Source organism: Eucyclogobius newberryi, unplaced genomic scaffold, assembly GCF_026437365.1.
Source record: "Eucyclogobius newberryi isolate DKJ021-1_F unplaced genomic scaffold, fEucNew1.0.hap1 SCAF_7, whole genome shotgun sequence".
In the NCBI taxonomy this organism is placed as follows: domain Eukaryota; kingdom Metazoa; phylum Chordata; class Actinopteri; order Gobiiformes; family Gobiidae; genus Eucyclogobius; species Eucyclogobius newberryi.
In genome coordinates, this window is record NW_027316389.1 from 34,542,105 (window position 1) to 34,667,858 (window position 125,754).

General features: G+C 43.3%; 1 protein-coding gene across 1 annotated transcript; it reads left to right on the forward strand.

Moving 5' to 3' along the window:
* The first annotated feature begins 32,359 nt into the window (after positions 1-32,359).
* Positions 32,360-121,417, forward strand: hgfb (hepatocyte growth factor b). Its single transcript, XM_072435695.1, has 18 exons — positions 32,360-32,459; positions 44,469-44,628; positions 57,742-57,854; positions 64,275-64,389; positions 77,839-77,987; positions 81,668-81,788; positions 91,596-91,714; positions 95,683-95,848; positions 102,192-102,325; positions 103,879-103,972; positions 107,877-108,007; positions 109,463-109,492; positions 112,958-113,063; positions 115,508-115,582; positions 115,649-115,798; positions 117,129-117,235; positions 118,660-118,802; positions 121,005-121,417. Exons 1-18 carry the CDS (start codon positions 32,411-32,413, stop codon positions 121,182-121,184), a joined length of 2,142 nt encoding a protein of 713 aa, XP_072291796.1. The 5' UTR covers positions 32,360-32,410; the 3' UTR covers positions 121,185-121,417.
* The last annotated feature ends 4,337 nt before the right edge of the window (positions 121,418-125,754 follow it).

Genomic DNA, 125,754 nt, shown 5'->3' on the forward strand with positions numbered 1-125,754 from the left:
ATAAATCATTTGTCCTGCGGTTCGTCCCCACGTTTCCGCGTGCCTAAGCGCATTGATCTATCATAATATAGTTCCCTCAGTGTACGGGGCGGCAAAATGAAGACGGAGAAAGACAGTTCGAGCTGACGCAGAGGTGGACAGAAATCTACGGGAGACGAGAGATGCGATGCGCTCCGTTGCGCTAATAAACAAACGCACGTGTGTGTTGTATCAGTCCACACGGGGGAGTGTCATGTGCACTTCCGCCTGAGTTCTCAAATCGCCGAAAAATCGTCCATACCGCCTTTAACCAACCGGCTTTATATGCATGTTTGTCAAATGTCTTTCTAAATGCGACATCTTTTAAAACACACAAAGGAAAAGGCATTAAAGTGCGCCCGTGTTTTTTAAAGCTTGAGTCGTGTTTGGGTTCATTTCCCTATAGTGCCATACGGCCCTGTCTCTGGTCTAGCTCCGCATGACTCAGTGCTAAATTGCCTTTAGTACAGCTGTATTTTGGTTTTCTTCCGCTAATGATCAGAAGTGACGCAGGAGTATGGGGCTGTGTCAACAACGTGAACCACCATTAGGCCCATTGGGTCTTTAACAAAGTTCATTAACATTGCTTTGATAGTAATAAAACATCCTCTTCTACCAGTAAATGCTATTTTTACACTTTCAAGTTTAGCCGTAAAACAAAACAACCTCTGGGTCATGGTACTGCTGGCTTAATCAATCAAAGCCAATAAGCAAACTCTGTGCTCTGATGTGGTTTACATTAGCTGTGGCTGATAATTAGCCCGTTAGCGAAACGTCCCTAAATGTTTCGGCTTCCTGTTGGAGAAGGGGTGAGAGGCCACAGTTTTTTCCATCACACGAGATAAAAACTAAAACGGTTCACTGAAAAATAACATAGTAATCTCAGAAAGAGATTTGGGTGATGCAAAGAGAATGATCCTGTACACACACTTCGCATGTTTTGCAATAGCGCTGCCAGTATTAAGGTCGGACATGCTGTTTTAACCTCTTTGCAGTGGCATAGATCAAGAGTCACTACTATGTTTACATGCACGGTCCATTTTAAAACCAATCTTTAATCCAATTAGTCCATTTTGATGCTAATGCTAAATAACCAGACGATCCTTAACACCTCCCAACGACTCTGTGTAAAAGTAGATTGGACCTAAAACAGGTCCTTGAGGGATTACACAGTGTTGTGGAATTTCTGCAAACAATGACCAAGGAAAGGTGACCAAGAAAAGATGAAGCAGAAACAGAGTTTGTCTCTCTCAAAAGGTGGAGATTTATTCACGTGCACAGTGGATAAATTCTCTTTCCCTGACAGAGCCTTCTGTCCCAACCTGACATAACACTTGCAGAGTCCATCCTTTTTAAGGCAGTGACAAACATTTGACACGTACGCACATAATCACAATCAAATCAGCTCCAAAAGAGATAGAACAGCCATCACGCATGTGACGATTCAAGCTATCTCATTCAGAGGTCAATCTGAGGTGTTTTGACACATAATCAAGTCCTGACGCATTAAATGGCCTGATCCTGGCTGATACACACAATGCCAATCAGGAAACAATATTCTTCAATCATCTGCACACAGGAAAACAACACAGATATTAATTTGCATGACATGTCATGGCCTAAAACAACATCGGGATGACATGACGTGACCTATTTTACCATTACAAAGCCAAAGCTTTTTTTTAATCAAAAGTTGAGGGGCAGAGCCTACGTCAATATCAAATCAAATCAAATCAATTTATTTTTTGTAAGGCCCAAAATCACAACAACAGTTGCCTCTGAGGGCCACAGGGAGAAATGAATCAACAATGTCTGTGGTGGCGATGGAGTCAGACAATGTCTGTGGTGGCGAGGGAGTCAGACAATGTCTGTGGTGGCGATGGAGTCAGACAATGTCTGTGGTGGCGAGGGACGATGTCCCAGGGTCCTCTGTCCTTAGACTCTCCTTCTCGGCCAGGAAAAACTACAAAAAAAACCTCTTTGGGAAAAAAAGCTTAGAAACCTGGAGGAGTTCCAGTGAAGGAGAGATCCGACTCTCACAGACGGACAGACGGACACGAGGGAGACTGGAGCTGGACCCACTCTTCAGGCAGATGAGAATAAAGAGAGAATATGTTCTGCTGGAAATGTCAGTGTTATGATATCCAAGGAATCATATAATGCGGACGCACACATAAATGTTCTTCAAATATAGAATTTTTGGAACTTGTATTGTAACTAGTTTAAATAACAGGGTTAGGGCTACATTTTTGCAACTTCCACCTACTCCTTTTTAGTTAAAATTACCTTTTTGGATCTTTTTCATTATTATTCATAATGTGCTCAGGTAAAAATAAAATAAAACTGGTGGTTGATGGTGCACCATACTAAAAGGAGCCATGGGTGTATGCTGCCTTGTACTGCACCACAGGGTTATTGGCAAAGTACTCTGAGAAGGTTCTATCTGTTATGCATTACCTGTAGCACATGTCAAAGCATAAGCAGGAGGTGAGGTTTGAACCACACAATCTAATATTTTCTTTTAGCATTGCCTAACCATGCACATATGTTGTTTTCCAGTTACTAAAGCATCTGTAACCGTACACTCTATTTAACACTGTTCTTTTATAGAAGCGGATGCAAACCTGGCTCAAAGCTGCGTACGTTCTGGCATCTCTCCTGACACACACTTTGGGACTGACATCTGCACTGAGACAAGCCAACCTTGAATCCGGTGCTAAATCGCGAAGAGGGAGACAAGTAACAAGTAACGGTTGGAGAGAACAGTCTTGGCATTTTGCGTAGGGAAATGCCAGCTTTATTTCCCTTTTTTTCTTTCCCCAAAGCCGTAAACATGACCACACACTTGACTAATCCCTTGTCTTGGCTTGGTTCTCCTTCTCCTGACATTTGCTCTAAGTTCCGTGCCTGCATCAGGGAGGGGAGAGTACACAGCGTGATTAGCAGCCGTAACCCTGCAAAACTCCATCCAGGTGAGTGCGGTCTCCACGGGACGCATTCCGCCAAGAGGCAGATTGGGCCTGATTTGTGGATTTGCCGTGGAGTGAATGGGGCCTGGAGGACGAGCGGCGGTAACATGAGGCGTTGGATTGTGGAGGTGCGCAGACACGCAAGCCGAAGTCACTGTCCTTACTACGCTTCTGAATTAAAGGCGGTGGAAAAGGCCTGATTTGGACTGTCATAAAAACAGTTTGCAGCAGAGAACAGCCCTAAATGGACTTTTTCAAACGCATCAAAAACAGATCAAAAGTTGCGTTCTGTTTCATGTACTGTATGTTAGTAATTCTGCTTATTTTGTACACGTAAAACACGCTATGCCACCAACTGATGTCATGAAGTGGTGCCCGATACACAGTTATTTTCACAGTTTTGATTCAAATCCACACTTTCGCTCCATTTTCAGGACTCAAATTGCCTTCTCTTACATGTATGTCTCAGCAAAACTACAGGTTACAGTTATTGTTACTTTCTTTTACATGCACAAAGAATAAAGCAGCTTTCTGTTTACTTGATAAAGACTAATAAGTTCACTAGGTGTTAAAAGGTACCAGATTTTGGAATTAGTCCTGCAATCATGGCAGTGCATCAAACATATAGAACACATTTCACCACGGGTACAACATAAGTGGTTGTAAACTTGGCTTATTATTATGCAGGAGGTGGGGGACAGAAGGGTCCTGGCTAGATTCACATCTATGCTGGACCATGAGTGTCGCCCCCTGCAGGACACTCTGTCCGCTCTGGAGAGCAGCTTCAGTGAGAGACTGATCCACCCTCGCTGTGTGAAGGAAAGGTTTCGCAGGTCTTTCCTTCTGCTGCTGTCAGACTTTATAACAAACACTGTTAGTACTGAACTTATTAGTCCTTATAGGAGATCTTCTACTGAAATTGTTTTTCAGACTTCCTATAAGTCATCTGTTCTTTTCTTCCGTATCTACCTCTGTATCTACCTGCGTTGCACCAATGAAATTCCCCCATGTGGGACAATAAAGGAATATCTTATCTTATATCTTATTCATGCAATTGTTGGTTTCGATAGGCATTTTTGGGGCTGGTTTGTCATTTCGATTGGTTGGTCTGGATATCGATTCAACGACAACCCTAATGTATGTGTGCACGTATATTAGTCTGTGTGTTTGAGCGATTACTTCTTTTAATGTGTATCTTTATGTGGTTTAAAAAATACAATAATAATGATAAATCCAAAACAAGATATATTGACTTCCCTCCTTCGACCATTACAAAGTGGTCGATCGGTCCTAACCCCCCCACTTCTCCTCAAAGCCTGCGCAGTCCAACTCGACTGACCCCCAGCCCACGCAAACGTGCGCCAGTGCCTTTCCCGCAGCTGTTTGTTCATGTGCTTTGGCTCAGTCTAATCATCTGAGGTGGGCCTTGAATCTGCTGCGGTCGTGTTCGCCGTCAACACCTTCATTACACGTACGAGCAGTGACAGAGGCGCATGCCAGATCAAACATGTCTGTCCCCCAGGGAAGCCCACTCTCCCCTGTCAACTTCTTTAATTACACAGAGTATGGTCTGCCCCTGCTCTCCTCTCCTTACCCTCTTTTTCTTTCCCCTCTCCTTTCCTTTCTCACTCTATACTCTAGTTCACTCGCTCTCTCGCTCTAATTGTCTTCCCCTTCCTCATCCCTCTTTCTCTCGACTATCTTTCTCGTAATCACTTTCTCCTTCTCTCTCATCTCCCCCTCTCACCTATATCTTCCTTCCTCTCTCTCTTTCCACTCTATCTATCCCACTCCCTTCTCTCTCTCTCTTCATCCTTCTCACTTTCCTCCTCTCTCACCTGCTTATCTCCTCTCCCACCCCTCTTTCCTTCTTCTCTCTTAATCACTGTAATCCTTTCATTCATCTCTCTCTCTCCCCCTACTAACTTTCACTCACTATCATAATCTCTCACTTCTTCCCCCCTCTCACTCTCTCTTGCTTACTCCTGTTGTTCTCTCGATCCTCTATCACCCTCTATCGCTCTCCTAATCTCTCTCTCCCCCTCCTCTCACTCATCTCCCTCTCTCCCCCTTCATCTCTCACTTATCTCTCTGTCACTCTCCCTCCCTCCCCCCTCTCTTACTCATCTTTCTTTCTCTCTCCCTCCTCTCTCGCTTAGCTCTCTCTCGCTCACATACACTCATATCTCTCTCTCCCCCTCCTCTCTCACTCATCTCCCACTTATCTCTCTCTCACACTCATCTGTCTCCCTCCCTCCCTACCACTCCTCTCTTGCTCATCTCTATTTATCTCTCCCCCCTCCTCTCCTGCCTCTCCCTCCTCTCTCCCCCTCCTCCCCCTCCTCTCCCTCCTCTCTCCCCCTCCTCTCCCTCCTCTCTCCCTCTCCTCTCCTCTCTCCCCCTCCTCTCCCTCCTCTCCCCCTCCTCTCCCGCCTCTCCCTCTCCTCTCTCCCCCTCCTCTCCCTCCTTTCCCTCCTCTCTCCCCCTCCTCCCCCTCCTCTCCCTCCTCTCTCCCTCTCCTCTCCTCTCTCCCCCTCCTCTCCCTCCTCTCTCCCCCTCCTCCCCCTCCTCTCCCTCCTCTCCCTCCTCTCTCCCCCTCCTCTCCTGCCTCTCCCTCCTCTCTCCCCCTCCTCCCCCTCCTCTCCCTCCTCTCTCCCTCTCCTCTCCTCTCTCCCCCTCCTCTCCCTCCTCTCCCTCCTCTCTCCCCCTCCTCTCCCTCCTCTCTCCCCCTCCTCCCCCTCCTCTCCCTCCTCTCTCCCTCTCCTCTCCTCTCTCCCCCTCCTCTCCCTCTCCTCTCCTCTCTCCCCCTCCTCTCCCTCCTCTCCCTCCTCTCTCCCTCTCCTCTCCTCTCTCCCCCTCCTCTCCCTGCTCTCCCTCCTCTCTCCCTCTCCTCTCCTCTCTCCCCCTCCTCTCCCTCCTCTCTCCCCCTCCTCCCCCTCCTCTCCCTCTCCTCTCTCCCCCTCCTCCCCCTCCTCTCCCTCCTCTCTCCCCCTCCTCCCCCTCCTCTCCCTCCTCTCTCCCTCTCCTCTCCTCTCTCCCCCTCCTCTCCCTGCTCTCCCTCCTCTCTCCCTCTCCTCTCCTCTCTCCCCCTCCTCTCCCTGCTCTCCCTCCTCTCTCCCTCTCCTCTCCTCTCTCCCCCTCCTCTCCCTCCTCTCCCTCCTCTCTCCCTCTCCTCTCCTCTCTCCCCCTCCTCTCCCTCCTCACTCTCTCCAGAGGTGTGTGAGTCCTGGAGAGGTAAATTGGCAGTGAGCGGTGAACAAGTGGAGCAGACTGTCAGTAGATGTATGAAGCAGGAGGAGACCACAGCGAGCTCCTCAGACAAAACGTTAGTTTGATGTAGACTTAAGCATTTGGATAGCATTAGTGAGCTGGGTTTAATCAGAGAGAAGCTTGGAAATGTACACATGATTTACATGTTCAAAATAAGTAAAACATTTTTATTTCTTATTAAATCATATCAAAATCTGACTATATTATGTTGTTACAGGTTTAATGGCACAATGTTTCACGGCACGGCAGGTTTATGGCAAGTTTATTTGTAGAGCACATTTCATACACAAGACAATTCAAACAGGAAAAATGACATTTTGCTAAAAGTCCAGAAAGAAATAAGTGATGTATGTTCTCTTGCTAAGAATTAAAATATGGTGCTTGCCAGTGGTACATTGGTTAAGGGCCTTGCACATGTGTGGTGGTCAGCGTGGTTCAATTCTGACCATTTGCTGAATGTCTCTACACTGTTTCTCTCCCTTTCCCACTATGTCAGTCCGGTCAAATAACCCTTGTTATATATATATATATATATATATATATATAGTGACCACGCTTTGGATGACTGACGTGCCAAATCTTGCTTAAAGTTCAGCTTCTCCAACTCTCATGCCAGATTCATGAACAAGTTGTTAAAAGATCACCATCTCAGGCACAAAGTTAAATAATCCAGTCTGTTTGATGTTCATGTGAGATTCATGTTAAATAAAAGTAGATAATTATTAGCCCATAAATATGTGAATGTCAGACGGATTTTATTTTATTATTTTTATTACAGTTAAGCTGACGTTTGTCTCCCCGATTCACATGGAGGAAAACGTCGTGAGAGCAGAGTCTGTAAATGAGGCACTTTACAGTCTGCATTTTTCAAATAAAATCACAATTAAATACAGGTGGGCGGGGATAGGGGGTAGGAGAAAACAAGGCATTTTCTGAGCACTGAAGCCTTGAATCCAGCTCAATACACAATCACTCAACAATCAAAGCACAACAAAAGAGCAAACAATGAAGAGGAAAAAAAGAGCTTTGAAAAGTCTAAATGAAACATAATTTATGACCTGTAGACACCCAGCGCCAATGAGAGATAGACACACATTGCCCACACTTATATGCTGAATATGCTGAAGGAAACAGTATCTCGTTCACTTAATGTTGCAAAACACCATCCAACATCACGCACACACATACTTACCTTACAAATTGCTTTGTCTATCAGAAAGTGGCTGGTAAAGTGACAAGTAAAAATGAAGAAGGTCTGGTTTTTGACATAGAATCAAAGAATTATCCCCAGGAGCTTTGTTTTTTCCCATTGCATTTTTGAGTTCAGTAACTTACCGTATTTTCCGCACTATGAGGCGCACTTAAATTATTGAAATTATTCAAATTTGAAACTCAGTATTTTAATAGATCTGAAATGGATCTTAGTGATGTTTCAAAAAAAATCTCCATAAATCAGACCAAAAATGGATACAACCAAATTGTTCTGTCAATAAAATATGTACATTTTGTTAGTTAAAATTAAGTAAAGAAAAGGCAAGAGTATGTGCTGTGTGGTGCAACAGTCTTTCCATAAATGATCCAAATGAATAAGACAAATATTCAAGTGTAAATTTGGTATTTCCTTTGTTTTCAGGTGAAATGTGAAAAAGTCAAAAGAGAAAATCTACCTAAAAGTGTCTAACATATACGTATGTCAATGCATTCAGGAAAAGACACGCACAAATAAATATTATTATCAGATTTGGAGACAATAGCTGAAAACAGGCCGTCCTTGAATATAGAATATAAACAGACTATATTGCGTGTATAACTGGGCTTGGGCTTTGGGAGCTGTGTGACTCTATGAGCACGTACAGTAGAGGATGTTTTATCCAAACAGTTATGATTGGTGCGGATACACAAACGCACCCAGCCATTTTGTCCATCAATTGTTCCCAAAGTTCACATCAACACCCATAAACACAAGAGGAGGTGACAGGCTAATAGGAAAAGGCACATTTTAAAATGTTCTGGAGGAATGTAAGCTTCATGTGTGATGACATCAGCTGCCATGGGTTTTAGAGTGATGAAAAATTAGGACAGATGATATAGCAAGTAACAATTCAAACAAATATTCCAGCAATAAAACCATAGATGTTAATGCTATTGATGATAGTGCTATCAATCCCTCGCTCTTGAGCTCATCCGTGATGATCAAACTCATGCTGTTGCTGTCTAATCACATGGAGCCTGGCATAATGTGCAGACCACTCAGCCAGTGCGGCACAAGGCCAACTCAATTTAAGTTCTAGTAACAGTATGCGACTTTCTGGAGATGGAAAGTCACTGGTGCTAGTCGTGGAAATAGAAAGTTCAAACCGAATTTAGAACATTCTAATCATTGCCATATTAAAGTCAAAAAACAAAAAAATCCATGGAAACCAGCAGGAGAGTCAGGTTTGTGGAGATGCAAGCCTGCTCCACGATGATGTAACTTGTCTTTGCTTAGAAAGTTCCATAGTATGAAATTACATTTATATATCACATTATATATCACAAGAAGTGAGCATTGATTTAAATACTCACTTCTTGAGGTTTGATCGGTCACCCGCCCCTCCCCCTGCACAGCTGCATGCTCCCTCTTCCACAGCTGGACAATGCCCTGCATCTGTTCCTCTTCACTTATCTGCCCCGGACCATCAGCTCCCCACTTCGCCTGGACTCACCCATCCCCCCAGCACACAGTCCCCCTGCCAACCACTGACTGTCACAGCAGCACAGGTGAGGAGAGAGCTGAAGAGGATTAAAGTGAGGAAGGCAGCAGGACCTGATGGCATCAGCCCCAGGCTCCTTAAGTCCTGCGCAGATGAACTGTGTGGAGTTGTGGAGCATGTCTTCAACATGAGCCTGAAGCTGAGGGTGGTACCACAGGTCTGGAAGACCTCCTGTCTGGTACCTGTGCCTAAGACACCGCGCCCCAAAGACCTCAACAGCTTCAGGCCGGTGGCTCTCACGTCCCACCTGATGAAGACACTGGAGCGGCTAGTCCTGGACCACCTCCGCTCCACCGTGAGCTCAGCCATGGACCCGCTGCAGTTTGCATATCGGTCTGGCATCGGAGTGGAGGACGCCGTCATCTCCCTGCTGCACCGCTCTCTCTCTCACCTGGAAAAGCCTGGCAGCTCTGTGAGGATCCTGTTCTTCGATCTTTCCAGCGCCTTCAACACCATCCAGCCGCTGCTCCTGAGGGACAAGCTGGAGACGGCTGGTGTGGAGTATGACCTGGCAGAGTGGATCCTGGACTACCTCACAGACCGACCCCAGTTTGTGAGAGCCCGGAACTGTGTGTCTGACACTCGGACCTGCAGTGTGGGGGCGCCCCAGGGCACTGTCCTCGCGCCCTTTCTCTTCACCCTTTACACTGCAGACTTCAGACATGACATGGACAGCTGTGTCCTGCAGAAGTTCTCTGACGACTCTGCCATCATCGGACTCATCACTGACGACGATGATGCGGAGTACAGAGGACTGGCGCAGGACTTTGTGGACTGGTGTCAGCGGAACCACCTCCTCATCAACGCGGGGAAGACCAAGGAGATGGAGGTGGATTTCCGCAGACGCCACCCCACTGCCCCCTCACCAGTGAACATCCAGGGACGGGACATTGAGAGAGTGGACTCATACAAGTACCTGGGTGTTCATCTGAACCACAAACTGGACTGGACTCATAACACAGACGCACTGTACAGGAAGAGCCAGAGTCGGCTCTACCTCCTGAAGGTGACTCTGTGGTGGCATCAGCTCCTGTACGGTGTGGCCTGCTGGAGCAGCAGCATCACAGAGAGGGAGAGGAGGAAGGTGGACAAAGTCATCAAGAAGTCCAGCTCCGTCCTGGGCTGTGCTCTGGACTCGGTGCAGGAGGTGGGGAACAGAAGGGTAAGATAAGATAAGATAAGATAATCCTTTATTGTCCCACATGGGGAAATTTCATTGGTGCAACGCAGGCAGATACAGAGGTAGATACAGAGGAAAAGAACAGATCACTTATAGGAAGTCTGAAAAACACTTTCAGTAGAAGATCTCCTATAAACAAAAACTCCCATAGACAAATAAATAAATAGATAGCTTGACCATGAGTCTCACCCCCTGCAGGACACTCTGTCCGCTCTGGAGAGCAGCTTCAGTGAGAGACTGATCCGACTGATCAGACTTTATGACAAACACTGTTAGTCCTGAACACTCGCAATACTGACCTAACCATGTGCAATTCCGCAAATACTGTTGTGATTCATGTGCAATTACTGTGAAATTCATGTGCAATCCATGTGCCGTCGTGACACATATTCATGTGCAATTACTGTCGTGATCACATGCAATGGTATTTATGTATTTATATATTTATTTATTTATTTTTATCTTTATTATTTTTTCCCCTCCATCCTTGTTGGGTAATGGGAGGTTTTGTCTATGGGAGTTTTTGTTCATAGGAGATCTTCTACTAAGTGTTTTTTTCAAACTTCCTATAAGTGATCTGTTCTTTTCTTCTGTATCTACCTCTGTATCTTCCTGCGTTGCATCAATGGAATTTCCCCATGTGGGACAATAAATTAATATCTTAATCAAATACAGGTCTTTTTATGGCTCAAAAAGTACCTTGAAAAACATGAATTCAAAATAAGAAACAATAAAAAATATCTTCACTTGACTTTCTTTATTTATTTCTTACCATTTCCCTTTATTCTATTACAGAAAGGCAGAAGTAAAAAGTTTGAAATCCGTTGTTGAAATTTTCATCCGATCTATATTTAGCCAATTAGTGTCAACGCAACCTTTCCGGTCACATCGTATCACCACAGACCGTCCAGATGTTGACACTGTTACGCATGTTGGTTATTAAGAGCCTATTCTGAGCTTGGGGGTGACTTCCGTGTTAAACCCCGTCTTCTCTCTTCCCCCCCTGGTTCCTCTGAGCTTTATCGGAGTCCCAAAACTGTTTGTACGGACTGCGGTTTGTTTGTGTTTGCCGGAGCTGTCGGCACATCTCAATTACCCTTCCCCGAGTTCAGACGCCGCTCTCACAACAGGAACACGCTGTTTACTCAAGGACCATCTCTGACACGGTATCTGCATGTTTACAACTCCCAGGATCCTCTGCTGTCATCACCAACAGCGACGTCCCATAATAGTCCTTTTCTGAGGGGGGGATACGTTACCTGCAGAGATGAGCTGACGGAGGCGGCGGAGAGGTGGGTTTAGAGACTTTGACCAGAGAGTACGTGCTACTTAAAAAAGAGCCTCTGCATTATAAAAGCTGGTACCGTTCCATACATTACCTCTGATGTATTTTCAATGGGAGAGTTAGCTTTAGCCTCCAAAAATCGCAAAATTTGAAAAGCCAGGCCTGTTTTAGCGACTGACGACCATCGACCACACACGAGTAACACTAGAACCTTGTTAGAAAGCATTACCATTATTCAAATGTCATTAAATGTTCCTACACACATAAGCCAATTAGAAACTGGAGCTGCAAGTTGGATACAGACTCCTATTAGGCTACAAATGTAACAACATGACTAACTAGATAATTTGCAACGGCTGAAGCCATTGCTAGAGTGTCTGCGTCTCTCCCTCTCCCCCTCCCCGCTCTCTCTCTCCGTCACAAAAGCCTAAAGAATAAAGCCTAAAGAATTACGCAGACACTCATAATGCCCCATTTATTTCACTGGGGAAAAAGTACTAATACTTTTGAAAATTCTGCAAAAAGTGTAAGTTGTTCAAATGTCAAAAGTAATAGCACACGTACTACTGTGAAAGCGATCGTAGTGAGGTATAACTTTTTGAAATCGGTTAAAGCGTTAAGGAGTTGAAACTGGTTAAATGGAGTACTAATACTTTTGAAATTTTTTGAAAATTCAGCAAAAAGTACACGTTGTTCAAATGTCAAAAGTGATAGCACACGTACTACTGTGAAAGCGATCATAATGAGGTATAACTTGTTGAAATCGGTTGAAGCGTTAAGGAGTCGAAACTGGCTAAATGGAAAATCATGGAAAATATAATAATAATAATAAAAAATGCCATTGCATACAAGAATATATAGTGCCTGCGTGACATCACGCAGACACTCAACTTAGCAGTACTATTTGTGCTGTCTACACATCTTATTCTCTGCCTCATTAAAATGTGTGGGATATAACGTTTGTATCAGTACCATGTCACTAATGGAGGGTTCTCTAGAGTGAAGTAGAAACTGTGCTCATTGAGCGTCTGCGTGATGTCATGCAGGCACTATATGTTCTTGCATTTCGCGTATTTTTTATCATTATATTTTCCATGATTTTCCATTTAGCCAGTTTCAACTCCTTAATGCTTCAACCGATTTCAACATGTTATACCTCATTACGATCGCTTTCGCAGCAGTACGTGTGCTATTACTTTTGACATTTGAAAAACTTGCACTTTTTGCAGAATCTTCAAAAGTATTAGTACTTTTTCCCCATTTAAAATGAATTTGGGCATTATGAGTGTCTGCAGAATTCTTTAGCCTTTATTCTTCAGGCTTTATTCTTTAGAATTTTGTGACGGAGCCAGTCGAGCGAGAGAGAGAGAGGGGGGGGGGTGAGGGAGGGAGAGGGAGGGAGGGAGAGAGAGAGAGGGAGGGACAGAGGGACGGAGGGAGTGGGAGGTGGGGGAGAGAGAGGGAGGGAGTAAGAGAGAGGGAGGGAGAGGGAGGGACAGAGGGACGGAGGGAGTGGGAGGTGGGGGAGAGAGAGGGAGGGACAGAGGGACGGAGGGAGTGGGAGGTGGGGGAGAGAGAGGGAGGGAGTAAGAGAGAGGGAGGGAGAGGGAGGGACAGAGGGACGGAGGGAGTGGGAGGTGGGGGAGAGAGAGGGAGGGAATGAGAGAGAGGGAGGGAGAGAGAGGGAGCGAGAGGGAGGGAGGGGGAGGTGGGGGGAGAGGAAGAGACGCAGACACTCTCTAGTAATGTATCTGTTACTGTAAATGTGTCTGTCTCTTTTCGCCACTTGCATGTCATTCATCGTAGAACGCTCAGTAGCAGAAGACGTTCCCTCTCGTATCATTCAGAACTAAAAGCTAGAACTTCTCTCTTTAGAGCACAATGCAATACAACGATTGCCTCTGCTAAATGTTTCTCACAGAATTTGTCTTTATCTCCAAATCAGCAGCCACATTGTCATTTCCCGCTAAACGTTATGGACAGTTGAAGCATAACGAGTAACATATGGAGGCCACGGAGGTTCATGTTTCAGAATAGTGCCCCTAGATTGTTTGGGAAAGTAAAGGAAGTCATTGCATCTTATTACCATAGCATATGAATGTTTTTTTTTTTCAGTTTGCCTAATGTTAAACTAACAGCAATTTAAGATGCAAAATTCTACGACTTTTTAAAAAGCTCCTGCAGATGTCATCACACAATCCCAGCATGCACCATTTTACATTTGATTATGGTGGAACTGTTTTTAGTTGTATTAAGCTTTTGTAGTGACAATTAGTCTATTAATTTGGAAGGAGAGAGAAAGTTTGAAGAGAAATGTTACCAATTTGGTTTTTTTGTGTTTTTTTTCCACAAACACATTTATATAATTGCTTAAGAATTCCTTGGAAATATTGATTGTAGAAAAATTAAATCACAAACCGAAGTTAAACCAATGTGTTCTGTGTTCAGTGCATTATGATCAAGTACATTTCTCACACACACTTTTGATGGTATTACAAGGTGCAAAAGAACCATACCACGTCTACCAAGTCTGCATTTGCTCTTTTAGTTGATGTGGGAGATAGAACAGCTCTTCTACATTCAATTATTTAATAGTTTCCCCCACAAGGGTCCATAAAAAGCCCAGTTTCCGATTGACACGTCTGCGAGGGTCCACAACGCAAAATGTATTAATTTTTGCCGACGCACAAGCCGAGCAAGGATTTCCTAGCAGCTCCCTCCGATTTATATTGTCTGTAGCCGTACGAACCGTGCAGACTGTAAATACAGGCAACGTTTTCACTGCTGCACAATTTAAATGCAAGTAAAAGTTAAATGGGTGTTCCCTCAGACGCCGAATGCATCTAGAGCATTTCCAACTGTGGCCATATCGCATTTTGGGCCGCCCTTAGATCTGAGCCCGCGTTCTCATTGGCCATTCATGCCGGTCGCCATTCATAAAAATGCCCCCCCCCCTCCTGATTGTTACGCTCCCTCTGGCCTCTCGCATTGTGCCCGCCCACCGGCGTCACACTTCCGCGTTCCTCCAGCGCCTCACGGCAGGTAAGCGGAGCTCTGTCTCCCTCCTAAATTTTGTGGACTGTCTTCTAATCTTGGACTCCTTTTTGTTAGCACGGACAGTCACCTGTAACCACAGATGCGGGTCACTCACTACCGCAAGCTTAGGTAAGCGCCCCTCATTTTAAGATCCGCGATCGTCTGACGCGCTTAGGCTCTCCTGTTTTATAGGCTTTGACGCAGCTGTTCGCTCTCGCCTCCCCCTCATCGGAGCTCTAAGTCGCGCTCCGAAGTGTAAGTGTGCCTGGGTCAGTGGCAAACTTGTGTTTATAACCAAATTTAGTGTTTGATTCCTCCTGTGTGTGTAGGCGCTGCCGTTCCGCATTGCCGCTGCCGTTCCGCTCTGCTGCCGCTCCGCTTGGCCGCGCTGCCGCTTGGCCGCTGCCGCTGTGCTCGGAGTAACCCGCTTTGCGCAGACTAACATCCTCCTGGTCGGACTGACGGCGCAGGCCGGCGCTTGATTGTGCCCCCACGCTGCCCGATTGTGCTCTCCGTGGTCTGTCCCAGCTCTGCGCTGGGTGTGTCGCGCTAACGCGCATAGGCGCGATATAGACATTTTTTTTCTGCTGCTCTACCTGCAAATCCCTTTGCCGTGCCTACACTGGACTCAAATTATGTACCGCTTTTAATACATGTTTCTGTGTTATAGGGGCTGATGGTCTGACACCGTGGTGGATTCCCCTGGTGGTGGTTCCCGCGTTTTGGTTTGTGGTGCACTGTTTTGGCGTTTTCTTATTAGGTTACTGCCCCATTTGGTTTACCTCCACGGCTAAGCCTTAGCCCCCCCTCCAACGGTCTTGAGTTTATTCATGTGTGTGTGTGTGTGTGCGTGGTGTTGAGTGGTAGCATTTTAGCTTTTAGATTAAATTGTTTAAAAATATTATTGTCTTGCTTAAAATGTGTTTTTAGATCGTTAGCATCTATTTAAATAATAAACATGTTGTAATTTATGGAACTGGCTCTGTCTCATCAGTAATCCTTATCTGCGTGCCTTACTAATTTTCCCCAGTTTAAATTGGGGTGGCGTTGTTGGACAACTTACCTTTCAAACAATATCAAAACACTCGTACTGCCACACAACCATCAAAAAGTTACATGGTGCGCCCTCAAACTACTAAGAGATAGGCCCAGGTACTTTCAGTGATGGACTGAAGGGATGGAACTATGAAAGAGTGCGTGTATAGGATTTGAGACCAGATTGATGGTGCTTCTTGCCGTGGGCCGTCAACATTCTCTTAGCATTCCTTTGCTCCATCACCCAACTGAATCATTTCCTAGCGTAAAAGCTGTTTGAGGCAATACAAACTGTCACTAGGAGCAGTGATGAGCTAACCGTTCACCGCAACATTTAAACAATGTGCTAAGCTGATGTTCAGAGAGTTTATTCAACAAGTCTGCAGTTCAGTCACACAGCCCTTAGGCAGCACCGTGAACCGCCCTTGTGTTCAGTGGATTGCAAACACTAGAATTATTTCGATAATGGAATGTCTTCTGTAGTCTAGACTTCTACAAATATGTTCTGAAGTTAATAGGATTTCAGTCTTCTGTCGAATATAAATGCTCTTGGAGTTGTTTACGCTGTGCGCTTTGAACACCGCACTTCATTGACAGAAGTAGAAACACGGAGAAGTTGTTGTAATCTTTTGACTTGATGAAAGAATGAAAAGCCTGCAGCAAATCGTCAACCTTGACGTGTAATGTAGCTGAGCAGAGGAGATATTTTGAGCTCCTGTGAGAACTCAGGACGCGCAGGGACTTGTGAGGGACTCTGTGGTACTATAAACAGTTAAGAGCTCCACTTGGTTAAGGAGATGGTGAGTGGCTTGCCTGGTTTGTCACTCAGTGGAGTGCCCCAGGACATTCAGGTATTACTCTTGGTACAGCAGGTTGGAGCAATAACAATCTGCCATTTAAAAAAATAATAGTGAGCAAAGCAATAAACAACTTGACACAAACAATGGTTATATCCTGTCAACTAGACAAAGCTTCTAGTTATGTTTGTGACAGAAAACTTGCTCTGGTCTTGGAAAGTTTTGTAAAGTGCTTAGAAACTCATCGCAGTGAATGAGTAATTACAACCAAACTAAATTCGTCTTTGCCCTAAAACCTGTCAGACTCTTGTCCCAGTCAAGGTCAAAGAAGTGATTGGGTGCAAGCGTCTGAGGGTCACTTAGGGTCATGTCTAGTAACTATGCATTAGCACCAAAACTTTGCATCCATGGTTGCTAAAAGGCCGTGCAACTAGACTTTGGGCAAACATAGATAGATGACAACTCATTTACGTTGAGTATTTGATTCTCAGACATGAGGAACTGCATTGCATTTTTAGCACTCCACATCACAAATATCGTTTTAACGCAACGGCTCAAAACCCGCACGTACTAGTCCACGGTGGAGGGGCTGTAGTTTGTCGTCTCTGCTGATAGAAAACAAGTCAGAACACACCAAAACACATGTCTAATATTTCCCTGTCTGTTTCTTCCCTGGTGCAGTTGAAAGCCTCTCCAGGTCTGCTTCTCGTGTGATGGGACATGCACTCTTACATGCAGCAGGAACCATCACACACACACGCTTCTCCACATGTGTCATTGAGATCATGCCATTTGACACCTCATTCATAGTTTCCTGGTTTAAGTGCCTGGTTTAAGTGCCGGTTTTGGACTCCTGTGTAAATGTACTGTGCATTTCACCTCTTGCTTTGGCTTCACGTTTTTCTTACATTTTTACTAACGGGTTTTGAATTGCCGACCTTCGACTCAGAAGATGAAGACTCTACCACTGAGCTACTTCCCCTTTTTACGCTCTTTCAGGTTCTCCAGAGTTTATAGGAGTTTGTGGATCTGGAGAAGGCTTTGACCATGTTCCTTGTAGTGTCCTTTGGCGGCTGCTTCGGGAGTATGTCGTCTGGTAATAAGTCAGACCTGTCAGACTTTGGGGACCTGATGATGTTGTCCTGATGGATTCATCAATCCAGGACTTGCAACATGCACTGGGGCAGTGTGCAGAGTGTGAAGCAGCTGGGAAAAGATCAAGCACCTCCAAATCTGAGGCCATGGTTCTCAAAAGGTGTCTTGCCCTCTTCAAGTGGAGGAGTTCGAGTATCTCAGGGTCTTGTTCACGAGAGAGGGAAAGATGGAACAGGAGATTGACAGGCAGATCGGTGCAGCGGCTGCAGTGATGCAGTCGCTGCATCAGACTGTTGTGGTAAAGAGGGAGCTGAGTCGAAAGGCAAAGCTCTCGATTTACCGGTCAATCTACGTTCCTGCCTTCGGTCATGAGCTTTGGGTAATGACCGAAAGGACAAGATCGCAGATACAAGTGGTCGAAATTAGTTTCCTCCGCAGGGTGGCTGGGCGCTCCCTTAGAGATATGGTGAGGAGCTCGTAGTAGAGCTGCTGCTCTCCATGTCGAGAGGAGCCAGCTGAGTTGGCTCAGGCATCAGTTCTGGATGCCTCCTGGAGATCTCACAATCATAAAAAACTGTTCTTTAAAGTAAATTTTAGCTAAAGCTCTAAAGAAAAACAATATAATTTTAACTATTTATTGTTTATTGCAAAGACAAAGACAGTATTTTTATGGTAAAAAAATGTGAAATGTGCAATGCAACTAGAGGTAACATTTCAACGATTTCAAGTAAGTCGAGTATTCCCTGCACACAGAAGACCACAATGCAATCACGTTCTAAAAATGGCCTGAGAGAAATCCCTTGTATTGATCTTCTTTCATGAATATTGTTTCATGGATATTACTCAGAGTTGCGGCCCACTGCTTTGGCCATGATTGCATCTTAAACCTGCGCTTGTGTGCACTGCCCCAGCGAAAGTGTCTGACTCAGCTCTGGCTCTTATTGCAGAGAATGACTGTGTGGTGTTTTCAGGAAACCACACTGGGATTACTCACTCCACTCCTCCGACATCTCCATCTAGACGTGTAATCCTTCTGGCAGAAAATATCACGGAAACCTCTCTATTTGATGTTTCAAGTTGTATAATTTTATTGAAATGTGTGTGGGGAAAACACGTGTCACAAAGATTCCATTTCTTACACCCCCTGCTGGCAACGGTGGGAAATGAACCATGTTAAAAAAGTAAAGGGCAGTATGGTTAACTAAAACAACACAACGCAAACAGCAGTGCAGTCCTACTCTCATATTACTTAACATTTAAGGTAAATGCAAAATATCTTGGTAAAAACAACTGTGATTTCTGCTGCTAATGTATTTCGCCACATTTAAAGGTGCACTTTATAACTTTTATGGGTAGGGGGCTTCCTAACGGGAAAAGCCCTGCAAAATGATGAAATTATTGACTGATATGGCTTCTCATTTCTGAAACAACCACATCAGCTCTGTTTTTTCTCATCAACCCAAAACATGCACAATAGATGAAGATCCTGACCAAGACTATCTGAAGGTCTGGATTTGGGTCCCCAGGAGCTGCACTGTTGGGCCCACCCAATGGGCCAGAGGAATTGAGGGATGGGTCAAAGGTAGAGGACACATTATCTGTAGACAACATAGTGTACAGAACATGAAACTTAACTCAATTCAAGAGCAAATGGGTTGAAATATAGTTATGTTTCACTGAGCTTGAGGCAATTTTACATGCTGCAGTACACCACAGTTAGTACACCACAGTTAGTACAGGCAAGAAGTCTGCAAGGATAAAGCCAGCAATTTTTTCCCCCCTCAAAACAACATATCAATATTGGACCATCATAACCAGTAGCTGTGGACTGCTCTGTTTTGTTCAGCTTCTTGTAAACACATAGATTTGTCTGGTCAGGTCATCATCTTCCCAGCAGATTCACTTCAGAAAAATGTTGGCCATATTAGGCTTTACATGCCCTATGGGTCTCCTTCATCGACAGCACTGCTGAGAGGACTTGGACCAGGGCACACGAGGAGTGGACTGAGTGGTTGGAGAAGAGATGCATTTAATGGTGCACTATGTTCCTCTGGTCTTCATGGAGATAGGTTCAGTAGATAATACCACGCGGAACATTACAGGCAGACCAGCTGGTGGCACACACTCCTCCAGAAAAGTGACATAGTGCACACTTATGTGGCCTCTATGAGTCGTCTTTACCTTATTTTATGAGCTTTTGTGCTTTTCTAAATCTGAGTTAAAAATATTTGAGACTTTTGGGACTATGTGTCGACCTAAGGAGCCTGTCAGGCTTATCAGGCTGACCAAGCTGCCGGATGTTAGAGTATGACACATATGAAATGAATAACAAAAACCCGACATATGAGAATAAAAAAGTGCTGAAAGCATTATTACCGTATTTTGCGCACGAAAAGGCGCACCGGATTATTAAGCGCACCATCAGCTATTTGTGTACCATGTGTACTGGTCCATAGATAAAGCGCACCAGACGATAAGTCCTAGTCAGTTGAGCTTTATTAAACGCGTTCAACTCATTCAGATCAACATTGTTCAACATCAAAACACACTCTGCTATCGCTAACAGACACGTTAGCATATCCACAACAACTCCCAGCCTCGTTCAGTTTCAACACGTAAAATACAACACAATACATTCACTTTTTCAGTTCATTCCTCGTCATCAAATCCTTAAAATGCAGCTGAAGTACATCCCGCACAGCTATGACCAGACGTCCTGATTTACCTGGGACAGCCCCGATTGTTTATGTCCCGTGTTCCGGTGCATTTGTCATGGTTTCGCACGGACTTTGTCCCGTGTGTCCCGGTTTAATGTCTGCTGGGGCACATAATGGTAAAAGCAGCCAAAACGCCGATAGTGCTCCGTGCTAAAATCTCTTTGGTCAGTGTGATCCCGCATCTCGGGTCCACGCGGCAGTTCAGTGATGATTCCGGCCTTCCTGCCTTCCGGCCTCTGACCACAGTTGACTGATAATTTAGCCCGTAAGCGCATTTTTTGCAAAAATATAACAGATCCAACGGTAGTAGCCATCTTGGGACAAGATTCTTGGGGTCCTTCATTTACCGGTAGGTGTCTGCATTGTGCCTGACTAAAAATGTTGTTTTTGACAAAGTTTCGCGTGCGCCGCGTGTAGCAGAAGACTACTGTTCCCAGAATGCTTTGCACACATCTTGTTTGGTCTTCCGGTTCCGGAGTACTGTAACTCTAGTAACGGTTCGGACAGCGATTCAGTTCGCTCTCTTCTAGCACTCTGATTACTTCGAGCGCTGGCGTCTGGTCTGGACGACCATGGCCCATTGTCCGCTACTACGTTTACTTCTGATTTGATCTGGGTTGATCTGATCCAGCGGTCAGGTTTGTGTGTTGACCCCAACTTACTGGAATTGTTTGAGCTGCGGATGGCAAGCTGGTGAGAAATGCTCTAATCGATCCTTGGATACGGCTTTATATCGTGTCCAACACAGGGTTATAACATGAACTCTTGAAACCGAAACATTCCTAAACCAAGGAGAACATGAACTGAACTTTAAAAGCAATTTAAGTCTGTATTTGTTATTTTTGTTTTGTTTCACACACACACACACACACACACACGTTTAGTTTACTCTGCGACACATGTTCATTGTATTTTACTCATGGTGTCAAACTAATTTTGGGCTCAGGGCCAAATGTTGACACTAAGAGTCCAACATAACACATGTGAGTGTGTTTACAGTCACATTAGTGTGGTCACAGTCACATTAGTGTGCTCACAGTCACTTTAGTGTGGTCACAGTCACATTAGTGTGCTCACAGTCACATTAGTGTGCTCACAGTCACATTAATGTGCTCACAGTCACATTAGTGTGGTCACAGTCACATTAGTGTGCTCACAGTCACTTTAGTGTGCTCACAGTCACATTAGTGTGGTCACAGTCACATTAGTGTGCTCACAGTCACTTTAGTGTGGTCACAGTCACATTAGTGTGCTCACAGTCACATTAGTGTGTTCACAGTCACATTAGTGTGGTCACAGTCACATTAGTGTGCTCACAGTCACTTTAGTGTGGTCACAGTCACATTAGTGTGCTCACAGTCACTTTAGTGTGGTCACAGTCACATTAGTGTGCTCACAGTCACTTTAGTGTGGTCACAGTCACATTAGTGTGTTCACAGTCACATTAGTGTGCTCACAGTCACTTTAGTGTGGTCACAGTCACTTTAGTGTGGTCACAGTCACATTAGTGTGCTCACAGTCACTTTAGTGTGGTCACAGTCACATTAGTGTGCTCACAGTAACTTTAGTGTGGTCACAGTCACATTAGTGTGGTCACATTCACATTAGTGTGGTCACAGTCACATTAGTGTGTCACAGTCACATTAGTGTGTCACAGTCACATTAGTGTGGTCACAGTCACATTAATGTGCTCACAGTCACATTAGTGTGGTCACAGTCACATTAGTGTGTCACAGTCACATTAGTGTGCTCACAGTCACATTAGTGTGCTCACAGTCACATTAGTGTGTTCACAGTCACATTAGTGTGTTCACAGTCACATTAGTGTGTTCACAGTCACATTAGTGTGTCACAGTCACATTAGTGTGGTCACAGTCACATTAGTGTGCTCACAGTCACATTAGTGTGTTCACAGTCACATTAGTGTGCTCACAGTCACATTAGTGTGGACACAGTCACATTAGTGTGTCACAGTCACATTAGTGTGTCACAGTCACATTAGTGTGTCACAGTCACATTAGTGTGTCACAGTCACATTAATGTGGTCACAGTCACATTAGTGTGGTCACAGTCACATTAGTGTGTCACAGTCACATTAATGTGCTCACAGTCACATTAGTGTGGTCACAGTCACATTAGTGTGCTCACAGTCACATTAGTGTGTCACAGTCACATTAATGTGCTCACAGTCACATTAGTGTGTCACAGTCACATTAATGTGTTCACAGTCACATTAGTGTGTCACAGTCACATTAGTGTGTCACAGTCACATTAATGTGTTCACAGTCACATTAGTGTGTCACAGTCACATTAGTGTGCTCAGTCACATTAGTGTGTCACAGTCACATTAATGTGCTCAGTCACATTAGTGTGTCACAGTCACATTAGTGTGTTCTCAGTCACATTAGTGTGGACACAGTCACATTAATGTGGTCACAGTCACATTAGTGTGTCACAGTCACATTAATGTGCTCATGTGATAGGTTAGATAAGTATAGTTTTCTTTTATACAGCTGTGTATTTCATTAAGTGATTTCATGCGTTAAAAGACAATGGTTGAAAACTGGTTTACAATAAATGTGAATTCACAGAAGCCTTAACTTAAATAAATGTTATGTGTCATGTTAGAAAAGTATTGTTTTGTTTTCAGGTCATTTCGGTCATATGATCGGTTATCAGCCAGAATGCCTGAATCCTGTGTTCTTGATCCATTGCTTATGTCTTTTACCCGCCACTAGGGGATTTCCGTGCCGTTTCTCCTCATTGCATTAAACCCCTGCAAGAGGGAAACAAGTACAAATCACTCTCGTGATTATTTCTCCTGTTTTCAGGTAAATGTTACAGATTGTCATTTTCTTGTCACCTGCAAATAAGACGTTTTGATTGAAATAAGTTATTTTGACAAGATTGCTGAAATAATAAAAGTTGGAAAAGAAGACCAAGATACAAATGAAAGAGGTGATTCAGAGCACACAGACGAACCAACTGCTACTTCACTGGTAACAGAGACAGTTAAGGTAGTCAACAACACAGTGGCTCAACCCCAGTTTCAACCAAGTAGCCACCCTGTGAGTAGTGTACCTGATCACAAGCAACAAAGTCCCTACTGGCAAAAGGACTTCAAAATATCAGGCCAGATAGGCGAGCCGGGCCAAAAGGATAAACTGACATTTTCCAGTCTTGCTCACCAGATTGAAAACGGACTGAGCAGAGGCTACTCAGAGCTGGACATTGTAGATTCTGTCATTAGAGCAATTCTTCCAGGCCTACAACTACGCAGCTACCTGGAGGGAAAGACCCAGCTTACCTTGCCCACTCTACGTCGCATTCTACGCTCGCATTTCCAAGAGAAGAGTGCCACTGAACTCTATAAACAACTTGCTTCAGAGGTACAGAACCCTAAAGAGACCGCACAAACTTTCCTTATGAGACTCCTAGATTTGAAACAGAAAGTATTGTTTGCTTCACAAGAGTCAGAATCAGGGCTTAAATATGACCCAGCTCTTGTCCAGCGTATGTGTTTACACACAATACTTACAGGCTTTCAGAGTGACAGTGTCAGAATAGACATGCAACCACTATTGTTAGACCCTGAGACCCCAGATGAGCTCTTGTTAGAGAGGTTAAATATGGCTTGTGCTAATGAAACCGAGAGAAAAAACAAGAAAAGGTGTTTAGCCTCACAGTCGGCAACAAGTGTGAGTGCAGTTGAGTTACATGACACAGTGCCCGCCAAGAATCCAGTGAAAGAGGTCAAGCCTAAATTTCCTTCTGAACTGTTTACTGAACTAGCAGAGCTTAAGACGGGTGTAGCCTCCCTTAAAGGTCTCAGTGCAGAGATAGCGCAAATTAAAGAGACATTACAGCAGCCAGTGACTAGTCTTCAGTCATATGCCCCTCCACCAGCTATGCAGTATGATAGAGACCCACAGATGCAGTTTTATAGCTATCAGGGCCCCCGCCAAAGACCACCACCCCCTAAGTATCCAGCGCAGCACTACCAAAGTCGTCCAGCTCGTCGTGAGAGGAGGTGCCACGCCTGCCAGCAAACCGGGGCCAGCGAGCGCTGCACACACTGCTACTTCTGTGGGAGTGGAGAACACTTTCAAGTTGGATGCAGAAACAGAGGTACAAGACAACAACAAGAGAGGCATTTAAACAGGCAATGGTTACCACCGAGGGACGAGTGTTAACCATCGCCCACCACAAGTCCCAACAGTGTACCAACTGTAAACAAGAACATCCAAATAATACCCTGCGGCAGTGTTCAACATGTAAAAAGACACTTTATTGTTCAAGAACATGCCAGAAGCAACATTGGAACGAACACAAGAGACAATGCATTGAGTTAAAGACAAACAATGGAAATAAAACTGTCCATATTCCACTGCCACCAGCCCAGGTAAACACCACGCACAAAGTCACATCTCTTGTGGGCAGACAATGCCTGGTCGAGTGTCTCCTGGATGGCCACAGACTCCAGGCTCTGTGGGATTCAGGCTCGCAAGTGTCAATCATCGACGAGAAATGGAAAGAGGACTATTTGCCACACATAAAGTTGAGAGATGTTGCAGAGCTCATGGACTCAACTCAACTGAGTTTGAATGCAGCCAATGGAACCAACATGCCGTACCTCGGGTAGATCGAGACGACTTTTCAACTCATTTCCGGAGCTGAACCACCTGAGAGAATAATTATCCCCATGCTGGTGATGAAAGGTTTTTACTTGTCACACCCCATTATAGGTTACAATGTCATTGAATACCTCCTGATTAAGACTGAAAAGGCAAAAGTATACAGTACAGTGAAAAAAGCATTCCCCGGCCTCAGAAGGAACAAGGTGAAAGCTTTCATTCAGGCTGTCAGCGCAGATACCGTAGATGAGTTTACAGTTAAAACTAAGAGAGACAGTATTACTGTACCAAAACGAAGTCACATTCCTGTTGAGTGCCGCATAGCTGCGCAGCCATTTAAAGAAGACATGACTATGCTGTTTGAGCCAGATTTAAATCCGCAGTGGCCAGACGATTTAGAGTTCTTTGACACTTTGGTTAAAGTTAAAAAGGGTAACCTACCTGTCATAAGTGTTGATGTCTCTAATCCCACTGATCATGATATTGTCCTGTTAGGCCGTACAGTAGTGGGCACGGTGCAGACTATTACTTCCATCTTACCTGCTCAGGTGTTTGAAAAAACTACTGTAGCTTCAGTTATTCCCACAGGTACAAAGTCACCCTGTAGCACTAGTGAAAGTTGGCACCCACCTGTAGATCTCAGCCATCTCAGTGAAGAACAGAGAGTAATCGTGCAGCAAATGCTTAGAGATGAGTGTGAGTCTTTCTCTAAAACGGACAATGACATAGGCTGTATCGAAAACTTGAAAATGACTATTTCACTCAAAGACAATGAGCCTGTTAAACGCACATATATGTCAGTGCCACGCCCACTCTATCAAGAGATGAAAAGTTACTTACATGATCTAATAGCACATGGCTGGGTCAAAAAGTCAAACTCATCATACTCCTCACCAGTTGTGTGTGTTAGAAAAAAGGATGGAACTTTAAGACTGTGCATAGATTACAGGGACTTGAATAGGAAAACTCATCCTGACCGCCAGCCAATCCCTCGTGTTCAGGACATTATGGACAGTTTAGGTGGAAACTCTTGGTTTTCACTTTTGGATCAAGGAAAAGCGTACCACCAGGGGTTCATGTCAGAGGAAAGCCGGCCACTCACTGCCTTTGTGACCCCCTGGGGACTCTATGAGTGGATACGCATCCCTTTTGGACTGATGAATGCTCCTGCAGCATTTCAACGCTGTATGGAAGAGTGCTTGGAGGGACTTCGTGACAACATATGCATTCCATACCTGGATGACACATTAGTCTACAGCAAAACCTTCAACGATCATGTGGAGGATGTGAGAAAGGTGCTCCAGCGGCTTAGAAACGTTGGTATCAAACTTAAGCCAAGTAAGTGTGACATCTTTAAAGCTGAAGTACGCTATTTAGGCAGAATAGTGTCAGCAGAGGGCAGTAGAGTTGATCCCGCAGATTTTGAAGCAGTAAGAGCACTCAAAGACACTAACCCACAAAACGTTGGTCAGCTCAGAAAAATGTTAGGCCTTCTGTCATACTATAGACAGTACATAAAAGACTTTTCCAGAAAAGCAAGCTGTCTGTATGAACTGTTGAAAGCCGAAAAAGATACAGACAACTTAAAAGTGACAAAGAGAAAACAAAAGAAATCCAGTCCAGTTGTGCCCTCAACAAAACAAATATTGTGGACTGATCAACACCAAAGTGCACTTGAGGAACTAATAGACTGTTTGCTCAACCCACCAGTGCTCGGCTTCCCGGAGTTCACTCAGCCGTTCATCGTACACACTGACGCCTCACACAAGGGACTAGGTGCAGTGTTGTACCAAAGACAAAATGGTAAGCTGCGAGTTATTGCTTATGGCTCCCGCACATTAACAGCAGCTGAAAAGAACTACCATTTTCATGCAGGCAAGCTAGAGTTTTTGGCTTTGAAGTGGGCTATCACTGACAAATTTAGAGACTATTTATACTATGCCCCAACATTCACTGTGTTTAGTGACAACAACCCGCTAACATACATTTTGTCCACTGCTAAACTTAACGCAACAACTTCTAGATGGGTTGCTGAGCTTGCTGACTTTCACTTCACTATTAAGTACAAACCTGGAAAGGAAAATGGTGATGCTGATGCTTTATCCAGAATGCCTCTAGATGTAGAGACATTAATGAGAGACTGTTCTGTAGAACTTGCACCTAACTCTATTTCAGCTGCTATTCAAGCCATTGAGGTGCAAAACGACACTCCTGCCACATGGACATTATCAGTAACAGCCATGTCGGTCACAGCACAAGGTGAGCCAGCTGAAGCGTCATTCACGCCCATACCGAAAGAACAGTTAAGCCAAGCACAAAAGACTGATCCTGTTATAGGCCCTGTATTACAGTGTAAACAGTCAGATTCAAAGCCACTGACCAAAGAGCTAAAAACATTCAGTCCGAAAACCAAATGTCTGTTCAGAGAATGGGACAAGCTAGCACTAGACCGTGATGGTATCTTATACAGAACCACATTTGCCCGCAAACAATTAGTCCTGCCAGAACAGTTCATAAAGACAGTGTTTGAAGAACTGCACAACAACCTGGGTCATCAAGGAGTTGACCGCACAGTTTCCCTAGTACGTGATCGCTTCTTTTGGCCATACATGCAGTCAGACATTGAGCATTATGTGACCAAAGTTTGTTCCTGTGTCAAACAGAAAAAGCCCAATCGTGACACAAGAGCACCTTTATGCAATATTGTAACCACACAGCCGTTTGAACTTGTGTGTATAGACTTTTTACATCTTGACAAATGCAAAGGCGGTTATGAATATATTTTAGTGATAGTTGACCACTTCACACGCTTTGCACAAGCCTATGCCACAACGTCAAAGTCAGGGAAAACTGCAGCAAACCTTGTATTCAATGACTATGCCCTGAAATTTGGTTTTCCTTCTCGCATTCACCATGACCAAGGCGGTGAATTTGAAAATCAGCTATTCACGCAGCTCAAGAATCTAAGTGGCATGGCAGGCTCTAGAACAACGCCCTATCACCCAATGGGGAATGGCCAAGTTGAGCGAATGAACAGGACATTGTTACAAATGCTTAAGACGCTAACTGAAACACAAAAATCAAACTGGAAGGAATCTATCAACAAGTTGATGTACTCGTATAACTGTACACGCTGTGAAGTAACTGGTTATTCCCCCTTTTATCTACTGTTTGGACGGTCACCCAGATTACCAGTAGATATGCTCTTTGGACTATATTCAGATTCAAGTTTTCATGACCACAGAGACTATGTTGAAAAATGGAGAAAAGGCATGGAAGAAGCCTATGCCATAGCAAATGAGAATGCAAAGAAAGCTGCTGATAAAAGCAAAAGACATTATGACACCAAAGTGAAGAGTTCTGTGTTACAGCCTGGCGAGAGAGTTTTGGTCAAAAACCTGACACCAAGGGGAGGCCCAGGGAAACTAAGAGACTATTGGGAAGACACTATTCACACAGTAGTCAGACAAATGGGTCCAGATCTCCCAATCTATGAAGTAAGACCAGAGAGAGGCAAAGGACGCTCTAGAGTGCTACACAGAAATTAACTCATGTCATGTGACCACTTACCTTTTGAATGTGACCCTGATAAAGACAATGCAGCAAAACACAAAAACAGAAGCAAACCTGCTCGAGACAACCCTGTGTCAGACGATGAGGAGAGTGGTGATGAGTACAGCTTTTACTATGCACCACCTCAGCATCCTGTGTTCCAGCCATCAGACTCTCCTGTTGAACCGTTAAGAGAACCTCCGGCAGTGAGACATCAGCTTCCAGAACCAGTACCTGCTGCATCACCAGAGCCCCCTGGTGGAGACCAACCCGACGTTCCTGACCCTGTTGCTGTGGAGACAACCCATGAGGAGACGGATTCTGCGGATGGTGACCCACCGGCCCCTCCATCGCCTGCTGCACCTGAGGGACCAGAGGAGCCATCGCCCCAGCGACCTCAACGAGAGAGACACCCGCCGAGACGGATGACCTACAACCACCTGGGCACTCCATCCTGCTTCAGTGTCCAGCCTGCCCCATCACTGCATCCTGTGTATCCAGGTTTGGTGCCATGGTTTCCAGCTCTACAGCCATACTACGCCCAGCCCTTTGGTATGTATGGATTACAACAAACTTGAGTTGACATTTTTGCCATGGATGACCTGGTACGAAAGACTGTCGTCAAATCTATGTTTGCTACTTTTGGATTATGAATGTAGAAAATGGACTGTTTATGGACTATAGTCTTCAGTTCTAACCTGCGGATGGTTTACTCTTCTGTTGACGGACTAATGAGTAAACATGGACTCTGAAGAAATATTTTTTTTGGTATAATGTCGAGACGACATTTTTCAAGTGGGAGAGAGTGTGATAGGTTAGATAAGTATAGTTTTCTTTTATACAGCTGTGTATTTCATTAAGTGATTTCATGCGTTAAAAGACAATGGTTGAAAACTGGTTTACAATAAATGTGAATTCACAGAAGCCTTAACTTAAATAAATGTTATGTGTCATGTTAGAAAAGTATTGTTTTGTTTTCAGGTCATTTCGGTCATATGATCGGTTATCAGCCAGAATGCCTGAATCCTGTGTTCTTGATCCATTGCTTATGTCTTTTACCCGCCACTAGGGGATTTCCGTGCCGTTTCTCCTCATTGCATTAAACCCCTGCAAGAGGGAAACAAGTACAAATCACTCTCGTGATTATTTCTCCTGTTTTCAGGTAAATGTTACAGATTGTCATTTTCTTGTCACCTGTAAATAAGACGTTTTGATTGAAATAAGTTATTTTGAGTAAGTTAAGTTAAGTTTTTATATGTGTACTTTGAAAGTTGAGACACCACGTTTTCTGTGCCCATGAACCTGCGCTCCGCCATTTTGGGCCAGTACAGATAATGTGGTGGAAGATTATTTTGCTATTTTCTGTATATTATGTGAAATTATTTGGTAAATGTTGTTGTTCCAAGGTCGGACATTTGAAATGTTGTACACGTGTGTTAACTTTGATTGCATTAAACCCCTGCAAGAGGGAAACAAGTACAAATCACTCTCGTGATTATTTCTCCTGTTTTCAGGGGTGCAACACTCACAGTCACATTAATGTGGTCACAGTCACATTAGTGTGCTCACCACCACCAGGAATGTTACACAGTGCACCTTTAAGCACAGTAGACACTCATGAGCTTTCAGATTCTCTTTTCCCCTCCGTTCAACAAACACAGGAGCAAATGTGGACTTTAGGATCAACCAAAACCAAAACATAGAAGTGGACAAAGTGCTCAAATAAATGTGTTTAAATATCATTGAATTAAACATTCAGCAGCTAAGACGTTGCAGACATAACTGCGTTCTTCGAGGGCCCATGATGCGACGGGGGATCGGTGTGCCACTCTCGCCTCGTTTCAGTCTCGGTGCAGTCTGTTAAATTGTGACTTAGATTGTGTTTGACTTGCCGGAAATCCAGGTAATGACCCTGCCACAAAAGTAAATTGCTGTTGTTTTGTGAAAGTCGCTCTAAATGTTAACCCTGCGAATACTGTCAGTGGCTGTGGGAAGCTCTGAAGAGGGAGAGAACCTAAATATGTGAATTCTTCTGACATGTGTGAGGGAACGGAAAGGCCTTGGTATGTTCTGAACAAGGAAACAACACAAAGATAAGGCAGTGTTGAGGTACATTCCAGCAGACATACACCTTCAGCTTGTATCTGGACTCAAATCTGATTTATCGTTAGCTAATCTTTTGTTTGAACGACTTGGAGCGGGCGATCCATGCTTTTATCTCTGCACGTCTTGACTAATGCTTTAAACTGGCCGCGGCTAAGCTAACATGTAAAGTTTGTCCGAACTTCCGCAGCACGTTTATCCTCTTTTTGGGTACTTTGAACACAATCTGCCATGAACAGCACCATCAAAGCAGGGAAAAGCAGGCCTGATATCACTGGCACCGCTAGCTTCAAACGCCAAACTTAGACCTTCACTTTTAGCTGAGTTCGACTAGTCTACTTGGCACTTGACTTCAGCCTGAAAAAGCATCTGCAGGTGTTTCTGCTGCGCTCGTGATCTTACAATAGTGTAAGGAAATGTAAGGTGGTCTATGTTTCTGTCTTGTTGGTGATAAGTGAAGTTTAAATGAGACGGAGACGGCTCTATGTCATTTAACGTATTGACAGCCTGATGGCAACTCAACACAGCCACAAGAGGGCGCTCCAGGATAAAGTACGGGAGTGTCTACAGAGCCGCAGCGCGCGGCCGAAACTGCATGGGTTTTTTGTGCCACGGCTCCTGAAACTGCTGGACTATTTGACCGCGTCGGGTTAAGGTTAGGTTAGGGTTAAGGTTAGGGTTAGGGTTAGAGTTAGGGTTAAGGTTAGGGTCAGGGTTAGGGTTAAGGTCAGGGTTAAGGTTAGGGTCAGGGTTAAGGTTAGGTTTGGGTTAAGGTTAGGGTCAGGGTTAAGGTTAGGGTCAGGGTTAAGGTTAGGGTCAGGATTAAGGTTAGGGTCAGGGTTAAGGTTAGGGTCAGGATTAAGGTTAGGGTCAGGGTTAGGATCAGGGTTAGGATCAGGGTTAGGGTTAAGGTTAGGTTAGGGTTAAGGTTAAGGTTAGGGTTAAGGTTAGGGTTAGGGTTAAGGTTAGGTTAGGGTTAAGGTTAGGGTTAAGGTTAGGGTTAGGGTTAAGGTTAGGGTTAGGGTTAGCCATGAAGCTATATTGTGCCATATTATGGCAGTGCCGCGGCTCTATCAGCGACATTTTTAAGTAAATATTCATACATTTATAAACATAAATAAAAATAAAGCAAAGCAGAAGTTATGAAGTAGGAGCTACATACAGGAGCTCGACTGCTTCAGTCTAGATTAAACCGGAAGTTAAACCGAAATGTTTTACAATGAAACGCAAAATCCAGAAATGAATCTGGATTTTGCGTGAATCCAAAGCTGTCCATGTCTCATAAACATCCACATTCACAGAGGTGAAGAATGTATACATTTGGTGATCCACAAATTCAGTTTCAAACTCTCAGACTCAAAATTATGGTTCACTTCGAAATGTATATCAGCAAAAAGTCACATTTTGAATCTGGCAGGAGAGATGGCCGGATAAGAGCGAGGCAAAGAGGGGGAGAGAGATGGGGAGAGAGAGAGTGAGTGAGAAAGAGCGAGAGGGAGATGGGGAGGGAGAGGGGGAGAGAGAGGGGGAGAGAGAGGGGGAGAGAGAGAGGGGAGAGAGAGAGAGAGAGAGGGGAGAGAAAGAAAGAGCGAGGCAAAGAGGGGGAGGGAGAGAGTGGAAGACAGAGTGAGAAGTGAGAGAGAGAGAGAGAGAGAGAGAGAGAGAGAGAGAGAGAGAGAGAGAGAGAGAGAGAGAGAGAGAGAGAGAGAGAGAGAGAGAAAGAGAGAGGGAGAGAGAGGGAGAGAGAGGGAGAGAGAGAAAGAGAGAAGGAGAGAGAAGGAGAGAGGGAGAGAGAGGAGGAGGGAGCGTACTTAGGAGACGAGACGCATCCTCCGCGCAGTGTGGGGAGACCAGTCCCACGGAACGCACCCGCTGCAGGCTCTAACTCACGCACTCACTCACTCGTGATTATTCTATTTATTTGTTTGTTTGTTGTTGTTTGCGCGCGTGCTCCTGTGCCGACGCCATGTGGATTTACACGCTTGTTTTGGGATTCCACGTCATGTCTACTTTGGGTAAGTTTGTTTGACCGCGAAAGCGCTGACAAGTTTTGACGCGTTTGTGCGCAGCGTGCGTTTGGCTTCTACTGTCACCAAATATACATCAACTGTGCGTTAAATGCGTAGATTATATGAGTTACACGGAGGGCAAACATTCTACACCATGAATAAGGCATTCTACCAAATACATTGTGAGAAAAAGGTGTATTTTAAGTTGTTATTCTGCTGTTCTATATTAGAATACAGTCCAGAAGGTGATAATAATCTCAAAGTAGTTTAAACTAACCCATCCAACTTGTTATGCTTTATTTTACTAGTGGGTGCATATTTCACGAGTATTTGGACAAAAACAGGAAACTGATGATCCAATAGCACATTTTAAAGGAGACATGGTGTAAACCCGACTTTAATGGGTGTTTAATGTTATAACATGTTCTTATCCTTCATTCATTTGTCAGTGTTGTGTTTCCATTGAGCTGGATTGAGTAATCCAGTACTGCCTTGCATTTGAGGCTTGGGTACTTAGAAAATGTCTGTTTTCACCTACCTTCTATCCCCGCCCACTTCCATGTACTTATGTACTTAATCATTCTGCAGAAATATGTCTCTCCTGCAGTTTTGAACAACAGTCAGTGGACTCTTCTAGAACTTAAGAGGTTTTAGATGGACATTAGTTTTTAAAGGGTGAGCTGTTTATCTTGCAGTTTGATTTAAGTTACAGAAAAAAGACACAATATGTTTCAGGTTCCTTTAAACCACCTCCGCTGTCGATTCCAATGTATTGAAGTGTCTCCGTGTTTCAAGCAGTTTTTACTTTTGTTAGCTATTTGAAGAATTTGTTGCATTTCTGAAATTGTTTTGATGGTATTTGATAACCACTAGAATTTGTAGTATTCAAGGATATTTCTTTTCATGTTTTGTACAATGGTATTAGTTTTCTAAAAATGTCTTGTGCTATCAAGAGGCTATATTGGTTTAATTTTTGGCTTTAAAGCAGAGGTTTATGTGTGTGTGTGTGTGTGTGTGTGTAGATATAGAACCTTACGCTGCACTCCCCAGTAGGAATGATTAAGCTACTCCCTAATATATGATTATGAATGATAAAACAGGATTTGTATCCAAAATGTATTTAAAATGTGACAATCAAACTGCCTTTTTATGCTTTATCCGCGGCGTACTGTTTCCAGCAGAGGGCGACAGACAAATAATCGGTGTGTTTTTGAAGTACCAATTAGTAACCAGTTTCTAAAATACATGATACAATTGGCTATACAATATTTTAATCTCGATTAGTTTGGTAAATGAGGTTAAGAACAGTCGCTGCAGTCAGTGACACAATGATCCGTCCAGCGATGTAGTGTGGACTTTAAAAACACAGAGGAACAGAGTTTTCTGCAAATATACTATTATGTTCATGAATGAAACAAAACACAACTCTAGCTCGCTTTTGATGAGGAAACAACATTGAAACGTGCCAAAAAGAGAAATAATGTCTTCATGTTGAATTGGCCCAAACAACAATGAGTTGACGACTGCATCGAAAGGACCTCCAGATGACGGGGTTAGAACACTCGGAAAATACTAAAAAAGACAAGGGCTGAATCCGTTAATTGTTCAGTCTATTAATCAGTTAATGGCGTCTTATTCAACCAATGTTCGTATTTGTTTTTTATTTGGTTTTAAAGGATTTGTTTGGGACAAGAACAAAAAGGAGAAGATGTAGAGTGAGTTAATTATGAGTTTAATCTTTCTTTAGTGGACTACAGACCCATTAAAAACACAATTCACTCCCAAATCCAAAACTAACTCACTCCAGGTTCTCGCTCTTCTGTTGTGAAACATATAAATCTTTATGATCCCAATACAAAAATTAGTAGTGTTTGTTGAATGAGATTCCAGGGACTGAAATGACTAAAGGCCCTACTTATATGGGACCTTTAAATTAGGGATTGACAGTATAATGGGTGCTAGTACCACTACAGTACAATATCAGAGGATTTCCATACGGGTATTGGTCCCATATGGAAGTTAATGTTATTGGAATTGACCAGGACTAAACCAGGTCTAGAACAGGTCTACATTTGGACTAAACTGGGCTCAAACCAGGGCCCAACAAGGACAAGTGTGAACGCAGCCCTAATGTTCCACTTGGTGAGAGTGTATTTTGTGAAATACAGAAGTACTCCATTCTGTTACCAAGGTATAAGTACAGATACAGGGGTAAAAAAAATGAGTACATTACTTAAAGTTCCCCCAACAGGTTGGACGACTCATTGAACTAAAACGCAGTTAAGATAAATATATTTTTAATTTTGCTTAACATTTTACAAATTGTATGACAGAATGGCAGAATTTTTCAGTTTATAATTTCACTTCCTGTTTGTGTTTGATGACATCACACTAGCAAATTACTTAGCAAACACTGGGCAAAAACTCATCTAATGTGATTTTTTTTTAATTTCTCATTTTTTTTAAATTAAATTATGCACACACTTTGACTGGAATGAGTGTCCCTAGTGTGATGTCACTTCCTGTCATTTTCTACAGATTTGATGACTTTTCTCCTCAAATAACTACTCGATTGGTGTAAAACTATAATGTATATGTACAACAGGTATAAATACATCAAATAAAGTCAAAATTAGAAATCGTAAAAACCTGTTAAGTAAAAGAAATAAAGTACACCTTTAAAAATGTGCTTTAAGAGTAAGAAGTAATTTACACAGATTTTGAGAACTATTAATGGAAACAAAATTTAATGTATCTTGATGATGATTATAAATGATGATTATTGGTCGTCAGAAGTCTTTTACTCTGAAAATAGTTTGAACTTTGTTTGCTCAAAACTTGGAACTCTAAAAATGTAGGCAACATGTCTCCACAAACGTGCTAATAATAAACTTTCAGCAGGGCAAAAAGCATAATAACAATATTTTTACTTTTTAGTTCAGTTCAAAACTGTAGTGCAGATAGTGCAGATAAGTTCTCGAACAGTAAAAAGAATCCACTGTAAAATCTACTTAAATAAAGTAAAGATACCTACAAAATACTCACGTACAGTACTTTCAATTGTACTTAACTTACTTACTTTCCACTGACATCTGCTTCGTGTACATTGTAACAAAAAATAAATATTCTAGTGAAGTGATAATTGCAACATAGTAAAAAATATTTATTCTACAGCATTACAGTTTTAATTAATAACGTCGCATGAATAGTAGCAGTGGTGGAAAAGTAAAGTACATTTTGCAGTTGAATATCTAGAAACATTGATCTTTTTTTTTAACTATAAGAAAAACAGGACATATCAATATCACCACATTTCACTCAAGCATGTACTTCAGTACTTTTAGTATACTATACTAGACTATACTATACTAGACTAGACTAGACTAGACTAGACTATAACAGATTCATTCCTGTTCCTGTATCTGTACTTTTACTTAAAATACACACCCTGTTCTAACATTGTTCCCTCATCAAAAACATACCTGGATTTGTATTTAGCTTAATTTATGCTGGTTAGAAATCTGTTTCTTCGATGACAAAGTAGAAATATAAGCTGTGTGCTGCCAGTTTGCAGAACCAATAGAATGCAGTGCACTGTTGTTTATCAGGCCATGGTTGCATGGAATGCATTGCCTGTTTTTTTGTTGCTTGAAAATAACAAAAAGTTATTTCAAAAGAAGTTAAAGCTTTTCCTTTTTACACAATAATGCGCTTCAGGGATGGAGTAATGAATTGATTACTAATTATGGGAATGATAGTGGTAGTATAACTAATAATAATATTATGTAATTGTTATTTTTCTTGTTTTTGTTTTAGTGAATGAGCTATTTACTGCTGTTTTCTTTTTCACTCTATGTATATGTATGTATGTATATATACTGTATGTATGTTGGTAGATATATATAATACCTTGGGCTTTCGTGTGTGTGTGTGTATGTGTGTGTGAGGTATGTGTGCGTTTGTTTAGGGGTGTGAGTGTGTGTGTGTGGGTGGGGTATATAAAGAAATGTATGTAATTAATTTGAGGAGACCCCAGGAAGAATAGCAACTGGTTTGCAGGAGCTAATGGGGATCTTAATAAACTAAACTAAACTAAACTAAACTGACGTAGCTCTGAACATTGTTTTTCTGCTTTTCTGTCATTGTCTTAAGTTCACTACAACTGTGTGCTGAAACCTGGATTTACCATGATGTTGCGTGTGTTGAGACTTTTGAGTGCTGGCGCCATCTACTGGCTGCAAGGGGAAATCATACAGGTTGGAGTGTTGGAAATAGGCAGATGTCAGTGTAATTTTTTAGAAATATATTTTCTTTTTTAGTTCTAGAAAGTTTATAGGCCCTAAACAATAGAATTAAAGCATCGTGTCCCTCTTTAAGTTACAACGTTGAATACTTCATCCAATACTCTTTATTACTGTATCTCTTACATTATATTTTTTTAGCTTCCCTATTTTCTGTGTCTTTGACACCACATTAACAAACTGTTTTTTTACTCGTTGATTAAATGTTAGCTAGATATATCAAATGCCAAGTCCATTCACCAGAAAAGTTACACCTTTAAACAGAGTGGTGAGTTCAAATGGAAATTCATATGAGATATATCTTTTGTAATTTTGTAGTTATTTCATTCATATTGTATTGTTAATGGCCTCAACAGCAAGACACAAATTGTACATCGGTAAGGACTGAAAAAAAAAAAAATTCAATCCAAAAGGAACTATCCAAACAATCCCTGTCTGTCCTGAGTCCCTTTGGTTGACCGGACTGGACATGCTCCGTGTACTGGCCACATATTTCTGTCAACACTTTTAACTACACATCTGTGTGCTTTCCCTCTCCGTGAACGCTCACAGTGCTCACGGCCCAGAGTCTGTGAAGCGAGAGCCAGTGTGACATACTTGGCTCCCTTTCCTAAAGAGTGGGAAAGACATTCAGTAGTTTACCATGTTGGAAGGTCAAGCGTAGAATACAGTGTACAATGTGAAGACGCCATTGTACTTTTCTGACAAATAGTGAGATTAGATTTTACAGTGTTGTCTTTTGAGTCACTCTTCAGCTCACAGTCTTTTTAAACATATCCACCAGCATTAAGATGGAGGTCAATGCTGAAATATGAAGTGCTAAACCAATACGAGAATCCAATGCATTTCAAAACAGTAGTGAAATCCTCCAGCGAAGGTAGTTCTGACCAAGCCTTGCACAAAGATCTGGAGATGGGTCCCCGAGCACTGCACTGCAGGAACCACTGGTACTGAGGAGATGCCCCCTGAAAGGATGGGTCACACGCAGAGGACAAATGTATCTACCGGGACAATAAAGTGTACCTTAACCTTAACATGTTTATAGAAGTATATAGTACATATTTTAAGTAGCTGCAGCGTTTGATGCTGACGCTATCAAACTCGGTAAGGTCCGGTAAGATTTTAGGGTCTCTGGCAGGGTTGCCAGGCTTCAGGAGGCTCAGCCCTTTGTTCCCCAGTACTTATGTTCCCCGGGACCTGCACCGTGCATTTATGCACAACTATTGGGGACGAGGAACTGTAAATGTGGTTGAACCAGGAGCCTATTCAATAATTTGAGGAGATTCAAGACAGCAGGCCTAAACTCAACAACATGCATGGAATGGATGTGCCGGGGAATTCCGGGACCATTTTTTTGAGGTACCATAGTTCCCCTGTTCATAATAAAGAGGGAATATTGGTACTGGGGAACACAGAACCAGGGAATATAGGTGTGCACCAGCTTCAGGAGCCAAACCTGCACAAAAGCGTAAAGATGCCACTGTATTGATGAAAGTAGATCCTCTTGTTGCGCAGACCCTCCTCTCACTCACACACAGGAGCTCCACTGACGCTTTGGGTATGAGGATTTGTCACTGAATTTCAGAGCTTTCATTAGGTTTGTTCTATAATTAATACATTTTACATGGAAAACTGCTCTGGCCCAGTCTGTGGACAATGTTTTACACCTGCAGAAGTTTGTAAAAAGCTGCTCAATTCTGCGGGAAGCCAGTTGTCTATACTTATTAGCCCTGGGCTTCTAGAACTTTTTCTGGTGCGTCTTTCTAGTGACATTAAAAAATGTATCCACTTTAGCCTGAAAAAGCATCTGCAGGTGTTTCTGCTGCGCTCGTGATCTTACAATAGTGTAAGGAAATGTAAGGTGGTCTATGTTTCTGTCTTGTTGGTGATAAGTGAAGTTTAAATGAGACGGAGACGGCTCTATGTCATTTAACGTATTGACAGCCTGATGGCAACTCAACACAGCCACAAGAGGGCGCTCCAGGATAACATACACTATAACTCTTTCTATTGGCCAAACATTAATATATGTATATTAATATAGATACAAATATAAACCATACTCCAAACATTACTTTGAAAGTCTTGTTTTCCTCATATTAAAAGCAAAGCAGAAGTTATGAAGTAGCAGGACTCTGATCATGGGAAACAGGAGCTCGACTGCTTCAGTCTGGATTTAACAGGAAGTTAAACCAAAACTTTCAGACACTGAACATTTTTACCCAAATAAAAAAAACAGCAAATATACACTGAAATGTAAGACATTTTCACATTTAAAAAAACATGATAAAAAAATCAGTTCACATAATTAAAAAGCAAACATTACAATTACATAAATTCAGTGTAAAAGCTTTGTTAAAAGCACAAAATAACTTTCATAGTGAGTTATTTTAATAAAGCCATAGTCTAAACTACTTATTGTCATCCTTGGAGGTCGGGCCTCAAATCATCAAAAATACGGATCACTTTTAGTGAATTTACTAACCTGGACACTGTTATTACATTGACTGTGAGAAAAATAAGTATTTACCCTGCGAATTTGAAAGTTCTCCCACTTAAATATTATGGAGGGGAATGAAATTTCCACTGTGAGAGATTTTAAAGAGTTAAAAAAAAAATAATAATACAGAAATCACATGCTTTTTTAAATACGTTTCATTGTTATTGCTGCAAATAAGTATTTGAACACCTGAGAAATGTTTGTTTACCATGACCAGGTTTGCACACACTGCAGCAGGGATTTTGGTCAACTCTCCCACACAGAACTTCTCTAGATCTGTCAGGTTTCGGGGCTGTCGCTGAGCAACACAGAGTTTCAGCTCCCTCCAAAGATGTTCTATTGGGTTTAGGTCTGGAGACTGGCTAGGCCTCTCCAGAACCTTGATATGCTTCTTACAGAGCCACTCCTTGGTTCTCCTGGCTGTGTGCTTCGGGTCATTGTCATGTTGGAAGACCCTGCCACAACCCATCTTCAAGTTCTGACTGAGGGAAGGAGGTTGTTGACCAAAATCTCACAACACATGGCCCTGTTCATTCTCTCCTTCATACAGTGCTGCCGTCCTGTCCCCTGTGCAGAAAAGCACCCCCAAAGCATGATGTTTCCACCCCCATGTTTCAAATTAGGGATGGTGTTATTGGGATGGTACTCATCCTTCTTCGTCTTCCAAACACGCCATGTGGAATTTATACCAAACAGTTCTGGTTTGGTCTCATCTGACCAGATGGTCTTCTCCCATGTCTCCTCTGGATCATCCAGATGGTCAATGGCAAACTTTAGGCAGGCCTGGACATGTGCTGATGTGCGTAGTGTATTACCTTTGAAACTGTGGTCCCAGCTCTCATCAGGTCATTGAACAGCTTCTCTCGTTGTTCTGGGCTGATCCCTCATCTTTCTTATCATGACATTTAGCCTCTTCCATTTTCTAACATTTGCTCCAACAGTTGATCTTTTCTCACCAAGCTGCTTGACAATTGCTTGTAGCCCTTTCCAGCCTCGTGGAGGTCTACATTTTAGTCTCTGGTGTCTTCTGACAGCTCTTTAGTCTTGCCCATGGCAGTAGTTGGAGTCTGACTGATTGTGGGGTGGACAGGGCTCTTTATGCAGCTAACGAGCTCAAACAAGTGCAGAATTCTTGCTGATTGGCAGGTGATCAAATACATATTTGCAGCAAAAACATATAGCAATAAATTTATATATATATATATAATAATATATTTATATATATATGTGTGTATATATATATGTGTGTGTGTATATATATATATATATATATATATATATATATGTGTGTAGTGTATGTGTTGAGGACATTGGGAAGGACTTGGCCGAGTGAGGGATTAAGCACTCCTGGTTGCAACGACAGGATAAATAACTAGTGTACGTGGCCCACGCGGTCACTTTTTATAATTTTTGACTTCCATAAACACTGCACTGTGTGTGACGTTGTGTTCTTTTGTGCGCTCACGGGACACATCGAGCTGCGGTCCATTCACACCGGACACAAACAATGTGAACAACCACATACAATGATCTAAAGAAAACAAATCGAAATTAGGCCTCAAACCCTCAGTTTGAACATAGCCTTAGGTCCACAAACAACTCAGAGAGACACAACATAAACATCATAAGAATATTACTAATATTAGTAAAAACAGGTAAAAAGCTCTAAAACCTCGACCAGTGCAAAGCAGACATAAGACAAGACCAGGGTTAAACCAAGACTAAACCAACCATATCTACCAGAAAAACATGGATGAACTATAAAGCAGGTCTAAAGCAGGACTAAAACAGGCCTAAAGCAGGTCTAAAGCAGGACTAAAGCAGGTCTAAAGCAGGACTAAAACAGGTCTAAAGCAGGACTAAAGCAGGTCTAAAGTAGGACTAAAGTAGGACTAAAGCAGGTCTAAAGCAGGACTAAAGCAAGTCTAAAGCAGGTCTAAAGCAGGACTAAAGCTGGACTAAAGCAGGACTAAAGCAAGTCTAAAGCAGGGCTAAAGCAGGTCTAAAGCAGGACTAAAGCAGGTCTAAAGCAGGACTAAAGCAGGTCTAAAGCAGGACTAAAGCAGGTCTAAAGCGGGTCTAAAGCAGGTCTAAAGCAGGACTAAAGCAAGACTAAAGCAGGACTAAAACAGGACTAAAACAGGACTAAAGCAGAACTAAAGCAGGTCTAAAGCAAGACTAAAGCAGGTCTAAAGCAGGTCTAAAACAGGACTAAAGCAGGACTAAAGCAGGACTAAAGCAGGACTAAAGCAGGACTAAAGCAGGTCTAAAGCAGGACTAAAGCAGGTCTAAAGCAGGACTAAAGCGGGTCTAAAGCAGGTCTAAAGCAGGACTAAAGCAAGACTAAAGCAGGACTAAAACAGGACTAAAACAGGACTAAAGCAGAACTAAAGCAGGTCTAAAGCAAGACTAAAGCAGGTCTAAAGCAGGTCTAAAACAGGACTAAAGCAGGACTAAAGCAGGACTAAAGCAGGACTAAAGCAGAACTAAAGCAGGTCTAAAGCAGGACTAAAGCAGGACTAAAGCAGGACCAAAGCAGGACTAAAGCAGGACTAAAGCAGGACTAAAGCAGGTCTAAAGTAGGACTAAAGCAAGACTAAAGCAGGACTAAAGCAGGACTAAAGCAGGACTAAAGCAGAACTAAAGCAGGTCTAAAGCAGGACTAAAGCAGGACTAAAGCAGGACCAAAGCAGGACTAAAGCAGGACTAAAGCAGGACTAAAGCAGGTCTAAAGTAGGACTAAAGCAAGACTAAAGCAGGTCTAAAGCAGGACTAAAGCAGGACTAAAGCAGGTCAAAAGCAGGACTAAAGCGGGACTAAAGCGGGACTAAAGCGGGACTAAAGCGGGACTAAAGCGGGACTAAAGCGGGACTAAAGCAGGACTATCCAAAAAGTAAATGTCATTAGAACATTTGGCTCAAATTATATTAAAAACATAGTAGCCTACAGTAGCTACCAAAAAAAAAGCTAACTTTACTATTTAGTGCTTAAGAACAAACTCAGCTGTCACTAGGTCACATGCACAGTATCATGCATGTTTTTGGAGTTCTCTCACCTGCAGCAGCCCCAGACCACGGCCACACATTCCTCAACTCACTTCACGTCTATTGAAAATAGCATTGAAAAGAGCATTGAAATAATATTTCAATGTAATGAAATGGAAATCAAGACAGTGCTCCGCACATCAGGTTCTGTGCCAGGTGTGTAGGATAAGGGCGTACGTGGCGCTGAACTGTAAAGGGAAAGGAATCCTGCACACTGTCAAACTTGCAAAATAAAAGTTTAATAGTAAAGAGGCAACGTTTCGGCGTCCAGGCCTTTGTCAGGCAAATGGGTAACTGAGGATGAGACACAGGTTTTTATAGGAGTGGCCTCAAAAAATAGGAGTGGTCTCTAAAAACATCTGTTATTGGCCACTCCTATTTTTTGGACAATGGGAAAAAGTTCCTGAAAGTGCTGAACTGCGGACTGAGGATCTGCACTGGAGAAATAATGTATTTTCATCTTTCCTTTTCCTCCAGAGTCACGTTCTCTGTATGTTACCCTGTAAAATGATGTTTTATTACAATCAAACACATTTTAAATGTGCTTATGAATTTAGCCATGCCTCAAGCAAAATGCACATGTCCCGGGACGAGACAGAGGGCCTCCTTTCATAACCCGACCCGTGGGACAACCCGCACATCACGCACAGCGGCCTGACGTACCGTGCACTCACGCAGACCTTTAAATCCAACGAAGCCCGGAAAACATGCTGTCCTCCGGTGCCATGGCGTGTAATTGTCCTCGTTGTCGAGCAGACTTCCAAACACTCGGACACACGGCCCTTACGCATGTTACATTTACACCAAACGGTGACTGAAGCTGTTATTTACTGTTGAAACTTACTTACTGTTGACGGAACAGTGTTTCAGATGAACCGGGCGGTCTGGCCCGCCGTGACCAGCGGGGCAGCTGACGCAAAGCGGCACAGATCGTTCTGGAAGAAAAAAATTCGAATACATTTTTAATTATGGGAAACTGGGCGACCCAGTCTATTGAAGACCCCTGGTATAGTGCATGTAAATGTGTATAGATAACATGGCATACATGCTCTTTTATTGTTGGTAATTTATGTAATTGTTTATCACAGTAATTTCTGCAGAAATTGCTCACACTTCAAACTGTGTGGTTGTGAAGTGTAAAGGGAACAGTAAACTGGTTTTAGATGTGTGTTTCTGGAGGAAGCAGACGGCATATGACTAGATGAGTAATGCTGTTCCAACAAAACGCTGAGCCGTCATTCAGGAAATACTCAAATTTAATGACTCATCATTATCAAGTTTCACTCATCTGGGCAACGTTTCGTCCATCCGTCATTAAACCTGCCTATCTTGCATTTGTTCAATTACAGATGTTTTTGTTGCTTCAAAACTCCTTAATAAACATTTACTCTGAAAGGACTCGCCTCTCCACAGACCTGGTCCTGGTGGCGTCACTTGCTAGTGCAACTTTAAAGTTTACTTTCTACATTTCAGAGCGGGTGTCTGTACTTTCTCCTCCACTAAATTGGATTAAAATGCTACATAACTAAACCCTTCTGCTGTTGAACTCATGAACACATCATTAACGACGCTTTTCAGACGGCTAGTTTTGCACTATTATTCTGTCTGTATTCTACATTTTGTATTTAGCTTTTTTCAAATGTATTTAAAAAAACAGACTAAAACTTGATTTTATCTGGCTTTTTTCTGCCAATTTTACTTTATTTTGTCTTTCAGAAAAAAGCTTGAGGAACAGTAACATGTCAAAATGAAAGAAAATTAAAGATGTCACTGTTGCTTTGTCATTGTCTCAATATTTGTGAATAATTGTTAAAGTTTTTCCTCACAATAATTGTGACACTCAAATATTTTTTAATCGTGACATCTCTAAAGATGACATCCCTGTCAAAGAGCTTGGACCAAAAAGGCATAAATGAAAATGTTTTGAAAAATTAAGAACATTTTGATCAAGACTCTTAATCAAAATGATGGAGGGTCCACAACAGGCTTGTCTCCATGGAGATGTCACTGTATTGGCTGGAACGTTCCAGTTACTGCTTATCACTTCTGGCTGAGTTGAATGCCTTACCGTGGAATATTCCAGCCCAAGGCCTGCTGACCTGAATGTTACTTTCACTTTAAGCACTTCTTCCACCACTGATGACATGAACCGCTGTCCATCTGATTTCAGAAGGGAAGAGGAATGCCCTGCAGGACTACGAGAGGACAGACAGCCTCAAACTGCTCATCTCCTCTCCGGACGCCTCACACCTGACCAAGAGCAGGAGAGTTCCCATGGCAAGGTGTGCACGAGCCTGCAGCCGCAACAAGAGGCTGCTCTTCCCCTGCAGGTGAGGAGCACCGGGGCCCGTCCACAGCAGCAGAATGTGCCCTGCTGCCCTGAGAGCCATGATCAGCATTCTACAAGCAGTTTAAGTTTAGGAGCCTAAACCAGGACTACACCTGGACTTAAACTAAACACAGCTAGGTCAACACCAAACAAAAGCTGAACTAATGTGAAATGGGACCAAACCCTGCCGAAATAATCATCCCTGGTTGAAAAAAAGACTAAACCTGGGTTAAAGGGATTCAAATAAACTACCTAAATAATCTACCTTATTTTTCGTATAAGTCGCACCAGCCAAAAAATATATAAAAAAGCTGCACTGGAGTATGAAATGCATTGCATGTGTGAAAATAACAAATAATATCACATATAAGTCCCTTTGGAGTATAAGTATATAAGTATAAATATAAGTATAAGTCGGCCCCGGCCAAAACTATGAAAAAAGGTGCGACTTATAGTAAGGAAAATACGGTACTATACAGGTCTATTTAAGCCCTCCACCAGGACTTTACAACAGGACTATAACAGAACTAAAATAGGACTAAAACCATTTTGATTATATCGGGTTTCAAGGCACAAGTATTCTCTACTAATTGTCTAAAGTATGTGTATATGTAATGTGTAACAATATGACACAGGCCTAAAAAGGACTAAAACTGGTCTAAACCAACGCAAAACTAAACCAAATGTGACTAAATCAGGTCCATATACTGTAACGTTGACACGTTCACAATCGAACCTATCTGAACCTGGATTCAATTTGCAGCCTCAAACTGGGAACTTTTTGGTGAATTAGTACAGGAAACTCAGATTGTGTTGCGTTTTGTCACTGGCTCCGCTGAGTGTTGGACGTACTTATCTAATCTAATCAAATCAAATCAAATCAATTTATTTTTGTAAGGCCCAAAATCACAACAACAGTTGCCTCTGAGGGCCACAGGGAGAAATGATCCAAACCAGGACTAGAACAGGACCAAACCAGGTCCACACCAGGACTAAAACATGTCAGATCTAAACCAGGTCTACAATAATCAGTGTCCATCAGTGTCACATTTGTCCTGGTTTGCTAATGCTTTGATCCTGCTAGTCCTGGTTGAGTCTTGGTCTGGCCCAGGTTTGGTCCCAGTAAATCTGGTCTATTTAAATGTGCATAATCCAGGACAACACCCGATTAAAAGTGAACCAAGCCAGATCTAAATAAAGACTACGCCAGGTTCTAAACAACAAGAAACAAAAGAAAGCTAAACCAGAGTTATATGTCTGTCTCGTAAAAGCATGCAGCCTCTTGTCTGTCTGGTTCAGTGGGAAACCAACACCTATTTGCATACACATGACACTAAACTGTAGAGTTTCATAGTACGGCATTAAACTGATCTTTATGTCATATCTTGCATCTGTTTTTTACTACAAATTGTTGATGAATCATGTTTAGTATTTCCTCTCCCACTGAGCCTCACAAAACACGCCGTTCCAACTTTCCCAGGTTGTTGACATCAAAGATAGAGAATCAGAGGAGCTCTAACTGAATTCCTGAGGTGGGAATAATGTGACTAAGAGTAAGATATGTAAATGCTTTTAGTTGAAACATTCTTTGGAGTTCTAAAATATGAGATGAGATAGAAGATTGATAATGTACAGATGATTGACAGATACGTCATTAATCCTGTGCCTCCCACACACATCTCACAACTCATGTGTCAGACAACATGCAAAGCAGCTTAAGTTGGAGTGATACGAGTGAGAGTGCTTCCTGTTTGAAGCATGTCAGACGGCACAACATACAACTAAACTAACTAACTAAACATTCATTCATTTTTTCCTGCTTGTTCTGGTTAGGTGACTTTGCCTTAGCCAGGCCAGCTCGTCGCGGGGTTAACACAGGGTTCACCCAGGCCAGCTCGTCGCGGGGTTAACACAGGGTTCACCCAGGCCAGCTCGTCGCGGGGTTAACACAGGGTTCACCCAGGCCAGCTCGTCGCGGGGTTAACACAGGGTTCACCCAGGCCAGCTCGTCGCGGGGTTAACACAGGGTTCACCCAGGCCAGCTCGTCGCGGGGTTAACACAGGGTTCACCCAGGCCAGCTCGTCGCGGGATTAACACAGGGTTCACCCAGGCCAGCTCGTCGCGGGGTTAACACAGGGTTCACCCAGGCCAGCTCGTCGCAGGGTTAACACAGGGTTCACCCAGGCCAGCTCGTCGAAGGGTGAACACAGGGTTCACCCAGGCCAGCTCGTTGCAGGGTTAACACAGGGTTCACCCAGGCCAGCTCGTCGCAGGGTTAACACAGGGTTCACCCAGGCCAGCTTGTCGCGGGGTTAACACAGGGTTCACCCAGGCCAGCTCGTTGCAGGGTTAACACAGGGTTCACCCAGGCCAGCTCGTTGCGGGGTTAACACAGGGTTCACCCAGGCCAGCTCGTCGCAGGGTTAACACAGGGTTCACCCAGGCCAGCTCGTCGCAGGGTTAACACAACGTTCACCCAGGCCACGTCGCAGGGTTAACACAGGGTTCACCCAGGCCACGTCACAGGGTTAACACAGGGTTCACCCAGGCCAGCTCATCGCAGGGTTAACACAGGGTTACCCCAGGCAAGCTGGTCACAGGGTTAACGCAGGGTTCACCCAGGCAAACTCGTCGCAGGGTTAACACAGGGTTCACCCAGGCCACGTCGCAGGGTTAACACAGGGTTCACCCAGGCCAGCTCGTCGCAGGGTGAACACAGGGTTCACCCAGGCAAGCTGGTCACAGGGTTAACGCAGGGTTCACCCAGGCCAGCTCGTCGCGGGGTTAACACAGGGTTCACCCAGGCCATGTCGCAGGGTTAACACAGGGTTCACCCAGGCCACGTCGCAGGGTTAACAGAGGGTTCACCTAGGCCAGCTCGTCACAGGGTTAACACAGGGTTACCCCAGGCAAGCTGGTCACAGGGTTAACTCAGGGTTCACCCAGGCAAACTCTTCGCAGGGTTAACACAGGGTTCACCCAGGCCAGCTCGTCGCAGGGTTAACACAGGGTTCACCCAGGCCACATCGCAGGGTAACACGGGGTTCACCCAGGCAAGCTGGTCGCAGGGTTAGCACAGGGTTCACCCAGGCCAGCTCGTCGCAGGGTAACACAGGGTTCACCCAGGCAAGCTGGTCGCAGGGTAACACAGGGTTCACCCAGGCAAGCTGGTCGCAGGGTAACACAGGGTTCACCCAGGCAAGCTGGTCGGAGGGTTAGCACAGGGTTCACCCAGGCCAGCTCGTCGCAGGGTTAACACAGGGTTCACCCAGGCCACGTCGCAGGGTAACACAGGGTTCACCCAGGCCAGCTCGTCGCAGGGTTAACACAGGGTTCACCCAGGCCAGCTCGTCGCGGGGTTAACACAGGGTTCACCCAGACCAGCTCGTCGCGGGGTTAACACAGGGTTCACCCAGGCCAGCTCGTCGCGGGGTTAACACAGGGTTCACCCAGGCCAGCTCGTCGCGGGGTTAACACAGGGTTCACCCAGGCCAGCTCGTCGCGGGGTTAACACAGGGTTCACCCAGGCCAGCTCGTCGCGGGGTTAACACAGGGTTCACCCAGGCCAGCTCGTCGCGGGGTTAACACAGGGTTCACCCAGGCCAGCTCGTCGCGGGGTTAACACAGGGTTCACCCAGGCCAGCTCGTCGCGGGATTAACACAGGGTTCACCCAGGCCAGCTCGTCGCGGGGTTAACACAGGGTTCACCCAGGCCAGCTCGTCGCAGGGTTAACACAGGGTTCACCCAGGCCAGCTCGTCGAAGGGTGAACACAGGGTTCACCCAGGCCAGCTCGTTGCAGGGTTAACACAGGGTTCACCCAGGCCAGCTCGTCGCAGGGTTAACACAGGGTTCACCCAGGCCAGCTTGTCGCGGGGTTAACACAGGGTTCACCCAGGCCAGCTCGTTGCAGGGTTAACACAGGGTTCACCCAGGCCAGCTCGTTGCGGGGTTAACACAGGGTTCACCCAGGCCAGCTCGTCGCAGGGTTAACACAGGGTTCACCCAGGCCAGCTCGTCGCAGGGTTAACACAACGTTCACCCAGGCCACGTCGCAGGGTTAACACAGGGTTCACCCAGGCCACGTCACAGGGTTAACACAGGGTTCACCCAGGCCAGCTCATCGCAGGGTTAACACAGGGTTACCCCAGGCAAGCTGGTCACAGGGTTAACACAGGGTTCACCCAGGCCAGCTCGTCGCGGGGTTAACACAGGGTTCACCCAGGCCAGCTCGTCGCGGGGTTAACACAGGGTTCACCCAGGCCAGCTCGTCGCGGGGTTAACACAGGGTTCACCCAGGCCAGCTCGTCGCAGGATTAACACAGGGTTCACCCAGGCCAGCTCGTCGCGGGGTTAACACAGGGTTCACCCAGGCCAGCTCGTCGCAGGGTTAACACAGGGTTCACCCAGGCCAGCTCGTCGAAGGGTGAACACAGGGTTCACCCAGGCCAGCTCGTTGCAGGGTTAACACAGGGTTCACCCAGGCCAGCTCGTCGCAGGGTTAACACAGGGTTCACCCAGGCCAGCTTGTCGCGGGGTTAACACAGGGTTCACCCAGGCCAGCTCGTTGCAGGGTTAACACAGGGTTCACCCAGGCCAGCTCGTTGCGGGGTTAACACAGGGTTCACCCAGGCCAGCTCGTCGCAGGGTTAACACAGGGTTCACCCAGGCCAGCTCGTCGCAGGGTTAACACAACGTTCACCCAGGCCACGTCGCAGGGTTAACACAGGGTTCACCCAGGCCACGTCACAGGGTTAACACAGGGTTCACCCAGGCCAGCTCATCGCAGGGTTAACACAGGGTTACCCCAGGCAAGCTGGTCACAGGGTTAACGCAGGGTTCACCCAGGCAAACTCGTCGCAGGGTTAACACAGGGTTCACCCAGGCCACGTCGCAGGGTTAACACAGGGTTCACCCAGGCCACGTCGCAGGGTTAACAGAGGGTTCACCTAGGCCAGCTCGTCACAGGGTTAACACAGGGTTACCCCAGGCAAGCTGGTCACAGGGTTAACTCAGGGTTCACCCAGGCAAACTCTTCGCAGGGTTAACACAGGGTTCACCCAGGCCAGCTCGTCGCAGGGTTAACACAGGGTTCACCCAGGCCACATCGCAGGGTAACACGGGGTTCACCCAGGCAAGCTGGTCGCAGGATTAGCACAGGGTTCACCCAGGCCAGCTCGTCGCAGGGTAACACAGGGTTCACCCAGGCAAGCTGGTCGCAGGGTAACACAGGGTTCACCCAGGCAAGCTGGTCGCAGGGTAACACAGGGTTCACCCAGGCAAGCTGGTCGGAGGGTTAGCACAGGGTTCACCCAGGCCAGCTCGTCGCAGGGTTAACACAGGGTTCACCCAGGCCACGTCGCAGGGTAACACAGGGTTCACCCAGGCCAGCTCGTCGCAGGGTTAACACAGGGTTCACCCAGGCCAGCTCGTCGCGGGGTTAACACAGGGTTCACCCAGGCCAGCTCGTCGCGGGGTTAACACAGGGTTCACCCAGGCCAGCTCGTCGCGGGGTTAACACAGGGTTCATCCAGGCCAGCTCGTCGCGGGGTTAACACAGGGTTCACCCAGGCCAGCTCGTCGCGGGGTTAACACAGGGTTCACCCAGGCCAGCTCGTCGCGGGGTTAACACAGGGTTCACCCAGGCCAGCTCGTCGCGGGGTTAACACAGGGTTCACCCAGGCCAGCTCGTCGCGGGGTTAACACAGGGTTCACCCAGGCCAGCTCGTCGCAGGATTAACACAGGGTTCACCCAGGCCAGCTCGTCGCGGGGTTAACACAGGGTTCACCCAGGCCAGCTCGTCGCAGGGGTAACACAGGGTTCACCCAGGCCAGCTCGTCGAAGGGTGAACACAGGGTTCACCCAGGCCAGCTCGTTGCAGGGTTAACACAGGGTTCACCCAGGCCAGCTCGTCGCAGGGTTAACACAGGGTTCACCCAGGCCAGCTTGTCGCGGGGTTAACACAGGGTTCACCCAGGCCAGCTCGTTGCAGGGTTAACACAGGGTTCACCCAGGCCAGCTCGTTGCGGGGTTAACACAGGGTTCACCCAGGCCAGCTCGTCGCAGGGTTAACACAGGGTTCACCCAGGCCAGCTCGTCGCAGGGTTAACACAACGTTCACCCAGGCCACGTCGCAGGGTTAACACAGGGTTCACCCAGGCCACGTCACAGGGTTAACTCAGGGTTCACCCAGGCAAACTCTTCGCAGGGTTAACACAGGGTTCACCCAGGCCAGCTCGTCGCAGGGTTAACACAGGGTTCACCCAGGCCACATCGCAGGGTAACACGGGGTTCACCCAGTCAAGCTGGTCGCAGGGTTAGCACAGGGTTCACCCAGGCCAGCTCGTCGCAGGGTAACACAGGGTTCACCCAGGCAAGCTGGTCGCAGGGTAACACAGGGTTCACCCAGGCAAGCTGGTCGCAGGGTAACACAGGGTTCACCCAGGCAAGCTGGTCGGAGGGTTAGCACAGGGTTCACCCAGGCCAGCTCGTCGCAGGGTTAACACAGGGTTCACCCAGGCCACGTCGCAGGGTAACACAGGGTTCACCCAGGCCAGCTCGTCGCGGGGTTAACACAGGGTTCACCCAGGCCAGCTCGTCGCGGGGTTAACACAGGGTTCACCCAGGCCAGCTCGTCGCGGGGTTAACACAGGGTTCACCCAGGCCAGCTCGTCGCGGGGTTAACACAGGGTTCATCCAGGCCAGCTCGTCGCGGGGTTAACACAGGGTTCACCCAGGCCAGCTCGTCGCGGGGTTAACACAGGGTTCACCCAGGCCAGCTCGTCGCGGGGTTAACACAGGGTTCACCCAGGCCAGCTCGTCGCGGGGTTAACACAGGGTTCACCCAGGCCAGCTCGTCGCGGGGTTAACACAGGGTTCACCCAGGCCAGCTCGTCGCAGGATTAACACAGGGTTCACCCAGGCCAGCTCGTCGCGGGGTTAACACAGGGTTCACCCAGGCCAGCTCGTCGCAGGGGTAACACAGGGTTCACCCAGGCCAGCTCGTCGAAGGGTGAACACAGGGTTCACCCAGGCCAGCTCGTTGCAGGGTTAACACAGGGTTCACCCAGGCCAGCTCGTCGCAGGGTTAACACAGGGTTCACCCAGGCCAGCTTGTCGCGGGGTTAACACAGGGTTCACCCAGGCCAGCTCGTTGCAGGGTTAACACAGGGTTCACCCAGGCCAGCTCGTTGCGGGGTTAACACAGGGTTCACCCAGGCCAGCTCGTCGCAGGGTTAACACAGGGTTCACCCAGGCCAGCTCGTCGCAGGGTTAACACAACGTTCACCCAGGCCACGTCGCAGGGTTAACACAGGGTTCACCCAGGCCACGTCACAGGGTTAACTCAGGGTTCACCCAGGCAAACTCTTCGCAGGGTTAACACAGGGTTCACCCAGGCCAGCTCGTCGCAGGGTTAACACAGGGTTCACCCAGGCCACATCGCAGGGTAACACGGGGTTCACCCAGTCAAGCTGGTCGCAGGGTTAGCACAGGGTTCACCCAGGCCAGCTCGTCGCAGGGTAACACAGGGTTCACCCAGGCAAGCTGGTCGCAGGGTAACACAGGGTTCACCCAGGCAAGCTGGTCGCAGGGTAACACAGGGTTCACCCAGGCAAGCTGGTCGGAGGGTTAGCACAGGGTTCACCCAGGCCAGCTCGTCGCAGGGTTAACACAGGGTTCACCCAGGCCACGTCGCAGGGTAACACAGGGTTCACCCAGGCCAGCTCGTCGCAGGGTTAACACAGGGTTCACCCAGGCCAGCTCGTCGCGGGGTTAACACAGGGTTCACCCAGGCCAGCTCGTCGCGGGGTTAACACAGGGTTCACCCAGGCCAGCTCGTCGCGGGGTTAACACAGGGTTCACCCAGGCCAGCTCGTCGCGGGGTTAACACAGGTTCACCCAGGCCAGCTCGTCGCGGGGTTAACACAGGGTTCACCCAGGCCAGCTCGTCGCAGGATTAACACAGGGTTCACCCAGGCCAGCTCGTCGCGGGGTTAACACAGGGTTCACCCAGGCCAGCTCGTCGCAGGGTTAACACAGGGTTCACCCAGGCCAGCTCGTCGAAGGGTGAACACAGGGTTCACCCAGGCCAGCTCGTTGCAGGGTTAACACAGGGTTCACCCAGGCCAGCTCGTCGCAGGGTTAACACAGGGTTCACCCAGGCCAGCTTGTCGCGGGGTTAACACAGGGTTCACCCAGGCCAGCTCGTTGCAGGGTTAACACAGGGTTCACCCAGGCCAGCTCGTTGCGGGGTTAACACAGGGTTCACCCAGGCCAGCTCGTCGCAGGGTTAACACAGGGTTCACCCAGGCCAGCTCGTCGCAGGGTTAACACAACGTTCACCCAGGCCACGTCGCAGGGTTAACACAGGGTTCACCCAGGCCACGTCACAGGGTTAACACAGGGTTCACCCAGGCCAGCTCATCGCAGGGTTAACACAGGGTTACCCCAGGCAAGCTGGTCACAGGGTTAACGCAGGGTTCACCCAGGCAAACTCGTCGCAGGGTTAACACAGGGTTCACCCAGGCCACGTCGCAGGGTTAACACAGGGTTCACCCAGGCCAGCTCGTCGCAGGGTGAACACAGGGTTCACCCAGGCAAGCTGGTCACAGGGTTAACGCAGGGTTCACCCAGGCCAGCTCGTCGCGGGGTTAACACAGGGTTCACCCAGGCCATGTCGCAGGGTTAACACAGGGTTCACCCAGGCCACGTCGCAGGGTTAACAGAGGGTTCACCTAGGCCAGCTCGTCACAGGGTTAACACAGGGTTACCCCAGGCAAGCTGGTCACAGGGTTAACTCAGGGTTCACCCAGGCAAACTCTTCGCAGGGTTAACACAGGGTTCACCCAGGCCAGCTCGTCGCAGGGTTAACACAGGGTTCACCCAGGCCACATCGCAGGGTAACACGGGGTTCACCCAGGCAAGCTGGTCGCAGGGTTAGCACAGGGTTCACCCAGGCCAGCTCGTCGCAGGGTAACACAGGGTTCACCCAGGCAAGCTGGTCGCAGGGTAACACAGGGTTCACCCAGGCAAGCTGGTCGCAGGGTAACACAGGGTTCACCCAGGCAAGCTGGTCGGAGGGTTAGCACAGGGTTCACCCAGGCCAGCTCGTCGCAGGGTTAACACAGGGTTCACCCAGGCCACGTCGCAGGGTAACACAGGGTTCACCCAGGCCAGCTCGTCGCAGGGTTAACACAGGGTTCACCCAGGCCAGCTCGTCGCGGGGTTAACACAGGGTTCACCCAGGCCAGCTCGTCGCGGGGTTAACACAGGGTTCACCCAGGCCAGCTCGTCGCGGGGTTAACACAGGGTTCACCCAGGCCAGCTCGTCGCGGGGTTAACACAGGGTTCACCCAGGCCAGCTCGTCGCGGGGTTAACACAGGGTTCACCCAGGCCAGCTCGTCGCGGGGTTAACACAGGGTTCACCCAGGCCAGCTCGTCGCGGGGTTAACACAGGGTTCACCCAGGCCAGCTCGTCGCAGGATTAACACAGGGTTCACCCAGGCCAGCTCGTCGCGGGGTTAACACAGGGTTCACCCAGGCCAGCTCGTCGCAGGGTTAACACAGGGTTCACCCAGGCCAGCTCGTCGAAGGGTTAACACAGGGTTCACCCAGGCCAGCTCGTGGCGGGGTTAACACAGGGTTCACCCAGGCCAGCTCGTCGCAGGGTTAACACAGGGTTCACCCAGGCCAGCTCGTCGAAGGGTGAACACAGGGTTCACCCAGGCCAGCTCGTTGCAGGGTTAACACAGGGTTCACCCAGGCCAGCTCGTCGCAGGGTTAACACAGGGTTCACCCAGGCCAGCTTGTCGCGGGGTTAACACAGGGTTCACCCAGGCCAGCTCGTTGCAGGGTTAACACAGGGTTCACCCAGGCCAGCTCGTCGCAGGGTTAACACAACGTTCACCCAGGCCACGTCGCAGGGTTAACACAGGGTTCACCCAGGCCACGTCACAGGGTTAACACAGGGTTCACCCAGGCCAGCTCATCGCAGGGTTAACACAGGGTTCACCCAGGCAAACTCGTTGCAGGGTTAACACAGGGTTCACCCAGGCCACGTCGCAGGGTTAACACAGGGTTCACCCAGGCCAGCTCGTCGCAGGGTGAACACAGGGTTCACCCAGGCAAGCTGGTCACAGGGTTAACGCAGGGTTCACCCAGGCCAGCTCGTCGCGGGGTTAACACAGGGTTCACCCAGGCCATGTCGCAGGGTTAACACAGGGTTCACCCAGGCCACGTCGCAGGGTTAACAGAGGGTTCACCTAGGCCAGCTCGTCACAGGGTTAACACAGGGTTACCCCAGGCAAGCTGGTCACAGGGTTAACTCAGGGTTCACCCAGGCAAACTCTTCGCAGGGTTAACACAGGGTTCACCCAGGCCAGCTCGTCGCAGGGTTAACACAGGGTTCACCCAGGCCACATCGCAGGGTAACACGGGGTTCACCCAGGCAAGCTGGTCGCAGGGTTAGCACAGGGTTCACCCAGGCCAGCTCGTCGCAGGGTAACACAGGGTTCACCCAGGCAAGCTGGTCGCAGGGTAACACAGGGTTCACCCAGGCAAGCTGGTCGCAGGGTAACATAGGGTTCACCCAGGCAAGCTGGTCGGAGGGTTAGCACAGGGTTCACCCAGGCCAGCTCGTCGCAGGGTTAACACAGGGTTCACCCAGGCCACGTCGCAGGGTAACACAGGGTTCACCCAGGCCAGCTCGTCGCAGGGTTAACACAGGGTTCACCCAGGCCAGCTCGTCGGACGGTTAACACAGGGTTCACCCAAGTCACGTCGCAGGGTTAACACAGGGTTCACCCAGGCAAGCTGGTCGCAGGGTTAGCACAGGGTTCACCCAGGCCAGCTGGTCGCAGGGTTAACACAGGGTTCACCCAGGCCAGCTCGTCGCAGGGTTAACACAGGGTTCACCCAGGCCAGCTCGTCGCAGGGTTAACACAGGGTTCACCCAGGCCAGCTCGTCGCAGGGTTAACACAGGGTTCACCCAGGCCAGCTCGTCGCAGGGTTAACACAGGGTTCACCCAGGCCACATCGCAGGGTTAACACAGGGTTCACCCAGGCCAGCTCGTCGCAGGGTTAACACAGGGTTCACCCAGGCCACATCGCAGGGTTAACACAGGGTTCACCCAGGCCAGCTCGTCGCAGGGTTAACACAGGGTTCACCCAGGCCACGTCGCAGGGTTAACACAGGGTTCACCCAGGCCAGCTCGTCGCAGGGTTAACACAGGGTTCACCCAGGCCACGTCGCAGGGTTAACACAGGGTTCACCCAGGCCACGTCGCAGGGTTAACACAGGGTTCACCCAGGCCACATCGCAGGGTTAACACAGGGTTCACCCAGGCCAGCTCGTCGCAGGGTTAACACAGGGTTCACCCAGGCCACATCGCAGGGTTAACACAGGGTTCACCCAGGCCAGCTCGTCGCAGGGTTAACACAGGGTTCACCCAGGCCACGTCGCAGGGTTAACACAGGGTTCACCCAGGCCAGCTCGTCGCAGGGTTAACACAGGGTTCACCCAGGCCACGTCGCAGGGTTAACACAGGGTTCACCCAGGCCACGTCGCAGGGTTAACACAGGGTTCACCCAGGCCACGTCGCAGGGTTAACACAGGGTTCACCCAGGCCACGTCGCAGGGTTAACACAGGGTTCACCCAGGCCACGTCGCAGGGTTAACACAGGGTTCACCCAGGCCACGTCGCAGGGTTAACACAGGGTTCACCCAGGCCACGTCGCAGGGTTAACACAGGGTTCACCCAGGCCACGTCGCAGGGTTAACACAAAGACATGGACACACAGACATTCACTCTCATTTAGAGTTGCCAGTTTTATCCCAACACATGCATGTGGACGGTGGGAGGAAGCCGGAGAACCTGCTCTGCCACCGTGCACCTTTCTAAATCTATTAACCATTAAAGATCCATTAAAGATCCAACATTTTCATATTTATGTGATGTTTTTCAGTATTGATACTTTTTCAAATGAGTGTCTAGTTTTTCATCAATTAATATTGGCACCTTTTCCAATAATACACCGATAGAGATTTGTAAATGCTTTTAGTGCCAGGTCGAACGACTCATTGACCTAAAACACAGTTTTTCTAAAAAAAAAAAAAAAAAAAAAAAAAAAGTTAAAATATCACATAACATTTTAGGTTTAAGATTTCACTTCCTGTTTTCAATTGATGACATCACACTAGAACATTATCCAGCAAACAATGGGCAAAAACTCACTTCCTGTCATTTTCTACAGATTTCAATTTTATTACTACTCACTTGATGTAAAACTAAAATTTATTCGTACAATAGGTATAAATGCACCAAATAAAGTCAAAATTTGAAACCTGTCATGTGCACTTTAATACCTAAGTTTGCATTCATTCATAAACGTTTTTTACCAGAAGTTTACTTTAGTTTTGTCTTTATTTGTAGGGACACAGAGAAATTACACTCGTAAAAAACAAACATGTTCTGCACCAGGCTGTAGCTAAGCAGATCATTTCCATCTGCAGTCCCTGATTAAATAATGCAGTACAAACAAAACCCACTCAACAATAAGATCATTTCACCACATTCTGACCCAAATACACTCTCACACCGCCACACACCTCATTCAACAAGTATTTACATAAACACAAGGAGTACACATGTCCTACCAGTGGAGATTTTCACTATTAAAACAGTCCTTAAAATACATATCACGATAAGTCGCAAACTCAATCATGGGAGTTACATTTACATATTTACATAATACATACTCATTTCCGCTGCCTGTGTGTTGCATGTCATAAAGCGGTTCACATTTGGTTTATTATGCGGGGGAGAGAAGTGACGCAGTTATTCCACAGCTCTGTTTTCAACTATTTCACATTATTTTTAGACTGGTGCACCTCCATTGATGTTTTGCTCACTTTCAGTAACATGGTCAATAACTTTTGTGGCAGGTTCAGCTGTGGTTGTGATTACATTTTGGCTTTAAACCAATTAGACAACATCTTTAAGTAAATGCAAACGTACACAATGCTGTCTACAGGGTAAAGTGCCTTTCAGAAGTGCACTGATGTTGACTTCTCTAATTACTGACATATTAATTTATTTCCCTCTCTCCCCAGAGCCTTCCTCTACGATCATAAAAACAGGAAGTGCCAGTGGTTGTCATTTGACAGGAACTCTCCAGGAATCCAGGCCCTGCAGAACTTCAACTTTGACCTGTACCAGAAGAAAGGTGCATATCTCCTCCTCCCCATCTAACATTACAACTTCATAAGACAGAATTATAAATATTTAATGTTTAGATTTGTAGAGGAAGCAGTGAGGAAGGGCAAGGGCCAGTGTTGTGTTAGCTGTAGATTAAGTTCATTATCTGTCATTTGGAGCTTAGTGTAAACTCTGGAAAGTCCCCACAGCAGTTAGGAGCGCGTGACATTGGAGCATGGTGACATGAATGTGGGACGTAACCCCACCTGGAGATTTATGACATCTCTGCATACAGAGCTCTCTTTTAAAGTTGGAATAAACATGTCCATCAAATGACTGCTTTTGGATTCAATTTTTTTCAAGGCAAAAACTAAAATGCTAAAGAGACGTGTTCTGCATGTTCAATTAACTGTTTTGTGACTCGTCTCGTGAACAATTTGACCTTTGTAACTATATGGCCTAATGTTTAACAATGGCTGCATCGGATATGCTCCCGATCTCAGATCTCTTCTCTGATTAGTCCTACTGACTGAGCATGTGTGCTGATTGGTTGAACATCGGTGCCAAAACCAACCCTCCAGGGGGTTTGTCAGAGAGATAGAGACAAGACCAAACTCAGTTCCATCAGAGGTCCTCAAGGAGGAAGGATCTGGAGGAGAGAAAGGGCTCATCTCTGGCCTAGCGATGCTAAGCTAACCTTCAGACAAAGACACACAGGCCCATGAACACGCAGGCCCACAGGCCCATGAACACCTAGGCCCACAGGCCCATGAACACCTAGGCCCACAGACACACAGGCCCATGAACACCCAGGCCCACAGGCCCATGAACACCTAGGCCCACAGGCCCATGAACATGCAGGCCCACAGGCCCATGAACACCCAGGCCCACAGGCCCATGAACACCTAGGCCCACAGACACACAGGCCCATGAACACCCAGGCCCACAGGCCCATGAACACCTAGACCCACAGACACACAGGCCCATGAACACGCAGGCCCAGAGACACACAGGCCCATGAACACCCAGGCCCACAGGCCCATGAACACCTAGGCCCACAGACACACAGGCCCATGAACACCCAGGCCCACAGGCCCATGAACACCTAGGCCCACAGACACACAGGCCCATGAACACGCAGGCCCACAGACACACAGGCCCATGAACACCCAGGCCCACAGGCCCATGAACACGCAGGCCCACAGACACACAGGCCCATGAACACCCAGGCCCACAGGCCCATGAACACCTAGGCCCACAGACACACAGGCCCATGAACACGCAGGCCCACAGACACACAGGCCCATGAACACCCAGGCCCACAGGCCCATGAACACCTAGGCCCACAGACACACAGGCCCATGAACACCCAGGCCCACAGGCCCATGAACACCTAGGCCCACAGACACACAGGCCCATGAACATGCAGGCCCACAGGCCCATGAACACACAGACACACAGGCCCATGAACACGCAGGCCCACAGGCCCATGAACACGCAGGCCCACAGGCCCATGAACACGCAGTCACACAGGCCCATGAACACGCAGACACACAGACACACAGGCCCATGAACACGCAGGCCCACAGGCCCATGAACACCCAGGCCCACAGGCCCATGAACACGCAGGCCCACAGGCCCACAGGCCCATGAACACCCAGGCCCACAGGCCCATGAACACGCAGACACACAGACACACAGGCCCATGAACACGCAGGCCCACAGGCCCATGAACACACAAACACACAGGCCCATGAACACGCAGGCCCACAGGCCCATGAACACGCAGGCCCACAGGCCCATGAACACGCAGGCCCACAGGCCCATGAACACGCAGGCCCACAGGCCCATGAACACGCAGGCCCACAGGCCCATGAACACCTAGGCCCACAGACACACAGGCCCATGAACACGCAGGCCCACAGACACACAGGCCCATGAACACCCAGGCCCACAGGCCCATGAACACCTAGGCCCACAGACACACAGGCCCATGAACACCCAGGCCCACAGGCCCATGAACACCTAGGCCCACAGACACACAGGCCCATGAACACGCAGGCCCACAGGCCCATGAACACACAGACACACAGGCCCATGAACACGCAGGCCCACAGGCCCATGAACACGCAGGCCCACAGGCCCATGAACACGCAGGCCCACAGGCCCATGAACACGCAGTCACACAGGCCCATGAACACGCAGACACACAGACACACAGGCCCATGAACACGCAGGCCCACAGGCCCATGAACACCCAGGCCCACAGGCCCATGAACACGCAGGCCCACAGGCCCACAGGCCCATGAACACCCAGGCCCACAGGCCCATGAACACGCAGACACACAGACACACAGGCCCATGAACACGCAGGCCCACAGGCCCATGAACACACAAACACACAGGCCCATGAACACGCAGGCCCACAGGCCCATGAACACGCAGGCCCACAGGCCCATGAACACGCAGGCCCACAGGCCCATGAACACGCAGGCCCACAGGCCCATGAACACGCAGGCCCACAGGCCCATGAACACGCAGGCCCACAGGCCCATGAACACGCAGGCCCACAGGCCCATGAACACGCAGGCCCACAGGCCCATGAACACGCAGGCCCACAGGCCCATGAACACGCAGGCCCACAGGCCCATGAACACGCAGGCCCACAGGCCCATGAACACGCAGGCCCACAGGCCCACGGACACACACGCCCAGACGCCCAGCTTCAGCTTCTGCTTCTAATCGTATGAACGCACTATTTCACAGTTTGGCTGATAAGATCATCAACTCTTACACACAACTAGATAGATATTGAACAATCATATCTAGTGTATCTGTTATTGACTTATTTGCATATTCCATATTCATATTTTCTGTTGATTTATTTGGTCAATATATCTTCATAAACCACATTTTGTAAAGTGTTGATTAATTTCCAGATTTACAAGCAAATTCATTTGAACAAATTCATTAATTTAGATATTGGATTAGGCTGAGCAAAATAATCTGTCTGTTTGCTGTAACCTGACCGACCCGGTTAGGAAACTAGTTGAATGAAAAAAAATATCAGCATTTTGTTGAAAAAATGTCAAAATCATTTATTTTTCAATTATTTCGCCGACTCACCGACCGGTCTTTCCTAAATCGCACTGTCGAATATGTTTATCACGCTGGTAAACATAACTTACATTCTAAAGGACTGATAACACACTGCGCAACGCAGGTGCGTCATCATAGTCGGTCTTCCGTATGCTTCTGTAATAAAACAGAATGCGCAAAAGGGAAACTATATTGCCTTTGACAAACTGATTTGTCTCTGTCGGCGCCACTGAACTCGCCATAGTACATGTCACTCTCTATCATGGTGTGACTTGATTTCAATTTGAGTTACGCAATGCATTCTGGGATTGAAACACGCCCAGCAGCGTCATCACAACGAACATGGCGGGAACATGGCGGGGCCCGTGTCCCCCGCATGTTCCCCCCGCTCGCCTTCGCTACCAAAATAAAGGATAACGACATACAAAAGGTTGATTGAAATGTCTTAAAATCGTGAGATTTTTTTTTTTTGCCTTCAAAGTAAAAAAAATAAGAATTTGCCTACCGTCAAACATGAATAACACTACAGTACTTGTACTAGACAGTACTTGTACTAGTGAATATCCCTACACAATGTTCCCCAGAACTATTAGATATGTCATTTACAAAAAAATATGACTCATTTGCTGGTAAAAGAGAAAAGAAAAATGTATACAGTACATATTGCAGGTTTCTGTCATTTATTTAGTATCAGTTTGTGTGGACAAGTTTAAAATGACAGGAAGACAAGCAGAAGATAGTTAAGTTTGGCACAATTTGCATGGAAGAAACACATTCAACCCTTAAACATTAAAGGTGGTATGGACGATTTTTTCAGCAAATTTTTTATCACATTTCCTTGTGGCGTGGATAAATCATTTGTCCTGCCACGTATCAATCATAAAACGCACCTACCGCTCACCTGCAGCCGCGTGCGGTTCGTCCTCACGTTTCCGCGTGCCTAAGCGCATGGATCTATCATAATATAGTTCCCTCAGTGTACGGGGCAAAATGAAGACGGAGAAAGACAGTTTGAGCTGACGCAGAAGTGGACAGAAATCTACGGGAGACGAGAGATGCGATGCGCTCAGTTGCGCTAATAAACAAACACACGTGTGTTGTATCAGTCCGCACGGGGGAGTGCGCATGCGCACTTCCGCCTGCGTTCTCAAATCGCCGAAAAATCGTCCATACCGCCTTTAATTCAACAAAATAAAGATGTTCACATACCTTTTTATTTGTCAAATAAAATAAGAGTTTTGGTCAGTTATGGAATCCCTAGTGTGATGTCATGGTTTATCCATCTGGAAGTAAACATGTGATTATGTTAACTGGGTTTTAGCAAAATTAGTTGTCCTGCATTGTATTTATTATTTATTTTTATATTTTCATAGTTCGTATTTTTTTAATGCATTTTTAATGAATATATTTTTTATCTTTAAATTCAGATTTAAGTGGGACAGTCTGCATTAATACACCCCATAACTTTTTTTTAAATGTACCTGAATCGGCCAAAACGCTGTGATTGTAAAAAAAACACAAGGTCCATGTAAAACGTCACATGCACTTTAAGCATGACATATTGTGCCTTTGTGTAAAGTTAAGCTTGTTTTAGTGGAGGAGCTGAGTTATAGTGCATCATTAGCATCCATGGCTGAATTTGACCTAAAAAAAAACACAAGTCATTTTGATATTATACACACTTTGCTAGTATAAATGCAGTGTGTTTTAAAAATAAAACTTAACGCAAAATCACAGCATTTTTGCTAATTAAATGAAAACAAAATGCTACTACTACTACTACTACTACTACTACTACTACTACTACTACTACTACTACTACTACTGCTGCTGCTGCTGCTGCTGCTGCTGCTGCTGCTGCTGCTGCTACTACTACTACTACTACTACTACTGCTGCTGCTGCTGCTGCTGCTGCTGCTGCTGCTGCTGCTGCTACTACTACTACTACTACTACTACTACTACTACTACTACTACTACTACTACTACTACTACTATTACTACTACTATTACTACTACTATTACTATTACTATTACTACTACTATTACTATTACTATTACTACTACTATTACTATTACTACTACTATTACTACTACTATTACTATTACTACTACTACTACTATTACTACTACTATTACTACTACAAAGGAGGATGTAACCTGGACTTTTCAAACCCAAGTACTCCACAGTCTAAAGCCAACTGGCTGTTCGACCAATTTGTTTCAAAGTTGTGCTCTTAATTTGAAAAACAGGCCCAGGTGACATTCTCCAAACATCTCCTTCTGTCTGCTTTCCTCATTAAACATGTGCACATCACGGCTGCAGGATGAATCGCAAACATTTCAAGATGCACGTTTGCACGGTCCAAGATGAGCAAATACTAAAGTCTGCAGTTGTTAATGCGATGTCCTCTGCAAACTCAATGTCCCCGTGTGTCTACAAACATGTTTTAAAATGCACAATAACAGGTTTTATACTTATCAGATAATATTGAACACTATTGAACATGTTGTTATGAAAGTATTTTGTCTATGATAAGACAAGACAGAAGTAATGTGAAGCTGAAAACTGAGCTGATTAAAAAGAAAAACAACATTAATCTTCCTGAGCGTGCTTGAGGGCCTTTTATTTTGTTCCTTAAACTTTTAAATGTATAAAGTTATGCAGTGTTCCCATAGGTTTATACTGAGACTGTGGCACAGGCATTTTATTTACAAATGCAACTTTTGAATGTTGATTGTTGCTTCTGCTGATCAAAAAAGTAATGATTATAAATTAAATATTACGTCACAATAATTGCCATATTATTAATTCATTGTTCAAGAAATTATAGCGAGACCGATAATTGTTTATACCTTTTCTTTGCATTAATGGGAAACGTTTCCTTGATTTCATGTAGTGTATTAAAATATGAGCAGCAGAAGGAAGAATAATGAATCTAACTCAGTTTTGATACTAACTGCTTATTTGTTTCTCTCTGCTATTTACAAAATCATTTCCCTTGCGTGTTAATGACGTATTCTGATTCTTCTTCATGTTATTGCAACTAATTGTGTCTGTGGCGTAAAGTAGTCTCAATATTAGCGTATATATCGTTGATATACACTGTAATAATACATAATATGGGGGGCCACATGAAACACAGAGTAATGTGAAAGGTTGCTTTTTATCTGCGAGCGTTTGTACTATTCTTTTTTTTTTTTTTTCTCCAATTGTACTAAAACAACATTTTGTTTTTTTCTAATATAATATATAATATAAGATATTATCTTACATATCTACACGTTTAAAAAAAGGACCATTGTGAACTGAATCATGATAACAATTAATTGTCTCCTCCTTATCTCCAGATTACGTGCGAGAGTGCATTGTGGGCACTGGGCAGAGTTACCGCGGGCGCCGATCGTTGACTATGGACGGGGTCATGTGCCAAGCCTGGTCCTCCCCGGTCCCACACGAGCATAAGTAAGTCCCACACGAGCATGAGCACAAGTAAGTTCGACACGAGCACAAGTAAGTCCCACACGAGCGTGAACACAAGTAAGTTCCACACGAGCACAAGTAAGTCCCACACGAGCGTGAACACAAGTAAGTTCCACACGAGCATAAGTAAGTCCCACACGAGCGTGAACACAAGTAAGTTCCACACGAGCATAAGTATGTCCCACACGAGCGTGAACACAAGTAAGTTCCACACGAGCATAAGTATGTCCCACACGAGCGTGAACACAAGTAAGTTCCACACGAGCACAAGTAAGTCCCACACGAGCGTGAACACAAGTAAGTCCCACACGAGCATGAGCACAAGTAAGTCCCACACAAGCGTGAACACAAGTAAGTTCCACACGAGCATAAGTATGTCCCACACGAGCGTGAACACAAGTAAGTTCCACACGAGCACAAGTAAGTTCCACACGAGCACAAGTAAGTCCCACACGAGCGTGAACACAAGTAAGTCCCACACGAGCATGAGCACAAATAAGTCCCACACAAGCGTGAACACAAGTATGTCCCACACGAGCATGAGCACAAGTAAGTTCCACACAAGCGTGAACACAAGTAAGTTCCACACGAGCATAAGTAAGTCCCACACGAGCATGAGCACAAGTAAGTTCCACACGAGCATGAGCACAAGTAAGTCCCACACAAGCATGAGCACAAGTAAGTCCCACACAAGCATGAGCACAAGTAAGTCCCACACAAGCGTGAGCACAAGTAAGTCCCACACAAGCATGAGCACAAGTATGTCCCACACGAGCATGAGCACAAGTAAGTCCCACACAAGCGTGAACACAAGTAAGTTCCACACGAGTATAAGTAAGTCCCACACGAGCGTGAACACAAGTATGTCCCACACGAGCATGAGCACAAGTAAGTTCCACACAAGCGTGAACACAAGTAAGTTCCACACCAGCATGAGCACAAATAAGTCCCACACAAGCGTGAACACAAGTATGTCCCACACGAGCATGAGCACAAGTAAGTCCCACACAAGCGTGAACACAAGTAAGTTCCACACGAGCATAAGTAAGTCCCACACGAGCATGAGCACAAGTAAGTTCCACACAAGCGTGAACCCAAGTAAGTCCCACACGAGCATGAGCACAAGTAAGTCCCACACGAGCATGAGCACAAGTAAGTTCCACACGAGCATGAGCACAAGTAAGTCCCACACAAGCATGAGCACAAGTAAGTCCCACACAAGCATGAGCACAAGTAAGTCCCACACAAGCATGAGCACAAGTAAGTCCCACACAAGCGTGAACACAAGTATGTCCCACACGAGCATGAGCACAAGTAAGTCCCACACAAGCGTGAACACAAGTAAGTTCCACACGAGCATAAGTAAGTCCCACACGAGCATGAGCACAAGTAAGTTCCACACAAGCGTGAACCCAAGTAAGTCCCACACGAGCATGAGCACAAGTAAGTCCCACACGAGCATGAGCACAAGTAAGTTCCACACGAGCATGAGCACAAGTAAGTCCCACACAAGCATGAGCACAAGTAAGTCCCACAAAAGCATGAGCACAAGTAAGTCCCACACAAGCATGAGCACAAGTAAGTCCCACACAAGCAAGAGCACAAGTAAGTCCCACACGAGCATAAGTAAGTCTCACACAAGTATGAGCACAAGTAAGTCTCACATGAGCATGAACACAAGTATGTCCCACACAAGCATGAGCACAAGTAAGTCCCAAACAAGTATGAGTAAGTCCCACACAAGCATGATTAAATCCCACACAAGCATGAGCACAAGTAAGTCCCACACAAGCATGAGTAAGTCCGAATCCTATTTCAGACCAAAGGAGCTGCACACACACATCCTCCAGCTCCTTCGAGAGGACATATTCCCTCCAGCGTGTCCTGGGTCTTCCTCAAGGGCCTCTTCCTGGTGGGACATGCTTCTTCTGGAGGCTCCTGAACAAATGCTTGAGCCATCTCAGCAGGCTCCTCTTGGCATAGAGGAGCAGCGGCTCTACTCCAAGCTCTTCCCTTGTGACTCCCTAGTTTAGAAATATCTTTTAATTAGTAATTAATAAATTTTTAAAAATAAATAAACCCAATCGTTAGAGTGCAACATACACTGTAGATGCCAGCTAATTGTCCCCCAATGGGTGCTCTAAAGGCTTTATCGAGCCGTGTGAGGTCCTTGTAAAAGTGGTTGCCGGCCCCTTGTGTTCACCCCAATGTGTGCAATGAGTAATTAACTCAGGTCTTAGTTTAGTTTAAAAATAATGAATGACCATACCCTTTGCAACTCTTTTCAGTTACAATACACAACTTTGGTCATTTGATATGGACTGTTTGAGTCCCGAGGGTTGCATACTCGCTTATTCTTGTGTAATTGGACAGTAGCCTCGGGCCGTGGTGTTAGCATGTTATCTCATGATTTATTAGTGCTTGATTGGGCTCCTGTGAACGTTCACTCATCTACACTTACCTCACTGTTCGAACGGTTCACCGCCACACATCATTTCCTGTGGCCCTTTGTCCTGTTTATCTAGGTGTGCGCACATCTGTGGACTTCATTCACCTACTATATCATATTCAGTTCGATTTGGATCAGTTTGGTGTCAGGAAAAGTGAAAGATTTGAGGATAAAAGTGTGTGTGCAGGGTCGCAGCGAAGGCTTTGTGAGTGATCCCTAAAGCCTGATTGGAGGAGAAGTACGGAAGTAAGGGTCAAATCACTCGCATCAAGCAAAGAAAGTATCTAAGGAGAAGCAGAAACTAATGAGCTGGAGCAGGCTTTGTGCAGTGGTCACTCTCTCCCGTCAACATAACAAGACCTTGGCAGTGGTGTGTGGTCAAGGCAAGCAGTGACTGACCAATAAGACCTACAATTACAATGCGTCACAATTGTATTAAATTGCTCTAAAATATGTAATTTGCGTAACGACTTGGTCGGTGTGTCCATCCAGAAGCCCTTCGTGCAGGAAGATCTTTTGCATTTACATTGTTTTTTGTTTGTTTTTTCCACTTTTGTGTGCAAATTTGACTCTTTAAATATTGATGAACACTCCAAGTCTCCTTTCCCATCCATAAACCCTGAATGAAATGAATCTTGTGACATTGCAGAAGCTTATTGGAACAAATCCACAGCAAATGTGAGCTGTAATCAAAGCTGGAGACTTATTTTTTAGATAGACAGCGCATAAAATGAGCATAACTTCATGTCTTATCTTTCAATGCAGTCATCTCCTAATTTTGTCCACTGCAGGAGAATAACAGCACACTGGGATGTGTTCAGTCGCTGCTAATTGAAAGCATGCGTTGTTGTTCTTTATTGCTGTTCCTGGAGTCTTGGGAAAGCTGGCACACTCTCCCAAACCAAAGACGACAGAAAGGTCAAAGCTCTGTTTATTTACTCGCTCAGTGTTTGTTAGTGAACCGCAGGCTAAATGTCCCCGGCAGGAGTCACAAGTCAAAGTGAAAGAAGATTCCAAAAGGCTTAGGGGGACGACTGGTGCGTTGGCGTCCAATGCAGTGGTGGAGTTTGTCGGGGCAAGTGGTTGACAGTTGTGGGGATGGATGGAGAGATTTTGAAGTGATTTGTGTTGTTTTTTTATGCTGTTGCCCCATTTTTATATCTTGACTAGGGATTGGCCTAAAATATCTGATGTCTACAGCTCGAGATAAAAAAAGAGTTTTGGCCAAATATCCATAGCATTAGCAAAAACACACAATTAAAGAACCAGATAATATGAAGGATTACTTGTCGTAAATCTGACTATTATGTCATACATCTTAACTTCCAAGTCCATGCATCTCTTATATAACTCTATAGTAATAGTAATAGTATAGTATAGTATAGTATAGTATAGTATATAATATATAATAATATATATATATATAATAGTATATAACCTTAGAACCAATTATTACTCCACAAAAACATAGATGAACAACTAGGCAGATGACAAAATGTTAACGTACAAAGAAACATAGTGTTCCAAACTGCATACAAAAATGCAACATTTTTGCTAAACCTAATGTTTAAACATAATACTGTGAAGTTGTGTTTTCCATGGTGCGTATGTCAGTTATGATGAAATAACCACCAAACTCTTGCTTTATGCCATGGTATAGTTAACCCCTCTTTCCTTTGCATACCACCTTATTACATACTAATTTCATTCTTTATTTATCCTGAGTTCTATATGATCCTTTTATTTTTTATTTATTGTAAAAAAAAATGTATGTATTTTTTTTAATTAATATTATTATTTATATATATGGATATTTTTGTCCTTCTTTCTCTCTTTCTTTGCATATGCCAGTTTGTTTTATGTATGTTTTTGTTGTTTTATGTTTAAAAATATATAACAATAAAACATACTGTAAAACTCGTCTATCTAAGGAATTAAAGTGTCCAAATTCTCATAACTACTCATACTCAACAATAAGCAAATACAAAGGTACCTCATGACTTTTTGGATTCTGATAAGTTGTGAAAATGATACACTTCGTCTGAACATATGTCGTCCTCCAAAAGTGAAGTTATGACTCATTAGATGAAACGTTACACAGTCACTATTTTTGCAGCGACTTTATTTGAACATTTCTTTCATCCACATCTTTTACCCTCAATGTCAGTTAATTACCACGGCTCTAAAGCGTGTCAAATAAGTTCTCTGCTCAGTGTTTGAAAAATGCTGAGAGAAATGAAGTAACATGTCCTTGGATGTGGGTTAGAAAATTGAGTTCTGCACTGCGTGTATTTGCATTATAACTTCTCTTTTCACTACATATATATTTAAATGTTTTTATTTTTCAGATTTAAGGACACATAAAAAACAGTGAAGGGAAAACAAGACCAAACAGAGATCAGAGGTGAATAAAAGGACATACCATACAAACCGTAAAAAGTGAAAGAAGAAAGGATTATGGCATAGGAAAAACAGAGAAAAAGTCCCATTATGCCCAAAGTCTGTCAAATGTTTTCCAATATAATCATAGTCCAGTCCTTGGTCTTCGTGCATTTTGTGTCATCCATTTTTTAGTAAGAGCCTTTTTCGCTGCAGCCAGAAGGATGCTTTAGAGATGCTGCCGGTTGTGTCCATGGGAGGAGTGCTGAGGTCCAAAAACATAGTCCTGAGGCCCAAAAACATAGTCCTGAGGCCCAAAAACATAGTCCTGAGGCCCAAAAACATAGTCCTGAAATCCAGTGGATGGTGATGTCATAAATTGTCTGTAAGGCTTTGTTATTCTCAGTCCAAAACTTGTGAACAACAGGACAATGCCTAATCACATGACAGTGGTTTGCCTTCTGCTGCCACATCCTCTTCAACAGTCTGCATTTCCCTGTGAGTAATGGGCACTTTGACATGGGCTCAGAAAGAAACCAGACACACTTTTCCAACATAATTCCCTCCAAACATGTCATCCTACGGTTCACCAGTGAGATGTACATATACTTTCCCACTCTTCAACAGCCACAACAAAGTGACCCTCACTTTGTGTCTGACCAATTGTTTGTACATTTGTATAATTTAAATACTAATCCCCTTGAAAGTTCAAATGTATAAGCTTTAATAAGTATTTCAGTCAAAAGGATATAATGTTCATACGGTATTTCTTTTGTATTTCTTGATAAGAAAATAATAATAAATATAGCCGCAAGCGGCAATGATCGGCCCTCGCTACGCCGCCGCCACGCCGCAAGAGGAGGGGGCGCTAACGCGCCCCAATTGTCCTTTTATTACGCCTACTGCTGAATCTGTGACGCTGTCACATCTTCTCCCCTTTGTTTTACCATCAAAAAGCAATTTTATTTTGAATTCTTGGCAAAATGTGCGGCTTTGCCGCACAGACACCGTGACTCTTTGAATAAAAATGTGGATAACTTTTGATGGTCCACCCCTGAAGATGAGTCTCACCAAATTTCAGGTTAATATGTCTAACGCCCTAAGAGGAGTTTGTGAAAGTCTAAAGTGTAAACATGTTCTGGCGATTTCCCCATTGGAATAACATGAAAGGTTTCGGTCATCGTTACGGCAAAGCCATAACAATTATGACATGGGTCTCATTGACTTTTCTGATGGGGATGCCAAAATTGAGTTGTGTGTCAAATTTCATATAATTTCGCAAAACTAAATATTTAACCTCCATATAAAATCTGTAGGGGGCGCTGTGGCTCCAAATTAATTTATTTCACTTCAAGTAGGTTTAGGGCAAAGAGTTTAACAACTGATTCTAATTTGACGCAATTCGGACTTTATCTGCGCAAACGGCAGAAATGTTAAATTTGGGAGATTTCTGAAATTCTTGCTACAGTTTGCGGCTTTGCCGCACAGAGACCGTGAGAGGTATCAATGTAATTTGGATAACTTTTGATGTCCCACTCCTCAGTAGCATTTTCACCAAATTTCAGCTTTTTAGGGCCAACGCCCTGGGAGGAGTTCGTAAAAGTACGACGTTTGGAAAAACTCCGAAGTCATGTTTAGCCATTTTTGAAGCAATATGGCCGACATTTGGTTGGGCGGACGGCGTTGCCGTAATAATATTTTTTACTTCTCTTGTCACCATCTACCTCTGCGCCAAATTTCATGATTCTACGATCAGATTTTTTTTGGGTCATTTCCCATCTCTCAATGCATTTTTGGTACATTTGGGGGCGCTGACGCGCCAATTTTTTTTATTTTAGAAAAGGGAAATAGCCAGAATGTAGAGAGGCACGATTTTTAGAGGTGTGCAAATTTTTGTGACTTTTCGTCAATGTTCACTGGGTGAAAAATAGGGGGGTTGGTCCCGAGAAGAAGAAGAAGAAGAAGAAGAAGAAGAAAGAATTAAAGCCGCAAGCGGCATCCAACGGCCCTCGCGGGCCGCCGGCCTTCCGACTCTGCTTTCTGCATTTTACAGAGTTGGCGCTAACGTAATTGTCTAAGAACTAAGACAGCGACACATTGGACATGTACAATGCTGTGCTTAACCAGTGCAAATGAAGACAAATATCGGTCAAATGTGCAGCTCCAGCGCACAGAGACCGTGACACTTGGAATAAAAATATGGATAACTTTTGATGCCCCGCTTGTGTAGATGATTCTCCCCAAATATGAACTTGATCGGATAATCGCCCTAGGAGGAGTTTGTTAAAGTGTGAAGTGTAAAAATGTGGTCATTTTAGAGATTTTGCGGTTTCCCCATAGGGATAACATGGGATGTTTCTGTCATCGCTACGGCTACGCTTTACCAAATATGACTTTGGCTCCCATACTTTTATTTTGGGAATGGCAAATGAGAATTGTGTGCAAAATGTCATGTCATTTGGAAAAACTCTTGTTTATAGGCCACTCTGAAGGCCAAATAGTCCAAATTCTGCGAAAAGTTTGCGGCTCAGCTGCACAGAGACCGTAAATGTTATCCATAAAATTTGAATAACTTTTGATGCCCCACTTGTCTAGAGGAGGTACACCAATTTTGAGATCGGTGGGCCAAACGCACTAGGAGGAGTTTGTTAAAGTGTGAAGCGTAAATGTGAACATTTCAAGGATTTGGCGTTTTTCCCATTTGTGACAGTATATTTGCAGCTCCACGGCACAGAGACCGTAGCACTTAAAATCAAAATATGGATAACTTTTGATGCCCCGTTTGTGTAGATGATTTTCCCCAAATATGAGCTTGATCGGGCAATCGCCCTGGGAGGAGTTCGTTAAAGTGTGAAGCGTAAAAATGTGGTCATTTTAGAGATTTCGCTGTTTTCCCATTTCTGAAATATATTTGCGGGTCCGCCACACAGAGACCGTAGCACTTAGAATCAAAATATGGATACGTTTTGATGCCCCGCTTGTGTAGATGATATTCTCCAAATATGAACTTGATCGGACAATCGCCTCTAGGAGGAGTTCGTTAAAGTGTGAAGCGTAAAAATGTGGTAATTTGAGAGATTTTGTGGTTTTCCCATAGGGATAACATGGGAGGTTTCTGTCATCGCTACGACTACGCCGTAAAAAATTAGGCATTTTTGTGATTGGCTTTTGTGATTGGGACGGCAAAGTAGAATTTTGGGTAAAGTTTAGACAATTTTGGTAAAACTAATTTTTGACCTTCAATGTTAATTTAAAGGTCACTCTGTAGGGGGCGCTATCGCGCCCATTTCAATTTTGTCAGCCTAAACTGGTCCAAACTAGAAAGTTTAACAACTGATTCAAATTTGGTCCTAATCGGACTGGTTTTGATCAAATGGGAACAAATTTTAGATCTGCAATATTCCAAAATAAGACCGTAAAAGGTATCTCAAAAAATTGGATAACTTTAGATGTCCCACTTGTCCAGAGGACGTACGCCGATTTTGAAGTCGGTGGGCAAAACGCCCTAGGAGGAGTTCGTCAAAGTTTGACGTAAACAAAATGGCTAACTCAGCTTGTTTTCATTTTCAAAGGAAGATGGCGGCCATAGGGTAAGTCTGGGGGCGTGGCCACAATAATATTTTTTTTTTGTCCTCACGAGAGGAATGCGTGTCCCGAATTTCGTAGCTTTACGACAAAGTTGACCTCGGGGCGTCTCCCATAGGCGCAATGTATTTTGACTTTTGTCGGTGGCGCTGTCGCGCCATTTTTTAACGAAAAAAAAAATGGCCCAGAAAAAATCAAATTTTTCGCCGATTCTGAATTTTGGGCAAAGTTTGGTGAGTTTTTGAGCATGTTCAGGGGGTCAAATTAGAGCTCAAAAAGCAGAAGAACAAGAAAAATAAAAATAATTAAAGCCGCAAGCGGCATCCAACGGCCCTCGCGGGCCGCCGGCCTTCCGACTCTGCGCTTTCGACTTGATAAAGATGGCGCCCTTATTGTGTCTTGAATTAAAAAAGAACTTGACAGACGGCGACACATTGGACATGGCCAATCCAGTGCAAATGAACACAAGTGTCAGTCAAATTTGCTGCGCCGCCGCACAGAGACCGTAGCACTTGGAATAAAAATATGGATAACTTTTGATGCCGCGCTTGTGTAGATGATATTTCCCAAAGTAAAGGTTGATCGAGCTATTGCCCACGGAGGAGTTTGTTAAAGTGTGAAGCGTAAATGTGAACATTTCAAGGATTTGGCGTTTTTCCCATTTGTGACAGTATATTTGCAGCTCCACGGCACAGAGACCGTACCACTTAAAATCAAAATATGGATAACTTTTGATGCCCTGTTTGTGTAGATGATTTTCCCCAAATATGAGCTTGATCAGGCAATCGCCCTAGGAGGAGTTTGTTGAAGTGTGAAGCGTAAAAATGTGGTCATTTTAGAGATTTCGCTGTTTTCCTATTTCTGACATATTTGCAGCTCCACGGCACAGAGACCGTAGCACTTGAAATCAAAATATGGATACGTTTTGATGCCCCGCTTGTGTAGATGATATTCCCCAAATATGAACTTGATCGGACAATCGCCCTAGGAGGAGTTCATTAAAGTGTGAAGCGTAAAAATGTGGTGATTTGAGCGATTCTGCGATTTTCCCATAAGGATAACATGGGATGTTTCTGTCATCGCTACGGTTACGCCGTACAAAATATGACTTTGGCTCTCATACTTGTATGATCAGGATGGCAAATTAGAATTTTGTGCAAAATATCATGTCATTTGGAAAAACTCTATTGTTTATAGGCCACTCTGAAGGCCAAATAGTCAGAATTCTGGGAAACGTTTGCGGCTCCGTCGCACAGAGACCGTAAAAGTTATCCTTAAAATTTGGATAACTTTAGATGCACCACTTGTCTAGAGGACGTACACCGATTTTGAGGTTGGTGGGCAAAACGCACTAGGAGGACTTCGTTAAAGTGTAAAACATAAAAATGTGGTAATTTGAGAGATTTGGTGGTTTTCCCATAGGGATAACATGGGAGGTTTCTGTCATCGCTACGACAACGCCGTAAAAAATTAGGCATTTTTGTGATTGGCTTTTGTGATCGGGACGACAAAATAGAATTTTGGGTAAAGTTTAGACAATTTTGGTAAAACTAATTTTTGACCTTCAATGTTAATTTAAAGGTCACTCTGTAGGGGGCGCTATCACTGCCATTTCAATTTTGTCAGCCTAAACTGGTCCAAACTAGAAAGTTTAACAACTGATTCAAATTTGGTCCTAATCGGACTGGTTTTGATCAAATGGGAGCAATTTTTAGACCTGCAATATTCCAAAATAAGTTGTCCAACTTTGCGGCTGCGCCGCACACAGACCGTAAAAGGTATCTCAAAAAATTGAATAACTTTAGATGCCCCACTTGTCCAGAGGACGTACGCCGATTTTGAAGTCGGTGGGCAAAACGCCCTAGGAGGAGTTCGTCAAAGTTTGACGTAAACAAAATGGCTAACTCAGCTTGTTTTCATTTTCAAAGGAAGATGGCGGCCATAGGGTAAGTTTGGGGGCGTGGCCACAATGATTTTTTTTGTTTATCCTCACGAGAGGAATGCGTGTCCCGAATTTCGTAGCTTTACGCCAAAGTTGACCTCGGGGCGTCTCCCATAGGCGCAATGTATTTTGACTTTTGTCGGTGGCGCTGTCGCGCCATTTTTTAACGAAAAAAAAAATGGCCCAGAAAAAATTAAATTTTTCGCCGATTCTGAATTTTGGGCAAAGTTTGGTGAGTTTTTGAGCATGTTCAGGGGGTCAAATTAGAGATCAAAGCGCTGAAGAAGAACAAGAAAAATAATAATAATAATAATAATAATAATAATATTTTTTAGCAAAAACAATATAGCCGTTTTTACTATAACAACAAATGATACATCGTTTGAAAGCTCTAAGCCTTCCCGATGCCGCCATGGGGTGGAATCATCATTACGAGCGCTTACGCGCTCGTCACTCCCTATTCCGTCGGGATGCCCCGCCCACTCCCCATAGACTTCCATTGATTTGAGCAGATACAAGCATGGCCCATGCCTGCGGCATGGATTCTCGCATACGGGACGATGCCAGGAGGGTTTTTGGAGGAATGCAGCGCTTCGCGCTGCTGTTGTCAACAATTAGTGAATGGGCTACGCCCATTCACTAATTGTTGACTATTTCTGTCATAGCAGGAGTAAGTATGCATGATCCATGCCTTCGGCATGGGCTAGTTCACTGTACTTGCCAGGGGCGACGGGGTACCAAACATGCGGGCTGCGCCCGCATGTTTGGTCAGACAGTTGCAACGCTGCCTTCGGCAGCGTTGCGGGAGCAATAGGCCCTCCCCCTGCTGGGGCTCGGGCCTAATAATATTTTTAGCAAAAACAATATAGCCGTTTCCACTATAACAACAAATTATACATCGTTTGAAAGCTCTAAGCCTTCCCCATGCCGCCATGGGGTGGAATCATCATTACGAGCGCTTACGCGCTCGTCACTCCCCATTCCGTCGGGATGCCCCGCCCACTCCCCATAGACTTCCATTGATTTGAGCAGATACAAGCATGGCCCATGCCTGCGGCATGGATTCTCGCGTACAGGACGATGCCAGGAGGGTTTTTGGAGGAATGCAGCGCTTCGCGCTGCTGTTGTCAACAATTTGTGAATGGGCGTAGCCCATTCACAAATTGTTGACTATTTCTGTCATAGCAGGAGTAAGTATGCATGATCCATGCCTTCGGCATGGGCTAGTTCACTGTACTTGCCAGGGGCGACGGGGCACCAAACATGCGGGCTGCGCCCGCATGTTTGGTCAGACAGTTGCAACGCTGCCTTTGGCAGCGTTGCGGGAGCAATAGGCCCTCCGCCCTGCTGGGGCTCGGGCCTAATAATATTCCGATGCGAAAACAATGTTTCCCATTTTCCAAATATCATAAACTATACATTTTCGGAAAGCGCTCGCGCTTTCCTACCTCATGGTGTGGGTCCCTGGTCACTGACGGGTACTTTCGTTAATTTTGAGTGGGCTCCGCCCACTTTGTGTTTTTGGCCCTCTATACAGTAATAATGTTCATTTTTTGCATTACATGCTTATATGCACGGAACATGCAAGAGATGGGGAACGTATTCGTGAGGTACTTAGCGCAAATGAGTGCTTTATATGGGGATCTCAATGTAAAGTGCTCGTTTAGTGCGCACTTTTGCACGGGCTTCGCCCGTTTACAACGGTAATGTTCCATTTTCCTACTACTAATTAGTATGCACGGGGCGTGCATGAGTGAAGGAGTGCGTTAGTGAGTGTTTGGAAGTGGGCGAGCGCTTCGCGCTCGATTTCGTGCGCACTACGTGCGCACTTTCGCAGCCGTGCTTCGCACGGCCTTACGAGATTAATAGGCCTCTCGCCAGCTTGTGGCGCTCGGGTCTAATAATAATTTGTAAATACCAGGGGTCTCTAAGCCAAAGGATTCTTTCAACTCATCAAAGCTCTTCAGATGATCTGGTAAAAGACCTTTACACCCTTTGTTGACCAGACTTTAGCTCTTAAGTCTGTTTGTGACATTTTGATTGAAAGCCAACCAGTTTAAAACGTTAACATCTTTACTTAGTTTGTTTGTTTTGATCAGCTCCTTCCATGTTGTAAGAACAGATTTCACCCATGTGTTTTCCAGCTCCTCCAAATGACTCAAGCGTCTGTCATCTGCCAGTAAGGCCTGTACAGGAACCCCCGGCACAACATGCCCAATATTTTTTCCATTTAGCTTCATATTCTGGGTCACACCAGTACAACAAAATATTTGGTCTAAAGTTTTGAATCTGATGCAGGATTTTTTGTCCTTAATAACAAACTGTGACGTGGTTAATCGTCATCAGTCTTTGTTTCCTCTGCTGGCATGTATTGTCATTTCAAATCAGGATGTTTTTCCTACACATAGATATCCCTGATTTCACCCACCCCCTATCCCCGCCCACATATCTGTACTTAGCTGTGATTATTTGAAAAATGAAGACTCCAGACGCTAAATTTGGGGCTCTAAAATGTCATGTAGCCACTTCTAAATACATATGAATATCTGCTGCTCATTACAGTGATATCATTATGAAGAGGCGGGGCTTATCAGTTCTGCAGTTTTGAACAGGAAGTCAATGGAACTCCTTCTGTTATTGAGCCGTTTTAAATCAATATTATGTAAAATTATGATCTACAGTGTAATACCAAGTACCTGAAAAAGTATATGCCCGACCTTAAAACAAAGATCTGACTTGTAAATTGGACAGATGACATCACCTGCATGTCTCCATGAAAGACTATGTTGATTTAATGTCATACTATGAAACATTCCGGCCAAAACAATTTCTCTCCATGGAGACAAGCAAGTTGCTTTTCACCAAAAATGTAAAACAAAAAATAACATCACAATTTCTGTATGAGTTCTTGCTTTGTCATCTTTTGAAATAATCAGAACAGTGAAACAGTTAATTTTTTTCCATATTTGATGAATGTACTTTAACTCAAGCATGTCTTTGAGTCTTTCTTCTCACATCTGTAACTACATACATACAGGTAGATATTTAGTGATCAGTGTCTTTCTGCTTTTCCCAGATTCATGTCGAGAAAGTTCCGGAAGAAGGACCTGAGGGGGAACTACTGCAGGAACCCAGACAACTCCACCGTGGGCCCCTGGTGCTTCACCACGGACCCCCGGCCCCACATGCGGCACCAGCAGTGTGGCATCCCCCAGTGCTCTCAGGGTGAGTCCAACAAGGCATGAGAGGGGGTTGTTGTTGTTGTTGTTGTTGTTGTTGTTGTTGTTGTTTTGGGGGGTTTTGGTGTTGTACATTTTGAATAATTATATTAGAAGCTATGAAGAATGAAGAGACAAAAGGAGGAGACGGTTTCGAGCTTGTAGACATCACAAAGATACCGGGAGTTGTGTTTTTCATTCAGTGTTGGAGAAATCTAAACGGGTTATTGTTCTGTAGATGCATAGTACAGTAACTATTAAGTATTTGAGGAAGTTTGGAGATTGTACTTATCTTCCCTGACACTTCACTCTTACTTGAGTAATGCATTGTACAATGTAAAAGTCTCTCTTCTTACTGTGAGTAAAAAAAATGTTATGTTGACAATATGAAATATGTACATTTGTGTTTTGTGATTGTCTCTATTTTGTGGTCAATCTTTTTGAAAATACTAGTTTCTTTAAACTTATTACCCAAAGTGCTGGACAGAGTACAAAGTAAGCTCAAGTAAAATAAATAAATACATAAAATAAAATAAATTGTATCCAAATTATAAGGATAATTCATAAATAAACATACTTATATTTAGTATTAGTGGGCTTGTATCTCCACAAACCTGACCCACCATTGGCCTGGAGGAGCCTCCTTCTCCATTTTCCTTTAGGTATAATATTCCACAGTGTTATAATACACTGTGTCCAAAAAAAGACAAATAAAGGGACACTTGCTCTTATTTGGTAGGACCTCCTTTAGCTTTTATTACAGCTCACTTTCACTGTGGCATAGTTTCAATAAGCTTCTGCAATATTAAAAGATGTATTTTCATCCAGTATTGCTGTTGATGATGGAGCGTGACCGCGGCACAAATCCGTCTCCAGCTCGTCCCAAACACTCTCACTGGGGTTCAGATCTAGAGGACATTAGTTTCTTCTCCTCAGATGTTTTCTCTGCTCGATGCCAATGATTTGACACTTCTCAAACACTGACATCTTTTCCATGACCATAATATTTGTTTTTCCACATGGTAGTTTCAGAAATGAGAAGCCGCTCACTTCATCAGCTGATTTAAATACTGCGTTCTTGCTGAAAGATCATCACCCTCAGCGGTTAATCCAGTGAGAGGAGAGAGACCTACTGAAAATTATGGACTCTCTTTGTAGCTGTAATTTTATAATAATTTGAATGATAATGCATTAGTCTGATATAGTGCCTGAGGCACCTGATCTTCACAGTAGTTTCCCATCCACATATTAACCAGGCCCACGCTGCTTAGGTTCTGAGCTCTGACAGGATCATTGACAAGTTTGTATGGCCCATGTTTAAGACTTGGATTAGCTGCCCGGCGCCTCCTGGGGGCAGTGAAACATTCTGAGAAGGGCAATGGGTTTGCAAATGATGAGAAATTAGGACAGTCGTCAAAAGGATTAAAAATTTAGAACAACATATTATATATTTTGCATGCACTGTAAATAAATAGATGCTTTTATACAGATAGATATTTATGGTCTGAAATGAATGTCGGTGTACTCCCTCATTCGTCCTGGAGTGTTCCATTGTAGAAAAATATTCAGTTGTTGTCATCTGGACTCTGTTTTCAGGAAAAACAAAACATTTCGACTCTCGTTCGAGAGTCATTCTCAATCTGTGAATCGATCTAAAATTAACATTCAGATTTTATAAACACATGCATTGCTTTTGTAGTGTAATAGCATTTTATTTTTTATGTCGCCAATTATGTCTCCTTAAGCAATGTAGTGAATAGTAACCTCATGTAATTTTGTGTCTATTACTTCACCTCAGCTTCAGTGAACTGCTATACAAAAACACAGGGAATCGACTCAGCTACATAACTTTAGCACCACATTAGCAAAGTGGCTAAATGTAATGGTCCAGTCTTGTTTACGGCGAGTTAGCAGCTGTTTCATTGCAGCACACAGCTTTACCTGCAATGGCTCATTCCCTGAGAAAAGACATTTTAAGTCAATATTAAAATGGGGCTTGGGTATAAAACTCTCTGAATTTAGCAATGAACTCATGGGGAAGAATTGGACAAAAGCAGGTCCTTTTAGCTCTGTAAAGTAAAATTAGAACAAAGGGGTATGTCATCAAATAGCACATATCTGAGTGTATTTAACAAACTAGCCTTATCGACAATACGCTAGCATACCCATTGTGATTGTTATATCCAGCGTTAGCACCTCAAAAACATTTAATTTGTTTAGTAATAAGTTTATTGTTAGTTTTGTTATTATGACCGTTATTTTTGCATTTTCAGCTTTATAGTGCCAAGAGTCATTCTGCCATTTATAAAGGCTCATTGCAACGTTCCTATTAATGTATAACTCAACGATCACAAGTACTATATGTGTCACCCCACCCCCATGTTCTTTTTAAGTAACTAATCTCATGGATATTGTCAGTGTTGTGTTTCCGTACGTTGGACTCAATTACGGTACACTCGAATGACATGACACCGCTGGACCAGACCGGTTTACCCACAGTCAGGCAACACTAATGGCTTTTATTTAGATGGAAAGCAGAACATTTCTGGAAGAAGATTTGTAAAATATTAGTTGCTTCTAATGGAAACCATGCACCGCCCGACCACGCACGCGGCTCCATCATGACAACAACAAACCAACATCTGCTTCTAATCTCTGGCTCTGGCCTTGTTTACACGAGCTAGCGCGCAATACCCACCGTGCAGCTAATTGTGCCGACTTTAACCAAAAGAGATGCTTCATTAGCGCAAAACGTTACCTGTCATTCCATACGTTAAAGTATTTACAAGATATTTTTATAACAAACTGTTCGCTAACTCTGAGAATGTGCCAAACAGCTCATTAACAGCAGAACATGTTTTTTTTTTTTTTTTTTTGTTGCTTGTCTTTTCGCAGCGAGGCCAGTTAAATATTTTAGCCCTAACGCTAAAATATTTAGCTTTTTTTTGGATTACCATGTGAGTGGGTAATGTGAATGTAGAGGGACTTCACTTAATAAATTAGGCCAAAAAACAAGCTAGCTTCTGTATGCAGGATTCATGTGCAAATTAAATAAAACAACTCCTGTAACTGTTTTTGATTATGAAACAGGGAAAAGGTAAAAAGCTCCAGGAAGGACATATGAACAATCCTGCATGAACCGGTCCAACCACCGCCGCTAATTTGTGTCACGTGTCTCTCAAATGTGGAAGACATCTCTCAAATATTTTCTGAACATTCAGAACAAAATATATAACTTCATTTACCTCAGATTTCCAGAGTTTAGTGCGTTTTTTCCTTCGTAAGCCGCCATATTTGTTTAGACACGAATGGACAATGCGTTTGTCTGATTGGTTAATCCGCCTCTCAATCACTCCCTTTGGAAATTGGAGCGACTGGTTTGGATTCCAGACCCTTCTGCATTTGAACAGAATGTAGGAGGGACTGGCTGGTCAGGCAAGAGATTATCAGTACTGGAAACCCTGTTCAGACTTTTAGCTTTACCTCTCTTATAGTGTTATACATAGAAAAACAGAACAAACGTCTTTACATGTTTTAACCAAGCAATCCAACGTAAAAGCAATTTTGGCTAAGTGTTCAGTGGCTGACATAAGGACCGGAGTGTTACAAGTTAAACATTTCAAGTAAATCAAAATGTTTTTGTTCTCTGTCTATAGTAACGAGTTTAAACTGTGCTTGTGTGTGTAGTGGAGTGTATGACGTGCAATGGGGAGGACTACAGAGGACCTATGGACCACACCGAGACAGGGAAGGAGTGCCAGCGCTGGGACCTGGAGGAGCCCCACAAGCACCTGTACCACCCCAAAAGGTAACCCAGGAACATGCTCTGATGTTGGAGTGGGAGAGTGAGAAAACACAGCTCCAAGGGCCGGTTCACAGGGTCAAACTCACAGCCGCCGTAATAACATCTTTATACAATAAGGAGGTGTAATTGCAGGGCACTTAGTCTGGAGATTAGCTGATTAGGAGACAGTCCTTTTCCTTTTGCTGAAGGAATTCAGGAAAGCAGTAATGTCATGTTGTGGAATAAACTTGAGCTCTGCTCAGAGATGTTTATGCAAATAAAACATAGACAGACATTAGGTCAAAAAGCTTAAATATACTTAAAGTTAACTTGTACTTTACTGTTCTGTTTGTTCATCCTTTAATGTGGAGAGCTCAGTGATGTAAACACAAACAAGTTTAACCATGTGATTTTCAGTGCTGACAGTGTAGACCAATAGCCAAGATTAAAACTAGGGATGGGATAATATCTCACAGGATTAATTTGCCACAAGATTGTGCATACGTCAATGAATCAGTCAATCAGTATAACCTTATTTGTCCAAATTCAGGTGCAATTCAATAACATTGCACAGTTATAGAGTAGAGGTAAGTAACAGCAGTGTCCAGAAGGTGCAGGTGAACTCTAGAGACCCAACAGGAAAGGTTTCTCTGAAGCCTCACTCGTACTTCGCTCTGCTGTTTCATTTTGGTGATATCGCCATCCTCTCAAAGTGTTTCCACTGGAAGGTTGCATTATTGTTAAGTCTGTATCATTTCAAAAGTCCTTAACTTCTGTCACTTGTGCCACACAAGTTATAATTCTTTGTTGGTTAAAATCCCTAAATTGTATGTTAAAAATAAAAAAAAAATTAGTCAGCCACAAGAGAAGCCAACCACGACCATGTGGAAAATGATCTTGTGAGAAGTGTTTATATTTGGAGAAACCATAGTCAACCAAAATCAGTGTAACAAGAACAGTAAAAAAGAAAAATAATCATAATTGTCCGGCTAAAAATGCCCAATACGAATGCACAATATTGATGAGAAAAACCTGTCCTCTCTCGTGGAGGCAATCTTATGTCTTCCGTTGTCATGAGGGAATTGTGTTTCATCCCATCCCTGGTGAATATTGTACTGTATCTGTTACTCCTGATGACATATAATGAGCCGTTTGCCCTGGGACTGTTGGACTTTTGATCAAGCGGACGGCACTCATCCAAACATGGACATTTTTGCTGCACTTAAAGCAGGGCTGTCGAATGCCGAATATTGAAACATATTCAAAATGGTGGTCAAACTTTACCCTAACCCTATACGTACACATCTCCAGTGACCGTCATTAGTATGCGCAGAGACAGTAAAGTGCGTCTGATGGGAGCGAGAGCCAGGTGGTCTTGATTAGAAAGGGACTCGTTAACACGTGCTTAATCATCCCTGTGTTTGTGCTCATCATACTAATGTAATGTAATGAGGGGCTCTGGGGCCTGACGGGCTCGGGGCCCCAGGCAGTGGACCTACCAGCAGGGACCACAGACAGGGGAACACGTGCAACACAACACCTGTAGTAGTTGCGCTTATTACCCATTTGCTCCCACGGGTTCAGAGCACAGATGGAGACGGTATATTCACCATCCATACTGTAGTGGCACTCAGTCGCACACGTGACTCATGGGGGCGGAGTCGGAATAAGGTGACACATGTAGTGGCAAAAATAAGGTAAGGAAGCGGGTAGCTTTGTCTCAATGTTAAGGTGATTTAATCAGGCTTTTCTCTCTCTCTGGTACATTACATGATGTCATGGAATCAGACATACACCGATGCTATTCTGTAACACATCGAGAACACAATTCAACTTAGAATATGAAACGACACAGAAATATCAGACATTTGTATGGCAAGCTTGGGAGAAAACGCCGGGACTGACCACAGCCTGCGTGATCCTCCTGCGTCTCACCCCGTTTTTTCCCATGCTGGTTGGTTTTATTAGATATTCTGGAATAGGCGGGTCACATTTCTCATTGGTCAGCCTCACATCAAGGCACTTGGTCTTTTTCCTAGAGATCAAGCCTTGGGTAAACTTGGGTAAACAACCTTGGGTACCCAAACTCCTCTGGGCTGTCACCCCCCCTCGGGTAAACATCCTTTGGCCTATCTTTACGACCCCCTCACAAATGCAGTTTGTCACACACCCGTTTTTCTCTTAGACTAATGATGCAGATAAAATATCACTATTATGCAGATAAAATACATCACAGAAATATAATCATATATTCACATTTTATCACATTTCCCTCCTGTTTATTAAAGCATTAGTCTACTGTCTCATATGCCAAACATATTATTATTTTCAGTTTTCAACATGTCTTTCATATTGGTGTTAAAATGACACTTTTTACACTCAAAAAGTTGATGCACAGTTCTCAACATTGAACACACTTCTTTTCTCTCGGCCCACAACATTTCTACAGCATTACTGTCCTAAATTTTGAGTCAGATTGGTCAATCTCTGTAATTTGACAAACAGACAATTTATCTTGTCTATAATTTGTGCGGTGTGATGGGAAATATAGAAGTACAAGCGGAAAGCCCTTAAACCCGCTGCTCTCTGGTCAGTCAGTTTGACTCGTCAGGGACCTCTCTGGACACCCCAATAGAATCAAATACGTAGTATCAGGTGCTACTGGAACCAGACTGTCCACTAACCTCTCGACCTTGACCCTTCGGTATGGTTCTGGGTGATGCTGGTCTTTGTTATGACCATGGCTGGCCACAAAAGAGATACATAGGCACAACGTCCCACAAGTGTCCCCACATCACCATACGTCCTCGCTTGGAGACCTTCTTTCGTTGCTCGCTTCGGTCACACCTATGACACATATGAACTGGTACATTTCCCATCTCAATTCATAATCTCATTAACATTGCATGTAGTTATGTTGTAGCAGATAAAAAGGCACTCTTAGGTAGTGAAAACAACTGTGGCTGTGGTGTAATATGCCATTGTGTTTCTTCAGCTACTGTTATGTCAATTGTACATTATACATTTCATAACCTTTCAAGTTGATCACTTATTTTCTTCCCTCTAATCCCTTTTACCAGTATACACGGTTGTGTATGTTGATCGATTGCCCCGATTGTCCCGTTCGGGTGAGATTACCTTCGCCTCCCTGCTATCTCTTTTTTCACATGTTACCGATTGTCCCGTGCATAATACAGGTGTTCAGCACCCATATTACCGTCATCACTGTGATGATGATAACTCGTTGATTTCTTTTTAGCAGAGTATGATACTCTGCGCACCGTAGCCTCTGGCTCTCGTTCATCGTACCAGAGTATAGCACTTTGCGTACTGTAGAATCTGTCTCCTCATCCATTGTAGCAAAGTATCGTACTCTACCGTAGACTCTGGACAAAACTCATACAAACGAGATCCTGCGTCTGCGATGTTATGGCTCTGGTGCTGTGTTGTCCAGACATTTCTCTCACTTTCCCATGAGAGCACCCATGTTCTCGTCCCTCCAATGGTCGGTGTGAGGACGACACGGTGTGGCTCCGTCCACTTGGCTCGTCCACTTGGCTCGTCTCTGTAAACACCACATCTCCAACACGTTCTGCTGCGGTGATAAACAAAGTCTTTTCGACAATTCAAATGTATTTCCAACAGTTTTCTTGTTTACATTTTTTTTTTTTTTTAGTAATTATTGTAGAAAAAACTTCAGTTGTAGTCATCTGGACTCAGTTTGAAAAATAGACGTTTCGACTCTCATCCAAGAGTCATTGTCAATAAAAGAATTTAGGTCGAGAACTCCGATATTAATACTATTCTGTGGTAAGACCCGCCCATTGGGAGGAGCCTTCCTGAAGTAGAAAGAGTTGTTTGTTTCAACAGAAACTCCCCCCTTGTATCTACCGAGCTAGCCTATTCAGAATCTTAATTGGCTATTAGAAACCTCTTTGTCTTTGTGAGACCCTGGCTCAACCACCCTGAGTACCTGATTAGCATCTGAATGTCCTCTACCTTTCCAGGGGTTCAGTAACCCATTATAAATAACAGGAAGATTAAACCTTAGCCCTCCATTTCTGTTTAAAGGTCTTTCTTTTTTAACAAAAATAGCTTCCTTGACTCCTCTTTCAAACCATCTTTTCTCCCTGCTTAAAACCTTCACCTCACCGTCTTCAAACGACTGATTAGAGGCTTCAAGATGGAGATGCACGGCGCTCTGTGGTCCTGAACTTGTATTTCTTCTGTGCTGATAAAGCCTCTTGTGTAGAGGCTGTTTCGTCTCACTTATGTAACGTTCTTTACAACTTTCTTCACTGCATTGGATCGAATAAACTACATTGCTCTGTTTTTGAGTCGGCAACTTGTCCTTTGGGTGAACCAGTTTTTGTCTTAAAGTGTTTCCTGGTTTAAAATAAACAGGGACTTTGTGTTGTCTAAAAATTCTCTGCAGTTTTTCCGAGAGGCCAGACACATAAGGGATAGAGACACCCTTCCTTCTCTGTTCAGTTTCCCTTTTGTCCTGCTTCTTGGTTCTCTTCACTCTGTTGAGAGCCCAAGCGGGGTAACCACAGGCTGAGAGGGCATTACGGACATGTTTTTCCTCTTTCTTCTTGCCCTCTGAGCTGGTGGGCACACCTTGAGCTCTGTGTTGTAAGGTTCTGATCACCCCCAGCTTGTGCTGTAGTGGGTGGTTGGAACCAAAGAGCAGATACTGGTCCGTGTGTGTAGGTTTCCTATATACTTCTATTTGGAGTTTCCCGTCCTCTCCTCTGATCGTGGAACAATCAAGAAAGGCCAAGCGATTCTCCTTAGCGTCTTCTCTTGTAAACCTAATATGTGGGTCCACAGCATTGATGTGATCAGAGAAGGTTTCCAGCTCTTGTTTCTTAATTGTTAGATTAGAGAGGACGGGAAACTCCAAATCATTGAAGACGGTGAGGTGAAGGTTTTAAGCAGGGAGAAAAGATGGTTTGAAAGAGGAGTTAAAGAGGCTATTTTTGTTAAAAAAGAAAGACCTTCTTTAAACAGAAATGGAGGGCTAAGGTTTAATCGTCCTGTTATTTATAATGGGTTACTGAACCCCTGGAAAGGTAGAGGACATTCAGATGCTAATCAGGTACTCAGGGTGGTTGAGCCAGGGTCTCACAAAGACAAAGAGGTTTCTAATAGCCCATTAAAATTCTGAATAGGCTAGCTCGGTAGATACAAGGGGGGAGTTTCTGTTGAAACAAACAACTCTTTCTACTTCAGGAAGGCTCCTCCCAATGGGCGGGTCTTACCACAGAATAGTATTAATATCGGAGTTCTCGACCTAAATTCTTTTATTGACAATGACTCTTGGATGAGAGTCGAAACGTCTATTTTTCAAACTGAGTCCAGATGACTACAACTGAAGTTTTTTCTACTATGGAACACGCCTGGACGAATGAGGGATTACACCGACATATTTAGTAATTATTGATTCGGAATATTTGTTTACACGTACATATCCCTCCTTTTTGATAAATGGCCTTGCCCATTTGTCAAACTTCTACATTTAACAAAATTCAATAATCCAGATTACAACGTTCACTAATCCAGGATGTAATCAAGGAAGAGATGGAATTGCGTCTGTCTTCAACTCCGCAATGTCACCTCTTGACCTTTCACAGTTCAGTGGTCACATCCCTGGCTGAGCCCCCCCTTCCACGCCGCTGGGCTCCCCCCTGTGTGGGTCAATTAGTCTATGTGTGTACCTTGTAAATCTGTTTTACCACCATTTGTTTCAAACTCCAAATGTTTCAAACTCTAAATGTTTCAAACTCTAAATGTTTCATACTAAAAGTCTGGTGTCCACGTGTGCGCGCGTATATATGTATGTATGTATGTATGTATGTGTGTGTGTGTGTGTGTGTGTGTGTGTGTGTGTGTGTGTGTGTGTGTGTGTGTGTGCAATACAAATACATCAAACAATAATAATTGTCTCAATAATTCCCCCGTTGAGCTGGCCATAAGGGTCAGTTCACAATTTAGAGTATTAACATCAAATTTCACATCTCCTCTGTTGGTGTGGCCTGAATAAAGTCACACATCTAATGTAATATGTTCTAATCTTCTATATGTGCTTCAGGTGAGTTTCAAACTCAATCTCTCACACCTGCTCATGTGGTGCGTTACAAATTGTGTATTAGTTTGTTCTAGCAAGTCTATATGTGTATTAAAAATCAAAATGATTCTAAACCTTCCCCTTGTGCATAAGGCACATCTCTTTTATCAACCCGTTTTTCCTTTGTTGCCTACTTTTTTCCTTTTCTTTGTAACATCATCACATCTTCCTCTCTGTCTTCCCCTCTGTCTTTGTCTCTGTCTTCCTCTTGTAACGGAGGAAACACCCATTTCCAAATTTCTAAACCTGCTTTTTCTTTCTCTCTTCCACTTACTCTTTACCCTCACTTGTAACCTGCTTTTACTTTCTAATTGCTTCTGATATAACTATCAGACGCTGCATCCCCTGGGATTCCACTGTTCTTCACTCCTGTTAAGTTCCCGTTATCACTGGTTTTCATAACTTCTATAGCGTCTAAATTTAGATGATATTGTGTAACTTAAATCTATTCAATTCTTGATTGAATCTCCACAATCCTTCAGGTAATTCCTTTAGAGTGTCAAATTCTTTCCCTGTTAATGTTAACTTTTCCTATTACTCATCAGTCAACCCCCCCTGAGGTGTTGCTGTTGGCGTCCCTGTGATCCGTAAAGATAACAACATCTGCTCCATCCTGAGTCCTCCAGATTCTTTGCCAGTCAATAGCTCCCTATCTCTGACTATCTTTTATGACTTGGTGTCCTGTTGTCACCCTGTTAGTTAATAAACACATGTATGTCCCATGTTCCCCCACTTCTGCGTCAATTGCCCTAGTTAATGATCCAGTCATGTCTTTCCTGGGAGGGCATTGGACGTCACTATTTAACTTATTCCCTCACTTATGTCTACATGCAATACGAGGTTTCCTCATGATAATACAAATAAATAAGTTACTGATATAACTTTTACTATCACTTTACTTACTGCCCGTTCTATGTCCAAAAACATCAGTAGTCACTCATTTACCCATATTATCACTTCCAGGCCTGTGCCTGTATTTGATTCTAAATTTAAAAACACTTCTGTCTTTTCGTCCTGTACGTTCATCTAGTCATGCATTATGGTTACATAATAAGTCCAAAAAGATAATTTTCGTCAAGTCCAAAAATAAAACAAAACAAAACAAAACATAGCTTTGTTTGGTGCACACAAAAAACACGACTTTTGTCTTCTATGTCGGGGACAGGAAGTGTCCTGTCTTGTGATCACATTCCCCAAAATATTGGCCATCTAATAAAAATCTGAATTAATCTTCATCTCTTATCAAGTTTAATAAAATCTTTATAATTGATTGTTGTCAATCAAACAAAACCCTTAAAATTTGTTCTACAGAGCTCTCAAATACTAAAATTTAAAACCATCTGGGTTTAGTTCCTAATTCATTCCCGTTCAGAGCGTCCTCTGAGCTGCTTTCTCCCCCTTCTCCTGCCTTGTTGACCCCCCTTATCTCCCCCTCCCTGCCACGTCATCTGAGCACGCTGGAAGTCTCCCTCCAAAATCCTCTTATGACTTTTCCTTTATCTTTTTGTCTTACAGTTTGGGGTGATAATTTTGGCATTATGTGGTCTCGGTCGTCTGAGAGAAATGCTACTTGCTTTACAGTCACAGTCAATGTCAAGCTTCTAGAGAAAATTCCTTATTAGATTCCTCTGGACATAAATGTGGTGTCTAATGATTCACCCGTGACTGCAAATTTTAGATCTCTCAGAATAACGCCTTGTGACCCTTGTATGATTAATTGTGATTCTCACACTCGTTAGTGAATCACTTATTAATCCTCATTCACACATTCACACTTCTCTCTTACTTACTTCGCTCGTGCACAGCGCTTACATTCACTCATCTTTGTCAGTAACAACTCGGCATAAAGCATACATTAAATCACTTTCGGAGAGAAACTTAACTCGTGGTGAGCAATTTAACTCCTTTATGTGTGAAACTTATCTCGTCCATAAGCTTACAATATTTCTTCAGTAATATCAAACTGGGCATTTCCTCAGTAATACCTAACTGGGCATTTCCTCAGTAATACCTAACTGGGCATAAAAGCATATAATATTTCCTCAGTAATACCTAACTGGGCATTTCCTCAGTAATACCTAACTGGGCATAAAAGCCTATAATATTTCCTCAGTAATATCAAACTGGGCATTTCCTCAGTAATACCTAACTGGGCATAAAAGCCTATAATATTTCCTCAGTAATATCAAACTGGGCATTTCCTCAGTAATACCTAACTGGGCATTTCCTCAGTAATACCTAACTGGGCATTAAAGCCAAACAATATTTCACAGTACTTTTAAACTAATGCATAAAACGTTTTATGGCTAACTCTTTTTCACACACAAAATTTTGTCTGACCTTCTTTGTCGCCTGTGTTCTCCTGCTGCTTCGAAACAACGCGCTCTCCTCGCGGAGAATGAGGCGCGATGGGCGGCCACGGGAAAAGTGGACTTCTTTCAGCTGTGCACAGACTTCACCGATTCACCCGTCAATCTCCGCGAAGGGGCTGCTTGTCGTCTGGCTCGATAGGACCAGAAAATGTCCTGGGAGGAGACATACACCGATGCTATTCCTTAACACATCGAGAACACAATTCAACTTAGAATATGAAACGACACAGAAATATCAGACATTTGTATGGCAAGCTTGGGAGAAAACGCCGGGACTGATCACGCAGGCTGTGGTACGCAGCCTGCGTGATCCTCCTGCGTCTCACCCCGTTTTTTCCCATGCTGGTTGGTTTTATTAGATATTCTGGAATAGGCGGGTCACATTTCTCATTGGTCAGCCTCACATCAAGGCACTTGGTATTTTTCCTAGAGATAAAGCCTTGGGTAAACATTACCCAAACTCCTCTGGGCTGTCACCCCCCCTCGGGTAAACATCCTTTGGCCCATCTTCACGACCCCCTCACAAATGCAGTTTGTCACACACCTGTTCTTCTCTTAGACTAATGATGCAGATAATATATCACTATTATGCAGATAAAATACATCACAGAAAAATAATCATATATTCACATTTTATCACACATGATCAGATCTCCCCCTCGTCCCAGGTCCTCCTTCTTTATACACATTAGTCACATGACCCAACACACGGAAAGTTACCGGTCACTCAGGTACAAAAGGACAAAAGGAACAGGGGTTTCAATAAGGAGACAGTGGATAACATTTGCATTAATTCAATTCACATGTTTTGCTGTCTTTTTCCTAGTGTGAAACAAAACGGGGAACTTCCTGGTCACCCCAGGATGTCCGGACATGTACATTTCCAGGCAAAGAGGGGTTGTGTCAGGCTGTGACTTTGTGTGTTAAAACTAAATAGAATTGAAATAGAATTGAATTGAAAATTGAAAAAGGCAAAGGGCCAGATTATATATTTTTCCCACAACACACATATTACACATTTTAATACACATTCAAGCGTTTTAAAATGACCTAAAAAAAAAGAGACGGACACGCATAGTATAATCAGAGTCAGAATTACTTATTCTCCAACTGACCTGCACAAGAAATACAGTTAAGAACCTAAAATGATACACACACACCTCAGTCCACATTATGGGAGCAGGGCAGGTTTGAAAGGAGCAATTGTTTCACCAGGCGAGAAAATGGGTGAAAATGGGTGATAGTTTGTGACGCCACACATAAAAAAGTATATCCCATCACGTATAGTCCCCATCACGTGAGTCTAAGTTGTGTGCTTGTGTGGTGCAGGTATCCGGACCAAGGCCTGGATGACAACTACTGCAGGAACCCGGACGGGCGTCAGAGGCCCTGGTGCTTCACCACAGACCCCCAGACGCCGTGGGAGTACTGCCACATCAGAGCCTGTGGTACGTCTTGTTTGTGTTAGCGATAGCATTAGCATGAAGAGGGGCTGTGAAGTGTGACTGGCACACGGGCCCTACACCGCTCTTCCTCTCTCTGTGATTGGTTGCACAGCGCAGAACACACACAGGAACAGACGGGCCCTTGGGTGGCCCCTATCTGAAAGGTGCTGTGTTTATTTCCCACCTCCTCCTATTTATTTATTCTGTGGAGCTGTTACATGTGGTCCCCACTGCTCCACATCAGTCCAGTCACACATGAGCTTAAAACTGAAGGCATTCTCCCGGCCCCCTTATCACTCCGCAGGGTCTGTGAGGGCCCCCATTGGATGGTCAAATTAGAGCCCAACTGCCAAGGCCAATACCAATATCAATAGTTTTTTGTAAATCAATTTAATGTATGCATTGGTTCATCAACTTTCCCCTGTTTTTACAATTTTAAACCATTGTACTATTTTTAAATATTGTTTAAGATTATTCACAGAGATTAATGCACAGACATTTGTGATGCCAGATATAGAATATCAGAACAGTAGACATATAGCTAGTACTTGTGCACAACCAGGGCTCTTTTGGCGCCCTAGGGAATATTTTGGGTGTCGTATTAGAGTCGCATGAGTTCATCAGATATTTGTGCTCATAGTTCTGTGATTTAGAAGCAGATTGACCCCTGAAAGAGAAAAAAAAATGAAAAAAAGGACTCCAAACTATGTTCATAGTCTTTGAATTTACACTATAAATGTCATAATGATCGGGCCCATCCAGGTGCATATGTGACTAGGCATGGCACACGGGAAAGCAGCAGGCATCTGTCACATCGCCGCGCGCCCTTAGTATTTGCCTATATTGTCTTTACCAGGACAGTATTAAGTAATCCTGATGATAATGTGGGCTTTTTTAAATGAACACAATAATTTAATTGGGGACTGTACAACTTTCAAATGAGATAATATGTCCATATCTTCAAAATATGACTGACATTGGCAGGCCAATTTGTCCAGCCAAAAGCAAAATCAGTACAAATGCTCATGTGTACAAAGTCTAAGCTCCACACGCTCTCAGCCTCCGGGGGCAGTGTGGGGCATCATGTTTGGATGTGGGTTCATCTGAAGAGCTGGCACCATCATCATACATTGCACTGCGCTTCAGGCCTCCCCACAGTCTGCTCCAGCCTGCTCCAGCCTTCCCCAGCCTGCTCTAGACTGCTCCTGCCTGCTCCAGCCTGCTCTAGCCTGCTCCAGCCTGCTCTAGACTGCTCCAGCCTGCTCTAGACTGCTCCTGCCTGCTCTAGACTGCTCCAGCCTGCTCTAGACTGCTCCAGCCTGCTCTAGACTGCTCCAGCCTGCTCTAGACTGCTCCTGCCTGCTCTAGACTGCTCCTGACTGCTCCAGCCTGCTCCTGCCTGCTCTAGCCTAATCCTGCCTGCTCCAGTCTGCTCCAGCGTGCTCTAGACTGCTCCAGCCTGCTCTAGCCTGCTCTAGACTGCTCCAGCCTGCTCCAGCCTGCTCCTGCCTGCTCCAGCCTGCTGTAGGCTGCTCCTCCTTCACTCAGGTGAGCCTCATCATTAATCACATGAGTTAACATGTTCACTTTAACAGTTTTATATTCTCACTTTTAAATGAACAAATAAGGTAAAACACTTTTGTTAATGCTTTCAAACCATGCTCTGATGTTACTCACGTGTAGTTGAGAGCTTTTCATTTGCCAAAACCTCCTTCAAATTTCACATTTTATGATATTCTGCACCTAATCCCGAATTTCCCCTTGAAAACTTCACTTTTGGCTCAGGACAGATTGATTTGTGTGGCACTCTGAATTGAGTGCTGAATCCAGAAAGTTTCTCGCCGAAAGTCGTCGGGAAATAGTGGGACGTTAAGTGAATGAGTTGAAGCTGATTGGGCGAAGCGTCATTTAGTGCGTCATAAGCACTAAACACTAAACCCCCCCCCCCCCCCCCCCCCTTCTGTCAGTGTCCCCCCCGATCCTCTCACTGACTTGACCAGACAATTAAGTCTGTTTCAAATATGCATCTAAATATTACATTAAACCTCTTCAATGGAATTTATATTTGAAAACTTTTGATATTGTATGTTTCAAAATAACACCCCCCCTCCTTTTGTTCACTTGGTGCAGTCCGTGTGCGCGTTTCATCCACTGCTCCAGCTGCAGCGCCGCTGCTTCAACTGAACTGTCCACATAGACTCATTCTCACAGCTCTGCTTTTGAACTGCTTTAACCCCTGACGGGATTAAACAGGTGCTTTAGCTGTTTATTACCTGCAAAATAGAGAGAGCATGAGGCTGAGTACAGAAAGGAAGGCGAGTTAGAGCAATTTGGCAGTCAGATTTCCCCAAACGTATTGAAATGCAGTGTAAGTTGGACTACGGTTTTGATTCAGTCTGAAAACTTGCCTAAAAGTTCTGAACTGTTGACAACATGTAGGATCTGGGCAATGATGCATCTGAACAAAGGCAGCACGACTAATGATCATTTAAAAAGGAAATGGGAGTTTGTGTCTTTATTTCTCATCCTCACGCGCTCACTCTTTCTCACTCACTTGCCACTCGTGTTCTCTGTGTATTAAACTTCAAAACGCTGTGTTTTATTACAACTCAACTCATATTCACAGATAAATGAGTCTAATGAGGAACTGAATCTACATGCAAAGACATGCGATGTACGGCGATCAGCATTTTATGACCCGGCCCGCAATGAAAACTTTTCTAAGTTGGCCCGATGGGTAACCAGCGGGATCCGGGGGTAAAAAGACTCTCTGCCTCCTCTGACTCTCCTCTAAAGTTTACACCGTGTGCTTGTTCTGTCTGTGGCCAGAGGCGGAGGGTTGTTCCTGCACAAGGAGCCGGTTTTAAAAACACTACACAATGGGTCCAAATAGTGGCGCTCGGTCAAGTTTGTGTGCGCTCATTTCAGGTCTGACTCTAAACTAAGCAGTGAGCGGCGGAGTTTGTGTGAGCAGGGAAATGGACCCTGCAGTGATTCAATTCGTTGAACCAAACTCATACTCTGCGGATGTGTGAGGGAACAAAAGACCAACAAACACAGATCTGTTGCAACAGCAAAATGAAAGGCTTATTAGTGGCCAAACATTCATAAATCTTCTGTATTTAAAACCCATTTTTATAAAGAAAAACTAAATTGTAATGTTTAAAATAAAACTAGGGCCTACTTTTAATAGTATAATAATAATAATAATAATAATAATAATAATAATAATAATAATAATAATAATAATAATAATAATAGTAGATAATAATTCAATTCAATAATAATGTGAGTGTTTATTGTGTTTATTGGCATTTACCGACCCGTCCTACATCAAACTCAAAGAGTTTCGCCCCTGAATCCCGCCAACTGTAATTTGTGTTTAACCAATCACAGCAATGACTCATAATGACGTGTGTGCGTTGAACTGTCACTGCAGCTCACATTGGATTGATGGAGAAGTTAACATGTTGGCGAATTACTGTTGCGCTCTTAAAAGGCGTCTTAGATGATAGAGCACTGGTTTTTGAATCAAACTAATTACCACTTGTATGTCGAGTGTACTTTGTCCATGACGATCTAGACACAAGCATGTTCCTCCACTTCATATTCAAGGCTAGCTCACATTTACATGTGAGTTTATATTGACAGGCCCGTTAAAAATAAAATAAAACAAATAAATATTGTGCGATACTTGAACTTTCCCATTATTGAGGTATTATTACATATATTATAATAATATTACCCTCAGAACCCAGAGTTTTTAGGGATGGTAAACTTACAATACAGTAGCTATTACAACATAGAAGTCGTTAGCCCCTTGTTATCTTCATTTTACTGAAAAAGGTTTGACATTTTCTGTCCGTGAAATGTTAAGTAACTCAATGTGGACCTTCTAAATATACTATAACTATACTCTAAACCATACAAATAAAAACAATATGCAGTCTCATAAGCCGTTGTTTTGGCAGACACTCCTCTGAAGCGCCCAGTGGAGGAGACCACCGAGTGTTGGCAGGGCCGAGGAGAGGGCTACAGGGGGACTGTGGACACCTCCCACACCGGCCTCACCTGTCAGCGCTGGGACGTACAGTATCCACACAACCACTCCTTCATACCTGAGGCCTACCCCTGCAAGTGAGTATCAGCCACACACACTGGTCCAAATGAGAAGGGTAAAAATGAAATCCTAAAGTTATAAGGCCTCCGGTGGAGCAGTGGTTAAGTCTGTTGCACATGTGTGGTTGCTACCACTGTGACATTGTGAGTTTGATTCCGAACTTCGACCATTTGCCTGAATTAATGCTTTCTTAGAAAATATACATGAAAGTCAATATGTATTTGCAAAACAATGCTGCTGCTCCCATTACAAACATAACGCACAGTGCTCCGAGAGGGGCACCGTGTGCTCCGAGAGGGGCACCGTGTGGGCACCGTGTGCTCCGAGAGGAGGGGCATCTCCGAGGGGCATCTCAGAGGGGCATCGTGCGCTCCTAGGGGCATCGTGTGCTCTGAGGGGCACCACCAGCTCAAGTGTCGCCTCCCTCTCTCCTGCGAGCTTGAGATGTGCAGGGACAGCTACAAACGGCAGGTTAAACAGACACAGATGGATCAGAAGTACAGCCAGGAACAGTTTGGACCCTGCAGAAATATTCTAGGAACCCCAAGGAGCAAAACGGTCTTTATGATGAAAATTGGCCCCATATTCCAATTAGAATCTATGAAAAAGAGTCAATGAAACAGGAAATGTGATGCAAAGCCAAAGTGTTCAACTTCTTATGAAGTAGTAGAAAAAGCTTAGACTCAGTTAGAAAAATAGACGTTTCGACTCTCATCCAAGAGTCATTGTCAATAAAAGAATTTAGATCGAGAACTTCGATATTAATACTGTTCTGTGGTAAGACCCGCCCATTGGGCGGAGCCTTCCTGAAGTAGAAAGAGTTGTTTGTTTCAACAGAAACTCCCCCCTTGTATCTACCAGATACAAGATTACAGATCTACAGATTCTATCACTTACAATGTGGCATTGTGGCATTTAACAACTATATTGGCTCCGCTTGTGGGGAATTCGGAACATCATGTGGAAAACACGCACAACTTTGTGGATGAAGTGAAACATCTCCAACTGGACCCAGATGACCTCATGGTTTCATATGATGTTGTGTCCCTGTTCACCTGCATCCCGACCTCTGATGCAGTAGCAGCGGTGAGGATCAGACTGCAGGAAGACACCACCCTACAGGAAAGGACCAAACTGACACCTGAACACATATGTAAACTGTTGGACATCTGTCTGAACACCACTTACTTTCAATTCCGGGGACAATTTTACAGACAGATTCATGGCTGTGCCATGGGCTCGCCCGTCTCTCCCATAGTGGCCAACCTGTACATGGAGCACTTTGAGAAGAAGGCACTGGCCTCATTCTCAGGCATAGCCCCAAAACTGTGGCTTCGCTATGTCGATGATACTTTTGTAACAATCAAGAAACAAGAGTTGGAAACCTTCTCTGATCACATCAATGCTGTGGACCCACATATCAGGTTTACAAGAGAAGACGCTAAGGAGAATCGCTTGGCCTTTCTTGATTGTTCCACGATCAGAGGAGAGGACGGGAAACTCCAAATAGAAGTATGTAGGAAACCTACACACACGGACCAGTATCTGCTCTTTGGTTCCAACCACCCACTACAGCACAAGCTGGGAGTGATCAGAACCTTACAACACAGAGCTCAAGGTGTGCCCACCAGCTCAGAGGGCAAGAAGAAAGAGGAAAAACATGTCCGAAATGCCCTCTCAGCCTGTGGTTACCCCGCTTGGGCTCTCAACAGAGTGAAGAGAACCAAGAAGCAGGACAAAAGGGAAACTGAACAGAGAAGGAAGGGTGTTTCTATCCCTTATGTGTCTGGCCTCTCGGAAAAACTGCAGAGAATTTTTAGACAGCACGAAGTCCCTGTTTATTTTAAACCAAGAAACACTTTAAGACAAAAACTGTTTCATCCTAAGGACAAGTTGCCAACTCAAAAACAGAGCAATGTAGTTTATTCGATCCAATGCAGTGAAGAAAGCTGTAAAGAACGTTACATAGGTGAGACTAAACAGCCTCTACACAAGAGGCTTTATCAGCACAGAAGAAATACAAGTTCAGGACCACAGAGCGCCGTGCATCTCCATCTTGAAGCCTCTAATCAGTCGTTTGAAGACGGTGAGGTGAAGGTTTTAAGCAGGGAGAAAAGATGGTTTGAAAGAGGAGTTAAAGAGGCTATTTTTGTTAAAAAAGAAAGACCTTCTTTAAACAGAAATTGAGGGCTAAGATTCAATCTTCCTGGTATCTATAATGGTATACTGAACCCCTGGAAAGGTAGAGGACCAGGACAAGGACATTTAGATGCTAATCAGGTACTCAGGGTGGTTGAGCCAGGGTCTCACAAAGACAAAGAGGATTCTAATAGCCCATTAAAATTCTGAATAGGCTAGCTCGGTAGATACAAGGGGGGAGTTTCTGTTGAAACAAACAACTCTTTCTACTTCAGGAAGGCTCCGCCCAATGGGCGGGTCTTACCACAGAACAGTATTAATATCGGAGTTCTCGATCTAAATTCTTTTATTGACAATGACTCTTGGATGAGAGTCGAAACGTCTATTTTTCTAACTGAGTCCAGATGACTACAACTGAAGCTTTTTCTACTATGGAACACGCCTGGACGAATGAGGGATTACACCGACATACTTCTTATGAAGTATTTCTAAATCATGTTTTCATTAATGCATCAGAAAGTGTGAATAGTTTGCAGCCTGTAGAGTTCTAGAGCCTCGATCTGTTCTGTAGAAGAGCAGAAGAAGAGCTTCCGGTGATGCTGGAGCAGGGGCAGGGCAAGGATATTTAGGGACCGTGGGGTCCCTCATAATAAACTGAGTAAAGAGTTGCTAATAATATTGCATCTAAAATGCACCAAAATACAGAAAATGAAATACGTTTTGTTGAAAACTTCTTGGTTGAGGGCCCCCTCAAAATATACAAAATAAAATGTTCCACAGTTCAATACAAGCACACAATTTATCAGGTTTATTTTTCAAATGTAATCTCTGTCCAGCCCTAGAAAATACAGATTACCTTCCATCAGATGTGCTTCTCTGCTTGTATTTGGGGTTAACACGCAGCAGAGGGAATTAATCATGGGAAAAAACAAGCCATTCAAGCAACGTGGCCAACATGCTAATATAAAGAGCCAGTTGTAATAAACACAATTTGATGACAAAAAATGCTTAAAGGTGGTATGGACGATTTTTTTCCAGCAAATTTTTTATCATATTTCCTCGTGGCGTGGATAAATCATTTGTCCTGCCACGTGTCAATCATAGTTAGTATATTTTTTCTATTTTACTGTACGATAGGGACACGCGCTGGAATAGTTTTTTAATTCAACTGTTTTTGACTTTTTTCGGCTGGATTTGAGCGTTTTTCGTTGCGTTCGTTGTGTTGTTGTGACGTGAGCTAGCTCCGAGTGAGCCCACCAGCCCCTCCCCCCCGCGCCCTCCGGCCGCGCTAAAGTACGGCGTGTCGTCGGTACACGTTTATATACACGTTTATATGAAAGAGGAACTTCACGAACGATCGGGACACGCACTGGAATCGCTTTAAATTAACTTGTTTTGACTTTATTCGGCTGGATTGAGTGTTTTCGTCGTGTCGTGGCGATGTGTCTTGGCTCTGAGTCCCCCGGCTCCGGCCCCGCCCCCCGGCTCCGGCCCCGCCCCCCGGCTCCGGCCCCGCCCCCCGGCCGGCGCCGTACCGCGTTTACACAAAGGAGGAACTCATGAAACTGCGGAGAACAGTCGTCTTACCCGGAGATCGTCACGTTATCCCGGCGCAATACTGACCTAACCTAATACTGATGTGCAATTCTGTCATATGTGCAATTACTGTGAAATTCATGTGCAGTCTATGTGCTGTCGTGACACATATTCATGTGCAATTACTGTCGTGATCACATGCAATGGTATTTATTTATTTATTTGTCTATGGGAGTTTTTATTTATTTATAGGAGATCTTCTACTGAGTGTTTTTCAGACTTTCTATAAGTGATCTGTTCTTCTGTATCTACCTCTGTATCTACCTGCGTTGCACCAATGAAATTTCCCCATGTGGGACAATAAAGGAATATCTTATCTTATCTTATCTTATCTTAAAACGCACCTACCGCTCACCTGCAGCCGCGTCAGGCTCGTCCCCATGTTTCCGCGTGCCTAAGCGCACGGATCTATCATAATATAGTTCCCTCAGTGTACGGGGCAAAATGAAGACGAAGAAAGACAGTTCGAGCTGACGCAGAAGTGGACAGAAATCTACGGGAGACGAGCGATGTGATGCGCTCCGTTGCGCTAATAAACAAACGCACGTGTGTGTTGTATCAGTCCACACGGGGGAGTGTCATGTGCACTTCCGCCTGCGTTCTCAAATCGCCGAAAAATCGTCCATACCGCCTTTAAGTCTGTTGATGATTTACGGGCATAAATCCAGTTTTGGATTACTGAATGTCCAACTGTTTTGTAACTGTGATTCCTGAGCAAGTGGAACTCATAAATATGATTAAAGGAAGGTGTGAATCTTAAAAACTCAAAAAAGTGTATTCTGCATCAGATATGTCCTTTAATGCTCCCAGATACACTAAATTAAAACTTATATAGATTTTGTTTTTTTAAATGTCTTTTACAATTTTGACTAAAAGAAGAAACAAATACAAGCGACTTGTAATAACACCTGGTAATATGACCATTCTATTGGCACTGATCATGTTTTCTATCTACTTTTTAAGAACACAGAACACAGAAGCAAAGACCACAAAAAAAGTAGCACTAAAGATTAGAAGAAACAAAATCACTTCAGACTTAAATGAAAATAAGAGGCCAACTTGGTCCATGCATTGGTCATGTTTTCTTACGTCCAAACAAGGGTTAAATGTTCTTGGCTTAGTGAACTTCATTTATAATTTAAAGTTAAACTATTTGGCAGTGCTTTTGTTTGTCCATTTGCTGAGAAAAATGTTCCAACCATAAATCATCATTACATCAGAATTTTATATCTCTCCATAACTCGGACTGAGAATCAAAGGGCACGAGTGACACTTTGTGAGGGGAGCGAGTAATGCATATCAACTATGTTTAGGATGAGCTATCAAATATGATGAGAACCATAAAGTATTAACCTGAAGTGACACCCCATCTTATCCTTTTAGAAGGTTGTTTCTCAGTCATGGTGCAACATTAGAGTGAGTCCGAACTCATTGATTCGCCTGGAATGTTCCACCGCTTCCGTAGCTTACATTATGTATTCAATTTTATATTTTTTAAAGAACAGGTCAAAAGCAAAATATACTTGTTAGAGCTTTTGACTGTGTTATAACATTGTTTTCTCACCAAAAAGATAAAATATGTGCCTCTGACCGTTTGGACTGCTCATTGAACTAAAATGCAGTTAAGATAAATATATTTTCAATTTTGCTTAAAAAAATTATATATATACAAAAAATGTATCACAGCAATGCATTTTTGTTTTTCAAAATTGTATTAATTTATTTGATTTTTTTTTATTTGACCTATAGACATTTATGAGAGTCAAACGAGTTGTTTCTGTGTGTACATTCTGCATAAACTTTGACTGGAATGAGTGTCCTTAGAGTGATGTCACTTCCTGTCATTTTTCAACACATTTTTTTACTTTTTTCCACAAATACCTGCTCGATTGGTGTAAAACTAGAATTTATATGTACAACAGGTATAAATACACCAAATAAAGTCAAAATTAGAAAATAGTAAAAACCTGCCATAGGCCCTTTAAATTTGTGCCACAATGGGGAAATTCTAGTGTTGCAACGTATGTAAAACTATTATGTATAACAGTGGTTATGACTGTGGTTGTGTACAGTGCACTATATGGAGAGAATAAATAAAACACATTAAAAACATGCTTCATGTTGAAGTCCTCTCGCTCTGAGTCTCAGAAAACACTCGATTTTATATATATATATATATATATATATATATATATATATATTTCCCAGATTTGTGACATCACAGATAGAGCTCCGAGGTCCTCTGCACTGTTTTTAAGTCTATAAATCATCTCCAGACTCATTTTTTAAAATTCAGATGTCAAATCACATTCTGTATAACTCTGTTGCATTTTCCTCTGCTGCCAGTAGATGGAGTTCCAACACAATTTCTGATTAGGAATCGCCTAAAGATACATGTATAAATGAATGTGTGCTTTCAGTAGAGACATTGTTTTAAGTTCTGAAACATGAGATAATAATGCATTTCTACGGAACAAAGACGGTTTCAGACCTTCCACTTCAAAACTTATTTTTTTAAAGTCCTTTCCAAGTGTAAATTGTTCATTTGTTCAATTCTGTGTAAAGTGACCTGAGTAAACAGATTCTTGGCCCTCGACCGAACCCTTTCCTTCCTTTCCTTCCCAGGGACTTGAAGGAGAACTACTGCAGGAACCCTGACGGCCGAGAGTCCCCCTGGTGCTTCACGACAGACCCGCGGGTGCGCATGATGCTGTGCACTCACATCCCTCAGTGTGGCGCCCACAACGAGCCCCTCAACGGTACCGTCGCCCCTCTGGTCCAGCTACAGCACATCCTGAACTTTAAACATGCTCAAACATTCACAGTGACAAACTTCTATCACAACACACATTAGTTCAAATACTTCAATTCATTTATCTTGAGTTTGGGAGATTATGAATTTAGTTAGGTCAAAAATAGTAGATTGAAATCAGTAATATCATTGTATTGAATTCCTTGTTTAATCCCTGTATTGTCCTGATTTAGACTCAGAGTCGGTTTAGTCCTGTTCCAGTCCAGGTTTTATTACAGTTCTGTCACATTGTTTATGCTGTGTGTGGATGCACCTCAGTGACCTTCGACCTCACACTTCTTTCTCATCCCTGGTGTAGACTTCAGGGCTGATTCATAAAACTTTGAAGGTTAGGCTCAAATGGCCATGTCTGACTTATTTTATTGTCATTTCATAAACCAGGCTGCCTCTGTCGCTATGGACAGTTAGACAAGGATTTTTATTGACAAAGCTCTCATATCACATTATTCAGTATTCAGTAATATTCAGTCAAACGTGTTTATTTATATATTTAGATTAATGGAACTCATTTGCAAACTGTGGAGTTAGAATTATGAATTATAAGCCTACAATCCTTGTTTTACACAATAAACAATGACATGAGGGAGGTCTGCGGTGCACACAAACACAAGCGTCACACTTTGGTCACTGTTACTTTAAAAAAACATGTATTTACCTGGTCATAAGAGTTATCGTTAGGGTTCAAAAGGTTGGGTTGCATGAATGTAGTTACTCATTTCTACAATTTTATTTTCACCTCTTAAATATTATTGAGAAATAGCTTAGTTCCAGGAGACTTTGCTCAAACCTGAATGTTGGTGGTTCAATCCCATTCCCACTACACAATTCTGTTGTATCATTCTGCAAGACCCTTCACCCGCCTGGCCTCCAGCATCTGCATTCCCAGGTGCAGGAGAGCGAACAGGTGAATGATGTGCTCGCTCTGACTGCCCACATTTAGCAAGAAAAGTAATGGCATTCTTACAATAATTTTCTTGTGTGGGAAGATGTGACTAGTGCAAATCATTTTCAACTTTTGACAGCGGCTCACGACCATCAGGCGTGGAGTTTGGAGCTGGGTGGGATCCATGTGGGGATAAAGAAAGATCTGTAAGTCAAAAATGTGCATCTATGGCTGAGTACACAGACTCTAATATCCCAGGGGGGCATTTGTGCAAGATGTGGGCTCACAGCGGGAATATAAAAGACTCTTACCATTCTATGTTGTGGTTTTGACTGGAGCTTTTGAAATGTTCCCACGACAACTGATGACAGATGCATATTTATAACACAGCTCTCTTTTTTCACAGAATTATCAAGAACGTATTCCAAAACATAAATGAGTGGTTTGCGTTTCTCCCCATATTTTGCACATCAAAGTGAAGTCCATATGGCGCTGTATCGGCGTTCTGTGTTGTGGTCCATTAAGGCGGACAATGGAGCTTTTGCCAGTGTTTGTTTTTCCAATTGAAAAAGCGGTCTTTGTTCATTCTGCGTTCGGTTCTGTCCCGTTGTCCGCAGACTGCTTCGAAGGGTTTGGGGAGAATTACCAAGGAGATCTGTCGCGGACCCGCTCCAACCTGCCCTGCGCCCCCTGGAGGGACCACGCCAACAGGTAAGACCGACGCTAACGTGGTAAAAAGGGTTTTCTGCTGTATTAGTTTGTAGTTTGTTCAATTGTATGAAGTGTTTACGTAGCAGCTAACATCCAAAATATGTCACAGTATTCTTATGTTATAAAAAATTCACTCAATTTCGATTCTAAGGGACAGGCTCCATTCTCGATACCAATTTCAAAACCACCAAGATCATTTTAATAAACACTTTTTAAGACAACGTAATTTGCAAATCAAAATAATAGTTCTTTCTTGGGCATCAAAATAAATTGCAAACACAAGAATTTATTTTCCATGCAAATAACTATATTACCACAACACAAGGTGAAATGTACTGTTTTTTAAAGTAAAATGTTTTTAGTTTAGAATCGATTAGTAAGACTCAGTGCCGCTGCTCCCATTATGCACATAAGGTGCAGTACATAGGGCACCAGGTGCTCCGAGGGGCCCATCAGTCTGACCAGGCAGTTTGGACTCAATGACACAATAGGCTATTTCTGCAGCAGCTGCACTGTTCCTTTTGCAATTAAACGCGGAGCATATTTAGTAGGCCTACTTTGTCTTTAGTTGTTTATCATTTTAAACTAACTCGAGTGACGTTGCCACTCTCTGTCTCCAAAGTGAGTTTCAGTGCAAAACGGTCTTTAGATGATGAAAATAGGCCTCATATCCAACTAGACACAGTGACAAAGAACGAATGAAACAAGACGGGCGATCCATCGAGCTGGCGCCTAGAACTGCAGAGCTGGCGCCTAGAACCGCAGGGCTGACACCGCGGCGTGCGTATGTTTTCATAAATGCAACAGAAAGCAACACCGCTATGTTAGGCATATTCTCTTGAAATAGGCATTACATTGTGGACACCACTTTTTAGAAGAGCCACCAGCTGAATCTTGTCCAGAAAACCATCTATAACCTACTCAGTCAGAAGGAAGGTTCTCGACTCCGTGACTAATTATATAATGCCCAAAAAAGTGTAAAATCAAAGTGTAACCTCAACACTTGCAAAATCAGTCACTTTTGGATCAGTCCTGCGTGTCCGGCTAAGCTCTGACGAAGTCCTGGAGACTCAGATCAGGGTCTCCTCTGGTTCTTTGAGTGCTGATCTTTGTGCAGGATTTAGTGTTTGAAGATGTTGAAGAGTCCAACGAACCAGCAGGATCCTGAGGTGTTTTCACAAGTAGGATTTGAGCATCTTCGGCATCTTCGCCATTGCCTGAATGCAGAAGAAAGAGGCAAAGGAGCCCAGTTTTGAGTGGCAGAATGAGTAAAAAATAATTTCTGAACAGGATGCAGTATCCCGATTTTAAACTTTAGATTAAATTAATTGCACAGTCCCAGGACAGTGCCCCGCAAGAACTTTAGTTGGCCTGCAATATTTGCCAACATTGATGTCGATGTGACAAGACAAAAAAGCGTATATTTTTTTACAATGTTTTTTCACAAGGGAGCTACAGGGAGAGCTCTATTACTTAGTGACTTAGTTCTGTTTAATTCACCATGTAACATACAATAATACATGTAACCTAAACGTAACACGTTGTGTAACATCCAGTTATAACATATAACCCAAATGTTACGAATTGAATAACATCCAATTATAACATTTAAACCAAGCAAATGTTATAATTACATGTAACAATGTAACACACACATAATCCACTGTGTAACAACCAGCAATAACATCCAACCCAAACCATTTCACCATAAACCTAAGCCTAAAATCGTATACAATCTTTTTACAGGTTATCACATAGATCGTAGTTCATTATGCACTTTTCTACCAAAGTCTTCAGAAACACAAAAACTGTTGATAGCCTCAACCTGATCTCTCTCTGATCGCTGCAGGCTCTTCATGGAAAGATCTGTGGAGGTCTTTCCCTGAAGTTGACCTCACGGTACAGCAAAGATTCTCTGACATGTTTAAGTGGAGAGTGTTTGTGTGTGTTTGAGAGTGAGTCTAGGGCATACACTTGACCCCTGACCTTTGCCACTTTTCTCCCTCAGGTTCCAACACTTCAAAGCTAATCAGCTTACTGCTTTGGGGTAACCACTCACTCATGGGTAGGAAGAGGCTATAGCAGCAATTAAAACTACATACTCAAGTCTTTAATTTTAGCGTGGGAAAACATCAGTCTAGTCTGAATTAAATCTTGGTTTTATCTTAGTTTAGTCAAGGTTTAGTCATTAGCTTTTTTCTACCGTTTTTACCCTGGTTTGTACTGGCTTCTCTCATGGAGTTCCATTTTAGTATTAGTTCGTTCTTGGTTTAGTGCCAACATAGTAGGTCTTGTTTAGTCCTGGTTTACCCTCGCAACATTCCTGGTTAATTCATCCAAAGTCTGGCTTTTACCGTTGTTATCTTTCTTAGGGAGTATACACCGGGTTTGATCCTGCTTTGAGTCCAGTTTAGTCCTCATATGCTGTAGATCTGTAGAACCTTATCAACATACAAATTATATTGACTGAAAGTTTTTTTTTTATTCATAGTATTATTTCTATTGTACATTGAGACAAGTGTGATATTGATAATATTCTTATTTGACATTTTGATGTAATAATTTCACTGTCTTTCTTATAAAAAGATCTTTTGGAATGTATAGTCCAATTATCAAAACACGATTATGAATTTGATAGTTGACTAGTCACGATTATTGTGATTAATCATTGCCACCCTTGTCTTTCTAATAACAATAATTCTACAGTTCATACAACCCTGCTGTTTTGCCTTTGTGTGCTGCACAGTTTCGGTGGGTGCATACTCTCCAGCTCGGCCTCTTATCCCTTGTCTCGAGGGAGTGGGCCGACACAGCTGCACAATCGCACAGTCCAGATAGTATCGGGGAATTTGTTCAGCTTTCACTAATTCTTCATAATAAATCTGCCTCTTTCTCTTTATCAACATGGGAATTAGAGGCCTGCATGTGCTTGTTCTAAACACCGCTGCACGCTGCAAAACTAAAAGAACGTCTTGTGAATGTTAAATACATTTTTATGAAAAATACATTCGAGACTCGACCTGAAAATGGACAAATTCAACAAAATGGTACAGTTTTTTTGGACTTCATATTTTTCTGTTTTATGTTCTGTTTTTGTTCTGTTTTTTTAGATAATAACAAAAAATAAAGAAAAAAATATATAATCATGTTTTATAACCAGAAACACACTTGCTAATAGTTTCATTCACACATTTAAATCCAAATGACTGAGCTTGTCTCTTTTGATTTCATTTGGGCTGCACACTTCTGCTTGAGCCAAACTCAAACAGAACTGTGCAATCAGATTTGTTTTATTTGACATGTGAATCAGGAGCAAAATCAATCTTCTCTCACCTTAGTTTAACAATGTTCTATGATGACTGATTCTGCTGAAATTAGATTTTTACTCAAATTAGTTATACAGGATTTTTCCTTTTCATCATGGCCATAAGAGTGTAGTAACTAAATAGTAGAGAACACAATTTTGATACATACAAGTTGGTCTATTCCAAAATGGGTCTATGGTAGAAAAGGTCTTAAAGGTTCTGCACCATGAGTTGAGTTACGAGAAATAATCACACAGTAATTACAAGCAGAACTAAGCAACTTTAGCGATATAGCTCCCCCTGCAGCTCCCTTGTGAGACTACACTGTCAGAGAACAGACATAAAGGTGTATTTGTTGCTGTTTCTTGTTGTTGTTGTTGTTCTATGGAAATAAGGCATTATAATCACATATAAAACATTTAAATTGCCAAATATTTCAAAGGTGTGGTTTGTTCGGGCTGATAATGACTGAAGCTTTTCAATAAAACAGTGTCCAGATGAATACCTGGACAACCTACTACATACTGGATACAACAGAACATTCTAAAATAATCAGTCAAATAAATAAGAATTTGAATACATCAGGGTTTTTTTTCCAGTGGAGAGAGGGGGATGCAGATGCCAGGTCTGGAGGGGAGTGCGTGCCGAAACCCAGACAAGGACAAGCACGGACCCTGGTGTTATACCAATAACTCAGCCATACCATGGGACTATTGCAATATAAAGCAATGTGAGTATAACCTTTACGCCACATACATTATTGATTTTCTTATTGATCGTCTAGAATTCCTCACAAACTTAAGAAAGTAAAGCAACTTTTCTCATATAAAGGCATAAATAAAGGCTTATCGTATATGTATATGTATATATATTCCATTCCTCAAGTGTCCAATCTTTATGCTCTTTAGCAAACTGACGGTTAGCCTTACAGATGAGTGTTTTTTTTTTTTAATACGCAGCTGTTCTGTCCCAATCCCGTAAGTTAAATGCTCATACTTTCCATATCAAACAAACCTTGGAGTTCTACTTTTGTTTTTCTTTGATTTGATTAAAACTGCATTGGACAGTTCTTAACCCGATTTTAGTCGTTTCTGCTTCTCCTTAGATCAGAATCAGAATCATAGGTTTATTGCCCTTGTCAATGAACAAGATGCACAAACTAGAAACTTGCTTTGGCATTAAGGTGCAACGTACAACAATGAATAATAAAAATAGCAAAATATATATAAAAAAATGCATGCATACAAATTTAAACTTAAAGAAATCTGTTTAAAAAGCGCAATTGTATACATGTTTACTGTTTTTGCCATGTATGATGAATAACTGCTTTCTCCTTGTTTTTTCGTTTTTTGTATTTTTCACATTTTCCACAAAAAGTTACCTTTTCCCCCATATTACGCAATCATAATTCTTGCTGCGAGAAATTATTAGAAGACAAACTGATAACGATTACAGCAACATATATGCAACAACCTAAAACGTTAAAGTCAAAATGCAGTTTTGATTTAGTCATGGTTAAGTCCTGGTTCAGTCCTGCTTTAGTCTTTGTTTAGCTTTGGTTTAGTCCTGCTTTAATCTCAGTTTAAGATAAGATTAGATATTCCTTTATTGTCCCACATGGGGAAATTTCATTGATGCAACGCAGGTAGATACAGAAGAAAAGAACAGATAACTTATAGGAAGTTTGAAAAAACACTCTCAGTAGAAGATCTCCTATAAACAAAAACTCCCATAGACAAAACCTCATAGACAAAACCTTTGGGTCAGTCCCGGTAAAGTTTTTAAATCAGTGTCAAGACGTGTCAGATCATGGCATGTCAAAAGATATGAAATTCCCATGAGAACGTTGTATAGAAGTGAAAGTATCATAATAACTGAATCCACATGGGACAGAACAGCGCACATACTGTACACGTGAAGACCCTGCTGGACCTGCTTTTGATTTGCATGTTAGACCGGAGTGTCCCTGGAGGGAAATCTATTGGCTGCTTTGACACATCCATCACAAGCCACCTGGGCGACCTGTCAGACGCAGTGTGGGGTCTTTTTCCACATCTAAAGCCGGGATGTAGTCCATCTCACAGGGCTGCAGATGTCAGTGAATTACCAGGATAGTCATTCAAATAAGATGGAGTTAAAATGATGCCCACAACTGTGTAATAACTGCTGTTTGTCTGCTCCACAGGTAAGATTCCACAGAACACCATTCCCCTGGGTAAGTGTCACTCTGCATTCTTATGATGCAACTAAAAGTATTCTATCTCATGGTTTAATACACAATGCATCACTAAACATATGTAAAACATATTTATAGACAGACGTAGAGAGACATACTTATTATGTGAAAAAGGTGGATGCAAAAAAAACTTTTGAAATGGTTTATTTGAGTTTGAGCTTGTAGTTCTGTCCTGGTTTAAACTCTACTTTCATAGTTGACATCAGTTTTTTTTTGGTCCCGATCCGATTCTGAGTCATTTGATTTTGAGTATCTGCCGATACCGAGTCCCGATCCGATACTTCTGTGACACATTTAAAAAATGCACAAATGCAACATAAACTGGTTGTCCCCAGTTTTTATTTTATTTCTTAACACTTTAACAGTGCACCTTTCTTTGAGGTAGCTTGAATAAGAAATGAATAATGCAAAATTTGAATTAAATAAAAATTGCAGCTCAACTTAAAATACCCAGCAGGCATGTAAACAAATAATTAAAGTGTAAAATGTCGTGATCCATTCATGCGTTATACGGAGGTGAGAGACTTCTACTACGGTTTTCATGTTGAATAATACGCTTGAAATGTATAGCGCTGATGTATAGCCCTGCCCAGTAATCTCCTGACCGTAGTACAGAGGCTGAGCAGGCATATGACTCGTTTGCAACACAATTTTATTTAATTATCTGAACCAGAATGCAGAGAGCCTACGGACCGGCAGCGGCAGACACACGCACACCCGAAAACACAACGAAAAACACCAACACACTTCCGGGCTACCCACAATGCCCTCCTCTCTCTTAAAGGGCCAGCCAGGCTGGTAACGCTAATAAGAGTAAAATGTATATCCGATCACTGATCGGGATGCAACATCCGATTTCGATCAAGTCTGAAACTATGTGATCGGGCCCGATTTCCGATCACATGATCGGATCAGGACATCCCTAGTTAACATTGTAATGCATCAAATCCCATGACTGCTACGGTCAATTTTGGTATGTCCCCAAGTAAATGCACTAGGACAATGTGTGCAGTATGTGTCCTTTCATGCTCTAAAGGACACATATTAGGCTAAAGTGGCTTTTAACCATGCAAACCTGGAATTGTATTTAGATTCATTCACAGTTGTTTCCTAATCTTGTTTATGAGCTTGACTTCTCTACTCCTTCTTGAGCCTCAGAAAAAAACTCCCAGATTTGCAACATTAAAGGTAGAGATCTGGAGGTCTCCTGTGCTGTTTTTACGAGTATTTCTGCCTCAAATTGTGTACATTACAACTGCATGCTAACATAAGCATGGTCGGGCATGCTAGCTTTTGTTTCTTTCCCCATGGTAATGCCACTGTAAGGCTCTGAGTGAGTGACAGCTGGATTCAACCAATTACAGTGAAGCGTTTATATTATTAACATTTTCAAAGCAATAGAAACATAAACAATATTTGTTCCTGATAAAATTGAAAGTTTGATCTGGCTCCAAGAGAATTGTGAAAATACAGTTTGCCACGTTACTCTTAATATCAGTGTGAAATATCTTAAAATATTTCAATGCCTAATATAATATATGGAAACAAGTGAATGTACCGTAATCCTTCATTCGTTCAGGAGTGTTCCATTGTAGAAGAAGATTCAGTTGTAGCTTGAGAACTCAGATATTTATCTTACTCATAATAGCGGTTTAATAGCTGTCTGAGTTCACAGACTAGATCTGTAGATTGAGAATGACTCTTGAATGAGAGTCGAAAAGTTTTGGTTTTCTATTTTCTAAACAGTGTCCAGATGATACAAATCAATATTTTTCTACATTATCGCAATATCACAACTGCCGATATATTCTCCATCCTCCTTGATGATTGAACTTGCAATCACTGTTTTAGCTGTTGCACGATGAATCCACATGTTTCGTCCTCTGCGTTGACCTACTGCAGTAAATGTAGACTTTCCCATGTAACTCTCGTTTGTTGGTGTCTTTATGGGCAGTTATAGATTCCATATAGAGCCATTAATTACAGCTTTATAATAACTCAAACCGGGAAACACAAACTCGACCGTTTCAACAGCACCCATGTGTCTGTCCAACATCTCCATAATCACCCAAATTAACGACTCTATCACATCTCGTTAGCTTTTATCCTCTGTACAATTATAATTACGGTAAATCACGGTCTATACGGCACCTGCGAGGACAATACGCTATCCTTTTTACGCTCGTATGACAGCTTTATACCGTAGATGGAGATATGAAAATCATAGTAAGTTACATGACGGTTTGCAAATGGTGGAGCCAGCTGCAAACCCAAACTGGAGCCACTCCTGGAGCATCGGCGCGCTTGGCTGTCCATCAAAACTAATAATAGCAATTCCATAATTATAGAGCGCTGCTGCACTTTTTTTGCCGATTAAAAGTCGGCACAGCATTGGTCGTTTTCAGATCTTTCATGTCAATTGAAGCAGGCAATGGCGGTGATAAATCCTGATCAGGTGATAAACCCTACATCAGAAAAGTTACATAATGCACCAAGAAGCAGGTTTTCTGTGGTTGAACTCTTTTGGCACATACAATGCCAAAATGACTTGAACTTTTAACCATATTCAAATATTATTCCCTCATCAAAAACATGCTTGGACTTGCATTTTGCTTCATTCACGTTTGTTTGACAAATCCTTTTTTGTATGACCTCTTCCTCTGAGCCTCGGAAAACACTCAAATTTCCAAATTTTTGCCATCATAGTTTGATCTCTAAGACATCCGGTGCTGTTTTTAGTCCGTGGATCACCACTAAACTTGTTCTGAGCATTTCTACCTGAAAATCATGTTCATTGTAACTGCGTAATTACATTAGCATGTCAGAGCAAGCTAGCTTTTGTTTTTCTACCCATGTGAAGTCCCTTTGCAGCCAGTAGACGGAGTTCTAATACAAATTCTGATAAGGAACGCCTTATAGAAAGTAAGGTGTGATTTTGGTAAATACAGTATTTTAAGTTCTACCACGTGAGATATCAAATTATACTCATATTTATAACAACACAAAACATGTATTTGTGTTGTTTAAAAGTGCACTCTGTAACGCTGAAGAATAGAATAAATTACAGCTGTACCTTTTCATTTTCTTCACTATAAATGGAGGCAACTGGTTATTTTTTTGAGTCCAGAATCATTTAAAAAAGATCCAGACTAGTCAAGTGTTCACAAAAAGGAATAAAGAAATGAAAGGATACTGGTGTTTGTGAAAGTTTAATTTAAAGCTTTTGACATGGTATTGGTATTGTTACTACTGTGGGAAGTACAGTTTTACAAAAGGTCACAAAAGGCAAAAAGAACATTCAGGCACTCAAAACCCAAAGAAAACGTCTTATTTTGTAGAAAAAACAAATTCAAATTCATTCCAATTCATTCCGAATGTAATTGTTTTCCATTTTACGCCTTGATTCTATTTCCATCCGGTAACGTGTTTGTGTTTGTTGTGCAGGGGAGCTGTCGTCCGTGGGTTGCTTCATCCACAAGAGGCCCAGGATTGTGGGAGGCAGTCCAGTGAGCATCACAGAGGGCAGCTGGATGGTCAGCATACAGAAAGGGTAAAACTCATCGTGTGGACAACTCTCAATGAGCTCTAAACTGATCTGCAGATGCACTGAGACGGAATGTACTGGGTTATGTCCTCTTTATGGTTTTTAAAATACTGTATATTCCGCACTATAAGGCACACTTAAAGCCTTTAATTTTCTCAAAAAACAACAGTGTGCCTTTTAATCAAAGTGCGCCTTATATATGGATTTATTCTGGTTGTGCTTACTGACCTCGAAGCGATTTTGTGTGGTACACGTTTTGTTTCGTTTAATGCGCCTTATAGTCCGGTGCACCTTATATATGAAAAGTGATCAAAAATAGGCCATTCATTGACCACTTATAATCACCTTATACTGCGGAAAATACAGTAATCACTTAACAAACTTTGTCTGTAAAGCACTGCAGTACATCTATTAATAACAGGCCAAAACCCAGTTGCACCTGCAGCGATTATAACAAGTAAAAATGTATTCCATAAGGTCTAGTTTTAAAGTCATCATCATCATTAAAGGCACGTTGTGCTAAGTTGACTTTTAGGAGCTTTAAACCATGTTATAGTTGTTTCCTTTCTCATTAAACCACTCAGAGTTGTATTTAGTGATTTGTGCATGTTTCAGTGATATTAATTCTCCTGCATTCAAGACGCAGTTTTAATGATTTATAGTTTCAAATGTTTTATTTATTTTCGAATGTTTTTCAATAATAAAGAACAAAAACTAAAATAAAAAAACAAGTAGATCAAGACACAGACCGCGAAAAGATGAAAAGAAAATAGAATATATACTATATAGACCGTAAATATTCATCCCCTTTGTCCCCTTTTGTACCTGTTCCGATGTCCGGCCAATTGGTCCATTTTCAAATTCAGTCCCTGTCATCAATCTCCTTGTTATTTCTTTTTTTTTTTTTTTTGCTTCAGCCAAAAGTACATTCCATCTATCATTTCCATGGTTGGAGTTTTACATCAGAGATGCACAGTTTTTTTTTAAAGTCAAATGGAATGTCAGTATTGAAAACAGTGTGCAGTGCCTCTTTATACTCAGTAGGGGAGCGCCAAAATATCGATATGGCGATATATCGCGATATTTACTCCCACAATCGATTCTCGTCAAGTATCGATATTTTAATGTTGTAAAAAGCCGCTATAAATGGCTCTATTCACCGTGCCTTTGTTGAGACACTTCTTTGGAGGTAGCTCGTACACGGACACGGAAATGCCATCAGATGAGGAAAACAAAAGTGAGACGCGAGACCATGGCTCTATAATATTATAGATCCATGGTCTCGCGTCTCACATTATGCGGGTATGTTCTTGTATAACGCACACACTGCTAGACTGGGGAGGCAAACAAACTGCTAATTTAAACTGTAAACTTTTATAAACTTAGATGGCGAACTCCGACGCACCAAACTATTTCTTATCTCTCACCCTCGCTCCGCTTGCCGTTGGTCTAGGCTCCGCCCCTTAAAGGGCCAGCATGACAGTCTCTCATGGAGCCTTATTAACAAGGCCGTGGCTGCAGAGCCGCGGCGCGGTCAAATGGCCAAGCAGTTTCAGGAACCGCGGCACTGCCATATAGCCTCATGGCTAACCCTAACCTTAACCTTAACCCTAACCCTAACCCTAACCCTAACCCTAACCCTAACCCTAACCCTAACCCTAACCTTAACCTTAACCTTAACCTTAACCTTAACCTTAACCTTAACCCTGACCCTGACCCTGACCTTAACCTTAACCTTAACCTTAACCTTAACCTTAACCCTAACCCTAACTCTAACCCTGACCCTGACCCTGACCCTAACCCTGACCCTGACCCTAAACCTTGATCCTGACCCTAACCCTGATCCTGACCCTGATCCTGATCCTGACCCTGATCCTGACCCTGACCCTAACCTTAACCCTAACCTTAACCTTGACCCTGACCCTAACCCTGATCCTGACCCTAACCTTAACCCTAATCTTAAACGGCGCGGTCAATTGGCGCAGCAGTTTCAGGAGCCGCGACACAAAATAACATGGCAGTTTCGGCCGCGCGCCGCGGCTCTGTAGACACTCCCTATTAACAAATAGGATACAAGTTGTTTGTTTATCGTTGTGTTTAGAAAAAAAAAAAAAAATTGAGATACATTTACAAATAATAAGTATTTCTTTAAACATATAAACATATATATTATAGACAATATATCGATAATCGCAGTATCGCCATATCACAATATTATCGTATCGTGAGCCGTGTATTGTGTATTGTATCGTATCGTGAGGTACCCAGTGATTCCCAGCCCTAATACTCAGTCCTGTTTTTATGAATAAAGGTGTACCACATACTGTACACGTTAAAATAATGCATATAAAAAATAATCAAAATCTATCAACATATCAGCCAATGAAAGGACACAAAGTACTGCATTTCTAGTCCTTTGTCTGACTGCAGTTGTTTCTTGCTGTCTGCAGGTCCATGCACTGGTGTGGGGGCTCGCTGATCCGAGAGGAGTGGGTCCTGACTGACCAGCAGTGCTTCTCCTCATGGTTCGTCTACTTAACATTAGATATAATTAAGATAAAGTGACTAACGTTACTTTCCCTTGCCTGCAGTGTCCCAGACCTGAGTGAGTACAGGGTGTGGCTGGGCATCTCCAGTGTAGAGGAGGAAGCACCTGATTGGTCAAGAGGACAGGAAGTCAGCATTGCTCATGTGATATGTGGACCGGACGGCTCCAGCCTGGCCCTCATACGCCTCTCCAAGTGAGTGCTCCAAACAACAGGGAGTTTAATTTACTTTTTATCTAGTTATTTTGAATTTATTACTATGAAAAAAATCTATTCTCCAGCTGAAGGCAAGTTTTACATTTGTTAAATGTAAAACTTGCAAAAATGCAAAAAGCGCAGACCTCTAAAAGAAGCTGTCCACTCTGGTTCTAAAGCTCATGTTAGAGAGCTGAGCATGAACGGGCCTCTGAACACGGCCAGAGACTGAGCAGCTGCTGGAGAAGAAGAACCATGCTTCCCATGCAGTACTGCTCAGCGGCCTATAGAGGCCACTAAAAGACACAGTGAGTTCAGCCAAGTTCAGCAGCAGAAGTGAGGGGAAAACTGGCTTATTTGGGGATATTTAGGCCAACTCATATATAGTTGTGACACACAGGATTTTATTGGCAAATCACTGATTGCCTTGATTGCCCTGACCGCACGTCACTGCCCAAACCATGTTCCTCCTGCAGGGTTCTATGTTAGGTTTGTTTGAATGCTTGTTGTTGTCAGCCTTCTCTCTCTTCGAACTCTTGTGCTCACGTTGGGCGGCGGCAACTTTTCTGTTAATCTCTTGGCTGTGATTGTGAAAGCACGGATAATGAGTGCATTTGCATACATTTGCGTTATTATCAGTGCTGGGCAGGATTTTTGATTCAATCCGAAACCATGTAATACCATGACACGTATTGTGATATTGATCTGAAACCAATATCAACGAGTCGTGAAATGCATTGAAACTCATCTACAAGGAATACTTTTCCCATGGCATGCTCACCGGAGGTCGCAGCATCGTGGCTTCGATTCTGGCCAAATGTCGCTACCTTTTCTCTCCCCCATTCACGCTACACCTGTCCTGCCGATTAAAGCCTTCGGGCCAGGGCTATATTTATTTATATTAAAGTATAACGTGTGCAGAAAACCTAAAACAAATATCAAAAATTAAAGAAAAACTATATTTTAAGCTAATGCCTTTTTTAATATTTCTGCATGAATACTGAGACTGTCCGATGCCTCTGACGTATCAATATACAAGTATCGATATTTGCGACCATCACAAGTTGCTTCTGCGCCTACATAACTCCTTAATTCTCTGATCATTTCCTTTAATTTTGATACATTCTCAAGTTACCAAATTTGGATTTTTAAGTTTCAAATAAAATAGTAAGTAAAAGAGAGAATAGATGGAAACATGTGAATTTGACAATGCCCATAGTTGAATTTCAAGTGTTATTTAGAACAAGTATGATGGCTGGTTATAATGCTGTGGCTGGCTGTTGTACATTTTTGTGGAAGTGTGTTTCTGAAGTGTCCTGCCCGTCCTCAGGCCCGCCCTCCCCGCAGACACGGTCCACACCATCCAGCTGCCCGTGGCCGGCTGCTCCATCCCTGAGGGCACCATGTGTAGGATGTACGGCTGGGGAGAGACCAAAGGTACACGCAGCTCATGTTCTATTCTCTCTGTTTGCTCCTGCCCCTGGACTGTGTGCCGAGCAGGGGGCAGAGGTCAGGAGGATGTCATCAGGGAGGTTCTCTGTCTGGTACTGCAATTAGGAGAATGTCAGGAGAACATTTTAAACCAGGATTAACTGGCTCAGAGTGAACTATCAGAGAAACGTGGTCAGAAGTGCAGTTGCAAAAGGTCCATCTAATGTGGCTGCCATTTTGAATATACCTGCACTGCAAAAAAGAGGTCATGGCCTTAATTAAAACAGCCCAAATTCATAATCTTAATATGGATTAAAATGAATGCCTTCACCTGTCAAACCTTTGGACACACCTTCTCATTGTGTGTTTTTCTTTATATTTACTACTATCAACATTGTAGAGACTGAAGACATCAAATATGAAGCAAGACGTAAGGAATATGTAGCAAAGAAATACATTTTAAATAAGCTTCATGATAAAGTCCAAACTCTTGATTTGTAGTGTATTTGACAGAAAATATTTGACTGGTGGCACGGTGGCCGAGTCTCCTCACAGCCAGACGGTTGCAGGTCTGACTCCCTTGCTGTTTGGAGTTTGCACATGTTTCTATCTGTGTCTGCGTGGGGTTCTTCTGGGCTCCGGTTTTCCCATCGACCCGAAACATGCACCATACGTCAAATCCTCCAAGACCAGACCAAGATGTGGAGCTGGTCCCTGGGCGCTGCTCTGTGGGGCCACTGTGCCTCACAAGCTGCCCCAGTGCCATTATAGCGAGGGCCAAATACACAGGACACATTTGTCGGGGGACAATAATGTGTACCTTAAACTTGCAATATTATTTAGATTGAAAGATACATTTGCCTCAAAATAATTTGACTAGAAATGCATTGAAAAAAGGAAACATTTTTTAGTAACTACACTTTTATTAGCCTTCAAACTAAATTGTTATTTATAATGTATTATTTATAAGTGATCTGTTCTGTTCTTCTGTATCTGCCTCTGTATCTTCCTGCGTTGCACCAATGAAATTTCCCCATGTGGGACAATAAAGGAATATCTTATCTTAGCTTATCTTATAATGGACAAAACTCTTTAATCTTAGTGGTTACTAAACCTGACTCCTTAATTTACTATTTCTTCATAATTAATTTTTTGTCAATGTTTTATCAAGGCTAATTAAGGTGTAGTTATTATAAAGTGAGAATTAAGTAAAATAATGTTGGTCCATCAAGAACATACGTTTGAACTGGTCAAAACTAGTGAAATATACATCCTGAATAAGCAATAACTCTTCTAGATACAAACAGAATGTGGTTCTGGAGACACTTTTTGAACTGACAATTATGTTTTTAAGGACATCTCAAATATTATCAAGATTCTAGCCCTTTATTTTGAGCAGGAAAATAAAACTCAGTGGTCTCCTCTTGCAGGCACGGGCCACGACGAGGTGCTGAAGGCGATCAACCTGCCCATCGTGAACAACGAGAGGTGTCAGAATCTGCACAAAGGAAGCCTGAGAATCGACAACAACAAGATCTGTGCAGGAGGGAGGAAGAATGAAGGCGTGTGTGAGGTAAAAGCTGTGCTCATGCTTTGAACAGGGACTGTAGCATTTTGGAAAGACATTAGCAGCATGGCAGTTGTCAACAGGATGCATAACCAATATACATAATTAAAGGTTTGTTACCATGGGATAAAGTAAAATCTGTTTTGCCCCAGTACAGATATATTGTAAAAGCATCCACAGTATTTGGCTGAAAATGAGTCCACATCACTAAAGTGTTTTAATTAGAGCTGGGTTTCGATTCAAATTTCAAGAATCGATTCGATTCCGATTTTCACATTTCAAAATCGATTTTTTTCGATCCCATCCGATTCGCTCCGATTTCGATCTGATTTCCGATTCGATCCGATTTCGATTCGATCCGGGGGTTATCTACCTTCAAGAAAGATAATCCAGGAGTCCTGAATTATTTTTCTTGAAGGTAGATTGAAGTTCACTGAGGGAAATGTAGAAAAGAATTTAAATTTTTTAAAAAAAGAAGAACATTTTTTTAATTTAAATAAAAAAAAAAAAAGATGTACGAATCGATAATCGGTCATTAATATGCGAATCGATTAAAAATCGGAAAATCGATTATTTCAACCCAGCTCTAGTTTTAATCTCCTCGAAACAGGGAGTGCACTGTTAGAATGCTAATGTTTATTAGCTCAGAGAGTGGTGAAAAGTGTTTCCAAACTCATGGCAGTGAATAATTAGGATGCTCTGAATGTGTTGGACAAGTGAGTGATACATGGTGAATGCTGCAAAGAGTTTCAAATTAAGTAGGTCTATTTTTCACATTTTATGACGGTAAAAAGCATGTATAGCGTCTTTAACTATGTGGATTTCCCGGAACTAAATCCGGACCGGACCAGGACAAAACCAGGACCAAACCGAGTCACCAGGTTAAACGCACACTTGGGTATCTGGGTATATCAATGTACAGTTCTATGTTTGTCATCCCTAGACTGCAACTGTTTTAAAGAGACAACATTATAAAATACAGCAAAAACGACTCTGGATATGTTGAGCTGAAAACTACATAGTTAACAACACAAGAGATGGAGAATCTAATAATAATTCTCCATCTCTTTTACTAAACGAGACCAGCGCTTAATCCAATCAGATTTAGAAATATCTCCTGTGTGAATTTACAGACATAAGCGCCTGGGCCTAAATCTTTCTGCAAATGGGGTTTGATCTAAATCTCTAACAAATGTGCTGTAAATCCATCGGCTTAATACTGGAGGCTGGGTAAACACACAGGCAGGGCCGGTTGCTGTGCGTTTCATCAGTGATCAAAGTGTGTGTGCGTTCAGAGAGAAGAGAGCTGTGAAGCCTGTCTGTGCTGTCAACTGCTTCCATGGCCTTTTTCTGTCAATCTGTAAAATGCTTATAAAGAAGAAAACAGGAACTTCCGGTTATGGCGGCGCTTTGAGTTGATGCACCCACACCTCTGCTGCAAAACTTAAAAGCCTTAAAAGCCTTAAAATCATGGTTTGACCCACCTAATCCCAAAGAAGAAGAGCAAGGGATGCTTAAAAACAAGGAAGGCACACGTCTGGTAACAACACGGGACCAAGGCAAACAAGGCTGACTGTCCACGGCCCCATTGGAACACAGCCCGCATCGCAAGCTAACGAAGCTAACGAGGCTAACATGAGGCAGGGAACTTCTTTGCATCGGAAGTAGGAGATAATATAACTAATCATCAGTTATTGCTCAAGATGTCCAAAATAAGACGCCAAACGCAGCATGTCGTGGAGTCTTTTAGAGCCGAGGTGAGGGCTGCCATGGGCCCGGCTGGATCTGCTGCAGGAGCCGCTGAGCTGAAAGCAGCGGGAGTAACCGCGGCAGGTCGATGTGAATGGCACACTGAACCCAAACAAACAAACAAAATTAACAAATATTTTTATATTTACAAGGGACACATTTGAATGACTCTGAATATAAAAACTAAAATGTCCTATAAATCATCACACAAGGGCAAACATAGAAATGGAGTTGCAATTTTGATTTCAAACACACAAATTATTTCATATAAGCTTTTGATACAGTATTTACTCTCACTAGGAAGAGAAAACTACATTTACAACAACAACATTTACTCAAGTAAGAGTACTACTGTGTCAAATACATTACTCGTGTAGGAGTAAAAGTATGGTGTCCGACAACTAGCCACCTTTGTCCATCTTGAATCTCAAAACACCGCTTTGTTTCTTGGGTTTCCAGCGGGACTACGGCGGGCCCCTGGTGTGTCGGGACGGGGACATCCGGGTGATCGTGGGCGTGAGCGTGCACGGCAGAGGCTGCGCACGGACCAACCAGCCGGCCATCTTCATCAACGTGCCCTTCTACACGCAGTGGATCTACAAGGTCTTCAAGCACTACCCCAACCCAGAGCTGGTCTAGTCCGGACCCCGAAGGGACCAGAAGAACCAGACTGAACTCTACTGTAGGACTCTGCTGCTGCTCTGGTGGTGCTCGGGAAAGACTGCTGTGGTAAAACATGCAACGAGAACAGAGATGAATGTATTGTCGATGGGATAAAAAAATTGTAAAATCATTCTGCTTAAAGTAATCCATTCACACGGTCACAAATCATGTTCTAAATTGTTAAGAATGAAAAAGTATTTTTTATCATTTTAGCTTCTACAGAAAATAGTGCCTTTGAATCTTTTGGGTTAAATACAGTGCCATCCATGAATATAGTGCCAAGAGGTTTGATTTTTTTAATACTTAGGAATAATTGAGTTGTGTAAAACATTAGAAATTAACAGAAACAAATAGAATAAAATTAAACGCCAAATTGCATGTCAAAAGAATAACATACAAACATAGAAGTGTGGATACATGTATTTCGTCACTCATCCAAATAGTTTCTTCAGTTCTAACGTGGTTCTTCTGCCCTGTATATGTCTGAAGGGAGGAGCCAACTACACTGACACTAACACACCTAAATTGTTAAGTACTTTTTGTGAGTTAAGTCCATTGAGACACATGAGGAACTGAAGAAACTGCCTGGATGAGTGGTGAAATACCTGGACGACGGCGGGATTACACAGACACAGAAAAATAAATTGATTCAAATAAACTAAATCACATACAAATTTAAATGTATACACAGTTGTTGAACAAAATGTAAAACCAAAAATTAATTCACAGTTTTGGGGAGATTTTAACACCGAGATTTTAACCCAAATGAACAAATTCGCCATTCGTTAACTATATGTCAGAAGGTTTTGATCATCAGATGTATTTTTGCATCGACAGTATAGTGACACTATAGAGAGTTTTAAATATTAAAAACACAGGAGGGAATAAAAACAGTGACAAACCATAGATTTCATTTCCAGACATTTCAACATAGATCTAAACTGAGCCATTGAAATCAGTTCTTTTAGTTTCCAGACCTTTTGTAAGTTATTCCATGTCGAGGGAGCAGAATATTCAAATGCGCTTTTACCAGTCTCTGTGCGAACACTCGGCACAGAGAGCAACTCGAGTCTTGAGACGGCAGAGAATACTGTGCATGTGTTTTTGTTGAAAATATGCACAAAGATACAGAGGGAGCAGACTCATGAAACACTAGTAAATAAACATGTCCCAGTGTCTCAGACTGCGAGTGTCCAGTGCTGCAGAGCCAACAGGCCTGCGCAGGTCACAGTGGTGAGTACGAGGATTACAGTTTGTGACAGAGATGGTCAACGGGTCTTTTGAATACTTGGGTCTGGTCATTCATATAAATAAGGTCACATTAACACAAGATGGATAAAAAAAATAGCTGTAACAAGTTTTGCTTTAATTAATTAACTGTGCTCTTCAAGTACTGCTGTTGTGATTCTGGGCGTTAAAAAAATAAAATTGAGTTGAATTGAAATACCCAGATATTTTAAATGATTTAACTATTCATATTTCTGTCCCTTGAAAAGTGACAATTGGAGGAATGTTCTGGGGAATAGTTTTTGTCTTTGTGAATAGCAGTAGCTTAGTTTGATTTGCATTCAGAGAAAGCTCTAATTGTAAGAAACTGGGCTGAACAACATTAAATGCATTTTACAACGTTTCGACACTACAACCACAAGAATGTTGGCAAAACAAAAAGGAATCATATCATCAGCATAGACGTGATATTTGGTACCAATGAGATCTTGACCAACATCATTAACATAGACAGGGAATAGGAGTGACCCCAAAACAGAGCCCTGGGGCACACCCTTAATTCAAACAATTCATATATAAAGTATACAATACAAATACAATTAATTTCAATGACAGTTAAAAAGAATAATATTACATTTATATTTATTTAACCCAAAGTCACCCTCACTCCCCCCCCCTTTTTTTTTTCTTCTTTTTTTTAATGACCTCAGTATTCATAGATTGCACTGTATTGTATATCCACATTTCACTTCCATACATCGCCAACCACTTTTTTTCAGAAGCAATAGCAAATCTCCAGTCTTCATCACACATTTTGATTCCTGGCATTACTTGAAACATTGACAGACCAAAGACAGTGCATGGACAACCTGCTTCGTCTGAGAGTATCCACTGGGGGGCGCTACTAAGGACACTGGGCAAACGCTCATATGAAGTGTTCCTTATGTACATAGTATTTTAATGAGTGTGTTTCTGACACTCGCATATCCATTTGGGTCTTATAGATCTGTGAGCAGAATGTTGTCAAAGGGTGTAATGGAAAAATGGCACTCTATCTTTGTTATTATTGTCCACAGCTAACATAGGTCACTGATAAAGATCCACCATTTAAGAACGACAAACTCGGTTATATTTCTTTAGTTCTTGGTCATTGTTTGCTGAAATTCCACAACAAGGGCAACTTATGTACAGTTTATTACCTAACGTTATAACGTTTAACCATTGGAATTTTTGTATTGTAACCGACCACTGAATTGCCTGTATGTGAGATAAGAGGTTAAGAAATATTGTGTGTATAGAGCTTAAAGGTACATTATATAACTTTCTAAAACTGTATTATAAATACACTTTAATTAAACTTAAAGGACACATGTTATGCAAATGTTTAAACTTGTATTGCGCTTTTACCATGTTATAACATTGTTCCCTCATCAACAACATACCTGAAGTGGTATTTAGCTTATTTTATCTGGTTTGATGGATCCTGTTGAGTCAGTCCTCTCCCTGTGAGCATCATAAACACGTCATATTGTGATGTTGTAACACAATTCCTCATGTGGGAAATGCCTGACTGTGAGTTAGCTCTTTAAGTTAGTGCCAGAGTGCACCGTTATATGAGAATGTAATATTTTACCTCAGTCATTGATTTATGTTGATCATTCCGCAAATTGGCACAAGACGCCTTGACTTTTGTCTGCTAAAAGTGGGACCAATTGCAACCAATTGTTTGACTTTCACACATTTTGTTTTTGTATACAGTATATGTACTTTTTGACCAATGATAAGTAGAAAAAAGGCTATATTTTTGGTTAAGAAAGCATAAACAAAGACTTAATTCATATTATTAAGAATGAGTCAGTCTTAGTAGTTGCTAAACTGAATTTGAAGTTTTTGATCATGCTTTATTAAGGGTAATTAAGGTGTAGTTATTATACAGTGGTACCTCTTAACAACCAGAAAGGTTACAGAGTGCACCTTTAATGAAAATAGAAATTAAAATTTGACCTCCATGAATCCAAAAAGGTAAAATATTGAAGTTATGTCTTGAGCAACAAATTAGCCAGGACTTGTTTTTCTTTGCGCCAAACCAGAATCTAAAATATGTAACAAAGTTGCTGGAGGGACAAATACATAATACTAATTAGTGTTAAAAATAAAGAGTTACAAAACTAGGCAAAAAATAATATTAATACACAACAATCAATGACATCTATAAAATGCGTCATCATTTTTCATATGTATTTGTATATTAGCACCACACTCAAGTACAATTTGGAATTTGAGTTGACTGCACAATCTTTTATGAGTTAAGTGGAGGCACTGAAGAGGCTTTAGCTGCTATGTTTGATTTTGACTGTATATGTCCTATAGAACATAGTATCCATGTTACACCGCAGATGTATTTGTCTAATGTTGTCTGTAAACATAATAAAATGTATATTCTTTGTTTTGTATTCTGGTGTCGTTGGTTCTTATTTATAGTATTTGTTGTGCAGAATACTCTTGAACAACCACATCTAAAATCTAACATAACATTCTCTATAATTCAAACTTTTCAGTTCATCTTTGGCTAAATGCATATTCACAAATAAAAAACTTGAAATAGGTAAGTTCTCTTTTCTTTTTTTTTTCTTTTTTAGACAGGACCGACTAGTGATAAATGGGGGATGAGAGGGATGGGACGACATACAGTGAATATATATATATATATATATATATATATATATATATATATATATATATATATATATATATATATATATATTCATATATATATATATATATATATATATATATATATTCATATATATATATAATGAATATGAATATATATATATTCATATATATATATATATATTCATATGACTTATATAAGACTTCAGTGAGCCACGTGTGGTATTGAGTCATAATATGCTTTCTTGTAATCAATCCAGGCAGTACACTGATTGGTGTGTTGGGTTTTGCAGTCTTGAGTGACTGTTCTGTCAACCAGGAGTTGGTGTTTGGTGTCTCTGGTGTCTTTGGTGCTGATGCCCTTCTGTGCTTTGTTCGTGTATTGATCCATGTGACCACTAATCTTAGACGAATGCTGCCTGACATGAGCTTCCATGTTGTGGAGGGACAGGTTATTGGCCAATAGTTGGATGGGACTGTGCTCTTGGAGGGGTCCTTCAGGATCAGAATTGTACACCTTTAAGTTAGCCATTCAAATGAACCCCAGCAGGTTCATTTGTGCTCATGGACTGCTTTAAGTTTCTTAAGCCATAGGTGTGAATCATGTCAAGACAGGTCCGGTCCAGTTTTTCATACCTGAGATTGA

Coding starts and splice junctions, on each gene's coding strand:
- hgfb (XM_072435695.1), top strand. CDS start 32,411: ATGTGGATTTACACGCTTGTTTTGGGATTCCACGTCATGTCTACTTTG. Junction 44,629..57,741: donor AGGCTGCTCTTCCCCTGCAG/GTGAGGAGCACC, acceptor CTCTCTCCCCAG/AGCCTTCCTCTACGATCATA. Junction 115,799..117,128: donor GCCCTCATACGCCTCTCCAA/GTGAGTGCTCCA, acceptor GCCCGTCCTCAG/GCCCGCCCTCCCCGCAGACA.